The sequence below is a fragment of the Takifugu rubripes genome, chromosome 19 (assembly GCF_901000725.2).
Source record: "Takifugu rubripes chromosome 19, fTakRub1.2, whole genome shotgun sequence".
Taxonomy (NCBI): Eukaryota; Metazoa; Chordata; class Actinopteri; order Tetraodontiformes; family Tetraodontidae; genus Takifugu; species Takifugu rubripes.
Window position 1 is genome coordinate 7,943,079 of NC_042303.1, and position 142,650 is coordinate 8,085,728.

Sequence of the window (142,650 nt, forward strand, 5' to 3'; positions counted from 1 at the left end):
TAAAATCCCGACACTGGTCATGGCATTAAAAATTCAGCGTTTAATTTAGTGAAGCGCCTGTGCATCACCTGAGGATTTGAGGCTGTGCATTCATTAAACATTTACAGTCGCTGTCGAGTGTCTCAATTCTGCTCTTGCTGCCACTTGCATCATTAGTTAAAGGCTGTCAGGCTGCGTCTGACAAGCACACACACACACACACACACACACACACACACACACACACACACACACACACACACACACAGCAGGAGGTGGATTATTTTAAAATTGAGGTGAGTGTTGGTAGAGCGAGATGCCACGAGGTGAGATGAAGACGAATGACCGATGAGGTGTGATGGAGCAGCTTTGAAGTCACAGGAGTGGAGAAATCAGAGCGCGACAAGAGACCTCGAGAGAGGAGAAGCCGTGACAAACGGGCAGAAAATCCTCTTAAGGAACATTTGCTAATGAAATGACAGTAAATCAGATTTGCACTCGCACATGTCGACTTCTCATCACATGGTTTCCCACGCTGAGGACGGACGTGCCAGGTTTACAAGTACACATGTGGGAGATTGAGCCCCAATCATCGATACAGAACGATTCAGTTTTCAAAAGGATTTATTAAAAATGTTTAATGATATGATCAATACTACCACATAAAGAGTACAGTCTGTAAAAATAAAGCACTTCCATGTCCAGTACAGTATAAAAATAGCACCTTTTCTTTGGCAGATAGACATGCTGGTCAAACAGTAACAAATATGTACAAAGTATGAGAATATTGTGCTTGATTCTTCATATTTAATATGAATGATAACTATACTTTATTATAATCCACTATGTATGCATAGTGCAGCGTATTATTAGCTGCCCCGATGCAGATAGAAAACTCACGTCCAAAGAAAAGGAACGAGTGACACTGAAGCTTCACTGATAATGAAAATGATTTGCTATTCACGTAGGAGTGCTCAGGTTAAGCTTTTGATTCCAGAATTGTTTATTTCCTTTGATCTTTGTCATTTAAGGGGACTTTAAAGGTTAGTATCCTCTATGAAAGCCTGTTGAGAGGTTTCACCTTAATTTCTGGGACCTTTCGGTTCAGTTTTGGTCACAGCGCAGACCTGATATGTATAATGTACAAAATCCAGGCAAGGACCAGTGTTCAGACAAGGAGTGAGAAGAATATTAAAAACGCCTCCTGCAGAATCTACCAGTGCGATCCATAAAAGTCATTTACATTGGTACTATGTTGTGCTATCTGTTATCATTATTTCAGAACAGGATATTAATTCTTTCATAAAAGCTTTTGCAATTATTAGGGTCAATATTAAACACTTGAACACACCATAAATCATTTTCACCATATTAGAATGAAGTGTATTTTATGAGCTAAACCAGAGCCATGATGGTGAGTTTGGTTTAGAGAAACAATAAATAATTAAAATGAAAAATGTTTACATTTACTCAAAATCATTCTACAGTTGCTGTTGTTAAGCGACTCTTCATCATGTCATCGTGGGACGAGAACCTGGACAATAAAGTAGTGGTTAGACTTTACACACGCCTCATCATCACCTGTCACATAATCGTGTATGTGTGTGTGTGCTGTACCTCCTGCCTCCAGAAGACAGACCTCCTCACACTCCTCCAAATGCAGAAAGCGGTTGTCGTTTCCCTCACAGCCGCTGTAGATGAAGGGTCTGCAGGCCTGAGCGTGAGTATTGAAGTACCAGCGCATAGTGTATCGTCTGCAGCTGCCCTCCTCCAATGGCAGCAGGCACACGTCTGCATCACACACGGGAAAGCAGAGACTGGCATGAGACCCCCACACTGGCTGGGTCAGACATTATTCCACTAAAATAACTCTAGTGGCGCATTAATGTGTCACAGAGGGAACATAAAGGAGTCCAGTCTGTAGCTGATCAGCCTGGTTTTATTGAAGGTAGAAGTGTTGCCATTTTTATTGATAACGTCCTTGATTTCACCTTCAGATTCCTGTCATTCATTCTCCTCAAGTGTGAGTTCATCAAGGTTGCAAGAGTCTGCCTTGAATGAGCCTTGCTTAAAAGGCTTAATTTGGTAGTTTAAGCCTCGGCTTTCTTTAGCTCCCCCCACTGGGACAAGAGTCCACCAGCTAGTTTACCTTTCCCGTTGGCTCTCCTCTTGAACCTAAATGGTGTGTTTGGTGCAACTTCGACTTCTTTCTGTCTGGCGTCTATTGTCGGTTTAGCGACGCTGACGTTAAGGAAGGTGTTTGGTTCACCTTTGCCTGTTTCATCTGTTTCTTTATCGCTCCCACCTGTGTACACACAGAAATAAATACGTAGAAAGGAAAGAAAAGAATCACTGCAGGATAGTTCTGGACACCAGAGGAAACACAGCACCATTGCTGTTGCTACCAGAGGGGGCGATGTAGAGCAGCTCGTCCACCTTGTCGTTGTAAGATTCAATGGAGTAGATGTGCTCATAATCGGGGTCGTTGGTGTTCACCACCACATGCAGCTCACGGCCTTGAATGTGAGCAACCTTAGTTTAGTTCAGTGTGACAGAGCAAACGCTCAGAGCAGTCAGCAAATCTAAAACCTACGCCAACATTTTTGTCCGTAAGACCTGAAAACATGCTAACATGGACACAAACGGAGCCCTTCTAGAAAGAATCTCCCAGGGATCTCCACACCTTAGTTGCACACGCTTGTTAGACACACACAATGTCAAAGGCCAACGGTAGAGCAGGCAGGCACACACAGACACACACTCATCCTCCTCACCATACAGGGCCAGTTGCTGTTGTGGTGTGGGTGGAGCCCTGCCTGGGGGCCAGGACCGGGTTTCTTGGTCTGAACCTGAGATGGGACCAAGGAGAGGAAACAGACACCAAGGGAGCAGATTCAGGGACCAGGCCAGAGAAAAAAGAGGAGGAGCCAGAGAGTGCACAAGATGAAAAAGTATTAAACTACCACCCCAAAGCACCACAAAATTAACTACGCGGTTCCACAGGACAGACCATCCAAAAGGACTCTACAGAGATTTTGCAAGACTGTTTGAAACGGAACAGCCGCCCAAAATCTGCTGTGATGCTTTACGGACTCAAGCCACTGATCCTTGGACTTGTGTCACACCCGAGTTTTCTGACTCGAGTCTCATTGAAGTAAAATCGAAGCTGATTTTCCCCAAGTCTCTCCCCATGAAACACTCCATCCCTGTCGGCATCGCCGCGTCATGCTGCTGCAAGTGCCGACTCACAAACATGAAACAGCATTAAAATAACGTAGATATTGCGTCAGTAAATACATTTAAAGGGAGTCGTATTTGGACTTGTTTATATTTTGTCTCTTAGGAGTAGAATGGGGGGGCGAGCATTTAGCTACCAGGCCCCCCTGCTATGGAACCAGCTCCCTGTCCAGGTACGGGAGGCTGACCCCATCTCTACTTTTAAGATCAGACTTAAAACCTCCCTCTCTACCCAGCCCCCCATCAGCAGGAGGGTCCCCCTACATGAGCCTGGTCCTGCTCAAGGTTTCTTCCTGTTAAAGGGGAGTTTTTCCTTGCCACTGTTGCTTGTCTGGGGTCAGGCCCTGGGATTCTGGAAAGCGCCTTGAAACAATTTTGATTGTAAAAGACGCTGTATGAATAAAGATTGATTTGATTTGATTTGATTTGATTTGATTTTAAAGAGCCGCCTTAAAAGAAGCTAGTGAAAACATACAGTGTTGTGCGTATTGCGTGTGTCACACTCAGTTTAGCTGCTCATAAATGCTCAAATGAGGGCACATCTGGAGGTAGATATAATTACAACGAGGAGTGAGTGCTCTCACTACGGTCTCTGCAGCAGCAGTGTATGTTGAGCATTGTGCCACCGTGACTCATGCTTAATCTCCGCCTTCTGTGTTGGGCTGCAGCTGAACGGCTCACTCACCTCCGCATGCTGATGGACCGGCAGACAGGAAGGAAGCAGAGAGACAGACAATACTGAAGGTCAGTTCACAAAGCACAGCTTCCTTTTGGTCTCACAACTCAGCTCAGCTGGTGATTCGTGTGTCCTCATTACCACCAGAAGTTCAATTCAGGGACAATATTGCTCTGAATTTGCAATGCTGGCTGCTTTAAAGACTCACCGCAGTGCTGACTCATCTCTGAGCGGACGTACTGTCGGACTTCGTCCTCCTGAATTTAAAATAAAGAGGGAGAACTGAGTGAAATGCAAAACTGCTCTTCACCAGGAAAACGTGCGTCTGAATGAGGCGGGCCTAAAGGATCGCCACTGACCGTCATGCCTGGCTCTCCTCTTTCTCCTTTGGCTCCATCTAGACCCATTTCTCCCTGTAACATGGAGGAGAGGCTGCAGATGAACTTAAGTGGATTCCTCAGCGTATCCATTAAATATTATTTACTAGGTATATGTAAGACATATTGAATTATTCAGTTTAATAAGCAGGAAACTGTGTGGCACAGACCGAGTCTCCACGTTCGCCAGGGATGCCTGGGATACCACGCGGACCTACGACCGCAGGCCCGACTGGACCCCTCTCCCCCTGGAATATAAGCATGGTAGATTTAACATCACAGATGTGCTGACATGCTGAGCCGAAGTCCTGCTGCCTCTCTAATGATGAGAGTATAAAATCTCTATATATGTAAATTTATTCTTAAGAAATGAAAATTGAAAGACTGATCAGGAAAACTGGTCCGATGTGCTGCCATCATCAAAGAAGAACCCAACTATAACTGGAAAAGATACCCAGAGTATGCCATTGGATATCGACACTCCTATCCTTAGTGTATGACCATCAGTTATTGGATTTTCTCCGATGCATGTAAACTGGGACGAGGACTGAATTCCAATGAGACACCAAACTCAAATTTTGAGCACAGCTCGATTAAGCTGTGCAGGTGAACGTAGTGAGTGTGGGGACAGTGAGGTGGGGGGGCTGTTTTCCCCTTTCATCAGCCTGGAAGCAATAATAACTATCCTGTTGTGTCAAAATCCAGAAGACTTCTGCTTTCTGCGATTAGGAAAAAAACATTTGAACCAAGTTTTATCAAAATAAGAGCAGAAATAGACCAATTAGAGTAACTAGTGAACAGAGGGTCAATTTCTTCTGGCAGTTAACCTAAAATCTCTGTTGCATCAATTGCTAAAGAGCAAATAGTATAATCAACTAATTCAACTTGGAGCAGACTTAAATTGAACAAAGATATTTAAAACCAATTTACTGGGGAAATCCCTGACTCCCTAACAGATATATGCAAGTTCCAGCATCTGCTCTTTACACAGCCCAATGACGTGCTGCAAATTTCACCATGTTGCAATGTTTCTGAAACAGCTACACGCCCGTCCTGATCTCCAGCCGAATATATATTGAAGGAATGAATAAATAAGTAGTTTGACGTAAAAGAGTCTCAGATAAAAGGCGTCTCGTCTTTTTAAGTGTCTTACATCATGACGTTGACGCTGTCAAAAACCAATTTTGTCTTTGTCGCTACCTTGTTACTCAGAAAACAGCATGCGACAGAGGAACACATTTATTGTCCTTTTCACTCCTTGAAAGTAAACTTTTGTCTTTGGTAGATCATGATACACATCTGTCTACCTGTCTGTGAAGATCTACTTATCAAGCACCTTCTGTCCCTGAAGACCCTCTGGACCTTTTTCACCAGGTGATCCCTGAGAGCCAGTCAAACCAGGTGCTCCATCCGCCCCCCGTGAACCAGTAGGACCAGGTACTCCAGGTGGTCCCTGCATGGAGAACAACATATGTAACCAACTGTAGCTAACAATTAGTTATATTTTGGTAAGGTTGGAGTTACTGTCTCACCCTTTCACCTTTCTCTCCTTGAGTCCCTTTAGGTCCTGCGAGCCCATCATAACCACGGTCTCCCTACACAACAAGAGCGATGTTTTTATGGAACAGTTCCTCTCCAGTGCGCTATCTAGCACGTACCTTTGGACCCAGGAGTCCCTCTTTTCCAGGGGTTCCTGGGGCTCCAGCAGCTCCAACATCTCCCTAGAAAACACAGAGAACAAAATAGAAGAAGCCCAAGCACAAATACACACACACACACACACACACATACACACACGCCCATGCACACGCTCACGCACACCCCAATGAGACAATATGAGGATACTCTTGATCGAGGATATCAGCCGTACCTGTTCACCTTTTCTCCCCGGCAGGCCTGGTCGCCCGTTAATTCCAGCATCCCCCTGAACAAGAACACTCATGCTGAATCACTAAAGACCGAAATTTAGTGAGCTGAACAGCGTCACAACCATTGTTCCCATTATTCACCCGTATAATTACAGAATAAAAGCTCGGATATCTCTCAACGCACACAGCGTCTTCATTCACACTTATTATCTCCTCTTGATCTCCCACTAAACTACATTTTGTCTCCAACAATCCCACCTTCTCTCCTTTGGGTCCGTCGCCTCCGCAAATCCCCTTGGGTCCTCGGTCACCCTGGAAACACAGGACTTCATCACTGACAGTGGAACATGAAGTGGTTCGCGAGCTGAGAAATGGCTCCACGAGCCCGGCAGAGAGCCCATTTTCACTTGTGCCAAATCATGGCAGGAGTGCCGACTGCTCACGTAAATCACAGCGGAAGCGGATGCAGGGGAGTAGCTACGGTGTGACGGTAATTTTAGCTGTGAGCACTTGGCTCTTGCTGACTGACTGAGTTCAATTGTCATCCCGCAATCATAATTGATATAATTAGTTGTTAGTTTTTGCGTAGCTGCTTCTTTCATGCTCGGCGGCAGCGCTGCAGAGCGAGAGCCCTGCTAGTTCTGCTGTTTTTGATCAGTGATCCAGTGTGCGGTGATGAGAACAGACTTTTATTTTCCTGCTGCCTTCTCTGATTGTTAGTCCAATCAGGACCTCATTAAATCACAACAGGAATAAAACCTGACGCTGCAAGATTCCCTCCTAATTGGCAGTTTTGTGACTCGATTCATGTGGATGATAGAGAGCCTGGCATGATGAACAAAAGACCCATTTTCAGGTTTTAGTCGCCAGGATGTCAGACTAAAGGAAAAGTCATTGTGTGTCGCCTGACATTATCGAGGCCTTTACCTTGATTCCTCTCAGTCCTACGACACCGAGCTCTCCCTTCTCTCCCTTACGGCCCAGCACCCCGTCCTTCCCAGGCAAACCCTGAAAAACAAAAGAGAAATCATCCCCGGTTCAATCTGCCACAGAGAGCCGAGCAGGGTCGCGTATCACACACCGGTTCACCAGGTACTCCAGGCTGGCCACTGTCTCCCTGTGAAGATAAATGAATTACACTAGAGTTAATGACTGATGCTAACTTTACTATCAGTCATAATTTGATGATAATGAGCCTCCCAGCTTAGCACATTTACCTTCTGTCCCTGGGGGCCACGGGCACCTTGAAATCCTGTGGATCCCCTCTCTCCTGGCTCCCCCCTCAACCCCTGTCGTTAAACAGAAATATTCAAAACATTTTGAGCAAATGCCGCATCACTAGAGCGACATCGTAGATTTAGCTTCCTACACAGCAGAGTGTTTAAATGTCACCATTAAGGGGGATATTTCTGATCTTAATTGACCTTTGAATGAGAGATCGATGCCTCGGCATGCTTGGCTGTTAAAGCCACACGACTAATGAGGGCCTCACCCACCTCTCATCCATAATAAATACCCGTACAAGATATATTATCTCAGACATGCGGGTCATGAAGCATAAGTTTGCTTTTAACACCTTCATGTTATACACCAAAAGAAAACTCTAAATTCAATCAGAGCAATTACAGAGTTGCTAAGATACATTTTTATTGATCCCATTAGAGGGAAATTCACTTGTTGCAGCACTAAGGTTGGTACAACAGTACAATAGATGTAGTGATGTATGTGTTGATTGGTTTGAACTTGGAACTTTTTAACTTTTTAGCTTGGAATGCAGTTTTTTTTTCAGCGTGATGAACGGATCTTTAAAGGCAAACTGAAACTGAAAAAGCAGCTGTTTACCTGCTCTCCTGGTGGACCATCTTGACCCTTCACCCCCTTTTCTCCTTGAGTACCTTTGAATCCCCTGTCACCCTAAAACCAGACACAGACAACAGGGAAATTATTAAGAAAAAAAAACCCAAAGCACCTTGGACCCATCTGGACACTCACTGACCAGTTCTCCTTTGTTGCCCTTTTCTCCAGGCGGTCCCCCCACCAGCACAGTGTCCCCCTGTGAATGACAGTGTTGAGCAGAAGACTAAACCATGACTCTTTAACTCTTGCATAGCCATTATCATTCTGTGTATTCATGTCTTCCCTCCTTTAGAGTCTTTTAAAAAACACACATTTGGGACAGAAAAGAGTGAGGCGCACCTTGTCTCCTTTGTCCCCTTGTACCCCACCGTCGCCCTGAAGAGAAAAGACTGAATGCTCACAATATAATTCATGGAAATATTTCATCAGTTCGAATGAGCAGCATGTTCAGGGGTGCAGCTCACACCACCAGACAGCTAAATTGGAAAAGCTCTGGTTGTATTCACCTTCTCTCCTCGAGGGCCTTGCATTCCCCCCAGACCCTGATGATCAAAAAAAAAAATAATCGTGACCTATGCTCAACTGGAATTTTGGATATAGACAGGAGGCGGCTTTGCCTGAAAGGCCGATTTAGTGAAGCATGTGTAAAAAGGCAAAGACCGTGAATATTACCTGGAGCCCTCTGTCTCCATCCAGGCCGGGGCGTCCCGCCTCTCCCTATAACATGACACAAATGAAAAGGCACACATATGGATGAGTTTGTATGAGTTTCCTGGGGCATATTCATATCAGGACAGAGCTTCAATAAGAAGGCAATGTATCCGATGTATTACTCTGGGTCCTGGATCTCCTCTCTCTCCTCTGAGACCAGGAAGACCGACACCAACTTCCCCCTGGCAACAGAAATAATATGAGCCCATCAAAAGAACTTGTTGACATTTAAGGAGGAGGAGCGATGTAAATGTTGCCTGGGGCCATCACCTTGTCGCCTTTGAAACCATCAGTTCCAGGAACGCCCTAAAAGACAGAAACATGTAAGCTACCTCAAGCAGACTTCCATTCTCCTCCCTTTCTGGTTCTCTATCCGAACTAAAATAACAATTTAATATTTCACCCAGGTACTCGCAAATTATAATAAAAACTCACGACTTGTCCAGGAGATCCGGGTGGTCCCGCAGGGCCAGCTTTTCCGGGGCTGCCTGCAAATCCTTGCACACCCTGAAAACAAAAGCAATCTGAAATTCATGCTGAACTGCAGGATTAACATAAAAAATGCATACAGCAGCTGCACCAACCATATTTCCTGGTGGACCAGGGGTTCCAGACTGTCCAATTTCACCTCTCAGACCTGGTGGCCCGATATCACCAGGCTTCCCTTGTTGTCCCGGAGGACCAGGCAGTCCAGAAAGGCCTGGATCTCCCTGAAATCATGCCGCATTTCGTTTTCAGGCACAATTTATTTAAAATCTCATATGATTTAAAAAAATATCTGAAATGAACCTTTAAACCTGGAGGCCCGACCCGCCCAGCGGGGCCAGCTAGTCCAACGCCCCTCTCCCCCTGTAATACACAGCTTTCATGACTGCAACGGTCAGAAATCATATTAATACAAGTAAAGAGACATGTTACAAAAGCTTACCTTGTCTCCTTTGGGCCCAGAAGATCCCTGCGCCCCCTGCATGAGACGGACCATTATTGATTGTGCATTGGACTCATTGGGAATTCCAAACCAGAGTCAATCATCCCACAATAAAATTGCTAACATTAGCTTTGTGTCAGCAGTTTTCTGCTGATAAACGTGCCGGAGAGACGCTTCATCAGAACTTGGTGCCAAATGTCAGAGGACCGGCTGCCATTTATGTGAATAAGCTCAGGGATGAAAACGATCAAAACCTCAGGAATTACAGGAGCTTACAGCCGAGCGTTTAAGAAGGAATGACTGGAGACTTTAATCAGGACAGTTAAGAAGGATGAGATATTGTGATAAAAATAAAGAACTGACTGTAGCTTGTCTGAGCTTGTCAACAAATAACCTACAAAATGTGATTATGATCACTGAATTCATTTTCCTGTATCACACATTTAAGTTTTTTTTGTCCAAGATAAATCACATGAAGCTCAAATGCTTCTAAAACATTAAGTATGATTAGTAAAGATATGTAAAATGATACCTGGACATACTCATTGTTAAAGAGAGTTCAGTTTCCGGGTGTAGAGTTTACTCAGCAAAGAGTGAATTAACTGAGGAGCTAAATTATGTGCTTGAGGGTGATTGATTGGACCATAGAAAACAACTTTTGATAAGAGACATAATAATTCTGGATATATTTAAGAGGTAATGGTTTTCATAAAGTGAGAATTTCTTCCGTCCTCCTGTTTCTGCTCTGACGGTCCAAATAGAGCAGAATAATGTGTTCCACTACTATGGGAATGCTTCATTAACTGCTTCTCCTAATTTAATTTTTCCAATCAGTCACTTTTTTTTACATTTCCCATTTGCTCCTCCCAGACGCCACCATACTCTAACCCCTCTTTGAGCCACTGCCGCTCACCGCTCCTTCTAAATCATTCAGCATAATGGTGTGTTCACCACTGACTGTGAGCCAAGTAATTGCTTTTTTTTCCCAGTTAACATAAGGTGTTACATTATTTTGCACAGTACACCTTTAAAGATTTACTTTACTTTAAGAACATGAAAAGATATGCAAACAGTGAAGAGTGATAGCTTACATCTTCTCCAGGCTCTCCGGATTCACCAGCCACTCCCTATATGAAGGTAAATGGAATTCTGTCACCACAGAGTTCAATCAGAGATACATATTTATGATGCTAAGCGGGTACTCGCCCTCTCTCCTTTGATGCCAGAAGCACCTCGGTCCCCTTTGGTACCCTGAAAGACAGCAGGTGTTATGAGGACTGACAGGGAAAAAAAGGACACGTACATCTGGTTTGGTCACGCTCACCTTTTCTCCAGGTAGACCTCTCTCTCCAACCACACCAGGTAGCGTCACACCAGGAAGACCCTACATCATTCACAGTGACGTCAGCTCCAAACGATGCATCATCTCGAACAAGATACTTCTGATATGATTTGTAAAAATGCCATAATGAATGACTGTGACATTAATGACGACAGTGACACACCTTCTCTCCTTTGGATCCAGGCAGTCCAGCTACTGCCTGTAAAAGCGCACATAAATGGATGAAATGATCACAATTATCTGTGCACAGAATGGAGTCTACTGCATGAAATGACAGAAAATATAGCTTAAAAGCCTTGGCATTTAGGTGTCAAATTAGCCCAGCCAATACTGATTTTAGCTGTGACTCAATTGCTAAGTAAAAATAAGGGAGAAAACCTTGTGTATTGACATTTTGTACACACAGCTCAATAATCTTATTCTTGATTCTTTGTTCTCTTTCTGCCAAATTAAGAAAAGTAATTCACGTCTGGAACCACTGAATCGGGAGAGTGAATAACAATGCCTGAGCTGTAAATTACCAAGTCTTACATGCATCCCAAAGCAGAGCCTTTACGTCTCTTGGTATTTGTTCTTGTGTGCATGTGTGCGAGTGACTGAATGGTGGAGTCACTCAGCAGCTGGACTAGTGTCCCTTCCTTATTTATTGACCTCGGGAACAGGAGTGACAGTCGCTGTGACTCTGTCAGAGGTGCTGAACCTGAGGCAGCAGTCAGCAGAAAGGAAGCTGTTCAAGACACTTGTCACGATCCACGTCAGCATCAATAACGACGGGTACGACACCGCTTTCCCAGTTCCTGACAAGCAAAATCCATCTTTGTGTCTTCTGTCTACAGAGCCTTGATAGAGACTTTGGCACTGATGGCTTGTTACAAAAAATAGAACACAAAAAATAGTCAGAGGTGGGGAGGACTCATCACATGTGGTGTCAGACATTTCTTTCCCAGTAACCTTTGTCAAGTCCTCTCTGATATCAGTAATATGATGCCAATCAAATACAAATATTACCTACATCATAATGGACACACATGAGATAGTCACTTTGTGCAACCTAATATAAAAATGGTTCACAAACTCTGGCAAGTCACAGTCATCTATCTGAGATCTTAAAAGAAAAACCCCTATTCTTATCCCACCACAGATGAGATGGGAGTGCGATCAAAACTCCCGTTTCTGTTTACCAATTTAAAAACCCCGACTGTTATAGTTCATGTCGCTTAAATCCAAAAAATCCGTCACACTGCTGCAGCCCTGAAATATCAAAGGTGAGGCAGGAGAACAACAAAGGCATGTGTGCTGATAGCATCAAGAGCACCCTTTGGCTTAAAGCTCCGGCTGGACAAGTCAAAGAAAGCTGACTCTGGCCCCCTGAAGGAAGACTGAGGATAAGACAACCCTTGTTCTGATCAGATCAAAACTCCTGCAGCTAAAAATAGCAATAATGTCTCCCCGTGTTATATTATTTCCTCGGGCCCTGAATATTATGCTGCTCGGATCACATCTAATAAAAGCAAAGACAAACCAATTTCATCGACTGTCCTTGCAGCAGAGGCTGCTTGTTAAATTCGGCATACTCTCACCTTCCCGGGAGGACCACTGTCTCCCTGCTCCCCCTTTAAACCCAGCTGGCCTGGAGGTCCAACAATACCCTGAAGAACAAATGACACCATGGTGACACAGGCAAGGATCTGATAAAAACAACACATAACACACATGCTCTCACACACACACAACCAAGCACACACCTGCTTCCCTGGTAATCCTGGAATTCCATCTTTGCCAGGCACGCCATCTCTTCCAGGGACTCCTGGTTTACCAGCTTCACCCTGAGAAACAGCACATGCATCAGAGTACAGCGTGTTACAGTTTTATGGAAAATTTAACTAATAATTTGATTTTTATCACATCTTGACCACATCCAGATGTCTATCTCTAGTCTCAATCCTCACAAAAACTACAGAATGAAACTTTTGCCTTTTACCAGAAATTTCAATATTCAATACCATTATAAAGGAGTTTAAATAACAAATAGCATGTTTTGAGAGCAACGGTTCACCCACAGTGTGCAAATGCAGTTAATTTTTAAATAAATCTCAGGATAGACGTTTCATTCCCTTCCATTTCTGAGCTCCATGAAAACTGCACATTTTTTTCACTTTCCTGTGACAGAGGCAGTGATTTTGATCATGTACTCACCACCTGCCCTGACAGACCTGGGGGGCCCTGTGGACCCTGTCGACAGGAAATATATATGGTATTGAGGGCACACAAACACATTTCAGGGACACTGTAATTTATAACAACACTTACAACAGCTCCTGGAAGGCCCGGTGGCCCTGGTAGGCCTGTACTCCCCTGAGCCCCCGGTGCCCCCTAGACAGAGATATTATTCACAGATGTGTGGAATGTTGTTGTAAAATGTGATAGGTGATATAATCTCTTCCCTAAAATGGTCTAAAAATCCCATCAGAGTTATTTTACCTGGACACCAACACCTGGATCTCCTTGATTACCCTGAAACAAATACGTTGTTTAAAAAACAATGTAAGTGACAGCTAAGAAGATTTATTTGTAATAGTTAATTTACCTTAACCCCTGGTGGGCCTGGAAGCCCAGTGGGACCCATGGAGCCCTAAATGGAACACAGAGGAACATGTTATGGACTAATGTCTATAAATATTAATGTGGCTTCATTAGGTATGTGGCACTTACAGTCAACCCCCTCAAGCCTGGTTCTCCTGGACTTCCCTGCAAATACAGCAAATCCTTACAACACTTCCTCAATAATGTTTGTGGTCAAATACAAGCTTTTGCAAGACTTTCTGTGGCTAAGGAGCAGTGTGCATGCAGTTAAAGCTCATGCAGCAGTTTAACTCAGTCACAGAAACTGAACAAAAAAACAGCAGACCGGGAGGCAGGCAGGTTATTTCCTCTTCTTGTTGGGCGACAACACAACACTACAATGTTTTTACTGAGCAACTGACAAAAACCTCTAGATGACCTCTATCATTTGACCCCTTCAGCTACACCACTACTAGACTTTGTTTAGAGGAAACACTTTGAAGCCCATTTGTGTCCTTATTTAGCGAGGAAAACCTATAGAACTCTCGATGTGAAACGACACTTCTTGGAGTTTGTGCTGATTGACTGTCAAGCGGTGACAGCGGAGCTGCGGGAAGTCGCTGCGCTCAGCTATCTGCTCAGCACATATTTACATAGAAATATGTTTCTAAAAAATGAGTAGAGGAGAGTAAAGGTGTAATGGGTTGACCCACATGGAGTGAATATAAATTATTCACAAATATCAATGCAAACACATGATTCATGACAACAGGAAGGATATTAAAAAAAACAGAGGATCAACAACATCGCCGGCCCCGATAAACTCTGAAAAAAAAATAAAGTCGGGGCTGTGAGAGGCACTAAGCACACAACAGAGAACAGGCAAAGCTGCATACTCGATAAGCAGACTCAAGTGAATCAACATGTTTTTTTGTTTTTTTTGAGAACGCCTAAATTAACATCCCCATGCACGTACACACACTGACATGCACACACATTTATATTCACTGGTGCATGTTCTGTCCTGGCTTCCTTTGATCTCCACCAACAAATGTGCGTTGCTTTACAATATAGAAAAACTAAAAACACGCCAACTTTAATATTCAACACATGAGTTTTAAAGAGATACTTTAGGGAGACGTTGACCTGATTAATCTTTTATTAAAAGGATAAGAACCAATCAAATTCTGACTGCCTGCTATTTGCCTTGGAGGGACATGATGGTGTGTGTATCGTCATGATATGCAATTCTAGCCTGCTGTTGCTAAGAGCAAAGTACCATTTGAGCTACTGCCTGTCAATGTCTAACAACATCTTTCTTTTCCCTTTTTATCGGATACCAGAGGGATCGGTTCTCCCACTCCCCCCATTTCAGAGCCCAACAATGTCAGCCAGTAGCAGAGAACCTACCGGTCTGCCTATAACTCCAGGGAAGCCAGGCAGGCCCTGGAGAGGAGGAGAGAAAGGGGAAGAGGGCAACAAAAACAGAATTGCAAAGAGATAAGTGATACGAGCACATACAAACGCAGTAAACAGGGGGGTGTCAGCCAAACAGCTGCAACAGAAACCTGCCTAAGAATCTATGAAGCATGAGCACAAGAGGTGGGAAATAAGAGCTTTTTATGGCTGGTGCTGGCAGCCACATCAAGTCTAAGGGGCAGTCCTGTTCCCGGGCTTACTGCTTACTCACTGCTTGGCCTCGAGGACCAGTGGACCCTGTAGGGCCCTGCTCGGACAAAAAGGGGAGGAAAACAAACAGCATCAGGAAGTAAGCAGGACGTCGTCCTGCAAAATTACTAACTAAGCGTGAACCCTCATAGTGTCCTGTGATGTTAATTGGAATCCTCCCCGAAACAATATCCTCATTTACAGCCTAAATTAGGCATGTTTACAGACACAAAAATTCAATTATGCACAATCAATCAAGTTGTAGACACAACATTAAAACCACTGAGGTGTGAAGACTATTTTAGTCTAATGGATTTCATAGCAAACCGTTATTACCAGTACTCCCAACACTACTGCAAAAGATACAGTCAAATGGATACTGATGTCTTTAAGTTTATGTAAAACGTTAAAAATTATGTTGCTTGCAAAGAAAAGGAAAACTTTACCGGTTTTCCATCCTGACCAGGTTTTCCTGGTTCCCCTACTGCTCCCTAAGAAAAATCACAGATTATAAAAGTTCATTGACTTTGAAGATGTCAGAGGAAGTACTACTGTACTACCAATATACCAACCATGAACCAGCTCACCTGTGGACCGTCACGTCCTCTTTCTCCAGCTTCTCCTTTATCTCCTTTTTCCCCCTGTTTTCCCACTGAACCCTGGAGGACAAGGTAAAATAGGTGCAGAGGCATTTTATTTATTTAAACCTTTTTTTAAATGACATTGTCTAAGTGGGCCACTCCTCAGACTCCTTGAAGGCTTGCACTTCTCGAACATGATCTTTATTTTAAGTTTAGCCCTTTTTCTTTCACAACAAGTCCCTGGTTTCCCTGATGCTGCTGCTGATCTGGACAACGGAGCTGCTGATGTCATGAAGGTAAAACCCTGCGGTACAGCGGGACGGTGTGCTGCTACTGCGCCACATGGATTACAGGACATGGACAATTGTGTATCACTGCTACTGAGGCAATGTGGACCGGGCCGGGTTCCAAGGATGCCCGGGAAGGAAAGATGGCACGAGGCAGGGACGGGAAAAGCTCACCGGTAAACAAACAAGGACGTCGCTCGAATAAACTAGATGAAGTACAAGCAAACATGTGAGTGGGCTTACAGAGAGGATAGTTTGATCCACCTCAACGAGACCTGGTTTGACAAAGCGATCGCACACTAGGAGCTTCCCTGATTGGATTCGGGACTCCACTGGGACTGGAGCTGGACACCGTGAGTAGAAACGTGGAGTGGACTGTGTGTATTTTACCAACGACTTCTCTCAGAGACTCCTGCTGTACCACTCCCCTGGCTTAGTTAACAGTGGTTTGTTACACTGCACCACCAGAGGTCAGTAAGCACACTGATCCGCTTCAGTTTGCATACTGACAGCACACCTGTGGTCCCGACTCTGCTGCACACCACCCACACACACCTGGAGAAGCTCCAGTCATTTGTCAGACTGGTCTCTGTGGTCTTCGTCATGTGCATTCAACACCGTTCAGCCTCACCTGATGAGACAGAAATGACTCCAGATGGATTTCAACCCACACCCAATCATCTGGACCCTCTCATCCCTGTCAGACAGATATCAGAGGGTTGGAGTGAACAGACTTTAGGTCACCCAAGTCAATTCCTGCAGCAGCCTCCCCCAGGTTCTGTAATCTCTCCGGTCCTCTTTTCACTCTACAACAATTGATTGTAAACTCAATGTCAGTGAGTAAAGCCATCTCCAAGTGTCAGTAGTGCCTTTTTTCTCAGGAAACTCAGCAGACTCCAGCTTTATCAGACCGCCCTACTTGCCTTCTACAAATGCCTCATGTAATCAGTAATAACCTTCAACATATCAGTCTAGTTTGGATCATTGTCCAATATTCATTGCAACCCACTAAACAATATCATGATAATGAACAGTCAAATAATTCGACTGAATCACTCCTCTCTTTCTACAAGACATGGACGAAACTAAAAGGTGGTCAAGTTGCTTCTGATATCACTCTCACACTGCACACCCATCATCTTCTCCCACCTTCTGGTCTGAGACACAGATCTCTGGCCTTTAAGACCAAGAGAGCCCTCTCACACTATGCCCTCATTGTTTAGAGCACTGAATAGTAGGTGATGTGTTGTCCGTATGGATGCTGCCATGCTATTTGTATATGTCTGTTTTTATCCAAGCCTATGGATAAAGTTCCCAATGGAAAAATAAAGCTCTTTTCTTTATCATGACTGAAACATCATTTTTGGGGTCACAGAGAGGGTGCTGGAGCCTATCTCAGCTGCATATGGGCAAAGGCAGCACACGCCCCTGAATCAGCTCATTGCACATATATATATGCATTTTGGGGGAGGGGGGGTTAGTACCTTGCTCAAGGGTACCTCAGCAGTGCTCTGAAGGTGTCCTTGCATCTCGCCCTCCTATCAAAACACCTTACACCGCACCGGGGCTTGAACCAAGAACTCTCTGCTGTTCTGTAAAGTGCCTCCAGATAATTTTGAATGTCAACAGACTCTAAATAAATAAAGATGATTTGATTTGATTCCCAGCCCAGCCCCCTCCAGACTGAGCTACTGCCGAACAGTTGAACTGATAAAGGAACCATAGGTAGAACATGAGGGATGGCACAAAACACAACTGTTCTGTCTGGAGTAATTGTAGTGATTACAGACTAATAAGCTTTGGCCGAAGCTTTTATATTTTATTGTATATATCTTACTCGCTCTCCTTTGGATCCAGGTAGTCCTGTAGCTCCAGGCTCTCCGCTTTCTCCAGAAACCCCAGGGGGGCCCCTGACCCCAGGTGATCCAACCAGTATTGAATCAGCAGATGCCCCCTGTAATAAAAGGCCACAAATGAAGCGCTTTGCATCTTATTTCTTCAAAATAGTCCGAATTGTTTTACCTCATCTAATACAAAAATGTAACGATTGGGAGTTTATGTAGCGTACCTTTTGGCCTGGTGGGCCCTCTGCTCCTGGTAACCCAATTTTACCCTGAAAAACACAAGCAACTATTAGTTTAATACATCAAACAGTAAACACCGTATCAGAATGGGACAGAAATATCAGAACTTACAGCTTCTCCTTTGTCACCTTTTGGTCCACTTATCCCCTTAAAGACAGTACACAGATCAAGCAGGACGCCAATCAAAATGGAAGAAATCAAGTTTTTACATATTCTTTATATTCACCTTTTCACCTGATCGTCCAGGGGCTCCCTGTTCACCAGCTCTTCCAGGAATCCCTGGTATTCCGGGCTTTCCTGGCTCTCCAGCAGGCCCTGGGGATCCTTCTGGCCCCCTCTCTGTAATGGCTCTACCCGGAGGCCCAGGTGCTCCTGTATGGCCTCGTTCTCCCTGGTCCCCTTTGGATCCTCTCTCTCCAGGAAATCCCAGAGAACCCTGGTACACAACAAGAATGTCAAAAAAGTGTTTCTAACTTTTGTCAGTAATAAACAAGAGCACAGATTAGATAAAGTATTTGCTTTTTTTTAGGGGGGGGGGGGGGTTATAAAAATCTACAAAAGTGGTTGTCAATATCACAAAATGCCTGTAATTGCTTACATCTGAACCTGGCTGTCCTCTCAGTCCTGGTTCACCTGGGGCTCCCCTATCCCCCTTTTCTCCTTTCTGTGCTAGAATTTCCTTTTTGTCCACAACCAGTTTTTGATTGGTCACCTGTGCAGAGGACAGAAAAGTGTAATTAGCGGCAATCAAGTCAGAATTCACAACATCAGTCAGTAAGCAGACTATAAAGCTGAACTTGCTCTCTCCACTGCTTTAAAGTTATTGACTGTGACTCTAAATTTCCAGCAATTAAAGTCATATTTGAGGATTTCAAAGCAGTTTTATTTTGAATGGATTCATTATGTATTTATTGTCGGAAGTTGTTCTCTACAACAACTCTCTGTGCAGCTTCTGGAATCAGACCATTAATAGAAGGATGACGCATTCACTGGCAATCTTCAGCTAAGTGGGAGTAACTTAGAATTAAAGTCTGTCCAGAGCTGTTACATTAACCTCTTACAGTTCTATTCCCGTACCAGCACAATTCACCTGATAGACACGATTTTCCTTTTCATACTTATGGAGAAGAAATAAGTCGTTATTAAGAAAAACAGAGGTTTGTTTAAATGGCGCATGTGGCAGAACGACAGTTCTGGGCTGCATGTGTGACAATTAAAAATAAAATTGCCAGTCATGTACAGGCACAAAAGGCCAAAAATGGTGGAGAGATGATATGACAGAAGTTTGTCTGCGTACACAAACCAACATCCCAAAAAAATGAGTGATGAGACACACACCTCAATGCCAAAGCTGGCCAGAGCCTTCTGTACATCCTGGTAAAGGAAATACCACAAATATAATTAAACAAAAGTAATAAATAAATGTTCCTATATGTCTCCATCACGATATCTTACTGCTGCTGTTATAGGTTTGCCTGGTCGTCCATCCTCTCCTGGATCTCCCTGAAATTAAAAGAAATGTCAACAACCCACACAATTAGCCTCATTTGGGTTCTAGTCTTTCACTTGAACTGGGATTGACTTACAGCATCCCCTTTAAGGCCAGGTTGGCCTCTTTCGCCCTAAAATAAAGAAAAAAGAAAACTTAAAACTCAGGTCAGATCGAAGGCAAACAAAAAACATTAAAGACAAAGTGAGAGCTCACTCTGGTTCCCACAGCTCCAGGGATTCCAGGTACACCCTGAAGGATAAAACAAAGACAATCTAAATTACTCTAGTCTTTTACTTCTAGTCTTATACTGCCAATCAAGCTATAGTTTGCATGTCCAGAATGAAGGGATTGTACACATACGGTGTAGTTCTTGGTGAAATGGAATTTAGCAACATGAACCTGCACAGTGGTCTTTCAGCATGAATTGAATGAGAAGTATTCACACTTTGATGTTTTCAAGATCTTAAAAGGTCCTTTGACCAGCTCACATTAATGCCGAGAGATAAAAACACATAAGTCGCATTCTGATCTTCAGTCGAATTCAAGGGAATGAGATCTATAAATAGAGCTGAAGAACCTGAATACACAATACAGGAGACAATTATGTGGGAAGGCAGGATATCAGTCTAATCCAGACAGATATCCCATCTGCTAATTCCACCCAGTAAGATCTACAGTATATGCCATATCTTACTGATATTGACACAAAATTGCAGGTTGATTCAATGGCTTTAAATATATGGCTCAGTTTTGGGTGTAAAGACTGTATTTTTCTCCACTCAACAGAAGCAATTGGAGATCAATAGCTTGCGTAGGAGGACAATACAAATAGGAAGACTGTACCTAATAACTACGCTAAAATGCTCTGCGCACTCACCGGAGTGCCCGGAGGCCCTTGCGGTCCTGGTATCGGTGTAGCATCAGCTCCTTTAACATATACGATCTGTGATGCGAAAAAAGTGCCTTTGTAAAGAAACAAACAAAAGCAGTTTTAATGACCAAAATCTAACAGTGAAGGTCAAACCTGCCCAGGTGGACCAATGCTGCCAGGTAAGCCAGGTGGGCCTGGAGGTCCAGAGGGTCCTCCAAGTCCAGCAGGGCCACGGTCTCCTTTCAGCCCATCACGGCCCTGAAAAGGAAAGAAAAAACACAACAAACAATGACAATGTTTATGTGAACTTCCTCCTTCTCTAGAGGACATTGAAGAATTAAATCAAAGCAGGTGGTGCTGCCAGCACTCCGCTGATGTCATCCAGATAATTAATAAGAATTGAAAACACCACTCTGACATTTCAAAACTGGGCTGGTGAGTATTCCTCGGAGAAGCACATTGATTCAGCAGTGAGTGAAAGTGAGTTATGTCAATGTCAGAGCAAATAAATACAGATTTCAAGAGGAGAGTGACGAGGAGAAATGAAAGGAGAAAAACGGAAGTGTAGTACAATAATAACAAGGATGGAAGGATCATTAAATGGTGGGGGGGGGACACAGCAGGCTGGACAAAGACAGCACACAGTGAGGAAACAAACTAGACATAATAACATGAGAGAGAACTGATTTAACTGACATCTCTTCCTGCTGCTCCTGCTTCTCCTTTGTCTCCCTGCAGATGAACGATACAAAATAAAACCACTATAACCACAACTTCCAAAAACATTAAATAAATGCTTCAGTGCTTCCAAATGGATATAATTTGCAAAAACAGCCACAAACCTTTCTGCCATCTTCACCGGGGACACCTTCTTCACCCTGTCAAAAAAAGAGAGAAGCATCTTTCTTGAAACAACAGAAACAAGAAATGCAATTTCAACGGTTTTATATGTGCAACAATTACGATTAAAGAAAGTAACATCCATACTGTCACAAGTGAGAGGGTGAGAGTGAAGGAAAATAAGGAAAATGTCAGCTGTACTTTGTATCAAACTGGTTTGAGCTAGTTGTTATATAATGTATGTAATTTTTATATGAATATTTATAAAGGCAGAGTGAATCATAGTTACAAGTTACCATTTTTCCCGGAGCGCCAGGTTTGCCATCGTCACCTGCTTTACCCTGTAAAATAACAGCAGTAATGTTTAATCATCGATAATGCAGCAGCATTCCCACGGTGTATATACTCACAGGTGTCCCAGGATTCCCAGGAGGTCCAACAGGCCCAGGTGGTCCTGCTTCTCCTCTAAGGCCTGGTAAACCCTGTCAACACACACAGAAGGAATCTCAATTCTTTTCCAATACAAATTCCCAGTTAATTATGATTTTTGCAACATATTGTGACAGTTTTTGGGCATGTATATGTCATTTGCGTAAAAGTGAATCCATGGGAATATGCACAGTGTGGAATGATGACATTTCTATTAAAGCGCTGGTAGCAATGACGCAGTTTGAAATGAAGACAGTTTAAAAGAACACTAACATTTCCAAGTGTGTATCTAAAATATTACCTAATAATATATCACGCAATAGGGAAAGTTTTAACTTTAATAAAGTTATTATTGAATTCTAACACCTCCACAGCGCCCCCTGCAGGACATGCTTATCACATACGCGCATGAAAACTTCCCTATGGGCACTAATTTACCACAGGGTCATCAGCATTTTCCAATGAAACTGATACTGTGACACAAAAAGCAAAAACTTACATCTCTTCCAGGATCACCTGTTTTCCCAGGATCCCCCTGTGACAAAGAAGCCAGAAAACAGCAATGGTAACGAATATGTAGCACCATTCTTGTTCAGATAAAAATGGTAAGAACCACCTACCCTCTGACCAGGGGGTCCAGAAACACCAGGTTTACCATCCAGACCCGGACGACCATCTAACCCAGCTGATCCTCTTTCTCCCTGATCACAAAGATATTTAAGGGTTATAAAGGAAAAGTGACAGAAATTCAACATAAGAACCCTGGCTGAGAAACAATCATTCTTTGTTGCATTGATTGATTGGTTTCAAACCTTGTCTCCAGCTGCTCCTCTGTCACCTTTCTCACCCTGGAAAGTACAAAACCATAGGTGTGAAATAATGATCCGTATGTAATGTTATGTCTTATATTAATTTACCAAACAATTCCTATTTTATGTCAAACTCACTCTTGTGCCTGTAGGCCCCCGCTGTCCCTCAGAACCCTTCACGGAACACAGAGAAAAAAAGATAGATGTCAAAAAGGGTAACCAGCCATGCATACCAAATCCACAGGGAAACAGGTCGGCGTACATACAGATGCATATATAGAAGCTTCTCTTCTGCTCACAGAAACAGTTCTAAGTGGCAGAATGAGAAAAAACTCACTTGTAGGCCCGGGGCTCCAGGAGTCCCTGCTTCCCCTTTCTGACCTTTGTGTCCAGGCTCTCCTGGTTCGCCGTCATCTCCCTGACAATCACCGTGATGCAATTTGTTATGGCTACGACACGTTCTATTTTCATTATAGCCTTTTCCGACATGCATGCGTTGCATGTTTTATTGATTGTTGACTTGATTTTATGTATTTTGCACCAATCAGAAAGTCAATATTTACAACATTAGTGGCAACATTTCAGAGCGGAAGCTATTTAAGTTCAGAGCTTACCGTTTGTCCTCTTTCTCCTTTGAGCTGACCTTGAATGTCGGTCTGTTTAAAAGAAACACACTGAAGCTTATCCAGATTGATACACATGTAAATTACACCACAGCCGCAACACTACAATTCTCGGGTTATAAAGAAAAAGTAATCTATTGCACAGTCATAATTCATAACATCTTTCAGATGTTGGCATGGCTTGATTGGGGTTCTACTGTGCTAAATTCATTGGTCTGAATGTGATTTGGACATGTTTGTCTGATCTTAATTCAACACTGATCTGAGAACACAAACTTCTCAAGAGCACAGACTCCTCTAATGTTCTGAATTAGAGGTGCTCAGAACAACCGGGAATCTTCCAAGAGCCATGGGTCTGACCAAAGTGGTCCAGATAAGAGACATGATGAAGAACGTAATGGGCGCTCTGGCTGAGCTCGAGCTCTGGTGTGCAGATAGGAGAAAGTTCTAAATGGGCAACCATTACTGCAGCCCTCTACTACTCTAGGCTTTACTGCAGCGCTGTGAATGAAGCCTCTTCTCAGTTAAAGGCAAGCGAAAGACCTTGTGGACTTAGCAAAAAACACCCTCAAGCTGAGGCAAGCAAGTTTTTCTAGCCTAATGGATGAGGCTAGAATATTTAAGGTATTGATGTAGAATAATGATTTTGATCCTTAGCGTGTCGCTTAATGTGTCATTTTGAACACTCCTGTATCCTGTTCTGCTTTTTCCTGACTATCTGTGATAACTAACTGCGTTCACTGGGGTCTTATTTATCATTCCATAAGCCTAATGTCTAAAAAAAGCCCCAACCCATTGTATCTTCCGATGTGCAGCTGTCTATTGACCTTTACTGACTGGCATGAACTGTGACAAATCACACAGCCTCGTTTAATTGTTTTGTTTATGTCTATATTTTATAGGATTGTCCTTCCCAACTCATTTAATATTCAACAACCAGCAGCATCTTTACTGGTATTGTACTGGTAGTATTGTATAATGTATAAACTGGGCAGTGTTATCACACCTACCACTTTTCCTGGTGGCCCTGGAGGCCCCTGGGTTCCCTTAAAGGAGAGTAAAAAATGTAAATCCAATGACAACCACAAAATTGTGAAATTGCAAAGATAAAGCAAAACAACAAACCTGGTCTCCTTTTTCCCCTCTTGGTCCGGCAGGACCAGAGCTGCCCTATCAGCAAAAGCACAAAAATCACCTAGCGGCTCGACTCAACGTTATCAGTTATAAATGTATGTTTTATATAGGTTTCTCACATCACGCCCAGTCTCTCCTGGGTCTCCTGTTTCACCTTTCTCTCCTGGTCGCCCCGGTTGACCAGACAGTCCCTGTGTCAAGTCAAAGATTAAGGTTAACTTTAAAATAGATTTAAAAGATTAATTTGATGAGTTTAGACTAAAAACATACCCTCAAACCTCTATCTCCTGCTTTCCCTGGAAGACCCGACTCCCCCTTTTGAAAATCAATTTGAAAAAGGCCTTAACAGCAGCATGTAGAGCACAGGCTCGTTCTTATAAATGCATGAGATGAGCAATGATGTGGAACGCAGAAACCATACTTACAGGTATACCTTCGTCACCCTTTTCACCTCTAGCTCCCTGTATGATACAGGTATAAAGATTTGATTAAAAACAGAAGGAAATCTTAGAACCTCTATCCAAGTACAGAGTAAAGAAGCAAACAAATTACATTTAGTTTTACCTCTTAAATTGCATCATTAGAAAGCATGTAACAGAGCAGAATAAAGTTTATATATAAAAAGGTATACATTCAGGGGCAACTGAAATATACCACCGCATCAGCAAAAGATATGTGCCACTTAATAATGTTCTATCCACGTATCAAGTCGCGATGCTATGATAAAAAATGCTCTAGCAAGTGCAAGTTACTGCATTTAACCTCCAATGGAGGTCATTAATAGAAAAGTGCTTCACCGTAAATGTATTAAAGATGACACTGATCGGATTGTGGAGAGGAGGCACTTAATCTTTAAAAAGAATCTATACATCACCTCTTTCCCAGGAAGACCAGGCTTTCCTGAGAGCCCTGGCCGCCCATTCTCCCCCCTCTCGCCTGGTTCACCTGGATCTCCCTATAGACCAGTTACAAGAGAAATCCAACATTAAAATGATTTAAATTACAAATTAGGGCTAAAAGCAGTAAACTGCCAGCCTCTCACCTTGATGCCTGGTCTGCCGCTGGCACCAGGAGGTCCCTAAAGATAAAGCAAATTATGGTTCCTTATTTACTTCATTTTGGGGCACAAATTCAACAAAGAAAATAGTTTCTTAAGTGAACTTACTCTCTCTCCTGTCTCCCCTTTGGATCCAACTACACCTGTTCCAGCAGGTCCTGGAGACCCCTTGAAAAATGGAAGAAAGTGCAAATGTGATGCAGAGAGAACTTGGAATTGATATGGAATATTCAATACTTTCTAAAGCATCATCATTATCCACCACTTGCTCACTTGCACTCCTTTTAGCCCCGGCTCTCCTTTTTCTCCCCGTAGGCCCTCTGGACCAGGCAGGCCTCTGTCACCCTGTGAAAATCAGAAAGTGGAAACAACTGAGTGAAAAACCGCTCAGCTCAGGCAGGCTTTTTCTAAATAGGAAACATTATACCTGATCCCCTTTCTTCCCTGGAATACCCGGAGTCTGTGAAAATAGTGAACACAACAGAGACTTATAGTCGTCACAGAGCCTGCCAGTGTGACTGGTGAGAATACAGCTAATAGCAAGATTTTCAAAATCTAATTACTCACGCTTCTACCAGGCTCCCCTCGTGCACCTTCACCCCCCTGGGAACAGATAGGTTCAATAGCTTATTCACCTCAGCTTGGAAATTCATTACATCACATTATGAAGCAGACATTGATGGAATCACGCTCCTGTTAGCCTCCTGCTTCACATTTAATTTCTCTTAATGGAATCAGTCGCACCTTTTCCCCTGGTGAGCCACTGGACCCTGGTAAACCCTAATGACAAATGAGTCAGACATTATGCATCTACCCAGGCAGAAAAATGAGACAGAAACATAATAATAGTATATGGCAATGTTTTTCATTTTTGTATAGATCTTATTCCATTGAATTTAATGCACATAGTTTATAGTGTTAATGAAAAAATGCTTTAACTGAGTTACCTTTCTTCTATGTAAATCTTTAGTTATCTTTCACAGTCTATCTTTTATGCACTAGTACTATTGTACACTCTATTAGTGTAACACTGTAATGTCATATGCTGCTAATTTGTACTACTATACAAGCTAAAAGTAAGTAAATTTCCCCATTGTGGGATCAATCAAGTATATCTAATCTTAACACTTTATAAAACATCTACTTACCCTCAATCCTGGAGTTCCTGGAGTGCCTGGCTTTCCTGGGTCTCCCTGAAACGCAACCTTATTCATGTAAAAGCTCAAAATCTAATGAGCACGACAGTAATTTGAAATGCTTTGAAATAACTCACTCTCTCCCCAGGTTCACCAGCTGCTCCCCTTTCCCCCTGTGCAGAGTCACATGACCACATTTAGTAGTAATTTGCTCACTATCCATTTAAGTTAAAGTAAGTATTGAGTATTTTTAGATGCTAAGAAGCTTCATTTATCAAAACAAATCAAGAGGGTTTTGAACTCATAACCTTCCTCACCAACATCGTGTTGTAGCCACGTTCAATTAGACAGGTGTTAGAACTGGGGCGTTTGGTTCATCTCAAGTACACGATGCCCTAGAGCAGCCGAGACTGTCCATGTTTCAGTATAATAAGTTAATCAGCTCTTATTGTTCTTCATCCTAGAATCCTCTGACTATCACAGCTCTTTTCAATTGAATCAGGCCAGATGGATATAAAGAAACAGGCAAAAGATAACACAGTCTCTCAAGCACAATCACGTGTAGGATGCTCTCACTGCTGATGATCATCATCAGACATCAAGAATAAATAATCATCACCTTAGAAATATCTGTGAAGCAAATATATGTAATCCCTCGTGAGCTACTTTTGTATATTTCAGTGATTTTGATTTAGAGAGCTATGATTTATTGCAGTGATAAATCGAGAGATGCATCCTGAAGCATCAGTAATGCTGATATATTTATGTTTGTGAACAATATTGCCACTCAACATCAGATTGACCCTCCATCCAGCCTCAGAATTCCGCTGTGCAAGCAATTGATGAATAAAGGCTTCTTTATAATATAGATCGCATTGGATGGAAAGGTCGTGTATTAAAGTGCGACAGTTACTGATATATATTTCCTCACAAAAACCAATGAGATCATATGGAGAAAGCACGTGTCCCAGTTCTGGAATACAATGTGTCAGCGTAAAATTGTATTGGATAAAATGGTGTTATTTGCTGAGAACAAAATAACATATGAGGGATAAACCCACTGAGGATAAGATTCAGAAACTCACGTGAAATAAAAATTGAAAAATGAGATCATATTGATCCCACCTTTAGTCATCACAACTCATAACAGCTCAGTAGTGTGAACGGCCTCCACAGGCCTCTATGCACTTCCTTCATTGTCCAAGCGTGCTTCTGATTGGGCAACAGATGGAGGATCTTCCCTCAGATCTGGATTAAAGCATCAATCAGCTCTGTGGTTTGATGTGGCAGTGTTAGATGCACCGATACATCACGTCCCAGAGGTGCTTGTTTGGATCCAGGTCTGAGGAATGGCTGGGCCAGTCAATAGCATCCAAGCCATCATCATCCTGGAACACTCAAGCCTGAAGCACTGCAGCCACTTGGGAATGACACACGCCTCAACAGGAAATCCACAGCACTTGGATCAGCCTGTGATCCCATTTTTGGCACACCAATGTGCACCTACATGAGCAACTTTATGTTCTCTGTCCTTTCTGATGTCGCACATATGCACACTTCCGTGTGATACTGATTTAGCCCTGGTGTTCTCTATCCTAATGGTTGTAATATTGCCTTGAATTTTCAATAATCTCCAATTCTAAACAATGAGGAAACATTCTAAAACAAAGCCGGCACCACACTCGTTCATATACATCAATTCAAAAAGACTAATAATCCATGATCGACATGCATTTACATGTATACAGACGTGCATGTACATGTCTGACTGACTCTCATGTCATGTGACTCACCCTGTCTCCCTTAGATCCATCCTCCCCGGGCTGTCCTCTGTCACCCTATCACAGCAGAGACCAGAAAATATCACTCTTCAATTTGCACCTTTCAACCCAGGTGATTTTTCTTACCAATATCTTACCTTGCTACCAAGTTCCCCTGGAGGCCCACGGGGACCCTAAAAGATGTAAGGACAATATGTCACCATTTCTTTGTGCCAAAAGACTGGATATTTACCAGTGGCAATTGGAATGGCAGCCATAGTTCATTGGTACATGGCAAAATAAATAATACTGTGGAAATTGTGATCAACATAACAAGGACTGTGGAGGCATGGCAGCGATAAAGGAGGTGTTGTTGCTATTTGTAAAGCATCCACTTTGTTATGATCTATCACCATTTTGATATCAGAAAAAAGTGACATGTTCGTCTTACTCTATCACCAGGTTCTCCTTGCCTGCCTGGAGGACCTGGCAGCCCGTCAGCACTCTCACCCTAAAAAAAAAGGGATTATTTTTTTATCTTTACTGAGCTAAACTTACTGTATAACAAGCTTAACCACTATTGATTAAATTTGCAGTCACCTTTTCTCCTTTTTTACCCTGTGGTCCTGCCAGTCCTACAGGACCTATGCCCCCTGGAGGTCCTGGAGAACCCTGATGATAAAATTGCAATTAGTGAATGCTAATAGAGGCAACATGTGCGCATCAACAATTCATGTAAGGTAAACATGTCAGCACATTGTCGTTGATTGACAGCACTTACCGGGGAGCCTTTTTCGCCCTTCACGGCAACCCCACTGCCGACTCCTGGAGCTCCCTGTCAGCAAAAAGAGACAATAGCCGTGAATCATTATAATTGTGTTCTCCCTAGGACACTTGTGCAGTAAGGAGTCTAACTGGTGGTGGTGTGACTCACCCGCTCCCCTGGGGTGCCCTTCTCTCCCTGCAGAAAGAGAGGTAAAAGTGAAACATGGTGACGACAGCATAATTATGGACTCTATAATTCAGACATAAATAAGACAGGAGGATCCACACACTGTGCTCTTCTGTTTCAAGAATAAAGCAAGTCTGATTTTTGATATTAAGCAACTTTATTAGTTGAACTCGGATTTTTTTACTTTTAAGTTTTAGCTTCAATTAAAAAGAAACAACAATTAACATAGAAAAATATTGCAGTCATACCTGTAATAATCATTCTGTTAATACAAAGACACACGGACCATCTTACAGTAAACCGCCTCTTAATAAAGTGACTAAACACTGCCACCGTGTGCCTGAAGACGGCAACTGTCGAAAAGTGTTGCAGTCTGTGTACATGTTTACAAGTAAAAATGCATAGAGGACGTTTTAACACGCTTAATAATCAATCAGCTTATTTCAGAGTAATTGTTGTTGGAGCTTCGTACTTTAACATCTACCAATGAGGAATATGTGAGGATACAGTTTATTCAGATAATATGTTTAGTTTGCTGCATCGGGGGGCAAGTGAGAAGGTATTTTTTAAATGGAGGCAGGAAGAAATGGGACAAAAGGACAACCTTGATGGAGAGCCCCGGTGTTCCAGGTAACCCAGGGCGACCATCCTGACCCGGTATGCCTGGAACTCCAGCCGCACCTTTCGTCCCACCGATGCCTGGCTGACCCGGAGTCCCCTTAATACATGACATTAAGAGTAGTTAGAGTACGGTACACTCTCCACTGAGCTTGTTGTGGGACAAACCATAAAACTGTGTCACTACAACATTGTGAAGAATGCTTAAGATTGTTTTGTGTTTCAGTTTCTTACTGGTATTCCAGGGATGCCAGGCTCTCCTTTCCTGCCTGGAAGACCCCCCCCAGATTCTACAACTGACCCTGGTTCACCCTAAAGAATCACCAAAACATAATGAAAATACATTTGAAGAAAAAGATCAATCCTTTTTAAGGACACTGTTTATCTCACCTTTTCCCCTCTAAAACCTTGTTGCCCCTGTGGTCCTGCCAGTCCTGGGTTTCCCTAGTTAAACAAAATAAGCACTTAGGAAATAAATTTATATATATTTATATTCATATATTACATTTTTAATGAACTGAATTATTGAAACTCACTTTGTCACCTTTGAGACCAGGTAAACCCTGGGACCCCTGCAAAAGCAAAATTGGTTTGTTATGTTTGGGCAAATATTACAATCCTTAGATTCTGGTGCCTCAACTCACTGGGACCCCTGCAGTTCCTGGGGAACCTTGCCGCCCTGGATAACCTGGGTTTCCATCAGTGCCGGGGAATCCCTGGATTAATAACAATTATCTAATTACTGCAGTTTTGATTAATGTTTGTCTATATTTACTGAACCTACTCACCTTCTCTCCTTTTTCTCCTTTCAACCTGGCTGAAGGGTCTAGAGGGGACGATGGGCCTGGTGGACCTTGGCGCCCTTCCGGACCCCTCGGTCCCTCCCTTCCAGGCAAACCATTAAGTCCCTACATAAATATAGACACACATATTGGAAAAGTCAAAATCAACCTCGATTAAAACAAACAGGGTAAGACATTGTCTGTCAAAATGTTCAAATTTTACACGGGAGCATCCCTGCATTGATCAAATCTAAAGTATGCCTAGTGTTGAGATGGTACTTCAAGCTTGTTGTGCCTTGGTTAAACAAAAACTGTGCATGGACAGATTAATTAATAGTCTTTGTTTGTACTCAAACACATCAAGTGGGTTAGTGGGTTATCCTTTTATTTTAATGATACTGTGCTCAGCTCTGGTCCCTTCCCTGTCCCCCTGCCCTTCAGTTACGGGTTGTGAGTGCTTTATAGAAGCATTCATTATGCTTCTATGCATTCATTATGCAGAATTTAGTCACTTTTGTCAATGTTACAGGTTTGTATTTACTTACAGGCTCTCCTTTTCTTCCATCCAAACCATCTCTGCCTCTCTCGCCCTGTGGAATTATGCAGGACATTTCAGCATAACAGCTGCAAATATTAGGTACAAGAAGAAAGGTTAAAAAGTTACACTATACCTTCTCACCACGTTCTCCCCTTTGACCCTAAAAGTAAAAGGTAAGATGTCATTTAGAAACAAGAAAGTTTGGAATGCAAGAAAAGAGGGAGAGGGCGTTTGTGTCAGTCTCACCCGAGGACACTGAGCGGGACAACGGTCTGGAAGTGGACCGCCCTAAACAAAATGGGAATAAAGGCAACAAAATAAAAAGTTTTGTTTCTTTTACAGGCAGCTTTCTGGCTATTATTGAGTCCTTTGTAGTCTGCATAATAAAAAGACGCCCTCCACCATGTTCTCCATACTATAAAACAACATGTTTGAGCAGTGGTTCCTCTTACATCTCGTATTTTGGCAATGCTACACAGTAATTCTGCTAATCTGGTGTGCAGTGAGTCCAACTGTGACGCTTCAGGGGTGTAGAGGATATTCTGTGTGCTGCCGTCCGTCACAGCCCGACGCAACTCCTCAGTATCTGCCTGACCGATACCCACGGCCAACACCTTGACACCTGAGTTAAACAAGTTAAACAAGTGTTTAACCATACATTTAAACTTACATTACTTCTTTATTTGACAGAGATTTTCACACCTGTAGCTCTGAGAATGTTTGTCACAAGCGTAAGGTTGTCAGAAGACTTTTTATCTCCGATGATGACGACAACGCCGGGAACCATAGGCCTTCGTCCAGCTGCAGGGGTCAGGAGGTATCGTGTAGTGAAGGTCACTGCTTCACCTGCAGAGGGAGACACACAAATACAGACTAAGAAAAATAAGACACAGCAAGGTGGCGGATTATTTCCAAACACAGATGTATCTCTAAGATTTGACCTATGTTATTTCCAGGGGTTTCATCAAAGGGTGTTGCCTCAATCTTTTGCAGAAGTGTATCAGACCTGTCGTGGCTATTGAGGAGGAACCACATTTTGGGTCTGTAACCATACACTACAATGCCCACCTGAAAGAAAAAGGAAATCAAATGATGAAAACGTGATGCGCACACCATCAAAATGTACAGGCTAAAAGAACAAGCACCTGTGAATCGCGGGCTCCGATGGTGTTCAGAGATCCTGCTGCGCTTGTGAGAAGCCTACGGAGAGCGCCTGCGATGCTTATTCTATCAGTAGAGGCGGGCACCAGAAACACCACATCCAAACGCCCACCGACACACACTGCAGACATGATTACATGGGGAATGAAAGCGTGGCTACGGATATTTACGTGCTTGAAAGTGAAGGTGTCGTACCAGTTCTTTCATCTACAAAACTCATCGCTCCCAGTCCCCGTGCAAATGTGGGCTGGACAGTAAAACGGTATCGATGGCCCAGATGCAGCCCCGTCACCTGGTAAGAGGTGGACGCAGCAGCCAGCGTGACAGAAACATCCCTCCCAATATCTGAGAAAAGCCAAAATGGTAAGAATATACAGACAAAGTCTTAAATTAATTTCAAATGATAAAAAGATTCACCTAATTCATCACCCCATCGCAGAATGTACCCTGTGGCACCCGGTAAAGGATTCCAGACAAGCCGCACAGAATTCTGGGTAACCTCTGCCACCTGTAAAGCTGTGGAGTATAATGGGGGCGCGGGGGTGACAGCACCAGCTGTAAAGAGAGCAAATAACAGTAGTGGAGATAAGTTTGTTAAAATACTTGCCGAAGATTTAGTTATTGCACTCATTTTTCACGCAAATTCACAGGAACCTTCTAAAAAGCAAATGTAAATCACAGTAGAGTACATCCAGTTTTCTCAGTTTATTCTGTACTTGGGATAGTGGTTGAAACTTGTAAGAAAAGTGGGACTCACGTGTGGTGATCCTGACAGAAACAGGGCTTCCCTCTCGATTCTGAACAATCGCCTTGACCTGAACCTCATACTGGGCTCCAGGATCCAGCTGGTCTAAATCCACTGCAGTCACATCACCTCCAACCAGCTGACTTTTCTCTTCACCACCTGCAACAGCACGGCCAATTATAGACTAGTGCAAAAAAGGTGACTTGGTGCTTTTTTAAAAAAAAAAAAGATTCTTTATAAATCTTCAAAATGAATATACTGAACCATCACCATCTGTTTTCCTCCAAGACACGCGGTAAGATGTTGCTCCCTGGACACCAACCCAGGAGACACGTACAACCTCTCCCCGAGACTCTTGGACTTGGAGGGATGTCACGATCCCAACAACGGACTGATCTGATTCTGAATTTAGAAGGGCACAAAACAACAATCTGCTGTTGTATACGATCTCATCCAGTTTGAACCCAAGCAGCTTCTCCCAATAAAAGGCAGATGAAGGTACCTGTTTTAATAGCCAGGGTGGAAGGACTTCCGTCTAGAGATCCAAAGACAGATCCAAAGACAGGAGTAACTTGCACAGTGTATGATGAATCTGACTGAAGCCCCTCAATGGTGAAAGAAGACGTGTCAGCAGGCACATTCTGAGTTGTTTCTGTACCCGCACCTGGAATAAGACAGTTGTTTCTATAGACAGTATGTAAAGCACCTGAGAGCTGGCTCACTTCTCACATTTGTCATTCCTGGATTAGGATTTCTTACCATTGTTACGTCGCCAAATGATCCTATAGCCGGCTGCGCTTTTGGAAGGCGACCAGGCAATCTGGATCTTCTGAGAAGTAACAGCAGTGACACGAAGGCCAGACCTTGACCCACCATACGATTTAGTCCGAGAAGACACTTCGACCGCCTTTCCAACTCGCTCTCCATCAAAGACACCCGCAACCCTAATGACCACTGCTTCATCTGGTTGCAGGCCATCAATAATAAATGTACTGGCCTCTGCTCCCAGAAGTTGGGACTTTTCAGGACCTGCCATGAAGAACACAGAGCTGCTTTACTACAGTTATACGCATCATTAAGGTGGAAAATGCTGAAGATTAAAGATACAATGATGGATGGAAGCAAATCAAAGATTCAAAGTAATCAAATTCACGCTTACCGCCGCCTTGACTCCAAGAAATCCTGTACCCTGTTGCCCCAGCAACACCAGCCCAGGCAATTCGAATTCTACGGCTGTTTATGTCAGTCACTTTGAGATCAGTCACTACGCCCAAGCCTTGCTCTAAAAATAAAACGATAAATGATTTGATGTGCCAAAGCCCATGTATGGTTAAAACACTGATGAAACGACATAAGATTTCCAACAAAATTACGGGTGTTGTAAAAACACCCAACGGGAAGTAAGAAAGTTCTCTCAGTGGATAACAAGAAAACTGCTGATATAATGTGTTACAATAATATAGAATTTAGAATAAATATAACAAAAACACAAGGTGCTAATCATAAAACAGCTGTTCACATTTTCACAACTTATTATAAAGAAGATGAAATTGCCTGAATAACATACACAAATGTGGTTTCCTGAGTGTGTAAATACATATAAGAGATGTCCATCCTAAGATCAAACTGAATTTGAAATCAACAACCATGAATTGTTGAACCAGTCGCTGTTTTGTCTGCCTCAAGAACAAGAGTTTGCTAAAAATCTGAGTCAGAAATCTGAGACAAAAATGTCCATGAATCAACAAAGTGGATATAAATAAACACCAAAGGAACAGGAAGCAAAACAATACGCTAACTTAAGCGTGTAAGGAGTTTTAATCGGTACCAGGTACACCCACTGAATTCTTTGGTCTTTTCATAGTTCTAACAAATTTTAGGCCAAGCCTTCATTTAGAATGTTATTTTCTTAACTATTTCCTCAGCTGTCTTTTTCCCATATAACAAAATGTCATCGATTTAATAAATTAGGATTCCAAAGACACATTAAGGCTTAAGGATCTCTAATTAAGGATCAAAAGGGGTAATCGGGATGTAAACAGGTTTATAGCAGCAATATTGTGTCTTAGCCTCTCAGCAAGGAACAGCTTCAGACCACACCGCTGCTCCGTACATCTGTTAGAAAGACTAAGCCTCCAGCGTGCACGTGTGTTCTGTGCCTGCTCTTCTGTTTAATGTTCATTGTTGTGGCAACATCCTGATTTACGTTTCACAATACAAATGAAAGCCACATTTTGATGAAACAGTACATTGAAGCTTTCTTACCAGTGATCCATTAGGGGAGAAATATGTAACGCACAAAAGAAAGCAGAGAAATAAGGCAGTCTTCATGTGTTGTTGATCATACATCAAAAATCCTCTCAACTAGTATAATCTACTGATAGAATGGTTGTATTTCCTACATGTTACACCCTGATATTGAGATTTGGAATCTGTTACTATTGGATTTGTAAAAGCAGAATGTCTCTCCACATGGTGAGTTGAAACTAAGAAGGGCGTTTTAATTAAGCAAAAAAGCCCTTAAGAGGATCAGACAGCAGCTTTCTGCAAGATGTTTGCAGAGGAAGAGGGACTGACTCATGATGGAGGCTTTCTAACTGGCAAACCTCCCAAACGCCAGCACAAAGTGGCGAGGAGTCAGCGGGCAGCATTTTAGAGAAAAACCAGCCAGAGCATGAGCTGGGTGGAATGAAGATCAGGAAGGGTCATGGGGGAAACACATAAAACATCTTAAAATATTTTCAACTCTAAAAGTCTATAAAAGGCATTAAGGGGTAACTGTCATCATTGAGCGGTCTAACATTAGCTAAAAACAGAAAAATAACCATGGGGATTATTAAATACATCCATTATGGATGGATTCCAATCTTTCCTCATCAAGTGTGTGAACTAGATCTCCAGTCACCTGTTTTGATGTAAACATTAACTGGGTCTCCTTCATTTTCTCCCACGAGTGCTGTGACACTGACTGCATAGGACACTCCCACCGCCAGGTCTCTTAGGTCAAGCGTTGTCTGGTTGCCAGGGATAAACTGGATTTCCTCTCTAGCCACTGACATGGCATGACACACACACAAATACACACACTTTCATGAGTATAATCAGGAGTAGGTTCATATCAATAGAAGTAAGCAGTGGAAGAGATGAATACATTCAGAATAATAGATGCTTACCCTCTCTGTTGAGGATAAAAATGCGGTACTGTGTGGCCCCAGCCACACCCGTCCAGCCCAGTCTAACAGTACTTCCCAGAGACTCCACGACTCTCAGGTTGGACACTTTCCCAACTGGCTGCTCTTCTAGAACATCACAGACAACATCTTACTTCATGCAAAACCTGCAAACATCACTGAACCTAGAAATCCGGCCATATGAAGTTAGGTACCTCTGGATGTGGTGGAGACGGGAGTGGCCACCTCCCGACCTTCATACAGGGTGTAAAGGGTGATGATGTATTCTGTGCTGGGCTGCAGACCTGTTAGCTCATAACTGGTAGTGCTCCTTGGAAAAGAGAGTCTCTGGACACGGCCCTCTGGAAACACAATGGCAAATCAGGCAATTTCATTCACCTACTGTATAGCTACACCCTATTAAAAATAGAAATAATAATAAAATATATTATTATTTCATCTGAAAGCCGAATGCCATTCATTTTTATGCATTCTACAGGGACTAAATCTTCTTATATGGTTCATGTGCAGGGTTCTACTGCACGCTAATGGCAAGACTACGAAATATTAATTTGATCATGTGAGGGGCTATTTATTTGTTGGTTCAGTTTTGTGTTATTTGTTGACTGTGAAACCAGCAATGTTGAAAACCGACATCTTGAAACCGTCAAGAATTTATTGGGCTTGTTTTTTTTTCTTGGTAACAATAAACAAAAAAATTTGAAGGGCGGCTGAACACTTTTTTCCTCCACTGTATATCAAGATGCTTTGTTGTTATTAAGTGACGATAGTATGATTATGAATGATAGCATTAGCATGTCTAACCTTCTCCCGCTCGCCACTCCAGACGATAGCCTTGAGAAGACTGAATATATCTCCAGGTGAGGCGAATGGAGGAGGGCCCGGTGGGGTGTGTTCGGAGGCTCTGCTCCTCTGGAGTTTCTGACAAAAAAGCAACATAATGGACAATATGTATGCAAAGCTTGACATTGTAATGCAAGACATTTTGAAACTGCCTCAACAACCCTAATTTGGAATAACTAGAGGTTGGATGGGTCCCACACAGGGGCAACCCAATGCTCCTTGGGGAGACAGCTTTGATAAAAACCTGAAGGCATGATTTTATATATATTTAAAACAGAGTACTTACATTTCTTGTGGTGTAATTTATAAGCAATTTATAAGCTAAAAAAAGTATTAGAATCCAGACTGTGAGAAACTGAAAAAAACCCTAAAAACAAAAATAAAATGGGATCAGATGTTTAGTGAGATAATTAATGAAGTGGCTAACTGGGATCAATAGTATTGTAAATAATGAAAGCTTAATTGTTTTTGTTAAGAGATATCAATAAGAGATCAGTTGAAAAGTTTTTTTTTTTGAATGAGCAGAAAGTGAAGAGTCAGTAGAAGTGTAATAGATTCCACGCCTAATTTGGGTACGCTGAACCCACACGCTAGGTTCTGGGGTGAACACTGATGCATGTTTCTCAGAGTTCAGGTTTTCTCTCCTCTTCTCTCAATGCCGAGGCCTCGCGGCGAGCCAGCCCTCAAATGAGCAACATTGGCCCAACTGGCTTGACACCATATGTGCACTACACACCAGAGACAGATGGCAAGCATGCATAATGTGAGCAAAGTGGTCCTTGGCATGTACCGCAAACAGAAAGGCACGAGAAAAATGTTGCCATCGTTTGTCTCTGCTTCACGACTCAGGACTCAGCTCGAGCTGAAGGTATGAAAGAAATCAACCCACCTATGTTGAATGCGGCGGTTGCCACGGGACCCTCAACGTTGCCCTCGTACAGTGTGAGGACAGTGACGATGTAGTCAGTGTTGGGCTGCAAGCTGGACAAAGTGTGTGCTTCGATGTCGCTGGCTAGGTCCACAGTCTCCACTTTATCGCCTTTTTGGATCATAAAAGCACAAACGACTGAGCGGTGCGCACATTCGAACAAGGCCCAACGACGCTGGCTTCCTGCTGACCTCTCAACGGACCACAGATCAGTCTGTAGCCCTTCACACCGCGGACACCTCTCCATCGCACACGCACGCTGCCCTCTGACACCGTCTGCACCGAGAGCTGCTGCACTGCCTCCAGACGCACTAAAACAAGCAAAAACAGTATAAATACTGGGCGAGCATGGGTTCCCCAAACATAGGGAAACGGTCTCATTGTGTGAATTTACATGTGCGGGCAGTCAGGACGGACGGCGCTGCAGAGTTTCGAGGAAACAGTGGATACAGGCTGATGACATATTCCGTGTCTGGTTCAAGCGACTCCAAGGTGATTGATGTGGAATCTGCCACCAGAGAGTTCTCTGAAAGCTGAGCTGCTGGCTGACCTGCTCGTCCCAGCACATAATACAGGAGCAAAAAGAGAGGGGTTATGGTTAAGACACATCAAAAGGTGTTTTCAACATCGTCACCCCGGTGTGAGTGACAGCCTGCCAACTGTACAGAGCGTGATTGCTCCCAGGGCCAGGTGAGCAGGTACGAACACCACACTTCTCATTACAGGCTACACAGACCTCCACATCTGCCAGTGTCAGTGATAGCAGCTCCGTTTGAGACTGGCACTCCTGCCACATGTGCGGAAAAATGTTTATTTCAGCCCTCAGGGGCCACTTTCCTCTCCTGAATCGTAAGCGCCCGGACATTTTGGACCTGTTATGATCAACACCCTGTCTCTAGAAATACAGGAAGCAATATATTCCAAATGCACAAGTAAAGGTTTTCCATGTCTAATTTCAGGACTGGGATTTTATAGAAAATGGCTGAGCAGTAAAAATCTTAGTGACAGCCAGTGCCTGAAGGAAGCAAAGCCTCAAAAAAGATTATATTCCTCACAAAAGCCTGGCAGCTCTACATTCCCAACATGTTTTTGTAACCTGCCACTAACTGTTAATATTGTTAACACCTGTAATATCTTTTTTCTCCTACGGTTTCTGCCGTAAACAATGCGGAGGTGGTAAGGGGGACAGTAAAAGAAGTAGCGTTTGACCTCGTGGTCCATAGGTGAGTTTGTAGCCCTGCACTGGAACTGAAGGTCTGGACCAGCTCAAAGACAGTGAGAAGAAGCCTGCTTGGACCAGACGTAAACTGGACACCCCTGGCAAAGACCCTGTGTTAGACGTTAGAGATGTATCATTAGAAATGGGTGAACACAAGAGTTTGTGCTGAGCATCCATGACTGTTTACTCACTGGTTTTCTTTTTCGCAGAAACAGCATCTTCGACACTGTTGGGAAACTGGGCAATAACAGTCACCAGGTAGTCAGTGCCTGATCTTAGGTCCACTGCTGTGAAGTTTCTCTGGCGGGGAGGCACTGTTTCCTGCAGGGAAGACACAAAAGGATTTGAGTGAATGTTGAGCTCCACTGAATGACATCCTGCTTTTTCTGTCGTAACTTTTCTGTCAGGGGATTTCACACTTTGACCTGCCAGTCTTTAATCTATGTACTGTAGCTTGACAAAGACCACCCAAAGATAGCCTGGAGATTTGTGTTTCTCCTAAAAAAACGTTGGTTCCTAAACCACAGGCATGGGTTTGCAGTCGTGACCCGTGTTGTGAGTACTGTGGTTACTGTTTCGCAGTCATGCGTTACACACTACGTTAGTTTCGCTAGTGTAACTATCAATTGTTTCGCATTTGTTGAAAAAGTAAACCGCTCCGACAAGAATTCCAACGCTGTGATTTAAGGAGCTCTATTGCATCCTGCTGGCCTGCTGAGGAGGACAGTGGTGCTTCGGCCCTAAACCAATAGCGTTTGAGTTTGAGCCGCGATAAAACTGTCTCTAAGAGTGACATTTAAAAGCATGCGGCTGGTTATATTATTGAGGAGATGCTTCCAATTTCACCTGAGGAGTATCCCTCTTATCCTAACTGGATCAATAAAATGGGAATGACGCGGAGGCAACAGTTCACAACTGCAGTCGGGTTGAAAAATATCCGCGTGTGGCCTGCTGGTGCTCATATACTTGCTCATATTCTGTCATCAAACATAAAGTGTTGTATAAAACGCTATGTGGAATAGCTCTCTTCTTATTATCCCGCTAAGCTACAATTTGATTCGATGTGAGAGGTCGTTTATTTAAGGGAGGCTGATTGTCTGCTAAGTTTTGACATGTGCAAACAGCTTTTCATGGATGAGTACTCTAACACGTTACTTTTATTTGTAGGTAAGGCTGCAATTACACTGATTACTTTAAATTGATAGAAAACCTGCAAACTAGTGGACTACTTTCCAAAGTGGCTTCACCCATGACTGGTCATGACCAAGAACTCATGAGGAATTATTTTCAAATATTTGCCTTGGTTACAGTAAAAACAGAGCTGGGAAAGTGATTATACTAAGATCTGTTCCATTAAAGGAGTAGATAAAAATTTAAAAAGTGCCTTTTGAAAAAAATAGAATAAATAGAGCTGTTTCAGATGGGCATCTGTGATTAAATCTCAAGATTTTCCATAATTTCCTTCATACAGCGTCTCCATCAAAATAAATATGACATTAATTCGTATCTCCGCGAGGAACATTCTCTAAAATACTTTTTCAAAATTGGATTAAAGTGGTCAAATGTGTATGACAAACGAGCCTGGATGACTCTCCAACAATCCGTTGCAGCAGGAAAGCAAGTGTGGCAGGAAAATTCTTTAATCTATTACTGTTCATTGTTGGCTGACCTTTAATAACAGTCCATTAGGATGAATAGTTGCAGGTTCGTGCTTTCATCTCTGTTGACAACATGTCATTTTCTTCCCTACTAAAGTCAACCAAAGCTCTAGCTTTACTTAGTAGCTTACTGATCCAAAAGACAAGCTAGGCGATTAGCAAGAGTTGGTCCCTACACCACAACAAGTCCTTGCTCTCACCTGCCGTAGTTCTGCTGAAATTGGCTGCCCAAGGCCAGAAAGTGGTACATACTGGACCAAATAGGAAATCACAGGTCCCCTTGCTTCACTCCAACGAAAACTGAGAGAATCTGAAGTCTGACCTGTGAACTGGAGGTTGGATGGCCCAGAAAATGCCTCTGGAAAACAAAAAGCAAACTTCAATGAACACCTGAGATAACAGACCACATAGCTGTGACCTTTCTTAAACATACCATCACTTGCATAGACTCCTCCTGCCTTGGAACACACTCTGTGGTTCACAATAGGAAGAAGCGTGTCCAGTATTTTAAACTCCCCAACAAAAGCTGTGAAATCTGCGCTGGGCTGGGAGGCGATTTGAGCCAACTCATATGTGTCTGCACTCTTTACACCTAAACAAACAAAGCAAATAGCCGGGTAAAATATTTTTCCTGTCCAAACTACTATTGTAGATAAAACTGCACCTACCAATTGCAAAAATATACACTCCTTGACTGCGTAGCTTCTGTGCAGGAGCTTCCACGTTATCCTGTGATTTCCCGTCCGTGATCAGGATGGTAATCTGGAAGGCAAGGAACCATGGAACATGGAAAACTTCACGCTCTTCCATTCGCAGGTTTAAACAGGCAAAGGCCTGCATGAAAGGCTTCAGCCCTCAAATGTGCAATTTTACATGCAGGGAAAGAACCAATCACACCTTTGGCACCTCTCGACTGGATGCAGGGTTGAAAAAGTTATCTGCCATGAATTTCAGGCCGGCACCGGTGCGCGTGTTTCCACCCTTGTACTTCAGGTTCTGTAGGGCTTTGACCACGCTTGTGCCGTTTAGGTAGGTGTTGAACTTAAATTCAACCCTGGAGAGCAGAACAGGTCTGAACACATAATCCTGCGCAGACATTTTCCCTTATTGTAGATAAAATGGGTCAATCGCCTCAGTCACCTGGAGTTGTCGCTATACTGGATCGCTCCAAAATGGATTCCTGATGCACTGACAGAGCGGGCAAAGGGTTTGACAATTCCAGTCAAGAAGCCCTTCACCTGCTGAAAGTGAGCTCGCCCAATGCTTGATGATCCGTCGATCAGGAAAACGATATCTGCTGCTTGGACGTTATTACAGCGGCCTGAAAATAACACGTCTGATATATGAGAAAGGACTTCTCTCTCTCTACAAATGAGCAGACACATGGAGCTAACTCTTAGAAGAAAACAAAGGGAATCATTTATACCCTGAGCTTCAGCCCATTGAATGGAGGCCAGGAGGAGAATCACTGGGTACACGCAGCTCCACATCTTCACAACCTGAGAGGGAAAAATCTTTTTTTTTTTCAAATTTTATCTGCAACACACAATAAAAGACAATAGAAACAGTTGATTTCTACTGTTTATCCTTCCTTGTTTCCTTTGGCCCTGACATCATCCACATTTGTAAGCAACTCCTGGTAAATTAAAGGGGGCCATTGTCATCTTTCATTTCATTTTCTAGCAATGTGTCCTCACTGAGTTCCTATTTAGCTGAATCCCATTTGACATTGGTCCCACTGCACGCTGAGGAAAATACAGGTGTGATATTTGTCAGATTACCATCAAGTTGCAGGCAACATTCCTGCACATGCTTGTTTTGACCCTTCCAGCAACTTTAGCTGCATTTGTCGCATATATTTATGAGACTTTTTCCCACTTATGTTCTGCTAGCATCAGAGATTTATTATTAAATCAACAATACGGAAATCCTAAATAAGAGTTTATTATAGAGAGCATACAAAAGTATGGATGTTTATTCTAAACTATTCATGTTCCTGTTTGCAGACACCATAATTATGCAGGTAAAAATTATGTTACTGTCATCGTGTCAACAACTGACGACTGTGCCCGTGCTGCCTTTAATCTTCGGCCTCAGCTTATACCTTCTTAACACAATTATCACTCTCAGCAAATCGCCCGTCAGCTTTCATCTTGCAGGAGAAGCCCCTGCATTGCACGCAGAGCGTTTGTCTTCGTGACAACCTCTATTCACGTTTACCTTCCGAACGGAGGCGATGCACGATAAAGCGGCTACTGCAAATGGCTCACAGATGTTCAGCCAGGGAGCAAAACGTCTGATCTGCTGTGTAGAGCAGTCAAAGTAAATACTGTCTGCAACTGTGTGACAAACTACTTATGTTGATGAAACCAAGAGTATCAGGAAGTGCAGACGGACCAGAGGAGCACCGGGGCAGGAGGGCAGATAACAAAATCATCGTGTTCAAATGGAAAGCTTGCATCGCTCAAGATTAAATGTAAATAGAAATTGTGTAAACCCACTTGGGACAGACAGCTCATGGCTCAGATCCAAGGGATTGGTCTTGTAACAGCAGGGTTGCTGGTTCAAAAATTCTGGGACAGCAAATGCCTGGAGTGTCCCTGAGCAAGGGACCCAATCCCTATTGTTCCCTGGCAGGAAGGTGCTGCCCACTGTTCTTGGCAGGTGTGTTCACTACTGGTGGGTAATGGGTGAGGTCAAATTTAAGATAAGATAAGATAAGATAAGATAAGATAAGATAAGATAAGATAAGATAAGATAAGATAAGATAAGATCAACTTTATTGATCCCACATCGGGGAAATTCACATGTTACAGTAGTAGCCAGTGGTATACAACACTAAAAGAAAAACTAATATGTTATGTACATTACATTATACATTACTATCACTAACTGGTGTGTGCGTGTGTGTGTGTAAATATATCGGTTTCTCCTTCTACACCTGTGGGAGAAGGTTTTGAGCAGGCTCTTCCCTTTAATTCACATTTTAAACAGGTTTCTGGGAGCACCTTTTTCATTTCATTGTGCTAGACTAAGATTAGCAAGATAGAGCCTCAGAACAATGCTAGCTCACTAGCCCTGTTACAGGCTGGAATAATGTAAATCAGTGTTATCACAATGTCTGAATAAAAAGCCTCCATCTAATACAAAATAGCAAGATAGCATGTTTCTCTTCTTTGGCTGCTCTTAAAATCCATAGTAGACTTTAAAATACTTCTCCTGACACAGCAGGTCTTTAGAGGCCAGCTCCAAATCTGAAGAAGCTTACAGAACCATAACTTCCTAATAAATCGATTTCTCCATTCCTAAAAGTGCAGGTTTAGTCCTGGTTTCCAGAATCATTAAAAGTGGAATAGATAGCTGAACCTTTAGTCATCAGACCCCCCCCAATGTAAAACCTGCTCTCTGCCTAGTTAAAAGAAGCTTAATCTCGCTCTACTTGTAAATTTAAGCTTTGAGAATAATGATTATGGAAAATCGGTAATTATACAGTAATTCCTACAGTCATCAACTACTGAGGTCTCCAAATAGTTTCCTCGTTACTTCCTCGGCTCCTGAGTGGCTCCCCCTCCACTCTTGCCTCCTCTCAGATTAGATCAAAACCTTCAGAATAACACTTGTGTTTGCATGATATATGATATAATCTCGCTCCTCCTGCACCCAGCCTGCCATCATCAGGATGCTGATAGCCGGTCTTTCCCTTTGGAAGACTTTAGATTTCTATTCCATATAAAATGAAATCATTCCTGAGCAGCTGCACTAACATCCTTTAATCCCATAATTCTAATATACATACATATAAAACCAGAAGAGATTATATTGTTGAGAGGACCACCCCTTACCTTCACTATCAACACTAAAAGTTAATGTAAAAAAATGTTTTAAAAAAAGCTTCTTGAGTACATTTTAAGATGTGATGCCATTACAGAGCAACACAGTTACACACTTGGCAGATTTTCTGCCACCTGTTACATCCATTTATTTATTTATTCTTTAACTGCCATCATCTACGGACAAATTCATCACATTCCAAGGAGGACCTTGACAGCACCTGGAATTTTAAAAGCAAAAGGCTTTAAAAGCTGGCTCCTCCTAATGGTGCTCCCACTGCAGCCCACCTGGGAATTAACTAAAAACACAGGGGTCAAAAGGTCGATGACACAGCAGCAAAGTGTAGCTACAACTCAGTCGAAAAAAAGAGGCAAATTGAAAGACAAGGATCTCATCCCAGAGCTTCTGATGTGAGGTGCAACGCCCAAGACAGTGCTCTGCTCAAGGATCACAGGCCTGTGGTTGGGAAGCTATCAGAGTGGACAACATAGACATCATTGTCATTTAATGGGATTCTAGTACATTTTTGGATGCATTATTAAGAGCCAAACACAAGACCTCACTGTCAAGATCTGCGAAAGTTAAGATCGGGTCAGATCCGGTCACCTTTAACCTCCACCCTGACCTGAAACCAGAATCCCCCCTCCTTTAGTAGCTCATTGTTCCGTTTCTCTATCCAAGCTAAACAACAGCGCTAAAAACAGCAACAGCGTGATCTTCGACGGCCTCTCTCTGGAACCACTTTCAAAAGAACTACAAACATCATCTTCCTATGTGGTCCAAACTGTACTAACAGGTGGGTTACATCAAGGAAGTAATTCCTAATCAGTGGCTTACACTATAAAAGCATGAATGGACAGATAAAAAGTCATCTCTTTATAATGGGATGCCATCGTAAATCAAAACCAGGTGAGGAAATACATCTAAAACATGGAGTTCTACTTGCAGAACTGTCCAACAGCCTCACGTGAGAACAATGAAGATTGTTCTCTCTCACAATAATTACCAACAGTCCTCCATAGATGACACATTTGGGGTTAGTCCAAATCTATCAGGGTGGCATGCCAAAAACCTCGGCTCCAACAATGCAGCTAATGAAAGGATGACCGAGGGAGGATTTTAGGAAGAGGGGAAGAGTCTAAACTGCCCTTCTGTGCGCTTCTATAGGTTTTGGGATTAATTATGAAAGAATCCATGTCAATGGGGGGTTTCTGAACGTGACATGAGCCAAACCACAGCAAAGCAGAGCCCTCGGAACTGGAGCAGATGTACAAGAGGACAAAAGGCAGATGACAAGCAGCAGGAGAAACATGCTGCCTAACAGAAGTTCAGATGAGGTTAAAGTCCTTGTTGATCCCCTCATTGCTTTGTCCGCCCCCCAAAAACGAACACAAGCGAGACATTTGCAGGGTTAAATTAGATTCTAAGAGTTTTATATTTGTTTTCTTTATGGGAGTTTTTAGAGTTTTTAGAACAAATCCTGTTTTTTCTGCAATTCCCCTGGAGAGAATTCACCGGAACAGCGATTTTTATCGCGGTTTCATCTCAGGATTGCGCGACCACTGCTGTTTGCCCTTCATGGACCTCAAGAACTCAAGTGCAGGGAACGGAGCAACTGTCTCCATGCAGTAAATCACTGCCTCAAAGTTCCGCAGACACGTCAGGATTGTCAATTAATTAAAACTACAGCTTGTAATTGGTCCACCGTAGCCCTATAAAGGTGTCACACGGATTAACTCGCCTCATTACCTCTCTGCGGCTGCACCGACCACCTCCGCCGCCTCCCACCTCCTCACCTGTCGCGGCCGCTCCTCTCCTGGTCAGCGACGTCCACGGGCACCACCTCGAAGAGACGAGGAAGATTTACCGACTCAAGCTCAACTCCTGAAACCGCTGCATGCGCATCTCTGCAGGAGGGGACTCCGATCGCTGTGTTTTGTGAGCTTTGCTTTTCTTCATGCAGGCTGAACTCAGACAGGCACAAGCTGCAGAACAGTCCAGACTTGTTGGGATGCCTGAAGGGGAGACCTAAGCTCTCCCTTTTTTTCCCAACCCAAATTCTCTTCGCCTGTTGTCCCTCCCTGCCCACGCCTACAGAAGCTCCCCACACAGCCGTGTGAAGATGATGATTGGGGGGGGGGCACTTACCGGCATTTTTCTAGAGTCACACTGAAAATTAAATGTACGCACACCTGGACGCATCTGGGGCAGAGCTTTAAAAAGTAATGACCTAATTTAACGAAAATGCACATGTAACACTGGTATTGTAGTGTAATATTTACTTTATTATTATTATTATAGTTTTTTTTTTAAAAAACGTCAGAACATGACGCTCCAAGTTCTTTCACCCAAAAGGCCCCAAGAAGGAGAAATATTTACATTTTCGATCGTACTCCACTAGCAGGGTGCGACCTACACAAATGTTATTTATTTTTAAAAATGCAAAAATAAGACCAGATGCTGTTTGAGCTCATTTATTTTGAGTCATATATTGTCAAATTGTAGCCATAGAATCTGTTTCCTTAGCAACCGAGTTAGCTAGCTCGGGCCTTCCGCTGGTTCACGTGCACGTCTAAAGACTTGCAGTTCGTGCTTGAAGAGAGCAGAATCAAAGATTTAAGGGGGGAAAGCAACTAAATATTAAAACAAAAACCCAAACATAACTTTAGACTTTAGACATAACTCGTACAAGTATGAAAAAAAAAGTAACCTCAGTTCTGGGATCCTGATCAAACTTCATCATTAGCACTTAGATTTTAATCCATATTCTTAAATGTTTCAGATAAATAAATCAACAAAATATAAATGGAAAATGAATAGCTTCTGCCTTCTACTGTGTTGTTCATGAGATTTTTTTTAATGTTTACATAAGGAATAAAGATGTGAGCAGAGCACACATGGCTGCAGGCACTTCAGGAAATCTATTCTTTATGGCGTTCACAATAAATAATAATAATAATACAGCAGAGTCAGTCAACAAACATTTTAACATCTTCATGCCAAGTTCCCCCCACTAGCAGCTTTTCTGTCTCATCCTGTGTAATTGGTATAATTGTATAACACCATTATTTACAGAGCTGCTCCCCGCTGTTACCTGTAATTAGCCTGACAGTTGTGATCATATACCAACAGATCCTTGATTTTGTCTGTCTGGTCTGCTGCTTTGTTTCATTTTACATAGTTCAACCACATCAACTTTTTACCAAAAGATCTCTGAATGATCCCCAGCGAGTTGTGTTTGCATATTTCTTTTGTCTTTGTAGTGAATGATTTCTGATGTTGGTTTAATAAGTCCCAGGCTAGTTGAGCTGTCACTCGTGTTTATGTTTTCGCCAAAGCTTGGTCATAAAAGCATTTCGTTGAATGTAAATTTATATAAGAATGTACGAAACAACGTTAACCGCTAGAGGGCGCTGTCGTGTACTATCACCACTTACAACAATGATGACTTTTAGCCTTTAACCTCCTGATAACTGCAATAATTCATGAAAGAAATGTTCATCATTACAGGGCAGACATATCCAGCAAGCCGTTATTTAAAGAATGTAATGTAATGTGACTTGCACCGACACTTAAGTGTGAGCCTGATGTTTATGAGGGGCTGAATCAGGAAACAGTAAATCATCATTGCACCAAGGCTGTCAGTAGTGATCAGCAGTAAATCTTTGTTTCAGCTTTTTTTTTTTACCTTGTGCAAATGTAAATTGTAGAATCTGAAAAGAAGGGAAGCAACCCTGAGTTACAGAAATGTTATCTTCAACATCCATTTAGTCGTAGTTTTCAACAGGAACCTTTTGGACTTGAAAAAGCTTGACTGAAGGTCTTGTGCACCTGGAGTTCTTGTTTTTACACCAATCTCCCCATGATCCACTGTTACTCTGCTTGCTTAACAGGACGTGAAGATACAACACAAGTGAAGAGATTACGAAGCCTTTTTCACCCGCACAGATCGGCAAGATTGGCATTTGTGCAGTGAGACTGAAAGCAGGAGCTCACCGTGTGTTTGCTTAGAAACATCCTTGAGGACGTTCTGGCTGACTGACCTTTTTGTCAGCATACCTTCAGAGGCAGGCCTCTTTCATTGTCATCATCTGTTCATTTCTCTCCAAACACCACCCACAGGCAGCACACTGACACACCGTCACACCACTTTACCACCACTGATTATCAGACAGAGAGACGAGACAGGAAAGTGAGTCTAAAACACATGCTGGAAACTGTGGTTGGGGAAAAACAGGGATGGACATTCCTGAGAGAAGAGTGTTCAGGATTCGTTGGAGGTGGAGGGAATTTTGAAGGATGTGGAAAGCGTGCTGATAAACACTGTCAGCACGTGCTCCCCCTGCAAGTAGGGACTGGAGAGGAAGAGAAGGAGAGAGCGAGAAGGAGCGCAAGAAAGAGAGAGTGGTGACTGAAGTGGATTAGAGCAAGTGGTTATAGGTGACAGCGGGTGTGGAGCGACAAAGATGAAGGACCGCCGGGTCGTAAATCTTCTCAGAATACCTGCTGTTGTTTTAGCCACTGGTTCCACATCTGGTCGCTGGGGTGCTCACACACGCAGCCTCAGAGTCAGGATTTTACTAGACAACTCAAATATGTAGCACAGTGCATCCTGTAGCGTAGCTGTAGCGAACTGGTGACGCAAAGATGCAGAGGTCAGAACCTCAGATAAGACCAAAGGTTCCTGCTCTGCCTGGCTAAGAAGATAATCCCAGCGCTGTCAAACACGGTGAGTGTGCCTCAATGGGCTGAATGTCAAACCTCTGGGAACGTGTGTAAACCTGGTCTCCAGAGCCGACGCGAGAGCTTTGTTTACAGGACGTCTAAAGAGTGGCGATGCAGAGTGGCGGGGGTGGATGCCGGAGGTCACACTCAGGGAAAAGGTCACAGGAGAGTCCGGGCAGGTTAGACTTGAAGGAGAAACATCGCCTGAAAGAAACCTGCTTGGGAACTGCAGAAGTTTCTTTTGTTTTTTTCTTCTTATCTTTTCAGATTCTTGTAATTTAGAGGCACTTTATCGCTCCCGGGCAGGCAGGAAGTCATCCCGAGAGGACAAAAGATTCTTGTTTGTGTCCAAACTTAATTGCACATGTGTTGCATTTCATGACTCAAATTAAATAGACCAAATGATTAAATACAGACAGCTGTCTATTTACATTGTTTCATTTACATTCTTGGGTACAGTGGTGTTGTCTTTGAGTAATTACGAGGCATCTGGCCTCTTTTCTTTAGGCTACACATCAAGGAGATCGGGATGTTTAGTCTTGTCTCGTTAGCGTGACTTTTTAATGACATAGTGTGTGAGGAAAGAGAGCTGCAGATGATTATAACAGTAAGTTTCTGATTAAAGAGCAGTGACATGTCTGGACAAACTGACGCAGACGGTGGGACCATCTCTGATGATTCACTTCGCCAGACTGGACTGGTTGTGCTCCCAACAGCAGTGGGGAGAGTTGTTGTTTACGGCTGAAGAACTTCAGCCCTTTAAAGTTTTACCACATCCGGAGTGTGTTCGTGTTGGATTCCTCCCCACATTCTTAATAAAAGCAGCGGCAGGAAATCGTAAACAAAGAACTTTGTACATCATTCATTATCAAACTTTATAAAACACACCATCAACAATTTTCTAGTTATGAGACATGTTTCTTAAATCATGGGAATTTATTCCACTCCAGGGTTTACGGATGCTTTTAAGACAGGGGCCGGGGAAAACTTCACTCCTCTCTGGCGACAAGAGTGACTCTCTGAGGTCCTCTACTGTTTTACTGCTGAAATACAAATTCAGTCTTCACGCTGCTGAAATGATACACACGTCAGGTCGTAGAAATACATGAAAAAGCTTCTGTCATATTATAGACATATTATTATTAACAAGAAAAGCGCAAACCTTCTCTTTAAATAACCTCTGACGACTCTGAACCTATAATTCTTGTGACACTTCAACCAGTAAAGCTATATGCGAGTGCTCGTACTGACCGCTAGAGGGCACCAGATAACAACTGTTCATGGACCGTTCAATGAATCACCAGTTTTCGACAATTATAAGTCACTAACTTTAAATAGGGTGTTTGTAATTAATTAATTAATGCATGTGGGTACAAAACCTTTTCTGTTTCACCCTAGTTGTGTGAAGGAAGAGGTATCGCAGATCTTTCCTGCCGGCTGCTGTCAGGCTGCACAACAAACATAACGCCCAATAGCACACACTGAATATTATATATTCTGTTATGTAATTGTATACACCCTCTGTACTATGTACAGGTATACAGAGGCTGAGTATCCATCTATCTTGATTACTGTATATATATACATCCTTTTTTGTATATTCTCTATTCTATCCCAATTTTATTTCTTTCTGTGTGCTTTTGCTCCAGTTTTGCTTCTATCGTGTCAATAGGTAATTTCTCTGCATACATTTTGTTTGGAAAGAAATTCCAAACTAAAGCCACCTTCACCCAGAACACTCCTCTGCTATAAATGTCACAGTTCATGCAGCCGTGTCAAAGAAGCTTGCATTCATTTTTAAGCCTTGTTGATGCAAGACATCAGGAAATCCAGCACAACTTGACCTTTCCTGTAAAACCCATTGAGCCTTTATTCAAGTTAGCTGAGGACGAGTCTGTTGTTTTTAAGGCCTGCTTTAATGTGAGGACCCTGCTGATCCAGAGACTAGCAGCCAGTGACAATAGACTCCAACAATCCCAGTAATGACATTCACTTAGAAATTTGACTGACTTGAATATGAAAGAGACTGGTGAACTACGCTCTAAAGGAGAGCTGCCATCATGTTCAGACTTGTCCGACTGTGACACTGAAAAAAGAAAATAAAAGTGAAGCAATAATAGGCAGGTTATGGAGAAACCAATCCCAGTTTCTGCCCATCCCAGTGTTTTTCTCTTCGTGGTTTTATTATTGTTATTTATACCTCATCATGTTGGCGTGCAGCAGATCTCTGAGCCTCTGCTGGATTTTAACCATCCATATGTGATGTGAGAGCAGATGAATAGATGTGTCTTTCATATACAGACTAATAAGACCCCCTCCAACCCCTCAGAGAGGAGCTAAAAGACTTCTGCAGAAAAGAGCTCGCCGTGGAGTCTTCTCTGTCCTCAAGAGTCTTTTGTATCCACTGGTCTCAAGAGGGGTCCTGTTTTATGTATCTAACCCAGTAGATGTCTCTTTTCTCAGAGACACCCACAGAGAATGGGTTTCTCCTTATTTTTCTCATTTTTAACAGCACAAATAAAGCCCTTCAGGCTGCCTCGCTCAGTTTCTGCCAATGTGTCTCCTCCTGGAGAGAAAAATGATCTAATTAACTCGTATAACCACAGATCCTGGTTGACCCAAAACGCACACCCATAAAGTCTGTCGTCTGTTTGCGTCTGTGTTTACTGTAAACCTTCCTCAACCTGGCCTCGGGTGCTGTTGTGAGTAAATGAACGCATCAGTTAGCGCAACAGCTAATTAGTTAGATTAAAACACCAAATTGTGTCAGTCATGGATGTGCAAGAGCATCCTCACCGCTCATGAAAGGCCAGTGCGTCACAGTTTCTGTGTGTGTGTCTGTGCTTGTCTGAGGGAAACTCACAGCTTCAGCGCTCCCTCGCTCCCTCAGTCCCTCGCTCCCTCAGTCCCTCGCTCCCTCAGTCCCTCGCTCTCTTATTCCCTCACTCTATCAGTCCCTCGTTCTCTTATTCCCTCGCTCCCTCAGTCCCTCGCTCCCTCAGTCCCTCGCTCTCTCATTCCCTCGCTCCCTCAGTCCCTCGTTCTCTTATTCCCTCGCTCTATCAGTCCCTCGCTCCCTCAGTCCCTCGCTCCCTCAGTCCCTCGCTCTCTCAGTCCCTTGCTCTCTTATTCCCTTGCTCTCTTATTCCCTCGCTCCCTCAGTCCCTCATTCTCTTATTCCCTCGCTCTCTCAGTCCCTTGCTCTCTTATTCCCTCGCTCCCTCAGTCCCTTGCTCTCTTATTCCCTCGCTCCCTCAGTCCCTCGTTCTCTTATTCCCTTGCTCTATCAGTCCCTCGCTCCCTCAGTCCCTTGCTCCCTCAGTCCCTCGCTCTCTCAGTCCCTCGCTCCCTCAGTCCCTCGCTCCCTCAGTGCCTCGTTCTCTCATTCCCTCGCTCCCTCAGTCCCTCGCTCCCTCAGTCCCTCGCTCCCTCAGTCCCTCACTCCCTCACTCCCTCACTCCCTCACTCCCTCGCGCTCTCATTCCCTTGCTCTCTCAGTCCCTCGCTCCCTCAGTCCCTCGCTCCCTCAGTCCTTTGCTCTCTCATTCCCTCGCTCTCTATTTCGCCTCATGTTTGTGTAGGTTGTGGGTTTTAAGCTTCTCTTTTAAGCAAACATGCTCCATTTTCTTCAGTAAGGCTTTGTCACTTTGTCAGAGCCCCTGGTTTGAGCCTCTCTCTCTCTCTCTCTCTCTCTCACACACACACACACACACACACACACACACACACACACACACACTCTTGTCAGGAGCCTCAGTGTGTAAACTCTAAAGCCTGAGTGTGTACATGAGTCTGTCCGGGTGTGTTGTCTTCGTGTCGGGGTGCCTGGGCCTGGCACCCATCACACACAGGAAACAGGCCGTGGCCCTGAGCTTCACATTAAACACACAGGAAATACACACAGGAAACAGAGTGTCAGCCCCTCGTGCTCGGTTCACACACTCCTCCATCCTGCACTCCTCCTCTCCTGATCCCAGCGGAGGGCCGTTCGCCCGGCTTCAGTTCCAGACTCTGCGTGTCTTATTTCTCTTCAGTGTGCACAGTTTTGTTCTCTGAGTCAACCCCCCCATTCCTGTCCTACACTCTGACCTGTGACTTTTTCAGACAGATTTCATGCTCCTTTTGTGAAATTTTCTGTTATTGTGATCACTTAAGGATAGAAGTCAAGATATTTAACTTTTAAATAATTGGATCTTAAGACTCCACATACATGTTCTTCCTGTACCTGCTTCCAAATTGTCCTGGTTTACTCCTTCAGTTCAAGATGCACGTTAGGTCCAGGTTGTGTTTCTGTCTCTCCCAGTGACTACTGGGACGGACACCAGCAGCCCCACGACCATAAATAGGAATAATAATATTGAACCCTGGGTATTATTGATCATTGTGCTCAAAAACATCACGTGAATCTCACCTCTAGTTTGGAAAACAAAGAGTAACACCCATGATAGAAATCTCTCTATAGTTGTTCATGGCTCTAGATCAGAGGTGTCAAACTCAAATACCCAGTGGGCCAAAATTCAAAACTGGGACAAAGTCATGGGCCAACATTGATATTTATTGAAAAAATCCTCCTCCAGCTATAACAGGGAACCATGATGGAATCATGGTTTTCAAACCACAGATCAAAACTCGCCTATCCACACGTCTTGGTGTGTGACCCACGGCGCCTGAGTAGTTCTTGTTTTAATGTTGGGCTAGATTCTAACACGTACACCTATGAGCACAGAATTATTACTTAGTTCCTGACTGTTGCAATGATGTCAGTGCATTTCATAAAAGCCTTAAAAGATCAAGGTTTAAAATCCCTTGATATCAAAGCCAATGTGATGAAAGCCAGTTAAACAACATGAAAGACAGTTCAAAGACTTAAGAATGAATGTTCAAACCATCACGTCAGTTCATTTATAAATTGAGAGGAAGACAACATGGATTTGCCAGGTGAGCAATTGAGCGACGGTCTTAATTAGTGTTACGCTCATAGAAATTACAATTATTTTCAAATCAACTATATTCAGACAATGAAAGGAAATAATGAAGACATTTACAATGCATATTCAACACATATTTGTTCTGCAGAGAAGCATAACACTGTCTGCTCAGACAATGAAGATGAGGAGGTGGTTCAACCATGTGAGTTCCTCATCAGGATAAATTACAAATGAGTATGAGCCAAAACTATTCAAGATATGATTAAATCTTGGCCTGTTTTATGTCTTCTTCTGGCCACAGTGAAGAGAAAGAGGATCTGTTTTCCTGAGAGTGAGGAGGAGGAGGAGGAGGTTCCAATAAGTAAGCTTATAACAATCAGGAAACATCCAATATTAATTTTGCGTTAAAAAAAGACATGCAAAGAAAAGCACCAATGAACAAGAGGCTTTCTTTATTTATATCAGTTTGAAGTTACACTTAGTTACATTTAGAATTGGACCAAGTTTAACCTCTGGAAAAATATCAACACAAACAATTCTGATCCCACAAACCCCATTTTGCTTGTTTTTAGAGAAGAGAAGAGACCAGAGGTCAAGGAACAAGGGGCAGTAAGTATTAAAAAGCTGCAAACAGAGCATAAACTAAGCTGGCCTGCTGCTAGCAGTGATACTGTAGTTCCACCCTACTCAGCAGCAGCAGCAGCAGCAGCAGCAGCAGGACTCCCGCCCTCCCCAGAGATAAAGTTGTACTTAACATGATCAGCAGGATGAAGGTGGCCCTTGAGGTTTGTCCCATTTCATTCTCTCCCAGCATTTTCCCCTTCACAACCCCAACCTGCACCTTTGCCCTCTTTAACCCCCATGTTTGCTTGACAGGAGGACCGGATACTGAACAGCCAGAGAAAGCCAGCAGTGAGAAAACTGTGCCTGCTTCCACAAGTCTTGGAACTCATCAAGAAGTATGAAGATGTTGCTTTCAGCCTGTAGCTCCTGATATTTGAGCTGTAGCACTGAGAAGACAAATGAATTGTGGACTGGTTCTCCCCCAGATCAAACTTTGTTGAGACCTTCATCAAGTATGGCCTGTTAACAGAGATCAAAAAGTGGATCAGCCCTCTCCATGACGGGTGCCTCCCAGCACTGCCGATCCGGGTGAGGCTTCTGAATCTTCTGGCAGAGGTAAGTGTCGGTCAGGAGAGGCCGGGCCCTCGTCACATCAGCCTGAATTCTCTCTGTGCCTTTCTTCCTCGCAGCTGCCCATCTCGGACCCTTATCTTCTGATGCACAGCGGCATCAGACACACTGTCGGCATCTTGCTGAGTCACCCCGATGAGACCCAAGCCAACAAAACTGTCATTAGGCAACTCATCAGTGAGAAACACACTTGACCAGGAGACAAAAAAATGTGGTGAACCACGCAGAAGTGTGAGCTGACGGCCTTTTCTTTTCTTTGTCCAGATAAGTGGGTGATTGAAATGTTCGGCCAGTCACTGGAAGATAGGGAGCTGCGGAGAGAGAAAAGTAGGAGGAGAGATGTGCAGCCTCAAAGTCAACCGGACAGGTTACTAGACCAGTTCACTGACTGTCCACTCAAAAATTGACGGCATCTTTAACAAATTGATTCTTTTCTTTGTCTGCAGTTCAGTGGAAGAAACCCCTCCCCCAAACCCAGTGAATTCATGGAGAGAGGACCCAGGGCAAGTGGCCTTCAGAGGTTGCACAGTTAAAAGCAGTAGTCACATTATTAACAATTTTCCCCCACAGAACTCTGGAGTCAGGTGACAATCGTGACACAGAGGTGTCTGGTCACTACAGCAGAGCCCGGCTTCCGTCGCTGTCCCAAAAGGTGTACACTGTGCGGCCTCCCTGGAACCTCAAGAGCACTTCCGGCTGGGTGAGTGAACTTTCAGACCAGTGGGAAAATCCCAATTCCAGTCCCAACAGTGTGATCACACGCCGTTGCCATGATGGCGTTCTGATTTTGTACTTGATCCCACAGTGTCCAGTGATGCAGCAGCAGGCGATGCTTGCTAAACACAAGAAAAGGATGTTCCAGAAATCATCCAGTGAGAAGAAAAGAGGCAAGAAGTGAAGGAAACTGCCTCTATTTCTACGACTCCAACCTTCAGTTGGCTTTATTAATTCAGTGTGAATGTAACAGAGAAAAACACTTGTACGTTTCTGCCTTAAAAAGAAATAAAAACATGAAAAAACTCACAAAATAACTGTATCATTTGGCAAGTCATGTCACATGACGTGGGGGCACATTTCAAGTCAGCGGACAAGCGATCAGTCAGAGGAGGACTGGTGACTTTATTTACAACTTTATCCATCATGAAATGGACAACGAAGACCGCACCGCTCTGCAAAAGAAGAAAGGCTGAGGAGGAGTCAAATATAGTCAAAATATAAAGATAACTTCTCCTCTCCTCTCCTCTCCTCTCCTCTCCTCTCCTCTCCTCTCCTCTCCTCTCCTCTCCTCTCCTCTCCTCTCCTCCATTGATTGATTGATTGATTGATTGATTGATTGATTGATTGTCTACACCAGAGACCTTGCCAAGGGAATTTGGCCGATAGTCGAATCATTCAAGAGGAACAATGTGGTTTTTGCCCTGGCCGTGGAACACTGGACAAACTCTATCTAGAGGGATAAATGTTGCACACTAGGGCACCATAAGAAATATTTTTTAAAAAGCAGTTTATTTCAGATGTTTCTGCCTTCCCACGCCTCCAAATCTCAGACCCTATATAGTCCTTAAAGACGAGATAATGGAGGCCTCGTCCGTTTACTGCTGATTAATCAATGTCTCCTGTGACTCTCACTCTTTCACCCTCACTCCACCAAACACCAAAACATTTAGGACAGAGTGGGACATCCTGACTTTTAGTATATCTGCTATAGGCTCATTCTTTGCTTCTTTGTTGTTTTTAATTTTTTTTAGCATTTATTTATATAGATTTTTGGTTGCTATCTTAGTTCAGGAACTGGACACATCAGGATACTGGAATGTTGTGTTTCTGCTTTTCTCAGAGTTCCTCTTAATAGCCATGTGCTTCTGGCTGAGGGTTGCTGGAGTTTTGACAGCAATTGTTGAGCATGCGTGCCTTTTACATAGTTCTCTGTATTCTGGCGGCTTTGAGGCGGCCGCTGCAATGTCCCCAATGTCCATTTTGCCAGTTTTAGAGGAACCACCCATTTGCGGCCAACTTTAGCTTTCAGGCCGCATACTTTTCCTTTCCCGTGATGGCACGCGGTCGCTGCGGCAGGACAGAAGCCCTAATTCTTGCTGTTTTGCGTTAGAGAAAAAAAAACGTGTCAAGCAAAGATCTGGTGTTTGATCAAAGATGCAGCAGAGACTCACGGGGCGGAAGATCGTGATAAAGTGAGATAAAGTGTGACAGATAGGGGAGCCGGCAGAGATCGGTAGCGTGGCGGTCTTGTTTGATAACGAAATGGGCTTCCTTTGATTGCTCCGAGCCTGCAAGTGGAAAGATGGATTAGTTTGATATGAAGAGAAGCCAGTGGGACGTTCATATATCCTTGTGACCCTTGGAGCTGTGGCTTAATTGGAAACCGATTCCTGTAGCTTCAGCTCCTTCTGAAGCTCTGACCTTCATGACGTGGAGGTTAGTGACCTGAGCGTCTGGATGACACCTGGATTTCATTACTTATCAATCAAAATGTTCCTCACATTAGCAACCACAGCCGCCATCTCTCCTGCAAACTAAAGTTAATGCGAGCCAACGTCCGGCCGGCGTTTTAAATATTCCCGTTCCAGCTGTTGTGAAACTCTACACATCATATGTAACACAATATACAGGACAGTCTGTTTAGTGACCTCCGCACTCTCAAACCCCCCCCCCCCAACCCGGCTGGGAGAAGAAGATAACCGCAGGTTAGCGACAGGTAAAAGCTGCTGCGTCTGTATTCTGTTACCCGGCACTGACTCCCCTGACATGTGGTGAGACATCAGGGTCCAGATGGAGGCGTGATGCGTATGAATAGGGCTGGTTATGAGACTCCCCCTCCCCACTCATATGAACACATAAGTGCGCACACGTGCCTCTGGAATAAGCATCTCTGCTCCAGTGGAAAAAGCATCTGGTCAGAGATCCCATCAGCCCCCATTTTTCCATGCAGGAGAAGCACTTCTGCGATCTTGGCAAAGTGCTGCACATTTTATGGGGATTTGGCTGAATGTGATACGGACCTGATGTAAATCAGGCCCTTGGGTGAGTGATAGAGCACGTCCAGAGGCACGTTCTGCCCCCATTACTCCTACTAAAGTTATTCTGCGCACAGCGAAAGCTCCCGTTTCCCTCTCAAGGTTCTGGCCTGGAAGACGTCCACCGGTTTAATGACCTGGAAGAAAAAGCAAAAGTTTTCGTGGGAGAGCGTTAAACTCTAACGGCAGCTCTCCGTTTACACCCGGGCAGCGTGACCTGTCTCAGACTCACTCGTCCCAGACACATTCAACATAACCCTCATCCTTTTCTCCGCGTCTGGGGCCTTGAAAATGAGGCTGACGTCAACAGAGCGGCGAGAGATATGTGATTCGAGCCTGACTGCACGGTTCATGTCACGTGTGTAAACCTTCAGGGCCAAACAGGATCCAGGAGTGAGGCGTTAAACACACCATGTGCTCGTGTTTACTGTCGGCATCTGATCCTGGGCCCAGACTCAAGGGGTCACCTGGTGCTCACATGGTGTCAGAGAGAATCAAATGAGTCACGTCCTTTCAAAAACCAGGTTTTCAGATTTAATTCAATTGTTTCTTTGTCCTATTTGAAATGTTTCTGGGAACAAATGTAAGTAATCTGTGAGAATCACAGTGAACGCTCCGGACCTTAATACACCACGGAGCCTTTGGAGACCGGTCAAGCTGGCCCTCGGGGGCTTGACCCCAGGGTCAAGCAATGCGCCATGTCACATGTGAGAGAACAGGATCACTATTGAGGAGCTCTGTGGCTGCGGCAGAATCATGGCGGTGATCCGTCTTTCCTTCCCTCCCTGTCACAAGGGGAGCAGGACGTTCTGACTGTCATGTGACAGAGAACCAGCTCAGGCCCGCTGTGAAAGAACCCTTACAAACCTTTCAGTTCAGGCCATCATTGCATCCCTCTCAGTCTTTAAAAACTCCAGAAGCTAAATGCTAATGCTAATGCCCCCGAATGACTAAATCATATGTATGAAAATGCTGGAGAAGCGATCTGCTGAACAGTCCACGGCAGTGTCAAACCACCTGATATTCTTAATAAAACATCTGCTGCATCACTGGAGCATCATTGCATCCCGTGACCCTCACTCCCAAAAATAGTGTAAGACCCAGTAGATTTTAACATCTGCACCAATGCGTGTGTGAGCCGCTAAGCTGAAGGCAGGAAAAGATTCCCGAAGCACTGAGGCTGTGGTATGTGCAGTGCACGGTGACATCCTTCCCCCCTGGGACATACTGTGTTACACTCCCTGGCTTTTAGATCAGACGGGAGCTCTCTGGAGCGAAGACTTCTGGACTGGTGCACGAGGCAGCGGGTTGAGAGCAGGATTGATGTGACTATGGGATGATAATTCTTGTCATCATGCGCTCAAAACACTCGAGCGTTCCCCCACCGGCGGTTCTGTTGTTGCAGTGTGGAGCACAGTAAAAACTAAAGAGCAGATGTTTTATTAAGAATATCAGATGGCTTGACACTGCCGTGGACTGTTCAGCAGATCGCTTCTCCAGCATTTTCATACATATGATTTAGTCATTCGGGGGCATTAGCATTAGCATTTAGCTTCTGGAGTTTTTAAATTGTTCTTTTCCCTTTCAATTGTATTAAACTCAAACTTGACAAATCCTCTGATTTGACAGTGGTCCAGTTTGCAACTATGTACTGTTTAACATCAAAAAATAAAACAAAACACACACACACACACACACACACACACACACACACACACACACTAGTTCCTGGTAACATAGCATTGGCCTCTTACACAGAGAGCTTTTGGATGCACCAGTTAAACCAGTATACTGTTCCTGTTAGGTGGTGCAAAATCCAAGTCTCATTGGCTTTATAGATTGGAACTGATTGAGTTTAGTTTTGATGGGGTTTTCTACAGTTAGCCAAGGTTGTTGTCACCAAGGCTGCAGTTGAACATCTCATTGAGATTTACTTTCATCAACATTTGTTTTATTGATGTTTCAGTTTGTGGGTGAAAGTGATATCTTTCTGGAGGTAAATGCAAAATATGTTCATTTCTGTTTGAAGAGACACCAAAAGTGCAGCGAGAGATTACAAGCTGGGCTTTGTGCGCACGGCCGTTTCTTCTCATTCGCAGGAAGTGCTCCTATTGGAACCAGATTTTCTCCTGATGGCTGTCGGAATTCACCCTCAGCTGGCCTGCGCACAAAAATCCAGGAAGCTTTGAAGGAGGGGGTGGTTTAGAAACTCATCTCTCCCGTCTCGCGGGGCGTTTCCTTCAGGTTTTCTCTCTTTAACGACCTCATATTTTTCGTCTCCCTCACCTCGTTGGGCAGACCGCCGCCCCTCTCCTCAGGTTTCCCTGCTGAGTGCCATTTAGTTTCTGCAAATGTCAACACGCAGGAGCCTCTGTAGCTGGAGGAGTTATCCAGGCCCCTACCTTCCCATCGGGGTCCGGTGCTGATCTCCAGCCAGATGGAAGACTTGGGGGCCCAAACGTAAATACAGCACGCCGCAGCAGCACGCTTTTAAACCTTCAAGGGGAGGAAGTAAACATGGAAACGAGGAGCCCGTCTTCTGCTGGGTGTGTAAAACTGTCAGGAGAAGCCAAACGACTCCAGACTGAACAAAAACATTCGCTCAGAAGGGACAAACCCGTGGCCTTCTACTTCCTAGAAACACTTGAAGTTCAGGCGGAGGAGAGCATAAAACACTGAGAATCACAAATATTAGTTTTTCCCGTCAGATAATTGGGTTTACTCAGTTTTTAGAATTAAAAACCTGCATAGTTTTATCTGGATCAATATGGCCAACCAGCTTGTCCGAGTGTCACCCAGTAGTCATCACCATTCCTCATGGGTGCTGTAGACGGGATTACCATGGAGATAACCCCGGGGTCAAGGGAAGTGTGCCGGTGGTGGGACCCCCCACCAAGCAGGCAGACTCCCCCAGGACCCCACCACCACCAGCTCTCCGGAGACTGTTGTTTACGTGCTGTCGTTTCAGGGTCGGCAGATGGGTCAGGCAGGTACCAGTTAAACGGATGATCTTTTCTCTCCGGTTCTGCAGGAAAGATGAATTTGTCTAAATGTTGGGTGCCATTTATCAACCACGCCATCGGCTTCTAAATTTCTGCATTTCTGCTTTGAGACACTGTGCCTGAATACTCATTACTTATCACTATTGTTTTCTTGCACTTGAATGCAACATTAGGCAAAGGGGGGCCTTGTTGTTGTTTTTTTGTTTTTTTTCATATCTTTCATAAAAGTTAAACAGGTTTGTCAACTTGGTTATTGGACTGTTATTGGTGACCTTGAGTGTAGGCCGGATAAATTCAGTTCCAAAACACTTTGATAGACCAGATGGTGTGTTTAAAGACCACAGATACAGCTACAAAATGTCTGTGTGATTCAGCACATTTAGATGAGTCTTCTATTTCATTTGAACGATTTCCTTATTTACCGCTGCGTGTGATCTTAAGTCTGCGGTTATATTCCGGTTAAATCTCTGCAGCAGGCACAGTCATAGTTCTAAAAAGGCTCCAGGTATCCAGTCAGACCTCGGCAATGAGGGAGGACGCGTTTGCACAATACAGCCCCATATCGCCAAAGTCGAAACCACGCTGCCCTTTTATTTCGTACCAAATTTGCAGCTGTGCTTTCATTTTAAAAACAGTCCTCAAATGCACCCGTGCAAGTGAAGGCATCACACACGCTGTGGCTGGACCGCACCGCAGAGACAGGACAATATCTGCGCAGAGGCCTGCTGGGAGTCAGGTAAACATGGGTCAGCGGGGACAGAGGTTTCCCTTCGCGCCACATCAGATCAAACGGCGGGTTGATTTTTAGAGTGGGAGTCGGCCGTAAACCGCCGGGAAAGAATGTGCTGTGTCATTTTCTGCCTCTGTTCCTGCCTATATTTGAACATGGGAGTACCCTCTGTGGTGAACCAGAGGCTCTGACTTCACATCGGGAGGTTTTTCTTGGCTTGACCTGGTGATTAAACCCTGGGAGAGAAGCGAGCAGCTGAGGAGGCTGGGAAGTCTGGACCCCTCGGAGCAGATGAGAGCTATTAGCCGCCGCATGTGTGCCACCTTTCACAATAAAGACATATTTATGCTGCATTTCTTTCGGGAATACAAAAGAAAACTAGGCCTGTTTGCATTAGCAATATATTTTTTTAGCAAAAGAAACTGAGCTGCCAAGGCACTTCCTGTTTGCTCCCTGCACGTGCGTGTGTGTGTCACACCTTTATTCCTAACCTGTTATCAGCTTCACAACATCGCTTTATGTTCCTGCACGAACTTGAAAAGTGCTCGTCTGTGATTTTGAGGGGTGAACTCAGGAGAGATAGAGCCAATCATGCTGGTGAAGCTTTTCACGCCTGGGCGCCAGGGGAGCAGCACCTGCGACACACACCAACAGAGACTCTATAAACAACTCGCATGAACTCTTCGCTCCTGCTCGGCTCCGTGGAGCAGCTTCTCTGACCTGCCTTTGCAGTCTGGCGGCAATTAGATTGATTGGACCGGGCCTGTAGTGTTAAGGTGATTACGTCTGACCGCCAAAGTCACACAGCATCAGGTGTGGGACCAGCAGAAAAAGCTGAAATCGGAGAAGGTTGGTGAGGGTTTCATGCAGCTGTGGTTCACTCAACGCAATTGAAGTGTCGTGTTCCTAATTGAAATCTGATTCCTTAAGCTAAACGGTGCATTTTCAGCACTGGTGCCCTTATTTCCTCGCTGCTCGGTGCCGGGCAGAAAATGTGAAAACAAATCTGTGCGATGTGTGACTTCCCTGGAGCAGAAGATCGTTTGTCTTTGAGAAGAAAATAAGAGTTGGACAGGAAGGAGATTAGGTTGAGGCCAGGCTTAATTTCTCAACAGAATTAGTTCCACAGGCAGCCGAGTAATGGGAAGAATCAGAGAACCAGCAGTCTTTCTTTCTGCAGTCCAAGGCCAACTGTCTCAGTGAGACACGTGTTTAAAGCTGTTTTCACCTCATCTTAACGTGAAACCTGATCCCAAGTGAGAGTGCAAAGGCAAACGGAGAATGCACATAAAGACATAAAGAGCGCTTAGGATGCAGGAAAATGTGGTTTCATCACATTTAAGCACCTTCTTTAAGTCAAAATGGGCCATCTGATGGGCTGTGGACACAAGTTCTGTCTATTTCAAACACTAAATTGCCCCCTTAGCATTAAAGCTAACTTTATCTACCCATTTCAACAGCAACCTTCTCATCATTATTATTATTACAACACCTTGTTTGAGTATTGCAGGTGAGTCATGTGAACACTCGTCCCTCCACCTGAAGAGGTTGGTCAGATCGGACCACTTTGCATCATTTTTGTGTTCAGAACACAGCAGTTTTGGTCACCATCATAAACCAGCTGATTTGGGGGGGGGGGCAAGCAGATAAGAAACAGATCAATGGCTCAATAGCTATATACAGTAGAAATACCTTTGATTATGTAAATGAAAATGATATGTACTATTATTTACATACGGAGTAGGAAAGTAAAGTAGTGTCACGCTAATGGGGGTAAAATTGTACTGTGTACTGCATCTGCTCCTGGGCCATACATCCAACCCAGGTACACATGTGATCAGTTTGATAAGCCGCAGCTGTCACTAGCGTCCAAATACGGCGTTGGAAACATAAAGTGAAACCTTTCCACATCCGCCTCACTTGCTTTTGTTTAGACAAGTTGCTGTAAACGTCTGCCCGCGGGGACGAGTGGCAGAAACGAACTGAACAGTGTAAATCCAGCAGCCTCCAGAGCTCCTTCGGACCTCTCCTTATATAGACCTGGCTCGTCGACGCGGCTGCGGTATTTCACTTCCTCCAGAGCAGCGGTCAGCGAGCCCCTGCGAGGGGGCAACCCTCGGGGGCACAGGAGGTCACGGGCTGCAGGCCTTCTAGCTTTGTTCATCTACTGTGTAACCCTGTGTTTTATGTGAGCTCTCTGTCCTTGCAGGCTGAACACTGCCACATGTCTTCGCAGTGCTGTTAGCAGTTAAAGTCCAAATGGTCAGCGGCAGCGTGCAGTGGAAAGGTTGTTAATGAGAGAGGGTCTGTCGCGGCTGACCCCACTGCTCTTGGCCCGACTGGGGAGACATCTGCCCCGCGCTAATTGAGAGGAGGTTAAAGTGAGCAACTGTCACCCGTAATTGCAGCAGCCTGTCATAAAACTGACCATCCGAACGGCTTTAACGAGCCTGTTTACAGAAGGTTTAGAACAAGATGAAAGTTTGCTATTTGCATGCTCTTACTTACACCTGCATAGGTGGGATTCATTCCTTCATCTTTGTTTGGCATTAAAAAAAAGGAGTCAAAGCTCTCAGGTTTGATCTGCCAATCGCTCTTACATTTGATTCTATTTATTTGGTTAGCATGGTCTTTTGTGAGTTGTTTTGTTTTACTTACTTGCCAATATGCTAATAATGTAGGCTAATGATCTGCTATCTGCATGGTCTTCATACCACACAGATAAACCATTGAAATAAATCACTACACAACTGTCTTTAATCCAGCATGGATGAATGAAGTTGGATTCACATCATAACTTTGCAATTCCAGAAGAATGCTGAGTTGATCCAGATCACCAGATCATTTTACAGTATGTTACGTGGAGCGCTGTCATCCAAGAGCAGTCCGAGGGCCGCGCCGTTGCACAATGCCTCAGGGTTCAGGGGTTGAGAGGAGCCACACTTCCTGTGGCCCACACCGCCGGACCCCCGCTGGCTGCTTCACTGGTGCTCTCATTGTTCAGATTTATCATCCCTGCCATTGATGTGGCCCCTCAGAGGGGCCATTAAAGACCAAAGAGCATCACCCCAAACCAGATGTTTCACCTGACAAGTCGTCGGTGCAGCCAGGGACTGAAATATACACAGTTGGTGAAAGACTGATGGGCCCGTGAATAACATCCAGAGGGTCCAGCTCCCCCATAAACCAAGGATCTGTCCAGGAAGACGACACAAACGGTATGGTTCTAATTCCAAAAACTCTTCTTCATTACAAGCTGATGGCTGGTCTAAAAGATGTGAGAGGCGTTTGTCTAAAACAGCTGCTACACTGAGCAAAGATGAACCTTTCAGAGAAGTCAGAGAAGCAGGTCTTCGATAAAGCGCGGTCATTGATGACGGTCTCTGGAGTCCAAAAAACCACAAGACCAGCCTGTGCTGAGGGGGTGGGTCACATGCAATCACATCAGCCTCATCAGGAGAGTGCATGTGGAGAAAAGCAGCCGCACACAAAGGAACACAGTATTCCCCACTTTAATCTGATTGGACAGAGCGCCGAATACCAACGTGATAATGACGTTAGTTTCTAATGGAAAGCAGCCAGTCCCACCACTGATGACCAGTACTTCCTTGACTGGGTGAATCTTTTCTGAGCATCTCATTTTATTTTGCTGCCTTTGTGTTGCCAACTCGATAATTACACCCCTGGCTGGTGTCTGAGGCAAAACGCGTCCTGGTGGTGTTCCACTCCTTAGCTGGTGCTGCAGTTATCACTGCTGAAACACCCTTGCATATGATAATGTGGCAGAGCATATTCTGGACTCGGGGGGTTTCATGCAAAGGTCCGTGCACATCTGTGTAAGTCACATGTAGCTGGTGTCTCAAAAGACGCATCATTTCAAGTCCTCAAACGTGTCACCCCTCGGGAAGGGCAGCAGAGGTAATAAAACCAACAGATCAGAGAAGAGAAAAGAAAGGAGAGTAGCCTCCTGGGAGGGAGTCACCAGTGGTGTCAGGGGAGGGGCCAGAGTAGGGGGCTAAACAACAAGACCATTTGAATCAATTAGCCGATGTTCTGTGGTGTAAAAAGCTGCATTAGACCACAACATCTTAATGCTAGCGCAATATGCTAGCCTGGGCTCAGGATGGATGGATGGATGGATGGATGGATGGATGGATGGATGGATGATGGATGGATGGATGGATGGATGGATGGATGGATGGATGGATGGATGCTGAAACATGCACAGATCTATATTTGATCTATGATGCCATAGCACTCATCGTGCTTCTTACGTGTTAGTAGGTCGCTCTCAACCTTCCTGCAGCCCCCTTAAATCCCACCTTTGAAGAACAAAACCCTCCTTTTGTGATTTGATTGATAGAGGAGAAGACTGAGAACCAGGACTGTGAGCTCTTGCTGTAGGGACATCAGGCGCGGCGTGCCTGTGGGCTTTACCTGCTGCTAGGAACGTGAGCGGTGGCTGCAGCTGAGTGTGCATGTTTGATCAGCATTACTCAGCCTGGCAGAGCAACAGATCCCTGAAAACCTGCCAAGCTCACAGTCTGAGCTCACTGTGTAAACACAAGCTAATCTGTGGTTTATTTGCTCTAGTTTGGCTGAAGGAAGGTCAAAAAGCCCGCACAGATAACATATATATGGGGCAAAAATCAACCCTGGATTAGATTATACAGTGTTGGTGTGATTAATAACGCTGTTTAGCTGTTAGTTGAGCTGATAAAATGCGGAGTAGGCAGCCTCTCACTACCTGAAACGCTCATTTCTCATGCATGCCTCTCATGTCTAACGCTCGTGTTGGCTTTCACTTTTACCACGGGTTGGGAATTGTCCGGCGGACGGTTCTGGGCTGTGCACTGGGTGGGCGGGAGGTGATGGAGTCGTTAGCGACACAGTGGTTACTCTGTGCGGGCAGATTTCAAAGCTCCGCCGTGGAAGCCGGAGTTGTGATGTCACGCCTATTTGCTGCTGCCCCTGTGCAGCAAACTCTAAAATGGCTTTGTGTTTTCGTGAGTTGGTGATAGGAATAGTGACTAGAAGCTGTCCCCACAGGTTGCCCAGGATCACTTCTTCATAATAAAGGAGCTACACTACACTCACCACAGGTCAAAGGTTGCTGTGATCCTGACCTTTAACCCCAGTGTATCCTTCAGTCTGAGGGAAAGTTTTACACCAAATTTGAAAGTTCTCCATTATTGATGGAAAATTAAGACTTGATTTCCCAGGCGAGACTTTTTAAACTCAGGTTAACCTTTAAGAAGGCTCAGGGCTGAGCCTAAAGAAGCATAAACCGTCCCAGGGGTGTGTTTGTCTGAAATGACTCATTTTCCCATGGTGCATTACGTGCACGGTGTATTCCCCTTAATTACGACAGGTTGGTCTGGTACACAGCGCGATCCTTTTGATTCACCTTTGACTCTGATCCCAGGAGCCACAGGGGCAAGAATTTCAGGTTAACCTGGAGTTTAACTCACCTGCTTCACTTTCATTTATATTCAGCAACCGTTATCACAGTCGGCGTGTGTGTGCGTGTGTGTGTGTGTGTGTGTGTGTGTGTGTGTGTGTGTGTGTGTGTTTGGGGGAGGGGGTCTCTGAGTTTAATATTTGACCAAATGAGCAGAGTGAGGCCTCAGTCAGTCCACATTAAATCCGACAGCCTTGTTTAGAATCAACAGTAGCGCAGGAGGGACAGATGGCGGTCCGGGGCGGCGGTGGCCCACCTCCACTGAGACCAGTGTTGACACAAGGGGGGGGGGGGGGGGGGGGGGGGGGGGGGCGCATGACGAGGACGTGCCTACCTGGTGCATGACAAAAGGAACCGAAGCGGCTTCCGTTTAATCAGCAAGAATTTGGTAATCAAAAAATACGACATCGTCGGTGACTCCAAACGCATCACCTCTGTCATGACTGTGTAGTGTCCCCCCCCCCTCCCCCAGCCTCCTTCCCTACAAAACAACTAAAAACAAACCTAGGCTTTGTGTCACCTGAGCTCAATTTTAGTTATTCAGACAAAGAATATTTTGCACTGGAGCTCCGCTTGTGTTTTTAATGAAGACCCTCCACGATCCAAGATGGCCGACAGCGGGGTTCATATTCGTCCTCCGGCTGCTGTTTGACATAAATCTGAGCAAACATAAACAAGCAGCCCCCGGGGCATCATTATTATTATAATTTGTGTGTGACATGCGCGCCCTCCGAGGACGACTTTTTTGCCTTTTCTGTTTCTGTTTACACGCCGTCCTGCTCTGGTATCCGTCACGATGGGAGGTCAGCGGACGAGTTCAGCCGCCATGACAAATTATCCATCGCCAGACGCAGCAGGAGAATCAGTCAGCCAGGGCGGTAAATCTGAATCAATACAACGGCGGGCCCTCAGTTCTGATGGGAAAGTTTAAATGTCTGTTGTTGCCATTTGAAAGGACATCATGGGATGCAGATGCAGGGGAGGTGGGAGGAGGGGGGGGTGGCAGGAAGTGAAAATGTCAGAGGGAAAAAAAGAGGGTTGGAGGAAGTTGCAGGCAGAGATCTTTGAGGTCTCACAATGTCTGCTTTCTGTTGGTCTCTTCAGTGTGGCCCGCGGACGACCGAAGAAGGACCCCATTGTGTGGCGGCCTGATTAGCGCCGTCCGTCTGGGGCCGCGGATCGGACAGTTCGTGACACGGCCATACTGGGGAGCGCCGTAGGACGGCAACCATGGGTGTCACCCCACGCTGACCCCCATTTCCTGCTCGCTGAATTCACAGACTGTGTCCCAGCTCAGGCTCCAGGCTTTCCCACACAGATCCTCCACTTTAACTCCCTTCAGATGTAAGATTTCTCCCCTCTTTATTCGTCCCTTACCTCCCTCAGCTCGCTACACCTCTCCTTCTGGACCACCATAACCCTTTCAAGGTCCCTGGAAGGCTGCTCGAGCCTAATCCAGCTGCATACGGGAGAAGGCAGGATCCACCCCCGCCAGCTCATTCCAGGACCGTATGTGAGCATTTGGGGGTTCAGTATCTTGATCAAAGGGTACCACGAATCAGGTAATCTCTTTTCCCCGTGTGAATGAAGTCTATAACCTCCTGTTTCCAGGACAGGAAGGCAGAAGGAGGCAGGAGTCCGGATTTTGGAAGGAAAAAAAGATGAAAAAGTTAGCATTCTGCCCCTTTTTAAGGCACAAAAACTATTTTCCAGCAGGTCACATGCTAGCTGCATATAAAAGCCCCCATTATAGTGCAAAATCAGGACACATCTGGGGGGGTTGAAGAGTTCAGGCCGGTTCTGGAGAGCACGTTTATTGACTGTAACACTCTGGGTCTGTCACATCGAGGTAAACTACGTATGAGACAATGTTTGTGTGTATGAGAGTGTGAATATTTGCGCTTGGCAGCGAAAGTGTGTGTTCGACTGAGCTGCATGACACAGTAAACACACACTGGGCTGTGTTTGGCTGTGCACAGGCTGCAGAGGGCAAACACACTCGCATCCTCTCCCAGCAGAAGTTGGGTTAGGCACAGAATTCGACACCACCCGGTGGTTCTGCATCTGTTTGTAAAACCTTTTGCGGAATTTACTGCAACCTTTTACACTTTTAGACACGAAGCGTTCCACTTCCTGTTTGAGGAGGGCCTGAACGATCGTTATTATTTGCATTTCAGGTTCTGCAGAAGGCTCGTGCTGGTAAATGTGGGTGAACCGGAAAATTGCAGGAGGCAGGCTGAGACACGTCTGGGCTCACATGCAGGAATAGCCGATTCAAAGTAATAATAGATGGCGGAGAATCGCTCCCGCATTCCAGAAATGATGGTGGTTTGTTCAGGCTTAGCAGCAGGAGCAAGCACAGAGCTGTCGTGAATGAGCAGGAACGTGTCAAACCAATCAAAGCCATAAGTCTACCACATTAAACTGTAAGAACGGGTCTCAGGCTGAAGGACCGGCTGACCTCAGAGCTCCGTCCAGCCATGAGAACCAAAGCAAAGGTCCCTGATCTGCTGCGTTTCCCATGAACTTTTATGGCGAGCAGGAAAAAACAGCTGCATGACTTCTAAACAAATGATGAGTAGCTAGAGGAGAGTGTTCGTTATTAGATGGATTAATGTGAGATTAGAACAACAGGGACTCAACTGCAGTGGAAATGAGTTTTTAATTTGTGTCAGGGGACGGTTGCTGTCCGTGTGTGTGTGTGTGTGTGTGTATGTGTTTGTTGGGGGGGTTACTGTCTGCTCTCTAAACAACTTCATATCTATGTTTGTTTTCTGTTAATGAGCTCTCACCAGGTTATGTCACAGAATGAATCAGCCGGCTGGAATTCAGCAGTTACAGACGAAGGTAAATCAAGTTCTGATTCTATTTCCTGTCCAGGTCTCACTGCCAGGAGTCCACGTTTTGCTTTTTGCTTTTTTTTTTTTTTTCGCATTTTTTCCCACTTTATTTTATGCCAAATGGAAAATCTCCTTCCTGCAGCTTCCCAAAATTGCTTCCAGATACTATCGTTAACTTCTGACTTCTGAGTCACAGATCTGCATAAGCATAAAGTTTGACAGTCAATCAATTTTCACTTGTAAATATTCTATTAAATCTCAAAACATATCACAATAACATGTAAAAAACATGTTACAAATGATCCCAAAAAGGGTGCCGCCATAGCAACCTACTCTCACTTTATTCAAATACAGATTAAAAACCAGAAAGAAAATCATTTGACTCTTCAAAGTTTATCTCAGGTGCTTCAGTGGAGCCAGACTGAATTAATACGTCCTTTATTTAGTATTTATTCACTCACACGAGTCCTCTTTAAGCAGGATTGTGAGTTTTGGAGGAAGAAACCTGCGGCCCCGACATCTGCTCCGTATTACTGCTGCCCTCCATCCTGCAGCGAGAGTGTGGGAAAGGATCTTCTCTGTCAGGCAGGATGGATTTAAGGTGGCGTAATAATCCCGGAGATGGCGCTAATTAGAGGCTGTTTTCCTGCACACACAGGCAGAAGCTCACGGACCCTCTCCATGGTCTGATTACTGATTCACTGGCAGGGCCAGTGCTGGTGCTGGTGCTGGTGCTGGTGCTGGTGCTGGTGCTGGTGCTGGGGGTGGGGTGGGGTGGGGTGGGGGGGGGGGGTGTCACTGGAAGTGCTGCATCAGCAGATGTGTTTAGGAGCATCCAACTGGTCTGTCTGCCGCAGCCTGAGAGTTTGGTTTTTATGGCTCGTTTTGTCTTCCGAAGGTTTGAAATTAGAAACAGATTCTGAGAGTTTCGTCGTTTTGCTGAACGCTTGAGTCACATTTGACTGAAATTTCATTTGTGGCTGAACAACGTCAGGAGAACCTAAGAGCTGCAGCCTCAGAACGCCCAAATAGATCGACCTGCATCATTTAACTCCCTTCAAATCACCAGAATACCATCCTTACAGAATGAATTCTGAGGCTGCTGAGACAGTTTGAGTGATGGGATGGACTCCCCCCTCCCACCCCCCCTTCTCTAAGACCTTCTGTCTGCTGGAGAAAGTGATGTATTGGCTCACTTATCACAGACCTCTGGGAACCAGCGCGGGCAGAAATAAAACCGTCGTTGATCTCCCCTCACCCAGTCGTCACATTAAATTTCGTGAACGTCCTGAGGGGAGTGGACCAGCGTGTCACGGTGACGTTCCACCCTGGAGATAAAGACGAGGAACCATCAGAGAAGAAATGGACCACTTCTTGTCAAAGTGACAGGTTGACCTTCCCCTGAACCCGCCCACACCTGTTCCCCCCCCCCCCCCCCCCCCCCCCCCCCCCCCGCCTCCCGCCTCCCGCCTCCCGCCATTCTCCCTTGCCCGCCTTTTTTTTAAAAGGAATGGCGGGAGTTACAAAACAGCTACAAATCAGTTTTGCCATAGTCCTGACATATCCATCTGTCGGCAACATGAGTAGTTCTACATCCGTGATTGGTGAGACGGCTGTGACCGTTATAAGAGAATTGTGTGGAAAAGTAGTTGAAAAATCCACGGTGTTTGTACAGCGTTCTCAGGCGTCACCTTGTGAGCCTTTGCAGCAAGAATGGTCTTTGGAGCCTTATAGTCAAACAGGGAGTTTTGGGTATGTGTTCCGTTACAAGACGGGGGAGTTGATTCTCTATCAGCGGGAAGAATCTTCCACTGAGGGGTCTATGTTGTCGGCTACGATGTCTTCCAATGACTGGGGTGTGTTGAAACTGATCAAACCGGGAATGGTGTGTGTGACTGAAGAAGACTGTGAAGAAAGAAACAACACAGAACAGAAACCTTCCACAGAACAAACATTTGTGAGCATTTGGTTGACGAAAACCTCGGGTACGGGAAGATGGTTCTATCGTGCTAGCTACAAGATGCAGATGGAAGAGATGTCAGGGAAACCGAGACAGTATTTTGTCTTGGATCTTTTTAACTCAGACTGTGGGGTTTTCAGCAACGTGTTGACTCTACCTCTTGCAGCATGGATCGAAAAGATGCATGAAATGGATGATAAAATCACAAAATTTTTTCACCATTGTCGTCTTTGGAACAACACTGTGGTTCAGAAGAAAAGAGAAAACAGTTGGTGGCTTCAAGTAAGAAATTTAGGGGCCTGCGTTGTCTTCCGGTGTCCGAGGTGTGTAACTGAAGAAGCTTAAATCCCCTGGAGACCTGGAGGCCCTCCTGGAGAAAAACATTCTTAACATGAGTTATATCGCCTGAACCTGTTGTTTGGTAGAGTTCCCGTGTAGGGACTTATCCCCATGGGAGCTACATCACCACCAGTTGGTCCATCGGGGCAGTCGTCAATATCAGACTTTTCGGCGCCAATCAACTTTTTTTTTTTTTTTTCCTCTCGCCAAGCATTGTAAAGCGAATATATACATGATCATCTCACAGTCATTAGCTCAGTCCTCCAGAACTTCATCGGAAGCTTCACCGTCTGCGAGCGCGTGTAACAAACAAAGATGGCTGCAAAGATGACTACCGGTAAGCCTCAAATTCTTCCCAAACTTTTTCTCTGTAGTTTTCTAAATAGTTTTAGAAAACTATTAATGAATGAACTATTAATGATTAACTACTATTTACGAATAACTGTGTTTTAGAAGTTACAGTAGAGGTTCACCATATGCCAATTTATCCTGGTAAGCAATCCGTGATCTTTTTAACCTGAAAGTTGTTCTATTTTTATTCTAGATTTTTAAGTGTAACTTTCTGTATCTTTAAAGTCAGCGCCGATGAGTTTGAAGGAATAACCCTCACGCAAACAGACATTGGTATTTTACATACAGTTTTGTTTTGTTTTGTTTTTTATGAACAGCTCAGTTGTTCATAGATTGCTGAAATATAACTTTTTATGATACATTTTTCAGATCTGTTAGCCAGGGCTGAAAGATTGGTATCCGAAGACAACCAAGAAACTGAAAAAGCAGTAAAATCATTGCTGTGTTCTGAAACCCCACCCCCCGTGCAGGGGACAAATTGCTGTGTAACTGAAATTGGTGAAATTGAGATTGAGAGCAGACCCTCGGCACTTCAACATGGGACTGACTCAAGTAAGCAGACGAACAAACTCTCCAGAAGACGTGTGAGACAGCCAGGAGGACCGAAGTCGACTGTACAAGGTAATATATTTATCTGTGATTAGAAGTATATACAAAATATGTGCCGTTTTGATGATTTGTATTTTAACGATTTTCCCCTCTGTCTAAACAGAACCATCAAAACAGAACCTTCAAACGTGCGCCTCTCTGAGCACTGTGACTCCCCCGGCAGCTCCACTCTCCCGTGAACCTTCTGCCCCTGCGAGGAGACGTAGAATACGGCAAGCGTGTACCACTCTGACCCCTGTACTTACAGCGGGACCAGATCCTTTCGAACCTGCGAGGCCGATAAGGAGACGTAGGAACCAGAGACACAAGTCTAACATTGTCAGGAGATTGTTTGATGGTATATTTTATACTATATCTTCTTGACTAATAATAATAATAATATATAAAAAAATAATAATAACTCATCTCTCATCTAATTACAGATTCAGGGGTGAGATTAAACGAGAGCGTTCCTGAACCGTCCTTCAACAGGGTGGACGGGGATACAGCCGGATACAATCATCCCCAACAACAGCACGAGCACCACGAGAGCGTTCCTGATCCGCTCTTTGACAGGGTGGAGGAGGATACAGGCTGCTACATTCATTCCCTACACCCCCAAGACAAGGTAGTGCTGGAGATTTTCAATAATGTCATACGGTATATTGTTTCCTCCAATTGTAACCAAAGGTGTACTAAAACAGTGTTGAAAAAGCTGTAATTTTTTTTTTTCCTTTTTCTGTCTTTTGTTTAAGATATGGATGAGGATTTCAATGTTGAATATTTTAATCAAGTACCGATTGTTTTACAAATAGCTGTTGATCAATTAAGTGATGAGGATTTCAATGTTGAATATTTTAATCAAGTACCGAATGCTTTACAAATAGCTGTTGATCAATTAAGTGAAATTCCAATCTCCATTCCAATAAATTTACATTTTACAGAGCAAAATGAAAACGTCCTAGAACTTGACACCTTACAACTCATAAATGATGCCCTCGAAAACCTTAATGCAGTTAATGCAGTAGAGTTTGAAAATCATTCTCCTTCATCAGCTCTCCACACGCAAAGTGATCATGTCTTACACGCGGTAACAATCAGATCAGAGACGGATTCAGCAGAGACACAAGAAGGGGGGTCAGAGAGCAGCCCCTCAGCCCTTACACACATGGCCCCCCCTAAACTTTCTCCTCAGCAAGGGGGAGGAGGGCTAGGAGAAAATCCAACCGATCTCTCTCCTGAGCGGGGTGAGAGGTTTTTTAATGATTTTATCACATGGAGAACAAGACGCTCCTTTAACATTCCCACTCGGGGAAATGTGCCTGACATTGCAACATTCTATCGAGATGTAACAGGGGTTATCAGCGAATTGGTGGATGTTGCCAGACGACATAGTAGTCGCAATGATTTAATACAGTTGGAGGTGGTGGGTGAAAACGTACACAATCATGTTACAGTTGCTGTGGATGAACAAGGTGAAAATATTCTACCGGCTTTTAATGGAATGCTAGATCGGATTGTGCAGTCAAACGGTATCATTTCATCGGATGAGAATATAGAATTCATCCTTCACGTGGTGCAGAACCCAGGAGGAGGTGCCAAACGTAAGATGGAGAAAACTCTAGACTGTGAAATCATTGACAAAAAAAGACGCCACTTATTTATCGTAGACAACAGAGACAACCAGCTTTGCTTCGCCATCAGTCTAGCTCACGTTATCTACCCGAAACTTACTGAAAGAGAATGCCTTGATATTGCGAGGAAGTTGCAGCATCAGGCTGATTTAAATGATGAGACCCCCGTCACTTTCAGTGACATTGGTAAATTTGAAAATATTCTGGGGCGTAAAATTGTTGTGTTTTACAGAACATGCCACAGTAAACCCCTCTCACATTATGAGACAAAATTCTCTGATCGTTCCAATCAGTTGTTTCTCTTTTTACTACAAAATCACTATTATGGGATAAAAAATCTCAAAGCCTTCCTGGGGTCGTCAGTCTGTAATTATTGTTACAAGACTTTTAAGCATCCCTATACCCACTTTTGTAAAGGTTACTGCGCAGTGTGCAACGATCCTGCCTGCCCCACAGAAGGGTTCAACACAGTGGTTTGCTCTGACTGTAACAGAACGTGTCGCTCACCCTCTTGTTTCACCAGACACAAATTGGCCGGTTCAAGCAGAAAGTCCAGCCTCTGCGACCAAATCAAAAAATGCGCACGATGCGAACTATACTACAGTGTCAATTTGTCGTTAGACGATGCAAAGCATCGCTGTGCGGTGAAAAAATGTAAAATCTGTGGTGAAAAACTGCAGAGCGACTCTAAAGTCGATCATAGTTGTTACATTCCTACCCTCCAACCAGACATCTCACATCCTGATTTGGTTTTTTATGATTTTGAAACATTTGTGGGTCAAAATGGAGAGCATGTTCCTTTTTTAGTGCATACAAAAACATCCAAAGGTGAAGAGAAGGCGTTTTATGGTCTTGACTGTGCTAAAATGTTTATTTTGCATTTCAGGAAGCCACGATACAAACAGAACATCTTTATAGCCCATAATGCCAAGGGGTTTGACAGTTATCTGGTGTTAAAAGGTATGTTGGAACTGGATGTGACGCCACAACAGATTCTGATGAACGGGAGTAAAATCCTCAGTTTTGAGGAATCCCATTATGGTCTCAAATTCATAGATTCCCTGTCATTTCTCCCCATGCGTCTCAGCGCTATGCCCAAAGCCTTAGGATTCACTGACAAGACCAAGGGGTATTTCCCACACAAATTTAGCTCAGAAATTCACCTCAATTACGTGGGGTCCTATCCCGTTCCGTCCGACTACGACGTAGATCGCATGACGGTGCGCGAACGGGAAGAATTTGACCCATGGTACAACGAGGTCAGCCGCGGTACCTTTGACTTCAAAAAGGAGGCCTCGCTGTACTGCAAAAATGATGTTGACATTCTCACCCAGGGCAGTCTTAAATTTAGAGATCAGTTCCTAGGTGAGACGGGGGTAGACCCTTTTGGTTCTATCGCCATAGCCGGAGCCTGTATGAAGGTGTTTCGCACCAATTATCTGACTCCTAACACTCTGGCTATCCCCTGCCCACACAACTATTTGAATCAGAGCAAAAGATTCTCTAGCGCATCGGTTCAATGGTTAGAATGGTTGATGCACAAAGAAAAAATCTTTATACAGCATGCTCTAAACATGGGTGAAAAACAGATTGGTGCATTTTTCGTAGACGGATATGCTGAGATTGACGGTGTAAAACATGTCTGGGAATTTCATGGATGTTTTTACCACGGCTGTCCCAGTTGCTTTGATCCCACAGTACAGTGCGATATGAGAGGCGTCACCTTTGGTGAACTTCACTACAAAAGTGAGAAGAGGGTGAGTGAGCTACAGACCACACATGGGGTTCGTGTTGTAGTCATGAGAGAACACACGTGGAACCAGATGAAAACAACATGCACGGAGGTTAAAGAATTTCTCCGTTGCTTTAACGCTCCTGAGCCTCTCAACCCCCGAAAAGCACTTTTCGGAGGTAGAACGAGCGCTTTAAAACTGCGACACACGGCAGCGCCCGATGAAACCATCCACTATGTTGATGTCACCTCACTGTACCCGTTTGTCAACAGTACTTGCTCTTACCCCTTTGGTCACCCCGTGATCATCTACAAAGATTTCGAGGACCCACGCAGCTACTACGGCTTCATCAGAGCCACTGTGTATCCTCCTCGAGGTCTTTTATTCCCCGTGTTACCGCACAAAAGTGAGGGAGGTAAATTACTCTTTACACTGTGTCGCACCTGTGCCGAAACTAACAATGAGGGTGGCCCCTGCGAACACGACGATGAGGGCAGAGCTCTGACGGGGGTCTGGGTCACCGTTGAATTCATCAAAGCTCTGGATGTGGGGTACAGGGTGGGTAAAATTACAGAAGTCTGGCACTTTGACAAGAGCAGCGACACTGTGTTTACCGACTACATACACACCTTTTTGAAAGGAAAGCAGGAAGCCTCGGGTTACCCCGCTGAGGCGACGGACCGAGAGAGCAGGGAAAAATACATCAGGGACTATCAGGAGCATCAGGGCATTCTTTTAGATGCTGGCAAAATCGAGACCAATCCTGTGAAAAGACAGGTTGCTAAATTGTGTCTCAACAGTTTGTGGGGAAAGTTTGCACAGAGAGATAATTTGTTTAAAACCACCATTGTCTCAGATCCTAAAGAATTCTTTAGTTACATGTTTTCAGGTAAATACAAAGTCGAATACTTTTCCGTTCTCCACAGCAACAGAGCTCTCATCAGGTGGAAATACACCGACAGGTACGTTCAACCCCCAGGTAAACAGAGTAATGTTTTTATTGCAGCATTCACCACAGCACACGCACGACTGAAGCTGTACAGTTATCTGGAAAAACTACAAGACAGAGTGTTTTACATCGACACAGATAGTTTAATCTATCTGGTCAAAGAGGGTGAGAAACCTCTAGAGCTGGGTAACTATTTAGGTGACCTGACGGATGAACTGGATGGTGACAGCATTCAAGAGTTTGCAGCGGTGGGTCCCAAGAGTTACGCGTACCAAACACGAAATAAAAAGAAAGTCGTCATGCGTGTGAAAGGTATCACTCAGACCCGGGAATTTTGTGAGCGTGTGAGCTTTGACAGTGTCAGAGAGCTGGTGGAGGGTTACCTGAGTAATAAACAAGAGGGAAACACGATCGAGATCCGTCAACACAGCATCAGACGTGATAAAAAGGGTTTCGCATTGAGAAATGTGTCATTTGATAAAAAATTTAGGGTGGTGTATGACAAAAGACGACTCTTTGCTGACGGAACAACTCTGCCTTTCGGGTATTAGAAATGCAGGAAATTGAATTTGATCCTAGGTTTATCTTTCCTTTTTCTTGTTTAATCGCGGGTCCGAGCGGGTGTGGAAAGACCTATTTTGTAAAAAATGTATTGGAAAACTGTGACCGTGTAATAAATGTTGTACCTGACAATATCGTGTGGATTTATACCTCTTTTCAACCTATGTACGCTGAACTGCAAAAGATGATTAAAAACATTAAATTTGTCAAAGGTCTGCCTGATTCTTTTGAAGATGAAACACTGTTTCCTCCTGATCAAAAGCATTTGATTATTTTGGACGATGTTATTTTTCAAGCCTCTGACCATCCTGAAGTGGTAAAGATTTTTACACAGTATCGCCACCACAGAAACATGAGTGTTATGATGTTGACTCAAAACGTGTTTCACCAGGGTAAACACAGTCGCACCATCAGTTTGAACAGCAATTATTTGGTCATGTTTAAAAACCCACGGGATAAACTACAAATGAATATATTGGCTCATCAGATTTTTCCATCACAAAAGACATTTTTCTTGGAGAGTTTTGAAGACGCCACAAAAGACCCTCACGGGTATTTAATAGTGGATCTCACCCCCGTCTGCCCAGATCCGTACAGACTGAGGACGGGTGTGCTTCCTCACCAGCAAGCGGCCGTTTACATCCCCAGAGCGTCGACGTAGATCATCATGTCAGCGCGTATAAAAAGAAACGCACCCCTGCTGAAGGCCCTGTACCGTGCCACACCCAAGAAACGTAGAGACATTCTTATTCACAGCTCCCCGGATTTTATCCAGACACTGTGTGAGATTTCTTTAAATCTTCTAAAAGGAAACCTCCCCCTGACTCCTTCTCAATTTAAAAAACTGAAGAGACAGAAAAAAATTATCAAACTGTTGGCTGATAAAAGAACCAGTTTAAAGAGGAAGCAACAGGTTCTAAAGAAGCAGACGGGCGGATTTCTTTTACCTCTCCTCTCAGCGGTGGTACCTTTGATCGGGAACCTCGTCGGAGGATTGATACGAAAATGACTTTGAAAAAGGCCCAAAAAATGTTTCTCGTCACCCCTCATCAACTCAACCGCCTGACGCGGCCCTCCCAGTCCATCAGAGATGTCGCGGAGGACGATTTGGATGCTAGGATGAGAGCCATCTTAAACGAGCAGGGGCTGAGCGCTCATGAAAAAATTAAAAAATATAACGCGTTACTGCAAAGATATCTGACCTTTGTGAAGCAGGATCAGACAGAGAATCTGACAGAGAATCTGACAAAGACGGAGGCAGAGGCAGATTCTGGGACGGACGTACGGACGTCCGATAGCATCATCGACGACGTGTTGCAGAGCCTCCCACCGCGAGATCGCAAGAATGCCGAATACGTCTTAAAGAAATTATCCGACCGTCACGATGTTTGGAATACAAAAGGGGAATTTGTGTACCGGGGCAACGTTGTAAAAGGGTCTCACATGATCGATCTATTCAAACGACTCTTGTTTCCTTTTAAAAAGAAAAAATCAGAGGGTTCTGAACCTCCCGGATGGACACATTTTTTAAATACTCTCTCAGAATTAAACATCCCTTTGTCTTCTATAAGTAACCCAAAAGCGCGTAATCAATACCGACTCCTCAAGATGGATGCGATCGGATCTCAAGACTCTGAAACACCTGCGGATCTACCGTCAAAAACTAGAAGACGAACAAATGACCCCCCGCGTTGGATTAACATTTCATCGTGAATAAATGTAATACACAAAGTTTTGTCTTTTACCAATAAAGCGTTTATTAAACATTTTTTCGAGCGTACAGTCATTCATTCAAAAACTTTAAAAATCTTTAAAACATTGCAAAAAACAACACCCCTGCTTGGAGGGACCATTGATTTTATTTCTAATACAGCGCTGATATTTCCTCACATAGTCGTACACCATGAAGTCATTCTTTATTACATCATCATTGTACAAAGACAGTACTTGATCAAAAGATAGCCCGCACGCGCGGTGACAGAGGTAATAGATGCAATGTTGTCCGCAGACCGTCGACATGTGGTGCTGCAACTGAACGTCGTGGTACTCAATGTTTTTAGAACGTTTTTCCAGAAACTGTAAGATGCTCGGGGGGTAGTGATCAAAGTCCGGCGGAAATCCATAAGAATCAAAAAAGGTGGCTATGCCCCCATTTTCCAGCGTCAAAGCTAACCAGTGCTCCCCCGGCATGTGAGCCGGATGTGTGTTGACGATAAAGTAGGCCGGGGTTCTAAAAGAGGGATTCAGCATGGGCAGTTGATCGGACGCCCACACCCCGCAAAACACATCTCCCAGCAGGCTATGCAGAAGGTTCTCTAGTTGAACGTTGTCCATCTTTTAATAATAGTCCACCAGCACCTGCCTCTTGGCGTTGATCTCCAGAATAGAATCGTAACAGGCGTAGACGATAAGGGTCGCGGTGTGCTGCAGGGGTGTTCTAAATCTCAACTCCAGCCTGAGGTTTCCGTTTGAGACGGTAGACAGTGCGTCGTTGTCATCGCTCGGATTGAGATTAAACACAAACAGAGAGTAGCCGTCATTAAAGTCATCACGGCTGATACTCAGGGGTAAATCTTTGAGATGTCTCCCGGTAGCCAGGAACATGTTGTAGAATTCTCTGACGGACACCCCGTTGTTAAAATCGGGTTGGAAAGCTTTAGCCGGAACTTGCCGGCCGTCCTGACAGAGAGCCAGGTATTCGATGTCATAGTGTCTGAAATTAAAAGGCGACAGGTCTCGTCTTCCTGTGAAAGCCTCGTGGTGTACCATACCCAGAACCACGTACTTTGGTATGCTACCCAGAAACAGATTCTCCTGGTTGCAAACCCTAGAGTTTGCCGGAATAGAGTAAGTTTTCACATTAACGCGTGAAAGGGGGTAGAGAGCGTTGCCCTTCATTAAGGCGGCGGCGTGACCTAACCTGACTGCAGGGGACACGGCTACTTTTTTAACAAATAGGGAAGCCCCCAGTACTTTTAGGCTAAAAGTAGAGTCACGCGCCCCCATGAGGCAGAAAGCATCGTTGGCTCGCATCAGTTTAATTCTCAAATCGACAGAGTTGAGCAATAGTCTCTCGCAGAAAAAGATGTCCCCGTGGAGAGGACCGAGCAGGTGTACTTCTCTGGAACGGGCTGTGGACGCGGCTCTCCTCGTTAACCCTTTATTTGGACCGTTCACGAGCACGATAGAGTCCACTGACCCGGCGGTATCTTTGTAAAAAAGACCCCCGGTAAACTGACTGGAGAGTGTGTCCGGTGAAAAGTTGAGCAGGGTCTCAATCATGCAGCGATAGGGGTGGGTAGCGCTCGACTGAGAGATGAGTCGATCCCCCAGGGTCACGTCGCATTGACTGAAAATTGTATTTAGAGGATAATTGATAAGACCCACCGCTGCGTCATTAGCTAGGTTCGATCCGTTAGCGTTGGTGATTTTTACACGGAGATGCAACAGAGTGTCGTTCAGATCCAGATACCGGTCCCCGTCTCCGGGGATGAAAAACTCAATGGGTCCCCCGTCGGTGATGGCTGACAGGGGAGAAATTTCCGTGTAGGTTTTTTCATCGATAGACAGCTGCGTCATAGGTGCTGAAAATAAATCCAATTCGGCCAGAGTACACTCTGGAGATTTCTGATGTACTAGAGCCATTTTCTTTTTTCTCAAAGAAAAGATATTCTTAAAAAATATCAGAGCTCCGGACGGACTTCTTCTTCACACGACGGCCTTTTGCAACTGATTTCTTCCTTTTACCGAACGGCTGTTTATTAAAGCTCGAGGGGATGCGTTCTCCGGGGGGTCGTCTTCTCTTCCTACGCGACAACACCATAATGCCCCCGGATCCTTCTTGCTTCATCTCTTGATCATCTTCTTGATCACCGGCGAACCGTTCCATCACGTGTTTGACGGCGTTGGAGGCGATGTTACTCGCAGCGGCTTTAAGATGAGGTTTAGCTATTTCGAAACCTTTCTTGGCCAAAGGGCTGATGAAACGAAATAATTTAGAAAACAAAGATCCTATCCCCCGACCGTACATGACCGGTGCACCGTAAAACCCCGGCAAATTCCCCCCTACTTGACTCTCATAATATTGTACAAATCGGTGAGGATCTTCTCTCAAACCTACCCGAGCCATTTTCTTTTTCTCTATTTTTCTCTTAGCCTTGAACACTTTGTGTGTGGATAGCTGATCAGCCTCCTGAAAATGAATGATGAGGACGCGGGCGATTGGAATATATATAACCCTGGGGTTCAAGTTCTAGGTCTAAAGTGGAGAGTCGCGATAGTCTTGCCGTATGAAAATTTTACCGGTTTGTTTTGATCCGTTTTTATCTCCACCTGAATGTTTTCAATGTGTTTTTTGGACACCGGTAAATAGTAAGCAGGATTGAAATACTGTGTGACGATTTCACCGAACGTTCCTTTTACATCAATCGTTCTCAAAAGTGGCGCATAAACGTCGCCGACCATCTGCGGTGCAACTACGTCGCTGTAACAATACATGTGATAAAACCCAGCTCGTAAATCGCAGGGATAGTACGCATACCTTTGGTCAAACGTAAACCATTCCCCTGATTTCATACCCATCAAATATGCCAGGGGTCCTTCGAAGAGTACGTGGGTTTTACCTCCCGATTGGAAATCAAATCTTTTCAGAAGACTGTCATAGACGAGGTAAATATCAGACTTTATTCTTCTAAATTGTCCGTCCATCTCGAATCTAAAGGCTGAGAAGCCGTTGAAATATGATTGTTTCATCTCTTGACGATGCACCTTGCTCTCCGTGGCCGGTTCTTGAGGGTTTTCCCTCCAGTAAAAGTAGGCATCCTCCTGAGAAAGGTGATAAAAGGTGTGCGGGTATGAAATCTGCGTTAAAGCTACTTCCCAGCTTCCCTCTAAATCGATATGTTGAGGCAAATCCACGCGGTAACTGGAACTCGTGTTTTCTTTAAAAACATCGACGCTGGCGTTGGAGGGTAGGGTAATAAAAAAGCCCTCGTCCTTCGGACCGTACATGATGAAATGATATCCGTTGCGATCGCGAGTTGATTTTTATACGTTCTTTAAATCTGCGGCTTTGATCCAGCTGTTGAATTTCTCCGGCCAGTTTTTCCAACTTACAAAAACTTGCTTTTCACCCCTGACGACGCGATGCTTCAGAATCTTTTCTACGTGGAAAAGTCTGTCTTCCCCCATCGTTACCTTTTGTAGCTCTGGCTCATAAAATGACCCTTGGATGGGTTCTCCATCGTAATCTTTTAACTTGTACACTGGAGGGTCGCGAGGGATGCGTTCAGATACCGTAAACACCTCGTTCGTAAAACTCTGTTCATATTTTTTATCAAACACTCCTCTCAGTTTTGAAATTCTAACTAGGTCCCCCTTCTTGAAATTCATCTTGGTTTCAACCTTCCGTCGGTTTTCAGATTTACCGTACAAGTTTTGAAACACTTTAAAAGTGTTCTCCGAGGTTACCTCAGCGGGTTTCATCTTGATACTGCTGTGATAACTGTGATTATAGCTTTTCACCAAGTCTTGTAAGACGTCGGTGTATCGCAGAGTGTTGTTTGCTGTAAAATATCTCCACATTCTACCTTTTAATGTACGATTAAATCTTTCAATCACAGAGGCCTTAAGGTGGCTGGCGGTGGAAAAATGAACGATATTGTGTTTTCTCATCAAAGCTTCAAAACTCTTGTTAAAAAATTCTTTCCCCGCATCAGTTTGTATTTTTTCAGGCATCTGACTTGACTCAAAAATGGATTCAAACGCCTTTACCACCTCAGCCGCTGATTTTCTCTTCAGAGCCCTGACGTAAGCTTTTTTGGAAAATATGTCTATGACCGTTAATAAATAATTATATCCGTCATTATGCTCCGACAGGGCTTGCATATCGCACAGGTCCGCTTGAAATTGGTTTAAAGGGCGGGGGGCGAAAACCCTGTTTCTTGGAAAATGTATCCTGGCCGGTTTGTGTAGAGTGTAAGCGTCCTGTCCCTGTAGAAATGTTTTAACATTTTCTCGAGGAACCGTCTTTCCCATTTCTTCTTGCACCCCCTTATGGAGCCGCTCTACACCACCGAGGCTACCGGGATGCGCGGGATCATAGTACACTTTTTCCATGAAGCGTGTCTCAGACATGTTGAAAACAGAATGAGAAGGGATGCTCGTTTGAGAGGTATTTATTTTTTTTTATTAGCTGTTAAGAAATCTTTAGCATACACATTTTGTGAGTAACATGAGTAAATACATTTTGTGAGTAACATGAGCAAATACATTTGTAACATTTGTAATGTGAAAGTACAGATAGTCAAAAACTAGTCTAAGACCAATGCGTTATCATCAATAGAGTTTGAGTTAAGACTTTATGATCTAGACTGAGGCAGATATCATCGTGAAATTTTCCAAGTTCTTCCAAGATGCTTACAGAATGGTTGTTTTGCACAAGTCTGCTGGTCACATCAATGAGCAAAGCATAAAAGGCTATCATATGACATGGTTTTACAACATCGTTGGACAGTTCTTTAAAAATTACTTTAAAACAATCCGACAATCCAGATTTGCTCATAAGCATCGTGTCATTTACCATCTCTTCCCAAAGTGCGGGTCCTGCACACGTTCTGGTTTTTTTCCAGCAAGATGTTTTTGTTTGAAGCGGTTTTGTTCTCAATAGCCTGGTACAAGATGTTTATTATCTGACCCTTGATCAATTGGATCTTGACACCTTCTACATCGTTTACAACTTTTCCCCAGAAGCTCCCCATTTTATATCTGAAAATGGTGTTTTCAGATATAAGTGTTTTCAGTCCAGTACTGAGTCACCGTGTCCAGATGTTCCTGTTTAATCTCGCTGTCGTTGTCGGCGATACTCTCGTACATTTGGTGGATGGGAGTGTAGATTAATTCGCTGGATTTCAGCTCGAGCAAAAGGCTCTCTGCGGCGATCTTGACTTTCACGTAGTCAGCGTTGACACCGCACGCTTTCAGGAAATTTTGAATAGCAGGAATGAACTTGGGTGTGTAGAGTCTTTTCATCAACATGTAAAAGTTGTTGCGGTAGAAACCCGGTTCGATCACATCCAAACACTGGTGTTGGCGCTGGCTGGGGTGGTCGATCCGACATCCGTTGCAAACCTCACCCTTGTACAGGTCCAGGACGACGCTAAGTAGATGAAGAACGCCTTTTTTTACCAGACCAAAGAATTCAGATGCCCAGCCGTCAAGCTGGTCAGCACCGTTACATACAGCCCCGGGGAGATCCGATGCGTCGTCGGGCAAAGGCGGATCAGGGGTTGTTGAGCGTGAAGGACTCTCCACACCGCTCACAGAGATTGGAGAACCTGGACATGAAGAAGCCGGAGACGGCGCAGGATCTCTGCCTTGGAGAAGAGACTCTGACAGCTCTGGAAGTGATGCCGAGTCTCTGACGGGTGGTGTCAGTGAGGGTGAGTGAGGACTGGACACCCCAGGATCCGATGCCGAGCGTCCGAGGGGTGGGGTTGGTGGAGGGCTTAGCCAAGGAGTGAGAGACTCGTTAGAATCCGTGGGATCCGAGCGTTGGATGAGTGAGTCAAAATCCAGCCTGCGAGGCCGAAGCCGACGTTGACGGCATTCCGCTTGTGTCTCATCCTCATCCCACAGATAGGAATTGCTCGGATTGTCAGATCCGCTCTTGACGCTTCTGTTGGTAGACATGCTCTCCTTAGTGTTTCACTCCGGTAGTGGGTAACGTATGGTTCAGACGAACGTCTTTTATACATTTGAGATATGGGTGTGGGCTTACACGAGGGAGGACTCTTTTTTTCGTCACCACAGTGTTGTTCCAAAGACGACAATGGTGAAAAAATTTTGTGATTTTATCATCCATTTCATGCATCTTTTCGATCCATGCTGCAAGAGGTAGAGTCAACACGTTGCTGAAAACCCCACAGTCTGAGTTAAAAAGATCCAAGACAAAATACTGTCTCGGTTTCCCTGACATCTCTTCCATCTGCATCTTGTAGCTAGCACGATAGAACCATCTTCCCGTACCCGAGGTTTTCGTCAACCAAATGCTCACAAATGTTTGTTCTGTGGAAGGTTTCTGTTCTGTGTTGTTTCTTTCTTCACAGCCTTCTTCAGTCACACACACCATTCCCGGTTTGATCAGTTTCAACACACCCCAGTCATTGGAAGACATCGTAGCCGACAACATAGACCCCTCACTGGAAGATTCTTCCCGCTGATAGAGAATCAACTCCCCCGTCTTGTAACGGAACACATACCCAAAACTCCCTGTTTGACTATAAGGCTCCAAAGACCATTCTTGCTGCAAAGGCTCACAAGGTGACGCCTGAGAACGCTGTACAAACACCGTGGATTTTCAACTACTTTTCCACACAATTCTCTTATAACGGTCACAGCCGTCTCACCAATCACGGATGTAGAACTACTCATGTTGCCGACAGATGGATATGTCAGGACTATGGCAAAACTGATTTGTAACTGTTTTGTAACTCCCGCCATTCCTTTTTAAAAACAGGTGGGCAAGGGAGAATGGCGGGAGGCGGGAGGCGGGAGGGAGAAAGGGAGGTGGGGGGGGGGGGGGGGGGATCCACACTCCTCCCTTTTTAAAAAAAAGGCGGGCAAGGGAGAATGGCGGGAGGCGGGAGGCGGGGGGGGGGGGGGGGGGGGGGGGGGGAACAGGTGTGGGCGGGTTCAGGGGAAGGTCAACCTGTCACTTTGACAAGAAGTGGTCCATTTCTTCTCTACCATCGTTCTTCTGGAACCTCCCTGATATCAGATGTGATCGCTGAGGCAGCTCCGATCACGAGAAAGCCTTTAAACATCTTTACCTGACACTATTTTTGCTCGTCACCCATGAAGAGTTCTTATCTTACACGTGTCACGTGTGTGTGAATTAATGATGCCAGTATGGGTGTATGTGTGGTTGTGCTGGTACCACCTGTGTGGCTGCAACAACAATCAGGCCTAATGAAGCGGGGGCTCTTAGCGAGATGTTCTGCTCCATAAAGCTAAAGGCAGAGAACTTCTGCACCGTCTGCAGCCGGAGTGAGCTCATCGGGCAGACGGCGTGCTGTTGACACAGCCCGTTTCTGGCCTGTAAATAGTGCGGTTGTGCCCATGCGAAGCCCTTCTGGGGGCAGGGGGGGGGGGCAATATTGGGGTTGAGTGAAAACAGGAGCCCCAGCATTCAGACCCTGCTTCAATTCAGGGACACGGAAACCTTGTGAGGAACACAGTCTTTAATGAGCCGTAATGAAACTCAGAGGACCACGCAGGAGCTAACTGCATTATTAAATCTAAACGTCGAGGTCACAAGACGCTAATGCAATAAAAGGGCCTCTGCCGGTGATGAATGAGATTTTCTCTTTATTTTAGCTTATTCACAACATTTAAAAAACAGCCTTAGAAAAATAAAGTGACTCTGAGGGTTGTCCGGCCTCTGCGGGGCTTCCGTCAGATGTAGCCGATGATGTCTTTGCAGATTATTGGCTGCCGGCTGCCTGATTTCATGAGAGCTACGAAGTGGTAAAAGTCTGTGTCCAGTTCATTGATGCCTGAATGGGACTGGTGGAAAAAGGGCACTTTGGCTTGTGTGGTCATAACCGGGCAGGACAGACGTTTGGGGTCATCTGCAGCCCGGTGGGGGTGAGTGGAGTCCGTGGGTCTCAGCTTCACTCTGTCCTCCATGCTTTTAGAGAAGCCGGCCAGTTTCCTCCTCATGTTACCCAACAAGCCTCTGCCCAGCCTACGTCTGGGGTTTGGCTTCAGCTCGGCGGGCTCTGGACAGTCCGGCAAGTCCATCCAGTTCAGTACGAGGTCTGCAAAGCTGTTGTCGCCCAGAACCAAAGGCTGACGGTTGCGACCTCGGGTCAGTAACGAGTTCGTCCAGTCCTCCTTGTCACCGGCCTCGAAAGACGTCCACCTTTCCAGGCAGGCGTCAGAGGTGGATTTGGGCCGAATCCGTCCGCTCTGTGTTCTGGCTGTTCGGAGGCACGCTGAAGATGACACTCGAAGGTTCCTGGTCCGCCTCAGGACCACCCCTTCGTCCTGCCATGAAGCTTCGGAATAGCCTGAATCAAATTCCACACTTTTCCGGCTGCTGGGGGAACCCAAGCTGAGTCTGAGACTCAGGCCCAGTTGGCTGCTGCAGTTATCCTCCTCCTCCTCCTCCTCCTCCTCCTCCTCCAGAGGACTCACGAGAGAGCAGGCAGAGTCGTAGGTGCTGGCTGAGCTGGTGTCAGACATCCCCCGGTGTGCTCGCTGCTCCCGCTGCAGGGCTCTCTGCTGACAGGCCCGGGCCGCCCCTGAGCGACGCACCAGAGCCGGCAGCTGGGCGCTGATGGGGGCCAGGGGGCTCCGGGGTACGGGGCAGGTTTTCCGCAACTGCCGCAGGTCTTGCAGCGACCTCATCATGTAGTGCATCTGCTCCCGTAAGCAGTCGGCGGGGTCGTGGAGACAAGGCTGAGGAAAGGCAGACAAAGGAGACGGCAGTCAGGCGAAAGGTGGAGAAACAAAGGGCCGGAGAATAGATCAAGGAGATTCTGTCCCGGGCTCGGCTTCGTGGGCACGCCGAGACTCGCACTAGCCTTCAGTCACCAAACGGCGCCTGTTTTTTTTCTCTCGATTGAACGCGGTAAAAGCCAGGTGACCTGCCGATCAAAGCTCGCGTGTCCGTTAAGGTTCTCGACCACACCAACAAACGCCAGGGAACGCCCGCTTCGCATTGACTCCACCGTGATTCACAACAAACGGCTGCTACAACAAAGGAAACGGCAAAAGTGTCCAACCTGAATCCTTCGCCAGCAAGTGACACAAGCAGGAGGAACCTGCAATTGGATCAAAGGACAAAGAGGACTGGAGGTGAGGGGGCGCGTCTGGCGATGAACTCTGGAACATTTGGGACTTGGACGGCTCAGAAACACGCGCGTAGTTTGTAGATCTGTGCGTGTGTGTTTGTAGAGTGCAGCCTCCTAAACCATCTGACCCCTCTGCAGGACCTTCTGTACCCTCGAGGTTTCCATCGTAACACTGTCAGATGTTGCAACGGCCTGAGAAACTACCTCGTGCCCATAAATCTTCCACCAATAGAAGCAGGGAGGCCGTTGCCTCCACGGAACATGTTTAGTTGCTTTGCTGCAATAATAAACATGAGCTCCACTGCCCCCTCGGAGCCAGTTAAACATCTCCATCTGCAGCCTGGGAATCAGCTGTCAAACTTTAAGTGAAACAATGGACTGATGAGTTCAGTCCGAGGAGACCTCTGAGCATCACTGCTGGCACATTCCGTCAGCAGATGTTTTGTCCATATGATGAAGCACCGAACAGCTGGATGCATGCAAACATTCCCCACGTGAATCAATAATATTGATAAAATGATAGTGATAAAAAGACAAACTCACCATCTCTTTCCCTCTCATCTGGGAGCCTCAGAATCTTTAAAGCAATAATAAAAGCTAGATCAACAACTTGTCAGCATCAATACAGAGTGGTAATTTAAAAAAAAATAAAATCTTACTCACGTCTAAAGTGTTAAATCTGATGCTGAGTGAGAGTCCAGGCTGTTTCAGCGCTGAGGATCTGATTCTGACTGATGCAGATGTGCTGACTGAAGCTCTGGCAGCCGCTCTCCTCCTTTTTACTGCCCCACGGCCTGCAGCCAATCACAGAAGGCCTGTACGAATCAGCCAATCAGAGAGGGCCCCCCGCTGAACCAGCCAATCAGAGAGCAGGACAGCCCCGCCTCCTTTCACAATCAAACTCAGCTGCACGAGGTGGTGGAAACGTAAATATGTCCGATTTAATATGCACAAGTTTGTTTCAGTTAACCATCTTACCTTTATCTAGGTTAATATAAAGAATATAATGTCTAAGATATAAAGAATTTAATGTCTTGTTTTTAACAGAAATGATGCATGTGTTTTATTCACTCCACTGTCCATACCTGTCCTGTGTTGTGTGTTATATGGATAAAAACATCATTTGTCAGAGCAGTTTGGAAGAAAAATAATGAAAATAAAAAGTTTTGGGACAACTGCCACGAAAAGTTGATGTGTTATCAAAGAGATTACATATAATTATGTGGTAAAGAAGCATAGAAAACCTCTGTATTGTGAAGGTGAGCTTCCACCCACAGAATGTAAATGAAACACAGTCAAAGAATTTCTTATCTTGTGTTTTTCTGCATCATAATGGAAGCACGTTGGATGTTAATGAGTGCGACCTGCAGTGTGATGGGGCTTAAAGCAGCGGGCCCATGCAGCTCTCATTCACTCACATGAAGCAGTCAATGGAGCGTCATGCAGATGTGATGGTGTGATGGGCGCCCTCGTCACAGCTGATGGGCTGCTCTTCAGCTGCAGATTTGTCTCCACTGTAAGTCCATCTTTCACACTCAGTCACTGGCTGCATGTTGTAACCTGTTGTAACCTCTCCTCAAAGAGATCTGTGGAATAAAATCCCCAAACTTCATATTGTTCGAGTGCTGCATTCATTTGGAACAAAATCTGTATTCATCTCTTCTTAAATCACTTTTTTTTACATAAAATCTTCACCACAATGACTCAGGATGGCCATTATAGTATTATTCTTACAGCCAGATTGTTTGTATTTATTTGATGTGTTTTTGCTTTGATATAAATGAGTCACAAATGGACCATGATCCAGTTCTGACTTTATAAAAAGTTGGAAAAATTATGAATCAACTGCAGACATAGCTGCACAGCTATTAGTTAAAAAACAGATGAGCAACTGGATACAGACGCAGCCAATGGGACATGCTTAAGACTAAAAATTCATCTGGTGATATTTTATCCTCAAGAGATTCTGTTGTTTTTGTAGTTAAGCTGTTGACAAAGGCTTTATATGATGATTTTACAGGCTCCAAATGACGTCATCACAACATGATGGCAGTTCTGGTATTTCCTTTCCTCTGGATCCTGTTTAGAAATGTGTAAGTGTTTTTAATTTTCCTTCTTTTTAGACTCCAACTTTATTACATATATTAAACACATAGTATTCTTCATACATGTATAAGGAATACTGCATCAATAAGGCCTGTGGGGAAAAGACATATCTATTTATGTTTTTTGCTTTAAAACATATTTAAATGTTCATCATATCTACGGATTGAATTTAAAATTGCAAACATTTCAGTGATTTGACTGTCTGTTTTTCTGTCCGTCTGAAGCGCGCAAAAACTGAGGTCAAATATGCCTGCAGCGCCATCTCGTGGTCATCCAGGTAGATTTAACTAATTAGTTATAAAAATTGGAATTAAACACCTGGAAAAGTAAATAAAGAAATATAAGTCAATCCTCTTGTACGGTTGTGAGCAGCTTTAAGCCATCGTCATTTCTTTAGAAGCGACGTCGACGTATTATGGATTTTGTATTGTTATGGGATGAATTTCAAGCCACCACTAGATGGCGCCATCCGTCCGAGTAAATATATTCAATCGATTTCCCCAAGTTGAACAGTCACGAGGGGTGCAACCTTTTCTAAAAATACCAAGACGGACAGAGTGGAAATAACAAAGTTACAGCCGAAATTGGATCTCAAAGAGATTATTTTTGTGCATATATCACCGTTGATGGCACGTTGTGTTTTCGAAAGTATAATTAAACGTGTAATTATAATCAGGAGTCATGCGCGTTCATGTGGATTAAAAAAAACCACCACTGTAACTGGAGAAAAGTGGAAGTGTTCTCTGCGCGCTTCCTCACCCAGCAGCAGAAGAGGAACCTGCAGTTTCCCCGCAAATGTTATATAAAATTTGATGAGAAAACCGCCTGGGGCCGGTCTTTCCCACTGCGAGCTGTTTATAGCCTCCGAAAATTCCATTCCTGCTGCCGTTATGCGGATTCTGGAGCGGTTTGGAAATGCAGCCGATTCAAAAATGAAAGATTGTTCGGAAGTGGTGCCATCATGTGTTATTAGGACGCAGAAAATAACCAATGTTATGAGCTCTGAATTCAAATATTTACAGATACAGATGTGAACAATTTGGCTGTGGAGTAATTTACCACAATAAATTACACTTTGCACAACGACCTTTGCTTCCATGTCCAGAATTTATATGGATATATTCATTTTCTCACCATTCATGTCTATTTCTAAGTGTAGTTTTGTAGCACAATAGTCATCTTGACCCCCCCACCACCACCACCACCAAGAACCCAAAAACGCCACCATGAAACGGAAGAAACAGGCAACAATCAGGTGATCTCTACTTTTATTTAAATTAAACCATATAGGTCTTTTAAAGCATTTTAATATTTACCAAAAACACTAACTTTTTGTCAGAATTAGATTTTCCTCATATTAATATTCACTATATATTTGTAGGTGCTAGGAAGAAAAATGGAAGAAAAAAATAAAGGCGCACAATCGGTCAACAGCACTGAAAGCCTATCTAGGAGATGTCTGTAAACAGAAGTCAAGGCACAAACATACGGCAACAGACACGGAAAACATATTATAAAAAGTGAGAAATGTTAGGTACAGACAGAAATTTAAATATCAGTTAGAATTTGTCACGATTTTCCCTGGCATGTGAAGCTCTTTTTTCCTTTTCTCCGTTTTATTTCCCCATTTCGTTTCATAGGAATGTTAGCTAAAGTGTGCAGATTACAGAGCTAATATTTGAATCTTGAGTCATGCAGAACGATATATGCTGCGGCTATGAATGCTATGTAAACATTACTGAAAACAACAAAAGCACTTTCCTTTTTCCATCAGATTTCGTCCATGCCCGGTTTTTATTTCTTAAAAAATAAGCTTCATCTGATTAAAAATTTTATTATTTTGCACATCTGAATTTCTAAAAGTAAAATAAAGGCATTTATATATATATATATATATATATAAAAACAAGGTTCCTTTGCTTCTTTTATTAACTGAAAATTAAGGAGAAATAACAGTAAAAGTGAAATAACATGATTTTTTTTTGTCATTTTTTTGTCATTTTTCGTGATCATAGCCCAAAGAGTTAACCATACGCGTGACCGGATCAGCAATCGTTGAGAGTCAACAAGGCTCGTCGGGTTCTCAGTCTCTTAGGTGTCTTTATAAAAAGCAGATCAAAGCAGAAATGGTGGTTGGCCAGTGCAGTCATTCATGTGTTTATTCCCCTTTTATGGTCTCCACAACTGTTCAAGTAATCTGAGGAGTCAAAAAAGAAAAATCCTCGTCAAACAGTCTTTGCTTTATGACGCCCGTTTCGTTGGACTGCTGCACTCACCTTGACTCTTCCTCAGGTGGGTGTTCAGAAAAGGCCGCAGTCCTTCAGGTTGTTTTTGATGATGACGTCGGTCACGGCGTCGAACACGAACTGCACGTTCTTGGTGTCGGTTGCGCAGGTGAAGTGGGTGTAGATCTCCTTGGTGTCCTTCTTCTTGTTGAGGTCCTCAAATTTGGTCTGGATGTAAGCCTGGGCCTCCTCGTACTTGTTGGGGCCTGTGGAGCAGAGAGGCAGCCTGAGAACGTGTGGAGGAACCCAGGATGGGACCTCCGGTAACACAGGGGGCAGCAGAGCGCCAGGCGACGGCTCTGGTACCACCCACCACTGTGTCTCCAGTGGGAAGGAGTGTTCACACTGTACCGGAGTACTCGGGGAAGCAGATGGTCAGGGGGCTGTGGGCGATCTTCTCCTCAAACAGGTCCTTCTTGTTCAGAAACAGGATGATGGAAGTCTCCGTGAACCACTTGTTGTTGCAGATGGAGTCGAACAGCTTCATGCTCTCGTGCATCCGGTTCTGAGTGGGTCGGGCACGAATGGGCAGATGAAGAGATTATTTGAGAGTGCATGTCAAAGGGAAACAAGCTCGCCGCGTGACACCCCCCCCACCCCCCAGCTATTTTAATAACTGTGGGAACGGGCCGGGCTTAAGCGCGCGCACGTGTACCCCGGACTCACCATCTCCTCGTCCTCAGCCAGGACCAGGTCGTAAGCACTCATGGCCACACAGAAGATGATGGCGGTGACGCCCTCGAAGCAGTGGATCCACTTCTTCCTCTCCGAGCGCTGCCCCCCCACATCGAACATCCTGCAGAGACAGGCGCGGTAAACACGCTGGCTTTGAAGGAGCCGCAGCGGGAGAGAAACATTTTTCACGCCGACAGACGAGCCGAGCACTTTCAAGGTCTCCCTGGACATGCAAATGTGCTCTTTGTCTTCTCGGGGACACGGGGCCTCACTGGTCCAAGGGGCCTTAAAGAAACTGTATCATTAACAGACAGTGGCCTTTATACAGCATGCTAACCAGCTAGCCTAGCCTCTCCAAACCACTGGAGTTATGATAGCCAGTCACCGTCACCCTCCAATTCATCCAATTAGCGTTTTTAAACTTGCCTTAATGGGAACAAATGGACACTAGCTGTAGTGGACAGGCTGGACAGCGTCTGGCTGCCGGAGTGACTCACTCCTCTCGTGACGCCTCACCTGACCTACTGAGCAGTTTCACTTTGCAGAATTTGGCTGGTTTGAGCCAAACTTTGACTCCTGCAGACAGGCGGCCTCCAGGCTGAGTAAGCAGAGCTCGTTAGACTGGAGGCTGCTTAAACGCACACTCGTCTGGGAGCTTGGAGGGAAAAAAACCCCAAAACATTACAGCCCTGACAAGCTGCTGCTGGGTCTTTTTTTTTTTTTAATATAAAATATGAAACCGAGAGAGGAGGCAGAGAATCAGATGCAAACATGACCTCCATTTGCACTGAGGAGATGGAGAGACGTAACGTTAATATTTTACCATCTCCTCCTCGACCCGTTTACGTCGTGGATGTAAAGTCTCAGGTGTGTTCGGCTTCTGATGTTCCAAGTCCCTCCAGAATGCTATAAAACACACTCGCTTCACGCCCAGCACAAGGACAAGGGAGGCTCCTCATCTGGTCTCATGGTAGCGCGCTAATGTGATTACAAACATCACGCTTCCTGTTCTCTGAACTTATGGGACTTTACACGCGTGTGGGGGGAAACTACAGCGAGTACAATCAGGGACCTGTGACTCGGACATAAAGTCCTGCAAAGGCAGCTGTTCCTTAAAAGGGTCAGGACCAAAGGGACAAATACCAGAACTGAAGCAGCAGCGTGTCGGGAAAATACGTTCTCTTATGGTTTAAGTGGCCCTCTAACGGCCGAGTCAAGAGCTCACTTGAAGTGCAGGTCCTTGAATGTGAAATGCGTCTCCACGATGCCGGTGGTCTTCACTCGGGTCCTCAGCACGTCCTGCTGCGTGGGGATGTAATCCGACTTGGCTATCCTCTCCAGGTCGTTCAGGTAGCTGCGGGGAGGGGGGACGCAGACGTTAGAGGACTCCTTCATACGCTTGGTGTACTGGAGCAGGGCGGCGCGGCGGCAGATGCTCGCGGCCTGCGGCGTTCCTTCCTCAGAGGGAATCGTATTTTCCTGACCCATCGTCGCGCCACCAGCCGCGGCGGAACGCGACGCTTCTCTGCCCTCTTTGGAGCCAAAACGCTGCTGAGGTAAACCAGAGGGCAAAGCGTTCCCTCTGAAGCGACGCTGCGGCGCTGCCGGGAGGCCGCGCGCGACCATCGGCCATGATGGCCGTTATTATTTGACGTTAGAGAGAAAAGAAAGAAGCGGACGCCGGCTGGGCCGCCGCCGCTGCGGCGCCGGGCACGTTTAGTCTGAAGTCACAGCGGCGGAGATGAAACGGCGTCTGGAGACCTCCGGGTCGCCGCTGGCGATGACAGACACGCGACCTCACTCCCTCTCCAGGCTAAAAACCATGGTTACGGGGCCACTCGGGCTCCGTCGGAGCGTTCATCTGAATGCAGCGCCGGCTTCCTGCTGCAGCTGCTGCTGGATGAAGGCTGGGGCTCTGTTTTCACTGTGAAAGCCACCTCTCACCTCCCTCCAGCAGCCTCCTGCAATTACCCCCCCCCCCCACCCCCCCCCACCACCACCACCTCTGTTGTCATAATGGAGTGTTTTAACAACAAGGGGAACAAATGGAGCACTTAGCCATGAAGGTGGACACGGTAATTAAAAGAAGGGGGTGTGAGGCTGCTGTTGTGTGTGTGTGTGATGAATCAGACCCAAACTGGGCGCTGATGGGGGGACTCACTAGGCGGCCGAGTCGTTCAGCTGGTACTCTCGAGCCCGGGTGAAGCAGCTCTGGACGCCGCCGTCGGACCACAGCCGCTGGATGACTCTGGACAGGTCGTCTGGCAGGATGCCCTGCTCCTCCGCCGCTGCCGACAGGGCGAACAGTTGGCGGGCGTCGTCCTGGCAGAAACACAGCGCTTCGCTTAGATCGCCGGGCTGATGAAGGTGCGAGGGAATGTTTTCGTAGCACAAAAAAAGGCGGCTGCACGCTTCCAACGGGGGAAACCAGTATGGAGCCTGTTTAAACGGTTTTATTTGCTTTTGGACAGGTGCAAACTCGTCTGATGGAACACAAAGTGGCCTCCACTTAAGTCTCGTCCACTTTCAAACACTATTTTCACACGTCTTGTCATTTTTAGCCTCAGACATACTCATTTTCCCTCGCGTGTGTCATCAGAGCCTCGTCACGTATGATTAGATCAGGGTGAGGCGGCCTGTGGAAGTGTCTCATAATGTTTGTGTCTGGCACAAACGTGGCATTTGTATAAAATTATTACACAGAAACTGTGGAAAAAGTAGGAATTATGGCTTTAACTGTGTCATCTCTGAATGGGATGTGGTTTCAGGCTCTTTTAACTGTATTATTAGCTATGAGCCAGTGTTAGCGTAGCCACACGAGGGCTCCGGCCTGTCAGAACACTCTGAATTCCCTCTTTTGAGAGATGGCAGATAAGAGCCTCGTCCAGACATCCGGAAAACCCTGGTTTTTACGATGGAACGTCTCTGGTTATGTAACGTGAAGCTCTGGCAGCCCTCAGAGCTCTGATCCCACAGTTTCTGACCATATTTAATAGGATAAACTCGTTGACGTAATCAGAGCAGTAAAACACGCCGTGATCAGAACTCATCCGTGCCATCGTGCATCTACTGGAAAACCTCGAGGGTGTGTTTTTCCCCACTATCCGAGCTGTGACTCTGCCGTCAGTCCCAGGAGCCGATGGTACCGGACGGTTTCCTGATGTTAATGTGCAGGCACCTGAAAGGTCACAGCTCCCTCCTCTCACCTCTGACCCTGAACGTCCGACAAGGCCCCTCCCACGCAACAGAATTCCTGGTATGAGTCGACTATTGGCCGACCCTTTCCTTCAGCTGAATGAACGCCAGAGATGACTTCATCCCACCTCACTTTTACTGCAATCCTGAAGGACGACACATCTCTCAAGTGCATTTCTTCAGCTTCCGCTTCCATTCATGCACAACTAAAAGTCCTCCTTCAATTTGATGTTCGAGAAACGACTGAATAACAAAAATAATGGATTTAAATCTGAATTAACCACACTGATTAAAAAAAGAACTTTAGCTGACAGTTTAGAATACAGCTGCAGGCCGAACACGTGCTTTAGTCAGAGTTTAGAGTCTAAAGTCAAATCTGGTTCCAGGACATTTGAAGCTCTCAGTAGGAAACTTCTGTGGGGAGAAATCAAGAGTCATTTGTAACGAGCGATCCGTTCTGCAGAAGCTGTCATGCGCAGCTAAACCCGACATATACCAGACATAAAAGAACTCCACATCCATGCAGTTCTTCTGAAGAGTCTTCAGGAAGTGAGGTGGGGAAAGAATGGGCAGAGTTAAAGAAGTCCATCAAATAAACCTGTCCACAGCAGTGCTCGCAGCATCCTGAAGTAACGCCGGCAGATTTTCTCATGCGACATTTACAGTTAGAAACCTCGATGTGGCCTCGTTTTCTCATGAATTCCATCAGACGTTAACACGTGCGACCTGGTGCCTGTGACCTCGGTGCCAGTCCAAACGCAGCCAACCCTGCAGGGCTCTGAAACAAGCTAACTTCCTTGATGGAAGCTGTGGCCCTGCACTCCGGGGAACATCCCTGAGCATAATCTTGGCTGCTCTGATGTGTCGGCTCAGGACAGGAAGCGAGGAGGAAGATTTGGTGGGTTTAAGCAGTGATGATGTCACGGGGCCAAGTGCAGCTTAGTTCCACAATATCATATAATACAGGCGCCTGGGAGCCTTTATTACCCTCGTTAATGGCCTTCTATTATCAGGCGACCAACTTTAAAGAGAAGGTTTGAAAAGCTTCCGCACTTTGGTTTTTAAAGGGTGGTTATAAATCCGGCCCTGCCGTTAGGGTGGCGCCCCGTTGGTGACACCTACCGCTCTGGCAGAGTCCTCGTAGTCGATCTTCAGGTTGGCCATGGCCTTGATGATGGCCATGATGGACTGGATTGTGTTGCTGTAGACAACCGCTCTGTACTGCTTACACTCATCCTCTGAATACCCGTCCTCGTGAATGATCCTGGAAACAGCGGAGGAGCACAAAGATGCAAAAATACCATCAAGTGAGATTAAATCACACACATACACTGAACATGTACGCGAGGCCGAACAGTCTCATCCTGGTCGTCTGATCTTTTGTCTATTAATGTCACGTTCGGGGCACACCGAAAAAACACAGTAATTAGGTGATTCGCAAAAGGGGCTGGACCCCCCCCCCATCTCCCAGTGCGTGTACAGTAAAGCAAATATTTACTTGCTTCTGGGGCTGTGGAAAGAGACGGCGAGAACACGACATGCGGTTGAGAAAGCATGAGCCGAGACTGAAGCTGCTGGGCAGGGGACCAAAGAGAAGCCTCTCTCCTCTGTCCTGGCCCAGCACGTGCGTGCGTGCAGCCAGCATTTCAATGGCTGCGCTGAATGAGCGCTCATTAGCATGCAAGTGAGCCGACTGTGACACGGTGTAGAGAACTGGGAGATCAATGTTTTCCCCTCATTCAACCCACACTTTCGCTAATTTCACAGCACAAGCCTGTGACTGATGTTGGTTTTAGCTCCGCATGCAAGGGCAGCATCCCTTTCCTCCAAAAACAGTCCAAAAGCATATTTCTTTTAAAATATGCCAAATAAAGGAGCCCATCTCTCACAGAAAAACAAATACTTGTGTGTTAAATCTGTTAAATACAACAAGACATGTTGGGAAGCAAGTGGGCTAATCTGGGCTGATGTTTTCTACTGTATGGACTTCCTGTGCTGCTCCACGTCCATATTTCATTAATCTTGGTTAAGAATAGCTCATTCGTCTCATGTCCGACTAGGCTGACATCTTGGTTACGTCATTAAACGGGGACTCAGACGATGACGGCGTCAGATCTCGGGCCTCTATTGTTGCAGGCAACTTGACTCAGGATGGGGAATATTCCTCGCTGGACCTTTACCGTGTCATTAATCCCCCCACAGCGTCATTTCTTGAAAAGTATCACGTTATTTGCTTCATTAAAAGTCTTGTCTCACAGTGCTTCAGCTCTACACTCTAGACAAAGCTCAGGCTGTTGGATCAAAGTCCCAGGCCCAGTCTAAAGGTGGTTGGGACCATTTCTAACACCACAGGCTCCATTTGATCCCATTCACAGATGACCTTTGTCACCTACTGTCCAATCAATGATTCTTTCAAAAGTCCCAGAAGGCCAAACAGACAGGTTTCAGACAGGAAAACATAGATTAAATAAAGGTTTCTGATAAATTCCCAGGATTTTCCTTTCAAAGAAAAACAGTATTTAAACCGAATGTCCACTCAAATTACTGAACAAATAAGATGCACCTACAGCAACTATAAACATCTGTTCGTGTTCGTGTCTTTTCAGGTCGATTCACTCTAAACTGAGCACAAGTGCAGCCCAGCTGAGAGAGAGGGAGAAAAAAGCTGAGATTGTGACTCACAGGGTCTGGAAACTCAAAGCTGCGCTCTGGTCTCTTTTCTTAGAGCAGAACTGTAAATATTTTAGTAAATGAGATGTTTTGGATCCTTCCTGCCTCAACTGTATCCACAAACCAACCTGAATCGCCGGCTGACACAGTGCCCAGGCTGCTTTATTCCCCATTTTCCCATCCAGCTGCTGCAATAAGTTTGGTTCACTTTCCTGTTAAAGGCCTTTAGATGCAGAGAGCGAGGCATGTGTGTGTGTGTGTGTGTGTGTGTGTGTGTTCCTGATTCGGCGGCATGTCCTACAACAGTTAGTATACTGTAACTATTGGTGGGTGGAGACAGAAGTGGACCCTAACTGGAGCCGTCAGGAGCCTCCTGCTCTTCAGGAACGCAGCATCAGTATAAACTACAGAATAAACAGTGAGTGTGTTTACATGCACACAAGGAAACCAAAATTCCTCCGGCAGTTCGATTACATAAAATAATACTATTTACGCCATTCGAGCGAGAAATGTAGTCCGATTACGATGCGTATGTGCACGCAACTATTTACCTGACAAACATTAACACCTTCCTAACGAAGTAAATGCAGATGCAAAGTCAGAAATGATCAAAGTGCGTAAATATTTAGGTGTGTTTAAATGTTCTGAATGGCCACGTGCAAGATTCTGACATTTTGTGTGTGCGCGTGTGTGTGTGTGTCGACTGTTGTCAAAGCAGCGGCAGGGTTAGAAAACCATACATCACAGTGTTAATGTAAACAGAGCTCAGCGAGAGAGGACTGCACTTCCATAATCCCAATAACCTATATTTTGGGCTTTTTTGTTCATGAATGAGCCGATAAGTTGATGCAGCAGCTGTATTGGCAGCTAAAAGCAGCTATGATTCAAAATGACAACAATGGCAGAACTAATGGGGGGAAACGGTGTGCTGGAAATACTGTTCCTCACTTTCACTGACCCTAATGACCTCTGAGGCTTGTTTACATTGGAAAAATTCTACCAACTGCATGGAAAAAAACCCTCTGAAGTGATGAGGTCTGATGAGGAATCCGACCGTATAGAAAAACATGAATTGATTTGTGAGTGACGTGACACAGGCATTTATAATAGCGCCGTCATCTTGTGTTAATTCATTCCTGACTTAAAACGTGATTGCATGTTGGTGGCGTTAGAAGAGATGAATTGGTCACAGCTGAGGAGGAAAAGAGAAACAATGAGCAGTTACTCACTTCATCTGCTTCACAATGGTGCTCTTCCCCGACTCTCCAGCACCTGCACGGGGAACAAAAACAGGCAGAGGTTAAAAATACACTTGCATTAGCTGGAAAATGTAAACAGGCAGCTAATGAGACCCTCTCACATCTGGACCAACCCTCCTCTCCCTTTACTTCCAGACCTCCGCTCTCACTCTGCCGCTGAGCTCGAGACTGGGGCAGGTCACAAGGCATCAAGAGGAAGGAAAAAGGTGGTGGAAGACAAAATGGAGTGAGCCAGAGTCATGTCGCGCCTAGCCGGCATCATTTTGATAGATAGCTGCTACATAACACTAAATGAACTATATAAAAATGTATAGACCGAGGCCACACCCACAACTTTTATATTCCTAAATCCATTAAGGCAAATTTATAACCGGGAACGATTTAATGGAAACATCTTGGGCGGACAGGATATGTGCTTTTCTTATCCACTGCTATGTTTATTCCAACAGCCTCGGGCGACCAGAGAGAGCTCATCTGCCACAAGGAATCGACACACACATGCACACACACCCAGGGGTGCCTGTCAGTACACTCTCCAGTCCTGCTCGCCCTGGGTGAAGTCTTTCTGGGATGACCCTCAAAATACACTACTACGCAGCACGCACATGCCACTGAAGGCCCCCAGGGAGAAATGGACCAAGATGGTTTCCATGCACAGCTGTCAGCTGCTGATTCTCATGTAATACGACTGGCTTATAGAGCAGATGTTGCAATCAGGGCTGAAATATAGACTGTTTAAGAAATACTGCCTTTAACAGGCCTTTAAAGAAGATGTGCAACAGAAGACGTCTCCATGTGGCCTTATGTCTCCTACAGGGCAAGTGTGTAAGCTGGGCAGGAATGAGGGATTAACAGAATGACCACCTAACACCGAGGACTTTGTAAAACCCCCTGCAAGCCTCAGGAAATTGCCCGACTATTGATGGGTTAGAAAGTGACTGGCAGAGAATCAGAACCAACAAAGTTGCGTCTGCCAAGAGAACTGTTGCTGGCAGTCGTCAGGTTTAATACAAGAGAACAAAGAACAAAGGGCATGGCCCTGCGGAACTGTGAGCAGGGTCCTGTGGTACTGTGAGCAGGGTCCTGTGGTAATATTAAGTCATTATTAGATTCACCACAACACGTGGCTTCGATCCGATCAAAGAACCACTATGCAAATACAAAACGCAGGAAAAAAAAAGAGCATAATTTCTAACCGAATTCCTACAGATGCGTCTGTAAGCTTCACCGACTTAACCTGGGTTTCAAGCTGTTCATTACATCTGTAGGTCAATCAGTGACTAAATGTTGGTGCGTCGGTCTGATGTGAGCGGGCAATGCGACAGCAACAAGGGAATCGTGGGGTACTAAATTATTTGCCGAGCTTGCAAAAACTGGCCATAGTTGGAAAGTGAGTCGTGATGGAAGGGCTCATCTTGAAGGGCTCTTCCTGTTTGGTAGGAAACAGCTAAACTTTCACACAAGCGTTTTCTTAAAAACTAGAGAACGGGAATCTTTGGCCACTTCCATATTTGACCGATGATGAATCTGGTGACGGAGGACTGATGCTGGGAGAATTCCTGGCGTGCTTCTCTCAACTCTGGACTTTCGCTACCCTGTGAAGCGTTTTGAAACCGATGGGTTGAGACACAAAAGGAGGGGAGAACAAATGCAGTTCCTCCTGTTTTGTGTCGGAGCCGGGGATCGAGATTAAGTCACCTTATAACTCTCTCTTCCCCTTATGCAAGTTTCCTGTGGCGACAGCGCTGCTGCGGGAGCGATGCCTTCGCCGTGCGTGGTAAAGAACGTGCGCGTGTCTGCAGCAAGTGTGATCTTGGTGCCAAGAGCAAAAAGGCACAAAGGCGGTAGTGTGGATTCACTGGCAGCTGAGAAGACAGGGCCCTTGTTGATATTTAGGTTTGGCCCGTTGCGATCAGCACCAGTAGCCCCGCCCACTTTCAATGGAAGCAATAAAGCCGTTTGCACAGTTTAGGAAGGGTTCGTTGTCTTTTATATATTAACATATTAAAGAAATACCTTTATAATGACAGCATACATTCCAAAACTCCGTCTTCGAGCCGACGACAGTACGCCGCAACGTGAAACCGAGTTTTGTCACCCAGTGGTTCTGAGCCTTCGTCTAATTTATAGAGGATTTTCCCCAAAGCTCCAGGCGTGTCATTTACTGAAAATTGGATACAGGCTTGTGATTCTGGGGGGAAAAATTAATGCTCCGGAGACAACTACTGTACAGTTTGTTGTTGTGATTCAGCAGAAAGTTACAAGATGCTCCAGGAGCCATAGAGGACACTGGAAAGGGTAGAAGTTCGTCCTATCAAGAGATCTATAATGGGATGACTCTCAGGTCTCCGCATCAGTCGGATCTGTTGAATAAATCAATATCTGACCTCACGGTGATGCTCCGGCTGATGAATATCAAGCGCGCACTTGCCTTTAATCTCAACTTTAACGACAAAGGCGAACGCTGGACGTCACGAGGCTTCGGATCAATGTCCACCTGGAGAACACCGCTGGGCTTGAGTGCGACCCTGAGATTTCTCTCAGCCCCCGGAACCTAAAGCGGGGGCCCCCTCCGACGTGGCTCAAAACACGCGCAGGCCTGATGGGACCACATATTGTCGCAGAAGTCAGCGAAAAGCAAAATAACAAATGAGGGACACAATAAAAACAAAACACGCTCCTCATTTTCTGATCCTTCACGTCTCCAACCCTCCCTCCTACTGTCCTCACCCGCCTACAGACAGCAGCGCGTCCCCGGGATGCCGCCTGTTCTTCTTGGCTCCATGTTAAAAAATGTGTCAATCCAGAGTGGAGTGCAGAGCCCCACCCCCACCCCCCTCACACGGAGCAAACATAAACAGCTTGCGTGAACATGTGTACACTTGAGAATGCACACATGCATGCACAGAAACACACATCTGCCTGTATGGGTGGGTTTGAAAGACAGGGACAGTGTCTCCTACAACAGATGGCTGCAGGGCCTCGGGCAAAGAGCAAGTATGGACGGCAAAACCACAACTGCTGCCAAAGCAGAGAGGACCGAGATGGAAAAGGACCAAAACCTCCTTCACGGAAGCAAAGTAGAAGCAAATTACAAGCGAGACTGATGACTATCAGTCAAACTGTAAACTTTATGAATTATTTTCTGCCCCTGCAGCTACAGTTAGATGCTGCTGTGCTGCAACTTATTTACAGAGGCAAAATATAAAAGAAATAGTTTGCTCAGCAAAAAAAGGTCAATATCCTCCTACGACTGCTATAAAAAGACAAGGGCATAGGGAAGCTGAGCGTCATGGTCAGCAGCGTGATAACTGACAGGCGGCAAAAATATCCAGTGCATTTTTACTCTTTACTTCATGTTCTGCAGTTTCAATCCAAATTTCTGGTTGGGGAAAAAAGGCTTTAAAAGCACGCGCACACACACCTCTACATTTATTATTCACCGAGTTTCCAAAATCCTATAAATGTTGAGTTTTTAGATGATCGTCTGAGGAGAGAAATGTCGGATTTTCAATCTGAATATTTCAATAGGATTAAGAAAGAAGAGAATTTAGCAGGCCGACGACAGCCTGAGGAGCACTAATCACAGACCCGCCGGATGGATTTAATCCATAATTGATGCTGATTTTTGGACCGTTTGTGATGACAGATCATCAAGCCAAAGAGACCTGAACATCTGTTGGGTTTTGAAACGTGCCCTTAACATCTGGAAGAGGCTTCAACAGTCACACTGCTGCTACAAGATCCAAATTAACTCTGAAACTCTAAAAGATTTTTACCTCCGCCAAAGCAGGACAGCTCAGATATGGCCTCACTCCCCTTTCACTTAGTCTAAGCTGTGATCGGGCATTTGTGGAGGTCAAGTTTAGGGTTGCATTGCACGACCTCCGGCGCTGCTACTGCTGCCACTCAGGTCAGAGAAAAAGGGCCCGTCCTGAAAGACAAGCCCTCGGGCTTCAGGGGCACAGACGCAAACAGGAGCAGATTTTCTGTATCTGAAGCAGCAACATGATGGAACCCGCGGAAGGCCCCGATCACCCACGCAGATATTCAACCTGTAGAAAAAAAACAGATCATGCAGTACTCAAAGGCTTCTTCAGAGGTATGAAGCTGCTCACAGCTTTGTTCAGGGGGAAACGGACAGTAACGTGACATGTTTTGCTGCGCTGCTCTGCTCCTTTGTGGGTGTGTTCTTCGCATTTCCTATATTTAATGCATTATTACTATTATTTTTCAGTGTCAGCATATGAGGATTTCAAATGTCTCTTTGTAAAAAGAGTAAAAATGTCTGGCCTGAAACCATGAGGTTTAGGTAAAGGGGTAAAGGTTTGGGGAGGGGGAGGGGGGCTTCCTCTGTGGAATGATTCTTCTATGCAATAATAAGTTACCATTGATTATCCAATTTCCACAGAGGAAACGGTGAAACAGCAATGATGGAGATGCACGGTTACTGGTTTGGGCGTGTTTTCAGTCGTGCTGCTGTAAACACATTTAGAGAGCAGGTATTTGTGATGCGAGTCCGTTTTCAGGTTCCACCCTGCTTCCATGCTTCCAAAAGATGCCTCCAGCACTTCCCGGATGCCAGCGAGATCCCCCAGATGTTTAAACTAAACGTGGTTCCATATCAGCTCTGGTGACCGTAGCGCTTCCGTGTATGAGGTCAGCTGCTATAGGGAGGGATTTCTGCAGTCGTACACAATAGATTGCAGGTTGTCGCCTCACAAACGTGCCGCACACATGCACACTTCCTGTTCCGCGTCATTTAGTCGACCTGCTTTTGGCAAAAAAACATTTTAAGACGGATGTAACACATCCTCTAGTGCCTGCAATCAGCTGCCTGCTACTTTAGCCAGAGCATTCACACTATATAAGTGTAAGATGTGACAGATTCCGAGGCACTTTAACTAAAAAAATATCACCCCCCCCCCCCCACCCCCCACACACACACAAACACACACACACACACACACACACACACACACACACACACACACACACACACACAGGACAGGCCTCTTGAAAACAATCAATATTTCAGCTTTAGTCTGGCTTTAAGCAGCAACTCAAAGCTGGAAGCTGTGTTTCTCCCCGACCGCCATAGTCTGCACTCACCGCTGATAAAAGATTAAAAAAAATAAAAATAGAACTAACAATGTAATGCAAATTAAAAAAAAATGTTTTCCGATCCTAGTAAGAGGCCCCAACAACAGGCAAATATTAATGCTGGTAGGGCCACAGTTGGAGGTATGTGCTGCATGACAGACACACACAGGTAACAGGAAAAGCTCTGGTGATGCATTATACATGCCTCCATTACAAGACGGCCGCCTCCCCGAGACACACACTCGCTAACCTTTGTACTTTGGCATGCACGTGCATATTTGGACATACTGGCACACACAAGACTGGAAGATGGAGGAAATGTTCAATTAATTATAGATAAATGGTGCATAAAAATATCAGGAGTGTGCTTCAGAAGTAGCCTGGTCGGAAGAATCCTGCACATTATATCAAGCGGAACAGACACAAGCAAGAAATGTTAGCATCTACCAACTCCTAGTTAAAAAGAAGATTAAAGATTTTTTTTAAAAAAGCATTTCCACTCGGGGAAAACTCAGTAGTCAACAATAACATTAACTATCCGTAAAAAAGTTTAACGTTTAAAAGTTTAAACAGCCCTGATTTATTGGTTTGAGCACCTTTGTTTGGACATGGCAGCCCACAGAGTCCCCAGCCTTCCAGTCTGGACAAGGATAATTACTCTCAACTGAAAGGCCATCGATCAAAGAGGAGACGAGGCAATGTAGGCTGCCTGTGTCAACCGGCTGCTGCACACTCATAAAAGTCACGGGCCGACTCGGCCTTGAAGCCTGCAGACATGAAAGGTCCGTCTAAACCGATGCGACCAAACCCTGGTATAATCAGAAGACGGTAAATTAAACTATATTTCAGATTAAGCACTTTTAATTGATGGTTATTGAGCTCAAGGCTCAACCCTTGCTTCTGACAATAGGTGCCCCTTAAAAAATAAACGACGATAGCTTCATCATGTTATAACATGATGGTGAAATGATCACATCTGGAATATGAAAGAAACAGTCAAAAACGACTGCAATTATACACCGGAAAACTGCCAGGAAGTTTATTCTATCTCTGTGGTGTTATAGCAACCGAGTCTTGCAAGTTGGAGGAAAAACGTACAGGAAATGAGAAGAGGAGGGGTAAAAAGGGAGGTTTTTGTCAACGGTTCACACATTTTCATTCCAGCATACAAGCCGAGACTTGCCATCGCCGAGCAAGAGCTGAAGGCCAAATGATGGAAGCGAATCCATTGATTTGAGTGATTTTAATAAGCCTGACGTTTGATAATTTTGGCCAGATCGCGTTGCAAATTGTCGGGTTGCCTGCCGTGGACAATCTCTGCAATCTCCAGACATTCCACCATGACAGTAAATGCCCCGCTAAAAAGGTCGGCCGAGTGTATCGGCGCATTCTGCTTATACAACCACTCTGCCAGGGTTGTTACCTGTTCTTACAGCGGAAGAGCCAAATGCAAACCTATGAATTAATAAAGAGGTGTATCTGTCTGTAACCACGGAGACCAGAGGTTGGGAGAGGGCAGACGCCCAAACCAACCCCGACACTGTTGCCAGGGACCTGCGATATTGCTTTGAACAGAGGCACAACTGCTACGCTAAAAACGAGCCAGAAGCTTGATGCAAATGTAGCGTCACGGCAGCAGCCTGAAACTGTTTAGCACGGAGGTGAAAAGGTACAGATATGGAAGAAGAAACCCTGAAGTGGCCCACAGTTACCTTGACTCTGTAAAGGTCAATGGTGGGACGTGAAAAATGGTAGGCCGCGCATCGGATGGTTCCTGTCAGAAAGAGTTTCGGCTTGAATGTTTTCTGATGTTAAAACTATTTTTTCCTGATGCCTTCACTTCCTCGATCATTGATGTAATAGTTACGGCTTTATAATCATAGTTATTCATAGTTATGCCACCTTCTCCCACAGTGACCGATCCTGACAAAAGACTAAAAATAAACTCGAGTTCAATTGAGCAACTCAAACAGAAAATGTCATTGGACTCAGGTCCATGTCTGGGTGATAGTTCACAAAAACTGTTACTCAGAATAATTGTGTAAATGTGTGCAGACGGTAACTTTTGCCTTTGTCTACCAGCAGGCAGCAACACCCCATCTTGAGTCTCTATATGATTCATAATTTTACTAGAATCCAGACCAATGTGCATCACATAATCAGCAGTGAGCTCTATACAGGAAGTGAGAAGAGCTGAGTTTCTGTCCGTCTACAGAGAGAACGACACTTGTTCCAGTTATATAATCCAATAAAGTTGAGTTGACAGCACATTCATATATTTATATAAATATTTCATATATCGCAAATACAGGGGGGTCCATTTTTGGGCCGCCTCTGCTGCAACAGGTGAGAAACACTTGTTACCGGACCTTTTTACGGGCGGCACGACTGTGCCACAGTCTTACAGCCCAAATAGAACCCGTCTGGCAGCACGGCCGTGCAGCTTTACAGCTCTGTAAACTAATGCGTACGCTTGACTGGCATTCCGCCATACACAATAATGCTGCGTTTTGTGGCAGGCACATTTTCTGTTACTCATTAATGTTGTGCATTCCCAGGTCAAACCCTGGACACACACACACACGGGTATATTACCTTAGCGTGTTTGGGTTGTTTATTCCCAAATCTGTCCCCTGTTACTCTGATACAGTCTGTACTTCAGTACAAATTCCAAGGCATTTCACTTTACCTTGGACTTTTCAATGATAATCTTTCCACAGCTCGCTTTAGGAAATCTTTATGCACTCATCTATTACCCAACTGCACTTCTCCTCTGCAGGGTCACGGGGGGCGGGGCCAGTCCTAGCAAGAGCCAAAGTACAATTACCAAATAAACCTGCTGAAACGGACGAACGTTCCCACCTTTCTCAGGCGGATCCGTCTCTACGTCAGCCCTAAATGAATCCGCAGCTACTATACACACTAACCTCAGCTCAACTTTCTCTGTGTGCCGTCTCTGTGTGAATGTGATGTGTGTGTCGGGGGCGAGTACACCGCAGGAATACGGAGTGCTACCACGCTCACAGTGAGCTCTTTGTGTGCACGCACCGTCCCCGAACCAGCATGTCTGCCAAAGGCTTGTTGAAGCTTTGCTTTCCTTTTGTTTATCCTGCTTCCTTTCAGGTTCTTCACCCTGCAGCTGACCAGAAGGACGGCCCTGTGCGCCGGGGGGGGGGGGGGGGGGGGGGGGGGGGCAAAACGGACAAGACAGACAGACAGCTGCTCTGTGAAATGAGACTAGATGACATTCCTGTGATCACTATACCAACAGACGTCCGTGTAGGTTCTCCTTCATCCAAAAACCTTTCCAGAACTGAAGGAGAAGAGGCGGAACGTCTTCAGGAACCTTAACCAGGTCCAGTGGTTCAAGCTTTGGACCTACTAACCGATACGCTCACATTAAAACGCCCTCTTTGGTGAGAGTGCAGCTCCTTCCCTTCATCACTGACCAACATTTGGATGGTTGGCACTAGAAAAAGAAGAGTGTGTCACTTCCTCACTGATGCAGGGCACAAGCTATACGGAAGAAACATGGGGAACTACATTCTGACGGAGTTGCATCCTTTACAGCCCACACCAACCAATCGTGTCCAGAATTACAACCTGTGGGAGGTTAAAACAAAGAAGCGATGGCTTCAGTGAGCCTCTATGGCCGATACCTCATCAGGCCACGTCTCTGAACATACTGAAGCAGGAGCGCTCTCGCTGCCTCCATGTTTTAACATCACGTGCACGTGGGTGATACAGCTGGTCTGGAGTCTGCCACAAAGGCACCGAACCATTGCCACATTTACCATGTGGATAATGGTAATGTACGACTTTGTCTGCTTGCTTTGCTCCTCTCCATCAAGCTGGGGGGTCCTGGGACAGGTTCCCTCCCGTTAGGGGGTCTTCGCCCCATCATTGCCTTCGGTGCTTGTTCCGGTGGCTCATGTTCTGGCTTCAGACAACGTATCTGATTCTGTTTCTTGAGCGTCTCTCAGGGTTGTCGGAGAGACCAAACCAAGCATTAATGAAACTGTTAAAAACGGACAAAGGAACTCAGGTGAGACATGTTTCTTCCCAAAACAACGGTCGCCATCATTCCCCTCAGCCGCTTATAATGCCAAAACAGATCTGTTTGCTTTCAAAACACACTGGGCTCCAGTGATAATTTCCATAGTAACCAGAGAGCTGAAACCCTAAGCTAACTGTGCCTGTCCGCACGTCAACGGTTGCAGCTCACTGAAAGGACCGAGGCTCATCCGTCACCAAACCGTGTAAATTATTTCATTAACACGATCGCTGCGGCTGACATGATTCGACACGCGGCGATAGAAACCTGGGTGGATCCGGGATGAGACGTATAGGTTATATACGTCAGATATGGCTTTATGGTAGCGTGTATGCGACTGTTGGCGCTTGTCCCTTATTTAAACAAGCCGACTTCACTGCATGAACAAAGCATTGAAGTTATTTTCCAGGAGGAAACTGCCCAGTGTAACAAGTCATCTGCTGTAAAGGCCAAATGGCAACACGAGGAAGAGTTAACTTGCTCAACGGCGCAGGTTAAATACAAGCAGCGTAGTTGTTTAACTGTCCGGGCCAAATGTAGGCCTTTAGCTCTTTAGCTCTTTTTTTAAAGAAATCCTTTATCATTTGAGGATAGAGGAGAAATCCTGGTTACTAATTTAGACACAAATGACAGTTTGACTACAAGTATAGTGGGAAATCATTCAAAAAAAGTTGGAAAAATGAAAAATATATTAAATTAATCCAACATTGATACATTTTTTGTCATAATTAAACTAAAATGGCAATAACTTCAAACGTAAATCAATCAGTGTAATAAAAAACTGCTACTACCTTCTTCCGAGGGTAAAATTTATGATTTATAACAGAAATAGCTACACGGTGCCCCAGTCAGCTGATTATAGCACTGTTTTATAGTCACACCACCTTCTTACAACCGGGCTTCCATTTTAAAGTCCACTGGCCTTCTCTCCTAATTGGAACAGAGCTGTGACAGGTCCCAGTTTGGCTGGTGTTGCTAACAAAGGTTGAATTTGACAGGCTAATATGGATAGTTTGTCGCCAGATCAATACAGTTTTAAGGATATTTTATGAAGCCAATGCTTTGTCTTAATATATTAGAAGGTTCCACTTGCAAAAGTAACAAAACATAATGAAAACTATTCTGTGTTACGCAATGATTAGCATTTCCGAAAGGGCAAAAACCTTCAATCAGCAATGCTACACTGATGCGGGGCTGGTGTTCAGACACATACGAGAAAAGTGGACAAAAATAAAACCCTGCTGTGCGAATATGCCGACGCTGAGATTCACAGCCGCCCAGCGTAAACATCCAGCTCGGTCCGATATTTAGCGTAAACAGGCTTGAGACGGTCATTACTTTTCTGCCCTTTCATTTCCTTCCCGTTGCATGCGAAAGGTCGCGGTTTGATCCTCAAACGAAAGTCACAGCTCCTGTCCTCGTGCTGCGTTACCGATACTGAACGCTCTTCTCTGTTGCACCGTAACCTTCAGCAAACTTCTGACAGACCGGTGCTTGGAAATCAATAAGTCCCCGAGAACAAACGTTTCTGTTGCGCCAGAGAAAAAGTTGGGTGTATAAATTATACCTTCAATGACAAAGCCAACTTTAACTTCTTTTAAAACTAATCTTTATTTATATATACTGGCACCTTCCTCCCCGTCAGCAACCTTATAGGACTGGTTTAAATCGGGGGTTAGCATGACATGACTTGTGGTGTAATGGTTTGTCTGACCTGGAGAAACACTTTCAGGTATAAAGATCATCAGGGTGGGGTCAGGGGGTGGGGGGTGGGGGTGATCAGCACTCAGAATGCAGACAGAGGCTGTTAACGCTGAAACAACCGCTGAAACAAAAGGACCATAACCAAATAGACTGATGGAACACTGAGTGGATGGATTGTTTGTGTTGGACTGGCGGCAGCGCCGACAAATAGCTCATGCTGGATGTGTGGCGCAACCCTGCTCACTTCCTGCCTTGCAGGAAACAGGCAGCACAGCGCTCACCCTGCCCTTCCTGTTCCTAATGTCTGCACATACACACAGATGACACACTCCCCCCTTCTTCAATCACTCTGCGGTAGCTCTTCTCAGCAACAACCCATTTTAGGGACCATCGCGCTGCCCTTAGGAGCTTCAGAATGACTTTTTAATATCTGAGACAGAAGAGGTTTGCAAGCACTCTTCCAAAGACTTTAAGGATAGATGAAGCTGGGGGGGGGGGGGGGGGGTTGTCGTCGCCACTCCTCATTTCCTTAAAGTCTTAATTCAGATCCGAGTGGCCTTGGCTGACCACAGAAGTGCTAAGAATGGCCATTTGCTGGCCATTCAATACCATCTGCGCCACAAAAAACTGAACCAAAAAGTGAAAACGCGCCGAATTTATCTGGCAGATCTGATACTCCTGCCCAAGCCTCAAGTGTCAAAATGCTGAAAAAGGAAATTAAGCTTCTGCGACCGACAGCTGTTGCAGACAGGATCGTGTTAAGCCGCAAAAGAGTGAAGGGGCGGACTTCTGCTTTTTGCTCAGCTCACATTTGAGACCAGACTCACCAGTAAACCAAAAAGGAAGGACGGCAGCTTAAAAGTGACTGAGATACGCAGCACGTTGGTTCGTTCTCTGGAGGGGCTACAGCTAAAGCGAGCGTGCTTACATAACAGAGGGAAGAAGTCACCAGTGGAGTGGTGCTCCTCCTCTCCTGTTGTCAGAATGTCTCCCTACAGCTGTCCGTTCCCTTCTGCCTCACTGGGCCGCCTGTCAACGTGCACCACGTTAACTCAACACTCCCGAGACATCGTTATCACCTCTGTTCAAGCCCCCCTCTCCAGCGTTCCGTCCGCCATTGCAGATTCCACATAAGAAAAATGAGGCTCCATCAACCGTGCAAATAGTTACTAAAGTTACAAACATGAGCTGTAAAGAATTGTAATTTTAAGTTTTGCTGGCCTTTGGAGCTTTTTTCCTCCCAGAAACATTCCTGAACACACTGTAAGGTTTAGGAAAGCGTGTTCCAATAACTTAGCTGTGCATTCAAATGAACCCTTATATCACGCCTGAAGGCACAGTTTCAGTCACACGCCCCATCCAGAGCGCGCAGCTCCCTCGGAGTTTAACATAAATAGTCAGCAGCGACCCCCGGCCCCACCCTCTCTCTGTTCTCCTACTCAGTATTCCCTGGCTAAAAAGAGCCTCGGTGTGGGAGCGTACCAAACTGAGGCCCCACAAAAAAAAAAAAACCCACATAATTACAAATCACAATAAAGCCTTCAGTTCGCTGGTGCTGCCAGAGGCTCAGCTGCAACCTACTCTGCCCCAACTCTGAGCTTTAGCTGAGAACCCCCCCCCCCAACCCATGCCCTTCAATGTCCCTGCCCTCTCATAGCTATAAATCCTACCTATTCCCTGCTCTCCTCTTCACCCAACACTTAAACACGTCCCGTGTGGCTAAACACCAACACTATGCCCTGCTAAAGCTAAAGCTAAAGCTAAAGCTAAAGCCAAGCTTTTTCTCCCGAGTTACTGTGATCGCACCAAGGTTTGGCCTCTGCGGCAGAGAGAATTCTTAATAAACGGGATCAGACTATCATATGCTCCACTTATTAGTTTTCCTAACCTCCGGCTCACCAACATTCAACTAATGCTCCACAAATGGAGGGCGCACAGCCACCTCCAGCCATTGGCACAGTTGCTGCACGATGAGTTATTTAAGTGGAACTGCGCTAATGTAAAAACCCAAGCCCAGATTAAAATATCATTGAGAAATATATGTCAATGTGACCATTAGCATGCAGGCATTCGCGCACATAGGAAAAAACAAAACAAACACCGGCTCCAAAGTGAAGATTTTGTTCTCCTGATTACATTTTGCCCGCTAAAGATGTTTTAATCGTCTGAAGATCAAATCCGGGGCTCAGCTGCACGCAGGGGGAGACAAAAGCAGCTTTGCAAGGAGAGGAGCTCGATCTGGAGGAGAGGGAAGGGATGCTGCGAGACGTTTGCGCCGATTTTGTGACTTACTTAGCTGGAATGCAGCCAATCTGACAAAAATCTAAAACAAATCATTGTATTGATTTAGAGCGTAGCTTCCCTGAGGGGTTCCCACAGCTGATTAGTCCGTATTTCTGGCTAATGAATTTGATGTAACGTAAACAAGGAGGATTCGGAGGTCAAGTGCTTAGTGATCCCATTGTTGGTCTTTTTCGTATTATTGTTCCCTACTGAGAACCTTTAAAAGATTATAAATTGATTACAGAGGGAGAATCGTAGCTGAATGCCAGTTTAAATGTCAGTCTGCTTCTCAAATGCCACATTGTGCACCGGGAAAACTCATGACAGTCAAAAGCAGGGAAATTAATGAGACGTACCCCCCCCCACTATCTCCCAACTCTTGGGGTTTTTTTGTAGTGGAAAAACGGTGGTAGTGACCGCATTACACGTGTAATAAAGATGAGTTATAACCGCTCCCGCACTTTAAAGTCGAGGCACGCCACAAATATCCAATTAACGGGGATGAAACGTGTCAATCGCGATTTGCTCCTGGCCGTGAAGTCTGCCACTTTCGCTGTCAGGTTCACACAGCGAGGCACAAGAACCGCCGATGCCGGAGGGAGATCCGGAGAAGAGCGGCGGGGGACAATGGAGAGACGACGGCTGCTTTCCCGGGCTGTTCGATCTGCTCATAGAATAACTCTTTTCAGGAACAGCGGCTGGTGAACGAGGTTCGGGCCCAGAGAAAGGACACAGGATGGGTGTGCTGCCTTCCTCGGCCAGCCGAACAAAAGCAATGCATGTTTCTCTTTCAGCAAAAGGAAGGAAAGATATAAATCACAGAAAGTTAATAAACACGGTCAGAAAGGTGTAAATGAGCTGGGGGCAGAGAACATATTTCTGTGGGGTTCCTGGGGCGTATTTCTGAGAATTTATTAGGTTTGGAAAAGAATCACAGCTTAAATAAACCCAAAAACAGGTGAGTCGATAGGGAGAAATCCATTTCGCCTAATGTGAAAAGGTGCCAATTTAAATAAATAAATCCAGATGACAAACACCGGTTAAGTTTATGGCTTTGTCCAGCTGTCACGTGGCCGCGCACCAAATTGACTTTTCACTACAGCCTTAACAGCTGTCACAACAAAGTCACTCTGGGCTCTGTGGGGGGCACATACCTTTACCCAGCTCGCCATCTGAACCATTCCCACCATCTGTCACCTTTACTGCCCCCCTGCCGCTCTAGTTTTGGTAGCCACCTCGGCTGGTGCCTTTTCCCCGCAGGCTGCGGCTCGCGGGAGTCACGAGGAGCAGCAGAAAATGTTTCGCGTGACAGCTCGGAGAAGGTGTCTGACACAGCTAAATGTGGAAAACTCGAAGTGAAAAAAGAGAAGTGAAATGATGGAGGGAAGATTTAGGGAAGGTATGAGGCTCCTTCCACAGTCTTGCTGGTCGAGAGACGTCCCTGCTTATTTCCCCGGACAGCTTAATCACAGCATCGTCGCGTACAAGACGAGGAGATGCGGTCATTGTCGGCTCAGCCGCGACGTTAGGTCAACCACTCCTTACCAACGAGACAGCAGCTACGCCAAAGAGACCGACGGTATTCCAGTTTTACACATGGGCTCGGACGTGGAAACGTTTGGAAAACACCATCTCTGGTGATTCTGCACTGTCGCCCAGGCAGCCGCAGCATTTCAGCTACAGCTAACGTCCAATTGAATCCTTAATCTGAAACTACGTGGAAAATTGAAAGCCGAACATTTACTTTAGGTCCTTGTGTCAAGACCAGAAGAGTTGAGATACAAGTCATGGCCCCCACCTAAACACTGCTCACTCTAATGCAACCTGTTGTGTGTGTGTGTGTGTGTGTGTGTGTGCGCGTGCATGTGGACATTAATGAAGAGTCTAAGCAAATTCCACAACAGAGCTCCGATTCTTGGCAGTTTTTAAACCAGTCCATTCCCTGCAGCTGAATAGGAACTGCCTGAGCAGTGTGTGAGGGTTAAGCACTGGGGAAGAGCTTGTGTGTGTGTGTGTGTGGGGGGGGGGGGGGCATCAGTCTTTCCAGAGCAAAGAGGATAGTGCTGCCCTGTCCCTGCGGACTGTCTTCCAGACACGCACCGTGCAGGAGCGGGCTTTATCTCGGGGGCTCTCAGTAGTTGCAGGCTCTACAGTCCCTTCACATACACGCCCCCAGATGGGCGCGTCATACCGCTAATTAGGCCGCGCTGCTAAATGTTTAAGTGAACTTTTTTTATACTAATACCTTTCGGGCTAAAATGAGATGCAAAGCTGTCGGCGAGCAGCTGATCAGCAGTGATTTCGTGATGAGCTGTGAGAATGTGCCTTCCTGCCAGAGCTGAACCCGTCGAGCCGCTCACGCAGGTCGCTGAGGAATCCAGATTCGCCATCACCAGCCAAATGTAATTACACGTGCCAATAAAAACGCCGGTGCTGGCTTTAATAAAGTGGGAGGAGCTTAGGAAACTCGTCAGGGTGGCTCGTGACTTTAGGTTCTGATCTGCTGCCGAGCCTCTCGCAAGCTCTAAAAACACACAAATGTGGCATTTAAATATTACAGGATATAAGGGTTTAAGCTATTAAACTCTTAAAAAGAGTCCGCTGTGAGGTTTGACTTCCTCTGCGTGTTCTGCTTCACACACCCAGCGGCGAGAAGAGGAAACAAAAATAGGCCGAGGGTGAAAACCGGAGCCGTTCAGAAACTCAGTCCGAGATCTTTAATCACCTCCTGGCGAAAAGATAATAACAGGCAGGTCGGGCTGCTTCTCTGACCGCAGCATTGCAGAAGGGACAGGTCACGTCTCCCAGTCCAGTCTGCTTTAGCTTTTAGCAACGGCGTTGATACGACTTCACTGAGAACATTATGTGACCAAAAGTATTTGAGAGGTCAAAAGGAAACAGGTTTTTTTTTTACTTTCCTATGAGGTTTTAGCACGTTAACAGGTGTCGGTCACACGTACACAATAATGGCAACTTTCTTGTGGTTAGCATTTCAGCTAGGTTCATTGGGGAAAAAATTAACTTCCTCCAAGGGCTGGAGATAATTCTAGCTTGGAAATATTCACTGCACATTTTCCACACCAGGGCAAAAGCAACATCGTGCGGCTGCCTTCATTTTATGTAAATGAGCCCCTGCTTTGATGCTGGGGTATACAAGCCAGGGGCTACACGGTATGTGGGTCTTGCATTGTGCCAGTCTGACTATTACCACCACAGGCATTTCGGCAGTGCAATCTGAGCTAATTCAACGCTGAGCTAACGGAATAACTTAAGCCCAGCGCGCGCACTGCGAGGCATGCTTTGCATATCGCGTCGTAAAAGAACATTACCTGTACCGTCCTCGGTGGAACGCGTAGACTTAAAAATAGGCCGCGGCGCATGCGTTTTCTGAGAAAACTGATCTTTCCTGTCATAAAAGATAAATAAACTATTTCAGGAACATACGATGCCAACAGCTGCGGGCTGGAACTGATGAATTTCCAAACAAGTGCTGTCACGTTTAAAGTGCGCATATGTCAGAGATATTTCAGTGCATGAAAGAAAAACACATTTGGTGCCGCTTAGAGGCACATTATGTGCTGTATACGGCTTATATGTGCATTAAATTATTATAATTATTGGGTGTACGGCTGGACATATTTCGTAATTTTGAGTCGAGGAACTTTTCATTTAGGCCGACAGGAAGGAAGGAATGCAAAGAAAATTCAAGCGTGAGATGGGAGGATCCGAAGTGTCACTCAAACAGCAGATTCAGCAGGAGAGCCTTGAAGGAGAGCTCTAATGAAATCTTAAGGCTCAACAGTGTAAGATCCTCCGGGCTGCATTAACTAATGACTCTCCCTAGGGAAAGGCCAAATCTCCTATTTTAAAGAGAAACAACGCGGAAATACACCATCAAACACTTCGGTTCCTGTTAGCATGGAAGAATTTGGATCTATTTTCCAATTAAAACTGGGTTTTTCCTTTTTTTCTAGCCAAAGTGATGCCAGTTTGGAAGAGCAGGCTGCTTGTGGGTGGGGGGTATAACACCGCAAGAAGAATGCCACAAGGGTGTTGGCAATAAACCTGTTCATGGTGGAGGGGAAGTGAGAGTATTGGGGTTTTCTTGTGCAGCTTGCCTGCTTGACGGACTTGCTTGCCTGCTAGCATGACGCGAGTTTTAACGCACATTCGCAAACCTTCAGACCTCTCCTATAATTCATCTAAACCCACACACTCTGCACTGGATGGTAATTACTGATATGAAACCTGCAGTAGAGAGCAGAGCATGTAATTAGCCTTCTATCCAGGGGCGCAATTTAACAACTGGCTATTTCTTTAAAGAAACAGTTCACTCCCTGTATCAAACTGGTGATACCTAGCTGGTACAATGGAAGTAGACGGTCCCTGTCAGCAGCATTGAGCGCTGTGAAGATAAATATCTTCACAATTACTGTTATTATTATTCATTAAGATGTAATTTGATTTCCCCCCCCCCCCTCCTTCCAACATTTGCAGCACAACTGACACCAAAGTGCATCTGAGATTTCAGCTGCCGATGAGCAACAACAGTGGGTGTGATCGCTCTGCAGCCAACCGCGACAATGCGTAGGGTCCCAGACCAGTGGGGGAGAGAAGAATGAACATAGAACGTGTTCAAAATGGCACCAGACGTCAGTGTGGGCAGCAAACAGACGCGAACACCTTATCTACTCCCAACTCAGGGTCACAGCCCCACTGAGCTTTGAGCTGAACCGAGTTAAAATCCTCCAGGGGGATAAGGAAATGGTTAATTACCACAAAAATGTCAGCCTGCGATAAGGACAAGGAGAAAGAACCGAACAAAAATATATATTTCAGATTCTGATCCTCGATATCTAAAGCGAAAAAACAAATCCAAGTGTAAATCGGGGCTTTCGAGACTGCTGTTGATGAATGGAAACGACTCCGGGCTGCATAGAAAATAAAGGTTTAAAAGCAAAATGGAAGTAGAAGAACCAAGATGAAATAAATGTGCAGGAAGTGAGGGCAAAAAAAGTGTCAGAAAGACACCGGGTCAGTCAGTAAATCATCAAACCGGAGTTTTCTTGCTGCAGATTTGGTTGGAAAATGTCAGAAACGCACGAGTTGCCTCCCTGAACAGCAACTTGTTAGACACATTTTCAGAAAAACAGCTAATTGTCTTTATTGGGTTCGCTGATTAATGAATTAATTATTGCAGCTCTAAATTCCAGCTGCTGGGGCTTTCTGCCCCCCCTCCAGACAGACGATAAATGAACCAGGAGACTTTTAAAAGCCTGGGAAAATGTCGCTGCAGTCCTGATGGGAGGAAACCTCCAGACTGGAGGCTGCCAGTAATGACTGCCATGAAAGAAGAAAAAAAAAATAACCCCCCCTTTAAAAAAAAAGAGGCCAGGCTGTTCTGGTCTCCCAGGTCCACATCCATGTGCTTCAGGGGCCAAACTTTTCCAAACAGGAGCGACCACGTTTGCAGCACAACTGAGAAGGGAGCCAAATAATAATAATAATAATAATAATAAATAGAATGAACCAATCCCACCAAAAACTGTCAATATCGTGGTTTTCTTCTGCCACGTTTGTCTCCCGGGAAAGTGAAAAAGGAAAGGAGGAAAGAATCGCTGCTTAGGGGCGAGAATGGCCCAAAAGCCCTCATTAATGTCCGGTTCCGTCCCGTTGGAACTAATGGGTCGAGCTTTCCGCGTCACGGTTCGGGTGTTTCGGACGGGTACTCACCCAACAGGAGCAGTTTCACCTCTCTGGCCGCCTTTTCTCCATCTTCTCTCAGGTTTTTATCGATCATTTTGGACCTCTCGGCCGCGGCTTTATCTTCCTGACTAACCGTGCAGCCCATCGTTCCCAGTGCTCGCTTCAGGTCTGCAGCTTAGTGGGAAAATATCACCTAAGGAAAAAATTATTAACGGCCGAGTCCGAGGAGCCCTTCTCTTGGAAAAAACAAGGGCTGAAGTTGAGAGAGGCGACTTCCCTTTTTGACGAGTGCCAGCAGACGCGACGGGTTCCGCTCATCCGCCAACAGGGAGGTGAACTTGGGTTATCGAGGCTCGGGATCACCGGGGGAGCCGCTGGCTGCTCGCTCGGTCGCTTTAAGTTCTTTTTGGACCACTAGTTGACTTTTAGCAAAGTTCCACGCAGCAGACCGTTAGAGCTGGGCAAACATGAGAACGCGGGCCACGAAGTTCAGCATTCAAAAAAAAAAAAAAAAAAAAAAGTATTCCAGCAGTTAAAAACAGAACTTATTTCGGATGGAAAATAGCGGCTGATGGTAGCGGCGCTCCGGGAAAGACGTGAACAAGCTGGATCTTTTCGCGTTGATTCCCGTGACACCTTCTCTCCCCGCGTTGAGATTTATCACGTCTGAAGCCACACCCGTAGCCGCCGTGAAGTTCCCCTCCGGCCGACAAACAGACAGGCAGCGCCGCCGCCTCCCCGCTCAGGAGCGGCGGGGCCGTCCTCCAGCTGGCGGCCGCGCCCACCCGCGGTGCTTCATGGGAAGTGTAGTCAAATCCGCCCAACTACTCTAACCGGCAGTGTGGTCGACAATCGTTGTTAATTGGGTGGAATAAAGATTAAAACGTTTCGTTTGTGTTTCTAAGTTTTTATGACCTACATTATTGTTTACCAAAGCGCACATTTCACTCTTAAACGCAGAATTAGCGTGGCGATTTGATGGAGTGGACAGAACATCAACAGGAAGTTGGTTTGGTGTCATTTTGTGCTCCGGGGGGCCTTTAAGGGCTCTCTCTTTCGCATTCTCCCATCTTGTCCAGCTGACCTGGTTGTTCGGCTGGCTATGGCCTCGACATTCCGGCATTCTTCCTGTGCCTTTCTGACCTCTCTCTGCACCCCGCCTACTGTGTCAGCGTGATACAGCCGGTCCTCTGCTTCCCTCGGCACTCTGCTGATCACCACGTTTGACCTCTCCTCACCTCAGTGTCTGCCTGGCACAGTCTGTCTTATTTACTGCCCTGGAGCCTCGTGGGCAGCTGCAGCTTGCTGCCTTTGCTGTACAGGCCGATGGAGCAGTAGTTTTTTGGGGGGAACACACCAGCATCTTAGGCAAGTGCTTATCTTCCATTCCAGCACTTTAACATTAGAGCAGGTCCCCCATAAAGAAGTGCCCAGAGCAGTCTGGAGGCTGGTAGCCCCAGGCCCTCTTCTCCAGGGATTTCATCCAGGTTTGTGCCTGGACAAGAATCTGCCACGTACCACATCCCCAAACCAGGCTTCTGGATTTTGCCTGCTTGAACTGGTGACCTTGAGCAAATCATCTAAACCCACCTTCAGACACTGATCTAGCTGTGATGGTGAGGTCATGAATGAACACTGTTATTGGATGCTCCTGCACCCCGACACAACCGAAGACGTGCCCACCTCTTGCCTCCATCAGTTGGTGGTGAGGTGGAACACAAATGCATCGAAATATCATTTCAAGAAATTTTTGTATCCATTAAATGCCTTGTCCAGAAGTCCTTTTTGATGGGCCTTCACTTTTAACAAACCAGACCAAATACTTTAGAAGTCTTAACTAGACGTTAAAATTAGTCTTAATGGTCAATAGGACTAAACAGGATTCCTTATAACTTTAATATTGGCCATTTTAAGGTCGAGTTCAAGAACTGTCGTGCACGTTACCTATAGCGCCATCTTGTGGATTACCGGTATCATGAGACTGGCTAAAGATGTGATATTACTGATTATATATTTTTTACAGCTACCATGAATCAATTTACCTCCACCAAAGAGATTAAGTGCCCTGTCCGTCCGTCCGTCCGTCTGTCTGTCAGCAAAATGACTCGAAATGTTATGAACAGCTTGTTCCTGAGACTTTCAGGAAATAATAATGGGCAAAGGAATCGATCATTAAATTGAATTACTTCTGCCTATATGCTGGATATTATCTAGTATCTGGACCCAGGATTGCTGCTTAGTGGAGCTTTTTGCTTTCTGAGTGCTTTTCTAGTTGACAGTGTGGATGAGAGTAAATTATGAGACGCACAAATTATACGTCTTTTAATAACACCAGAGAGATTATTAAAGTTTTGTTACCTCATTATCTTTATTGCCACATTGTTTACAGTACAATACCTGCCAGCAACATATTAAAATATAGAGATACAAGAAAATCGACATCAATTGAAGGACAAAGAGGTTTAAAAGCACTTTCAAAATGATTACGTTGATATTTTTAGACTAAAACTATTTACATTGTACAAACTAGATATGCGTATACAATATAAAGGGTATACATTTATATACATTATTTATAAATGCCAGCCAATATCAATATTTAATGTTACTATTCAATCACGCGCATTTCAACAAATCACACACAGAATAACACTGAGAATTTAATCAAGCCACTAACAGCAACTAAATAAAAGTGGTGGATACATAAAAAAAACCTTGCATTTCTGCCTCAGTGGCTGATTAACATGATTCATTCTGCATACAGACACGTATAGATATACCATGATAAAAGGTTTACAAGAGGTTTGTGGTGTAATAACTGGCAAGACGGCCCTAAGTGACCCATACAGCGCTCATCATAGTCTGGCCATAATTTATCATTTGTAAAATAATGAACTCTAGAACACAGCTCACTAGAAACTCTGAGTTAGTAGGTTACTGTCTGACGAAAAGCAGCAAGGATGTGAACGACATCACTGATGAGAAAACAGTGACAAATATGAGATGTAGTTATAGTCAATAGCAATGTTTGCATCTTTATCAATGAGTCGATGGACACGCCTGAACAATCAACAAACATGTAGTTAAAACATTCAATCCATCAATAGCAGGAGACAAATACTGGAGGAAAAAAATACTTCCAAATAAAGTACTGATCCAGGATTACCAACACAAATGCATGGATGCACTATAGCAGAAATACAGTGGAGTCATGTTCTCAACAACAACACCTTAAAACCTCCAACGTTAAATCCGACCGACCGGTGCTTTTATCTGCAGGTCACATCAGATAAGAAGAGACGACTGAGCTCACAGGAAATGTTATTTCAAGTAATGTTGCAGCAGATATCCACATTATACCGACGATACATCGCTAATTTTCTCACAGTCCACATTAAGTTGCTACTTCATGAAGCCACGTGCTCTTATCACACCGATTACACAGGAACTCCTCGCTGGTGCCGTGTCTGCCTTTAGACTCATTAATGGCTACAGGAAGCTGTGCTTATCGCAGGTAAGTGCTATTGCTAACTGACGACTTTTAGAGATCTTAATATAGAGACCCTAACTCTAAATTTTGTGCTGGAACAGAGAATATATACAGACACACATCTGTTTTTAAAATGCACCTTGTTTAGCTAATTCTTTAATTTATAGAAGCAGCTTTTTGAGGGTAAACGTGGAGGAGCCACTGCCTTCATAGCCTTTCTTTGACCTGTTTAATCCAAAACCGCCCTGAGGATCCCACCACCCACTCATACTGCATCCTCTGAGGTTTTCATATGGTAGCCATTAATAATAAAAATATACATCTAGGTCATATTACACAGGAATGTTAGATATCAAGTGCTCACAACACTACAAGAATTTTTTTTTTTTTCCTTTTCTTTTTTTGTTTTTGTTTTGGGCAGCTCGCTCTGAGTTGAGAAAGTTTACACCTCCGAACCCTAAAATACACGACAGCAGCACGTTAGTGGAGTAGGAAACTAGAGTCAAGGCTTCACACCTTAAAGGAGCAGTTCAACTTTTCTTTTTAGTCAATATAACGACACAAACACGCTGCAGGGTGTGGTGCGAAGATGATATTGCCATGTTACAATAATGTTATGGCCTATTGCTTTTCCTCTTATACAATTATTAATAATAATAATTTGATTATAATAAATATAATAATGTGCAGTACTTGTTATCTTTTTATCTCACTTTTAAAATTGTGACTATAACTGGAATAACCATACAGCTTTCTATATTCTTACTTTTCCATTGTTTAGAACTATATAAACCTACAAGGCACAGCCTCCAATATAGTCACTCTGTGCATATGATCTGTTTTGGTAAATCTGTTATTAGCTTTTCATGAAACTCTACTGGCCCGTTCGTCAGGATGGACAGGACACAGGGGCGTCACGTGAGTGGGAGAAAACGTCCTCTCTGCTCATGCAGGGTAACACTGACATTGACAATCATTCAGAATAAAGACGGAGAAGGTTACAACAGACAATGTAAACCCTCTGAAGTGGAAAGTGGTGTTTAGTGCCCACTGCTGGCGTTGCTGGAACCTGTAGTCCAATCAATGATGATGAAGCTGAGGCTCATTATCATAAACAGGAAGCCAATGCCTGCGAAGCAGGCGGCCTAGAAGAGGGAGAGAGACGTAAGTGCAGGAGTCCATCCACACACAACCCGCTGATCCATAACATCCATCATGTGAGTCTCTTCATCACTTTCATCTTCCTCTCTGTTTTGCTTTGTCTATTCACTCATAAATTATAAAGACACTCACCAAGATTTTGGGCACTGAGAACGAAGGTTCTTCTTCTTTGGGTACAATGCGAATGTAGAAGACAGCTGGGAAGATGAAGATGAGACAAGGGGCAGATGTGGCACCTGTAAAGCACACCATCACACATCACCATGGATTTAGCATCATTTAAGTAAAGATTTAGGTAAAGTATAAACTTTTAAATATCACAGACACTTGTCCCAAAAACCTACCAATGATCCCAAAGATTCCCAGGATATTTGGTGCAAAAATGACCAGAAGGTTGATGAATGTGAGCAGAACAAAGGCGATGGCGATGTGCCGGGGCCAGTAGAAGGTCTTGTTGGGGAAAACCATCTGCTGGATCGCTCTCCTCACCTGAGAGAAACGGAATCATTATTTTATTCTCTGTTATAAACAGGTAACGGGGAAAATCATCGCTGCTGAACTTGCACTTACGGGAAAGAGCACGATGGGCACGGTGAGTGTGACGGCAGTCAGTACAGCCACACGCACGCACAAAATCAACGTGTCGTATGGGTCGATACGGCTGTAGGTGTGAAGCAGCTCTGCCTCCACTTTACCTGATGGCAAAAAAGGAAAATCAAACGAGGAAGGCAAAACAGCTTTCATCAGAGGGTAGGTAAATGATTTCATTAATAATCATAAACCCATGTGTTTTAATATCATTACTATATTTGAATAATTCGACAGTCTAAAAAAGCAGCTCTTGCAATGTGCAATCCGTCCACTAGAGGGTGCAAATGCATTAAGATAATTTTTTGATTGAACGAACACGTCACGCTGCTATACAAACACACACGCATGCATAAAATAATGCATACTTAGTTTAAACAACTGCACATATAATGACACAATAGTTTGCGCTGGCAGGAGGACCAGGCCTCACCGTAGAAGGTTAGGTATCCAAAAAGGGCAGCCAGGAAGTACATGACGTACATAACTGCAATGGAGATGTTGGACACATGCTGCATCTTTTTCTTGGTGGGACTGAAATCAGAAAATATTGCCCTGTGATGTCACAGACACACACACACATCAAGCACAAGGCATACCCTCTAATATTACTGTGCACGCCATTGCCCACACAGAAAGCAGCTAACCAGATAACAGGTGACATACGATCTTCAGCGGCACAGCACCTTTTGTAGCAAGAATACGCTCAAAAGATTCAATCCTTCGATCTTAGAAGGGCAGGCAACGGTGGTTTAAAGCAGGACAACATGCTACATCACAGAAGCGGAGCAAAGATTTAGATAAATCTTCATTGTAAAAAAAAAAAGTGAAAGCAGTGCGTGTGACTAGGTTGTGATAAGCCAAGCACGACCCAAGATAGCATTTGTCCTTGTTATCCAAAAGTCATCTGCTGGAAGGACATACTTGCGGAGCTCTGTGTAGATGGGCAGAACCTCGGGGTGGCACACAAAGGCGAACGCCAGGATGGGGATGGTATAGGCCGTCTGAAATGAACCCCAACACGTCACCATAGTTACAGTAGCACCGTAGCACACGTTTTACCACCATCCTCACTGCCCGTTACTCTCTCGGACACATCACAGAGAGCTAATTGTTTCCCTGTGATTAATTCAGGCTAGCTGCAGGGTAAAGACTAACTTTAGCTTGTTTAGGAAGTCCTTTGTGGTCAAATCCCTGCTGGGATTTAGAAAGACAAATATATATTTAAAGAATACTAATAAGGACTTTATGTCTTCTGTTGTTCACAATTGAATACTATTAGCATGTTTCTCAGTAAATTTAGGGGGCTAGCTGTGATTTAGATTTAGTATCTGATTAAATCTTTCTTGATGTGAAGGTATATACAAAAAACCCAATCCTAAAAGAAATGTCAGGCCTTTCCCATTTAATTTTATTTAATTACTTGCTCACAATGAGCCATTGAAATGATCTCACTGCAAACAGCAGAATGCTACCAGCGTGCAGCCCCGAGGTCACGGTGCATCACAGGACTCTTGCCTACCATTAGCAGCTTGAGAAATGTCCCCATGCCCTCCTGAGAGGACTGGGGGCTTCAGACTATGTGTGATTCCCATGCTCGGTTTGTGCACTGTCACTGGTGTCATGCTGAAGGCGACTGTGCCATAAAGTGGGCGTCTGTCAGCAGCCATGGCAGGTGGTGAAGGTGGATGTGCAGGTTTCATAATGAGCGATATGTGTAGACCTACTCGGGTGTTGAGGTTGGCCATTTTGGGTATACATGCAGCATCGGCCTCCCCACTGGGATAGGTGCCGTTCAAATTCTGGCCAATGGCAGTGGCATTTAATGCAAAGTCCACAAATGGACAAGGAACAGTGAACTTCTTGTAGATAACCTGTGAGGTGGAGAGTATAGCACACGTGGTAAACATGAGGAAATAAGTGGGAGGAACATGTGGATTATTACCACAAAGCTAAAAATAATTGGGTTATTAAAATTCAGGGGGGGGGAAATCCTCGAAGCTTAAACTTAATACAAAAACAGGAACTCTTGACAAGGAGACATACAGGAAGGTGACAGATCTTATTACAGAATAATTCCATAGCCTGGCCATGTGATGTCCCTGAGCAGACAAAGATGATGCCATAATTTAGATGTATGACGTACCGAGATTAGGAAGAAAACCATGCAGCTGAGGGAGAAACCACTGGTGTATCCCAGGTATCCTTGAACACAAACAGTTCATAAATGTCATTCTCATTGCCGTAGTGAGAAAAGTAGCATTTATATGCTGAACTGTGTTTTCTGCTGTTGTAGCCTTTAACCTGACTAACACCCTGGACCTGGAGCTGCATCAACTCTGAATTCTTCTTTTTTTTATCAGCTGCCACACTTACTCACCTTGCTTGTAATACAACACGTTACCTCTAGAGGCGAAAATGAGAAATAAAAGTGTCACAACCTGCCCCCCCCCCCACCCAAAATACATAACTTCACATTTGTATAATAAATGGTTCAGGATTTTTGATTATGAAGCCATAAAAAATGCTCTTATCTCACTTCAACCCCATGATGGGTGGCCAAACCTTGAATGGGTCCATTAGATACTTACCCAGCTGTTTCATGAGAGCCAGCGGTAATATTACTGCGATAGACACGATAACCACGAGGTAGTTCCCATTCAGGAACCATTCCCTGCAGAGGAGCAGACAGACACGGTCAATTGAGTGTATTGATTTGCTCAAACACCCTTCTCAATCTTAATTGAGTTCAGGATTTGTACTATGTCAGGACACCAGAGGGAGGTGGGTGAACCTGGGACGGTCAAAACAGCACGTCCTGAGTACGTGCTGTTTTTTCACGTGCGTATACAACTACATCATTTACAAAAAAAGGTCTATTGCATTGGAATTTTAGAGGATGGGACGTTGTCTGAATCTATATTGTTGCAGTAATATACTTTCCATGTGACAGCAACACTGGATTAAACTGGAATGCCACCCAGTAGCGTGCATACCAGCGCTGAGGCCCTGACAATGCCAGTACATTACAGTCCCCGGCCTCAAAACCCACCCCCCACCCCTCCACTCAGCTTGGTTGAAATGCATCCAGCAGTGTCTGCATAACGAACAATGAACGGGCAAGAAAATATAATGAACTGAAAATCTCACAGTATCATTATGCTTTGCAGTATAACATCCACTGTCCACTCTCCACTATCTTTGATGTAGAGGATGCAGGGGGGGGGGTCACTCTAAAAATAGTGATGCACATAATAATAATAAAGCATAACTATAAACAGCTTTACAACTCTAGCTCATCCTGCAGTTAATCCCAGTTGACATTGGGTGAACGGCAGCATATATCAGGACAGATCACCTGTCAATCACCAGTATGGGGCAGATTAGAGTCAGGAAGCACCTGAATCTGCGCGATGTGACCCTACGCACTCGGTACTCTGCCAAAAGCATCTTGCTTGAAGGGAGAACTTGAATATGCAACATTTGATTCACAAAATGACGTTCACACGTATCTCAGCACGTGCAGGAACCAAAACTCTGAGAAACTCTTTTTTTTTTTTTTTTTTAAATATCAACACAGTCGGAGGTGATTTTTTGGGGCACTGTGGAGATGCAACATCTGCTGACTCCACGCACACACACACACACACACACACACACACTCAGGAGCAGGCTCATCTGTCCTATCGTCATCTTGCCTGCAGCCATCTGGACCCTGCACGTAATATCTCCCAACAGTGGCAGACACACTCACACATAAAAACATAGTGTTTTACACATGGTGAGAGTATTGAACAATGCTGGTTGAGCTGATCAGGGTCAGACCCATTACCACACAAGCACAAGACTGGCCAAAACAATACGGATCTCATACATTTATACAGAACTAGCTTTGAACTGTGTTTCTTCATTATCTGCTTTGTGTGACTAGCAGGAGTATTTTCAATACAATTTTTACCACTTTGAATGAAGAACACACTGATTTATGTCCACATGTTCTGAAACCTTCTCGATCTTTTGTTCCAACCTACAATAAGGTGAATTTAGTTAGTTAATGTGAAATGAAACATCACATCTAAAAAATAACTCTAAAAAAATCCCCCAAAAAACATAATTTCAGTGCTGTTGGATTCTCTTCCTCTGTGCTGTGGCGTCTCCCTGTTTGTCCACCCTCTGGAGAGCTACGCTACATAAACACACACGCCCACCCGCTGAGATGAAATGTCGTTGGAACAAAAACTGCTGTCATCTCAAATAAATCGGGCTTGTTGTGAGATGTGGGATGTGTGGTTGCACTATCAGCTCGCTGCAAGAACAGTGGAGAACATCGATCTGAGCATTTAGGAGTCAATATAGAGCCGGAGGTCATCTCCATCCATCACAACCGGGACCAGAGGTAGGCGACAAGAAAGTCTGTATTTGGGGTAAGGGTGAAAGTTGTCTGAAGAGGTGCTGTTTGTCCCCCACAGCACCTGTGGTGGACGGAGATATCCCACCGTTTACGTGCTCGGCCATGGAGTCTCACTGTGTTTTGATGTGACTGTTTTTCTGAGGCCGTGCCGCCCTCCAGCTCCAGGGTCAATATTACAGCTGTTCACACGCCAGCTGCTCCAGGCAGCCCGATCACCACCAGCACCCTCTTAACTCACACACAAGACAGCTGCAGCCGACCCACGAGACGGCATGCCAGCTTTCTCAGATTATTTGGATTTATGAGCCTTATTAATAGCTCAGTCATTTGTAAAGATAAAAATATTTGAATCGGAAGTGGTGAGTCACCACATTTAACCTACATTTTTATGCAAAGGACAGAGAGAAATGCAGTTTATGTGACCTGTTCAAGTGCCCCACATCTCTACTGGATAAACAGGGTGTTTATTCTGTGTGTTGCTTCCTCACCCTGCAGGGTTATCCACTTTCAGAAAGGCCTGGATGACCAGTGGAAACTCATACTTGACGATGTACAGGTAACTGGACATGGCTGCAAACAGGAGGCACGCAAACATTCATTTAGATAAAATATACTGAGGCTGGTGTTCAGTGGTGACATGATATGATAAGCACCATCCCAGAATCCAGGCATGAGGACAGATGGCGGGGTGACCTCACCTCCAATGTTCTGCAGCGTGATGGCAATACCCGCCGCCATCTTCCCCGGAGTTCCAAAGGCCCTGTAGCCGAGCTGCTCGTACGCACGAATGCCTGAGCCACAAACACAAGATGACACCTTGCATGTGAATGTGCTCACGACTGAAGACATGAGGCACCTGCACACACGTCGGGGCTACAGTAGTGTCCTGGATGTTGAGCTGGTGAAATAAAAATACCAATCCCAGCCATAATAACCTCAGCTGTATTCCGGATATATACGCACCTACGACACCAGATGACTTCAGCAGTAGATGGATGGAATACGAGGAGAGGACGGCCACCACGGTTAGAAGTATTCTGAAACAAATGTAAAATAGGAGGTGATGCAGGGTGAAAAACAAGACGTTTTTTTCCCATTGTTCAACTAAAGGTTTGGTTTATAAGTTGCATTTTTATCCTATGCTGTGTAAATACAGCTGCCCTCCCTGTGGCTAAAGTTACACAGCTGTAAATGCTGACCTTCAAGCCAGGCCAAGGACACACACACACAAACACATACACACACATGGAATAATAGAATAAAGAGAATCTTAAACATTGTGGAATAGTTTGCACTTTTTTCCTCAGCAGTGGGCCATCTTAGCTTTTGATTTTAGACACTGTCTCCCCCTGAGGGGCTTCACTTTCAATACTGGCTTTTGAAATATGTAATACTGACTTTATTTAACAATGCAGCCAGCTCATATGGTTGATATGATTAAATAATCAATAATATAAGGCACAACAGCTCATAAACTACCCTATGACCTGTCTGCTAACCTGCTGGTGATACAAAAAGACAAAATATTTAAATCTGTAGTACTCATATTGTGTCATTGAAACCTCGCTTGTTTTACACAATGTCCAAGAGTTACGACTGAGGGTTGTGGAATCTTCAGCAAGTGGGGGTTTTGTGAATGGATCTACTCACTCCTCCAGTCAGACTATTCCAGCTTTTCTCTAGTTTTTCTTTCTTTTCAACTGCAACTTTGGCAGCATTAAGTCACAAAGACGCACACACACACACACACACACACACACACACACACGCACACAAACTTCCTCTCATCGTCAACACTTGGCCAGTCTTTTCTATTTTCTCCTCCTTGTTTTAGAAGAATGTTTGGTTGACTTGTGGTGGAGGATTTAGCCGGTCAAGTGGGCAGTGGGAGGGCAGATCTGACACAGTTGGACCACTGTTGCTCGGCTAGCAGTTTTCCAACCGACAACATTCTCACCCTCACTGGCCTCAGCACCCATTCCGTAGAGAATGAAACATCAGGAGCAGGAAAGCTGTTAGAACTTTGCCTTACTCTTTTACAAAATGTCCCCCACTAGTTTGTAAATGACAACATCAGCTATCAATTCCTTTCCCGTGCATGATGCTGCTTGCATTACTTCCTGTTGATATTAGAATCTGCAGACATAAACAGGTCTTTCTTTTACTGTAGGTGGATAAATACGGCCTGCAAGTCTCTTACTGTTCAGAGTTGTAGAATTTGGCTAATTAGCTGGAGTTTCCTTTGACTCATGTCTGGCCAAATGTTAGGAAGATTAGTGGGTTCAGCCACTCCAGACAGCTTAAAAAAGTCATGCAACTCAGCTCAAAATAAGAAGCTTTCTTCAACATAGGTGAACATCCTACCAAAGGGCTTCTGGGAAATAAGACCACAAATAACCTCCTTGGTTTAAATGTCTATACTTTCAGAATCATTACATATTTCAACTGCTTTTACGGTTTCATCATCCAACGAGGCCACAATCCAACACCAACAGAAGGAGGTGTCAAAGCAGCGTCAGGAGGGGGGAGCGAGGTGAAAGTGCTGATGTAACCAGTGTGATCTGGTGAGTTCACACTCTGGAAACAGCAGCCTGCTTATTCTTCAGATATCTGACTTGATGGTTTAAACTTAGCGGAAATGGTTATGAAAACCGGATTTTAAAAAAGATTATTCAACACATCTGAGACATAAATAAGGGGTCAAAATGTGAGCAATTATTTTCCAATCAAGTGTGATGTCAATAAGGAGTTTATGATGCCATAAATCCAAACTATGGCAGGAGACTGAGGCGGCTTCTCCATGAAAACGTGACCATCCAAACACCGCAGCGCTCGTGAAAAATGATGCCAATAAAATGCTGACGGTCCGCTGAACCCTGCATTCAGGCCAGACAGAAGGTTTGGACATTCAGAGGCTTCTGACTGGCCTGAATGCAGGGTTCAGCTAGAGAGGACGTCTTCCCTAAAAATCCCTAAACCCGTTTTAAAACTAACATTGAGATCTGTTGCAAATGAATACCGGTAATTTTCACCTGCAAATATTGCTACTTTCTGCTGCTTAACAGTCAAAAGCAAATTACCTAAACGTGTCTGCTACGATACATTTCTTTAGCCCCCTAAATATATTATCTTTGGCCACTCGCCCCAGATTCTACTTATACTTGTGCACGTCCCAAAACCCCAAAAATCATCACAGATCTTTCCAACAATCAAAAGCCATCAATATCAGATCCCCTGGCACTCTGTATGGCGTATGTTAAATGTCAAAATCAGCCCCCTCCATCATTACGTCAGCACCAGGTTCATGTTGCAGCAGTTTCTTGCACTGTCCCACAGCCTCGTCTACCAGCAGAGGCTCCAGTTATCCTGCCAACACATTCAAGTCCAAACTTCAACTACAAAAGAACTATGTGGTTTGTGTTTACAGAGCAGTTACCTGACGCCTCACTGACAGATGCATGCTGTGATGAGCATTCGGCCCCCTAATGGAGGCGTTATTTATTTATCAAAAACATGTGAGGAACTCACAAAAACAAGACGACCCCTGTATTGGCCATGGCGTACGCCAGTCCCAGGATTCCACTGCCCATAATGGCATTGCCCAGGTTGAAGACAGACATGCCGAATGAGGTTTTGCCCTCAAACTGGAACCAATGGAAGGCAGAGATACGTAAGACACTCAGAATGCATAAAAACATACAGAACCTGCATATGAACTTACATCAGTAAAGCGCGTTGTCTTTTTGTCATCTGTGCCTGATAAGAACTCCTGTCCGTCCGCATTCTCAGTTCTGTTTGGACTAAACACAGATAAAATACACTCACTTTACCAAAGACATGAGAGAGAGTAAACACAGGGATGCACATTTAGTCATAGAACAGGCATTTGTAACGGAAATATATGTTCTGTGTTTGTTATTTTCACATACATACCTCTCGTTCTGAGTACTATTGGGTATATTATCCCTACAAGCAGTGTGGGGAGGCCGTCCATCACCAGGCGGGTGCGCAAAGTAGAAAACAACACTCTCAGTCATAAGATAATAGGCCAATTAATGCAATAAAGGGACCAGCTATAAACTACGCTCGGCACCCCGGACAGACATTTTAATTAGGCTATTATAACTGGGAACGAGGACAGACACGCGCGCGTGCACACACAATAATAGTCAACCAGTGACATGCAGTAATAATCGTAATCAGGTCATAGTAATTGGAGTCAATCTGACCATGAGCAGCGGGAAGCGTACTGTACAGTTAATGCACTGTTGGCAGTGAGGAGGCCATTCACACATCAAGTGCGTAGAATTTCATATTTCAGAGGACACGCTGACATTCCCAGTGTCAATCATTCAGTGAGACAAAGTAAAAGTTAAGTTAAGTAGGATTATACTCACTTTTCACCTTCCCCCGCAGGTGGTGTGTTGGGCAACGCTGTGATCTCTTCTCCGGCCTCGTGGCCCTTCCCGTTGGGAATGGCGTTCGCCTCATCCGGGGCTGTTTCCACGGTATCGGCCGCTTTATCCTCACTCATGCTTGCTCTGGTGCCCTGGGTAATAATCAGTCAGATTTAATGAGTCAGTGTGTTCCGGCTGTATTGGTGATCTCCACGCTGGCCCTGTTGTCTTCCTTGAACCTGTTGAAGAAAAGATACAGCTGAATTAACATTTGTCACCATCACGTGGAAATGTTATAGAAATTCTGCTGATGCTGTGTTCTTATGCACCACATCATGTCAGTTACTCCGGATATCTGTCTTGTTTTCACAAGCCGCCAAAGGAAAGTCTCACATATTGGTGGCTAAATATTCGTGGAATGGGGATTAATGATCTGAAGGTGAACAACATCTAATTGTCAGAGCTTTAGCTTAAAAGTCTGTTCAATCTTTCTGAAATCCCGATGTCCTGAACTGTTGAAACACTGATTTGATTGGGTGAGGATTCAGAGTGATTGGAGGAAATGCAGTCTGGTTTAGCATCAGGCCTTTATTCCCCCAGCACCATGGTGAGGTACCCATTCAGCTGACCCAGAATGATCTCCTTCACTCTGTAGCACGGACAGCTTTGGAGGTTACAATGGAGGGCACCTCGGGGACAGAGGAGGAGGAGGAACACACACATGGCTGAAACCCCCAGCATTGAGACTAATAGAGAAGAACCAGCTAGGACCAGCCACCAACCAGTTCTAGCCCTCTTTGTGCCCCCAGTTTTCTGCTTGTCACTTTTCTCTCTGGTTCCTCTTTTATTGAGGAGGGTTCATCGTAGCAACAATGGACAGGGTTCTCTGCACAACCATTCCTGGCAACCACAAAGCTGTCCCCCTTCCCTTCAGGCCTCTTCCGTTTCTCAGCCCGTCAGCCCACGTAGGTCCAAAGTTATTTCAACACATCACACAAACAGTGCAAGTTGACATTACGTGGAGTGGGTTTGAATATGCATTTCCTCTGGAATTTGACACGCAAAGTACATAAATTTGCAACGGAGGCATTGTGATTGATTGCGTAAACCCCAGCGTGCCAACCTTCGGTTCTCCGGACCTGTCCTACAACCCCGCTGCTATGAGCTTCACTGTACGGCCAGGGCGCTCGGTGTCTCCGGCTAAAACCAGGCAACGTGGTCAGGCAGCAAAGCACGGCACACAATGGCACATGTTGTGCGGTTTCCTGGGAACGGGTTGGGGAACAGTGGCGTTATTGTGCCAGGCATCATTATACTGCCTGGAGCCCCCCTTGGCTGTAGCTCACCATGCCACTAGAGAGGCTGAAAAGGTATTTCACTGGGTTCTAATTGAAAAGACCCCTCCTTGAATTCAGCAAATGCCAGTATCCTGCATTGATGCACGGTTGCAGCAGGGCTGCTGACAGCAGCAGCAGCTGAGGCATGTCCCTCCTTCGTGGGACAGAACCAGACCACCAATCAGACCGTCTGGTCCACCGCAGAGCCAACATGCAAGGACAGTGCACCATGTTTGCACGATCACTCTTCTGATGAAGAGGTTAACCGATTCACTGGATAACCTTGCTGGGAGGTTACTTGGGATTTGCATTCGATCACAAACTTTTGTCCTCCTCTGGAGCCCCTTCCAACCCCACTCCCAGGTAGAAAAGAAACAGATAACAACAGGTAAAATGATTACACTATGCTACAGATTAGAATATTTCATTAGCATGGTGATATCCTCAAACATTAAAACAGCAGCAGGGCTACATTAAAAGTGATCAACACATTTCGTATGCAGGATGGGATTCATTCTGACAGCGTTGATTGGAGTAAACGAGTCTTTTCACACCAACAACGGAGCCTATGTTTATTCAATTCCACTCCCAAACACCACCTCAGTTTGCCAACACACAGCGAAAGCGTGCACTTCTGCTCACCCGACTCTAACGTCAGCAACTCAGCAGAGACGTCATCGCGCAGAGTAACACAATGAGCCCGGCAGTTCTGCTGATTGCTGGTCCTCGACTAATACCTGAACACGCAACACTGCACGTGTGTGTGTGTGTGTGTGTGAGAGAACGAGAGCGGGAGAGAGGGATACTCTTCTGTCTCTACTTAATGACAGACCCGTGGGATTCAGGCCTTTTAAGATTTCTTAATTGAGCCGCCGCTGTCATTTCTCTTAATCTGGCGGGTTGCATATGTTTCATTACAGCCTGTTCTCCAACCACTGTGTGAGGTAAAACACCACGACCAAGCCTGAAAGCCTCCCTCTGGCAATCAGACACTATAACATCTTCCTCCTTCATATTCCATGAATTGCAGGGATTTCCTTCAGATTAAGAGTTTATGCCTGAATATAATTTCACTGATGAGCAGCTAATAGATCTCTCAGGGATCATGTCATTTCAGGCCGTTGAGCTGGACGATGGCCTATCGGATTGAAGCACTTTGTGGTTTAAACGGGAAATCGGGATGAAGCGACTGAGGTCGCTACGTAGTCTCCGAGTCTGTGTAAAAATAGCTACAGAGGAGCGCCCGGCTGCGCCGTAACCCCACGCCATGTCACACAAAGCTGTGGTTAAGTGCTGCACGTCGCTGAACACAGTAACTGTACTCAACATGGGCTCAACATCGACAGCAACCATCTGTCAGTATTGTGATTAAGAAAGACACCCGCGAACAGAGATTCTACATTTATTACAGTACGCTGTGTGAGAAGGTCAAAATTACTGAGGAGCATCGACCCAGCCAAAACAAATGTATACAACTGCTTTTATTGCTTTAACTCACTTCTGTTCCACATCACACTATATCTGACTGATGGAAACTAGGGGATGCCTATTAGCAATATAAAAGCAATATAAAAATCCATTTATATAAACTGTTGGGTGTGGCTGACCAACAACGCTGCTCCTAATCCTTCTCATTATTTAGACCTCTGCTCAGGTGGGCAAATTGATGCCGATCATCAATAGTGATTAGTGAACATAATGTACTTTTAAGCATGACAAAGCTCTGGAGATTTAAAGTGACAATGTAGCAATAATCCCCTAACCTACATATGGAGGGACCTATGGTGCATTCACAGACGGCATGTTCCTTTCTCTTCCCAATGTTCCTGTTCTGTGGTGATTCTGCTGCTGCAGTTTCAGAGGCCCTTCATCATTTGCCAACAGCAAGAACAGATTAACTTCTCACTAAGAGATTTGTATGTGAGCGTCTAAGATGCTCCTCATCTCCAGGCTTGTTGTAAGCTGCTGTGAAACACCAGCGTCAGAGGTGACATATGACGGCGCTGGATGGGGCCTGTTGTCAGCAGCACAATCCACCATCGGATGGAGGACGCTGTCTGACGTCAGGGCGAGTGGGTCGGAGGGTGGCTCTAATCCGAATCTGTGTTTTTAAGAGATGATGCTTCGATAAATCTCTAAGAATCCGTCACCCTTCAATCCTTTAGGGCTGGATGAATCCTGCTGCATGGTAAAACAAACCTGTTCAAGGCACAGACATGAAGAAAACATATACAATCTGATTTAGTATCTTCACATACAAATCCCATCTGTCTGTATTAAGGTCGCGTCTTGGTAAAGAGGCACATTTATCAGCAAGATAAATAGATCATATGTGTGTAAAATCAACTGTTTGATCTTTTCTTTTTAGCTGCAGAAGACACTCAGAGGGCCGGGGGGAATCCCAGCAGACCGGCCACTCAACACAGGACTGCAGGAGGGCAGCACCCCTCCAGCATCTGCTCCTTTGTGTCAGAGGAAAAAAGGGGGGAAGTACGAAATGACCTCCAGCAGGCTACTAGTGTCCGTGTTTATCACAGTGTCAGGAACAGGATCCATTAGGCTGGCCTGACGCTATGAGTTTAGATACTCACGGCTCAGCAAAGTGTAGCCGGTGGCATGGCAACGGCAACATCTCACAGGTGAGTCTGCAGAAGCTCTGGAGGTGACCGCCATTAAATTAGCCATGATCAATAATCAGTAAAAACCAACACTCATGCGCAAAATATAAAAAAAAAAGATCTTGTGAATGAACATACAAATTATCTGATATTTAATTATTATATGAAACCGGTCCGTCAACAGGCACATGATGATTTTCCCCTAAATGTGGGTTAATACTGTGCACGGTGAGTTGAACAGTTACACAAGGCTGCAGTTTTCGTGTCAGATCAAATGTGGACTGCTGTCAAACACAACGCCGGAGGGGAGGGGACACAAATGACAGCGAATGATTTGCACACTAACCGAGGCCAGAGCATGTTACTTAGCCATAATTTAAGGCTCAATGTGTAAACAGTTCCTCAAACGTGCATTTAGAAAAGCTCCCTGACAGGATGAACGCATCCCCGTTCCATTTATTTCAGAACATCTCGCTCAACGAAATGCCTCGATGGCAAAAACCTCACCGGCGTCAAAGACACAGTCGCAGTTGTATGTTAGCTGTACATTAGAAACAGAGGACAAACCATCCAGACAATCCTCCCTCTGCGCCATGCAGTTCAATGGCGTCTCTGTCTCAGTCATGTGCCTCTAGACAAAGTACCATCTTCTCCTGACATCTGCCAGCCGTCTCCCCGCTGCTTCCTCCCCATCACAGGAAAGAAAGCTGGTAGCCTAGCTCGCTGGTGTGTGACCACCAAGGTGGATGTTGCACCGCTGACGTGTCACATGCCTCCTGATGAAAAAAAAATAAATCACAAGCCCTGCCTAGACACCCACGGTCAGATTAATGTAAGGCTTAACCAGCAAATGACTTACGTAACTCAGACTTGTAAGAAGCACATGATGGATAAAGAACAACAGTATCAAAACCTTTGAGGCTGAAATATTTGGCACTTGTTTTCAGAGTGGGGCGAAAAGGGAAAAAAAAAAAAAAAGAGAGCGTTGCGTGCTTGGCCGTTGGCACAAATCTGAACCATCACAAAATCTGCTCCCTCCTGAAATTAGGATGAGGATCTGAGTTCATGCCCACCTTCATGCTCATTACCTCCTGAGCTGCCGCCTCGGAGGGATTTCTGAGGATGGGCTACTTTTTTCAAAGTGATTGTGATCATTTGAGTTAACACATTGCTGTAACAATGGAATAAAAACATTCTTGCAGCTTATCTGTCTATTCTTTAGCTGACTGAGAGGTGGAACATCTCTGACCCCCGTTATGCCTCTGTATCATTTACATCAGGGGTGGGGAACCCCCGGCCTCCGGGCCGTATACGGCCTACGAGACCATTTCTACCGGCCCGCAACGCAATAAGATTTTTATATTTTATATATGCACTTATACAGTGGGACCGTTCGCTAAACTCCGCGAGCTGCGAGTAGCAGCGGTAGCGTATTTTTGCCTTTCGTATCCTGAAATTTCTTTCGTAACAAGAGGAAATATTTTCCCGTTTTCTGAGATAAAACAGACGGTTATGTTATGTCTGAGTCAAGGTCAGGGTCAGTGAACACAGCATGTGATGTACGTAGTGGGCTGGACTGATTGACACGGACGAAAAATGCATAGCGAAACACGCTAAACTCGACGAGTTGAAAGGACAGATGAGTTTGGATAAAATTAACGGTCTTCGTCGGAGTTTGGAGGCTCAACATGCAGCTTTCACACGACCATGTACCGACAGAGAGAATATTACGCGTGCAAGTTTTGTGATGAGTGAATTAATAGCCACGAAGCTGAAACCTCACGCCGAAGGAGAGTTCATGAAGGAGTGCCTCGTAGCCGCCGCTGAGGCGCTCGCGCTGGACAAAGTAAAATTGTTTCAAAGCGTGAATTTCTTTTCGTGAATAACTATTGAACTAAGACATATATTGTTATGATTCCAGTGGCTAATGGTATGTTTTTATGGTCAAGGAATCTAAATATGTAGTCAAAGTATATGTGGGACTAATATTTATGGTGGAAATCACAATATGCCAGGAATTGTTGCGCTTGGCGGAGGTCTGCGCTCTCCGAGTGCTTTCTAGTTGTAATTATTATTGTCTTTATCTTTCTTTCTTTTCATTTATTTTCTTGATTATCTTGTTGTATTGTAGTTTTTGTGAGTAGAGGCCTCGAACAGGCCCTTACGGGTCTCTTGCCTCAACTCTGCACCTCTTTTTTTTATTGTTTTGTATGATCATGAAAACATATTTTACTTGTTTGTCATTTTATTCTATTTTTTTTGGTGAATTTATATGCATGTGTGCTAAATAAATAATTCAAACTCAAATGCAGCAATCATGAGACTTAGTAACACAGTGGTTATAGACTTTTTTTTGGTCTTTTTTTGCATGTGTTCATAATAGTATGGCCCTCGGAGGACTTTATAAAAATTGAAATGGCCCTCGATATGAAAAAGGTTCCCCACCCCTGATTTACATAAACAGAGCTGCAACAGGCCCACATTTAAGAGAGTGTAAAAGGCTGCACAGCAGGGCTTTCCTTTCTTCTGACAGTAAACTCCATTGTTCTCTGCTCTGCTACTACGCCTGAACAATCCCTTTGTGATTTATTTTCATTCCTGCAGAGGTAAAACAATGCTGTTGCAGGAAATTTACAGAGCTTTGATTAAATCTATGTCATCTTCAGTAAAGAAGATGGGGGAAAAAAAGCTAAATACCTTCCCCACGACTGTTGTGATGCAGATATTAACCATGACTTGATTGAGCTTACTGGGTTTTATTTCATTGCATCGTTGCCTCTTGTTGATCATACATTTTGCAATTAAATCAAGCATTAATCGCACTGTTTCCTCACCCTGTTTGCTGGTTTTGCCACAGGCAAAAACACATGCATTCACTCTCACACACAAATCCAATCTGGAAAACACAGTCGGGCTTTTAATTACACATCACCACCTCGGAAGCTAAACACACTCCTCGTTTTCTGAGCCTGCAATCGCACGCTGTCCTCACGACAAGCCTGAGCGATGATTCATCAGGGCATATAGGAGCTCCTGTCAGTTCTGGGCCGCTCAAATCTGCCGCCACAGTCTGACCTGACCTTCCTCGCTGTGACCAGAATCTCTTTTTGATGTGCACTAAAATATTCCTCCTTAAACTCCGTGTTCTCGCCAGTCTCAAAGGTGGATTTCCCATCATATGAGTAGGATTTGAACGCTGACCCTTCTGACACTTGGCATCTCATCAGAAGCCTGGTTATTACCCTCAGACCGGGCAGGATCACAACCCATAATATGGCACCTGTAGCCAAGCGGTGACGTGGTGTTAACCAGCTGTGGCTTGGGTGCCAGCAGCACTCTGCAGCACCTAAACCAGAGGTGCAAATGTCTAGGATCCTCAAACATGCCATGGTGAATGGATGTGAATCCACACCTGCATCACAAGACTTCAGTTTTTATTGGACAAATCGGCGCAAGAGACTGGGATTCTTAAATAATAGAGAGGATTTAAGGGTCCCCTTGAAACCGAGCTTGATTCAAAAAAAATAAATAAAAAAAGACATAAAATATCTTTGTCCCGCATCGACTTTCACTCGTGCCTGATATCCAGTTCTCAAAACGAAGAGATTTAACAAGCTAGTTCTCAATAACCCCTGTTGGCGTGTTTCTATAGGGAGTCTCCGTCCGTTTTGGTATTCTAATACAGAACTGGGACAATACGTTGACATTGAAGCCATTCTTTCATTGCCTTACCAGACAAATCCCAGTGTCCTCCCAACTCCAAATATCTCCACACAGGTCCGCTGCTCGGCTCTGGTCTCCCGTGTCGTGTGGTCCAGCCTCGGTCTCTCTCCGTCCTTCTCCTCAAGCTGCCTTAATATCATGTGTTTCCCGATAAATTGTCCTCCTAATCTCATCCAGAGTGGGCTGTGGGCACTGGTCGGGTTCCGCCTACCGTTCGCACATCGACCC

The 142,650-nt window shown here is 44.9% G+C and overlaps 5 protein-coding genes across 14 annotated transcripts in view; 1 reads left to right on the forward strand and 4 right to left on the reverse strand.

Annotated features, from left to right (window-relative positions):
- Positions 1–585: 585 nt before the first annotated feature.
- Positions 586–47,031, reverse strand: col7a1 (collagen, type VII, alpha 1). 8 transcript variants are annotated; one of them, XM_029827015.1, is made up of 119 exons: positions 46,571–47,030; positions 42,370–42,442; positions 42,084–42,264; positions 41,841–41,997; positions 41,612–41,705; positions 41,377–41,535; positions 41,144–41,301; positions 39,477–39,606; positions 39,276–39,395; positions 38,461–38,616; positions 38,258–38,377; positions 38,028–38,177; positions 37,100–37,216; positions 36,490–36,636; positions 36,278–36,403; positions 36,010–36,156; positions 34,264–34,386; positions 33,864–34,133; positions 33,607–33,768; positions 33,375–33,506; positions 33,117–33,263; positions 32,777–32,914; positions 32,555–32,704; positions 32,344–32,480; positions 32,140–32,266; positions 31,901–32,044; positions 31,651–31,820; positions 31,445–31,486; positions 31,332–31,358; positions 31,206–31,250; positions 30,667–30,786; positions 30,523–30,594; positions 30,415–30,450; positions 30,269–30,322; positions 30,113–30,190; positions 29,865–29,978; positions 29,243–29,269; positions 29,090–29,143; positions 28,909–28,980; positions 28,760–28,819; positions 28,467–28,502; positions 28,342–28,386; positions 26,686–26,721; positions 26,561–26,605; positions 26,157–26,192; positions 25,980–26,015; positions 25,840–25,872; positions 25,686–25,757; positions 25,521–25,580; positions 25,398–25,433; positions 25,230–25,310; positions 24,781–24,816; positions 24,626–24,670; positions 24,475–24,546; positions 24,347–24,391; positions 24,232–24,267; positions 23,213–23,254; positions 22,936–23,016; positions 22,737–22,772; positions 22,602–22,637; positions 22,410–22,490; positions 22,289–22,324; positions 21,771–21,842; positions 21,657–21,701; positions 21,363–21,398; positions 21,217–21,252; positions 20,674–20,778; positions 20,527–20,592; positions 19,863–19,898; positions 19,744–19,779; positions 19,613–19,660; positions 19,496–19,531; positions 18,756–18,869; positions 18,384–18,593; positions 18,269–18,304; positions 18,142–18,186; positions 17,911–18,027; positions 15,793–15,864; positions 15,652–15,696; positions 14,948–14,983; positions 13,688–13,723; positions 13,563–13,607; positions 13,457–13,489; positions 13,286–13,348; positions 13,172–13,207; positions 12,721–12,801; positions 12,556–12,624; positions 11,139–11,174; positions 10,958–11,017; positions 10,840–10,884; positions 10,725–10,760; positions 9,634–9,669; positions 9,495–9,554; positions 9,290–9,415; positions 9,141–9,212; positions 8,976–9,011; positions 8,828–8,887; positions 8,667–8,711; positions 8,501–8,536; positions 8,334–8,369; positions 8,134–8,190; positions 7,980–8,051; positions 7,355–7,426; positions 7,219–7,254; positions 7,065–7,145; positions 6,396–6,449; positions 6,140–6,193; positions 5,928–5,990; positions 5,802–5,864; positions 5,606–5,722; positions 4,440–4,517; positions 4,252–4,305; positions 4,101–4,149; positions 3,902–3,910; positions 2,754–2,828; positions 2,385–2,495; positions 2,129–2,284; positions 1,597–1,770; positions 586–1,513 (listed from the first exon to the last, which is right to left on the reverse strand). In XM_029827015.1, the coding sequence occupies exons 2-119, from the start codon at positions 42,431–42,433 to the stop codon at positions 1,491–1,493; spliced, it is 9,225 nt and encodes a 3,074-aa protein (XP_029682875.1). In that variant the 5' UTR covers positions 42,434–42,442; positions 46,571–47,030; the 3' UTR covers positions 586–1,490. The 8 variants fall into 8 exon arrangements, with proteins under 8 accessions (XP_029682875.1, XP_029682874.1, XP_029682870.1 ...); XM_029827014.1 differs by having other exon boundaries at positions 2,370–2,495; positions 34,264–34,380; positions 46,571–47,029; XM_029827010.1 differs by having other exon boundaries at positions 2,370–2,495; positions 46,571–47,029.
- Positions 47,032–54,538: 7,507 nt separating this feature from the next.
- On the forward strand, positions 54,539–56,639 carry LOC115246930 (protein IWS1 homolog). The gene is made up of 11 exons (XM_029826899.1): positions 54,539–54,629; positions 54,729–54,788; positions 55,000–55,036; positions 55,122–55,212; positions 55,304–55,386; positions 55,477–55,606; positions 55,681–55,798; positions 55,886–55,988; positions 56,068–56,124; positions 56,192–56,321; positions 56,427–56,639. The coding sequence occupies exons 4-11, from the start codon at positions 55,183–55,185 to the stop codon at positions 56,517–56,519; spliced, it is 744 nt and encodes a 247-aa protein (XP_029682759.1). The 5' UTR covers positions 54,539–54,629; positions 54,729–54,788; positions 55,000–55,036; positions 55,122–55,182; the 3' UTR covers positions 56,520–56,639.
- Positions 56,640–88,025: 31,386 nt separating this feature from the next.
- On the reverse strand, positions 88,026–90,444 carry LOC101066218 (PAK4-inhibitor inka2-like). Its single transcript, XM_011613764.2, has 3 exons — positions 90,321–90,444; positions 90,201–90,234; positions 88,026–89,262 (listed from the first exon to the last, which is right to left on the reverse strand). The coding sequence occupies exons 2-3, from the start codon at positions 90,216–90,218 to the stop codon at positions 88,255–88,257; spliced, it is 1,026 nt and encodes a 341-aa protein (XP_011612066.2). The 5' UTR covers positions 90,219–90,234; positions 90,321–90,444; the 3' UTR covers positions 88,026–88,254.
- Positions 90,445–93,014: 2,570 nt separating this feature from the next.
- LOC101079922 (guanine nucleotide-binding protein G(i) subunit alpha-2-like) lies at positions 93,015–121,412 on the reverse strand. The gene is made up of 9 exons (XM_003973167.3): positions 120,725–121,412; positions 101,818–101,860; positions 99,041–99,182; positions 96,885–97,045; positions 95,949–96,077; positions 94,715–94,844; positions 94,400–94,553; positions 94,040–94,254; positions 93,015–93,960 (listed from the first exon to the last, which is right to left on the reverse strand). Exons 1-8 carry the CDS (start codon positions 120,840–120,842, stop codon positions 94,064–94,066), a joined length of 1,068 nt encoding a protein of 355 aa, XP_003973216.1. The 5' UTR covers positions 120,843–121,412; the 3' UTR covers positions 93,015–93,960; positions 94,040–94,063.
- Positions 121,413–123,631: 2,219 nt separating this feature from the next.
- Positions 123,632–142,650, reverse strand: part of LOC101065995 (sodium-coupled neutral amino acid transporter 3-like) — a 19,221-nt gene continuing 202 nt past the window's right edge. The window contains exons 1-17 of one of the 3 annotated variants that reach the window (XM_029827063.1): positions 142,432–142,650; positions 134,745–134,896; positions 134,281–134,313; positions 134,069–134,147; positions 133,876–133,991; positions 131,311–131,384; positions 131,046–131,138; positions 130,836–130,917; positions 128,528–128,610; positions 128,083–128,141; positions 127,664–127,810; positions 126,861–126,940; positions 126,370–126,470; positions 125,919–126,043; positions 125,693–125,837; positions 125,481–125,584; positions 123,632–125,332 (exon numbers count right to left, since the gene is read on the reverse strand). The exon at positions 142,432–142,650 is cut by the window's right edge and continues 202 nt beyond it. In XM_029827063.1, the coding sequence (XP_029682923.1) occupies positions 125,228–125,332; positions 125,481–125,584; positions 125,693–125,837; positions 125,919–126,043; positions 126,370–126,470; positions 126,861–126,940; positions 127,664–127,810; positions 128,083–128,141; positions 128,528–128,610; positions 130,836–130,917; positions 131,046–131,138; positions 131,311–131,384; positions 133,876–133,991; positions 134,069–134,147; positions 134,281–134,313; positions 134,745–134,881 (1,563 nt within the window). In that variant the 5' untranslated portion in view covers positions 134,882–134,896; positions 142,432–142,650 and the 3' untranslated portion in view covers positions 123,632–125,227. Of the gene's footprint in view, positions 125,333–125,480; positions 125,585–125,692; positions 125,838–125,918; positions 126,044–126,369; positions 126,471–126,860; positions 126,941–127,663; positions 127,811–128,082; positions 128,142–128,527; positions 128,611–130,835; positions 130,918–131,045; positions 131,139–131,310; positions 131,385–133,875; positions 133,992–134,068; positions 134,148–134,280; positions 134,314–134,744; positions 134,984–142,431 lie in introns of all 3 variants that reach the window. The other 2 variants (XM_029827062.1, XM_003973191.3) reach the window with 2 other exon arrangements.

Excerpts from the sequence above, each read along its gene's own strand:
- col7a1 (XM_029827010.1), bottom strand. The coding sequence starts at position 42,433 with ATGTGGAGCTGCGTGTACCCAGTGATTCTCCTCCTGGCCTCCATTCAA. Across the intron at positions 29,270-29,864 it reads CACCGGGGCTCTCCATCAAG|GGAGAGAAGGGCACCCCAGG; the intron begins GTTGTCCTTTTG and ends CTCTTTCTGCAG. Across the intron at positions 18,594-18,755 it reads GAGGACAGCCAGGTTCAGAT|GGTTCTCTGGGATTTCCTGG; the intron begins GTAAGCAATTAC and ends GTTGTGTACCAG.
- LOC115246930 (XM_029826899.1), top strand. The coding sequence starts at position 55,183 with ATGATCAGCAGGATGAAGGTGGCCCTTGAG. Across the intron at positions 55,213-55,303 it reads GGATGAAGGTGGCCCTTGAG|GAGGACCGGATACTGAACAG; the intron begins GTTTGTCCCATT and ends TTTGCTTGACAG. Across the intron at positions 55,387-55,476 it reads GTCTTGGAACTCATCAAGAA|ATCAAACTTTGTTGAGACCT; the intron begins GTATGAAGATGT and ends GTTCTCCCCCAG.
- LOC101079922 (XM_003973167.3), bottom strand. The coding sequence starts at position 120,842 with ATGGGCTGCACGGTTAGTCAGGAAGATAAAGCCGCGGCCGAGAGGTCC. Across the intron at positions 99,183-101,817 it reads ACCATTGTGAAGCAGATGAA|GATCATTCACGAGGACGGGT; the intron begins GTGAGTAACTGC and ends CGCTGTTTCCAG. Across the intron at positions 96,078-96,884 it reads CTGAACGACTCGGCCGCCTA|CTACCTGAACGACCTGGAGA; the intron begins GTGAGTCCCCCC and ends CCCTCCCCGCAG.